The sequence below is a fragment of the Myxocyprinus asiaticus genome, chromosome 36, assembly GCF_019703515.2.
Source record: "Myxocyprinus asiaticus isolate MX2 ecotype Aquarium Trade chromosome 36, UBuf_Myxa_2, whole genome shotgun sequence".
Lineage (NCBI taxonomy): Eukaryota > Metazoa > Chordata > Actinopteri > Cypriniformes > Catostomidae > Myxocyprinus > Myxocyprinus asiaticus.
In genome coordinates, this window is record NC_059379.1 from 2705069 (window position 1) to 2849247 (window position 144179).

The window sequence follows — 144179 nt, forward strand, 5'->3', positions numbered from 1 at the left end:
CACAAAGAAACAGCTTGCTGACTGTCTAACTAAAAAGGGGGCATCTACATTACTTCTTCTGAAGACTTTAAGTGAGGGTGTATTGGGAGCATGAAAAAGTCTAAATAACAAAAAACAATAACAAATGTCAATGTTAATTTCCTTTTTGAGATGTTCCTGTAATATATTTATTGAGTGTTTTTTATTTTTATTTTTTTTTTAAAGGGGAGATTGTTACGTTTTATTTAAGATTTTGTGGGGTTGAGAGGGAGGGTGTTGCAATAAGTGGAGAAGAGAAAGTTAGTTCGTGTGTGGGGATGGTGCCAATAAAAGGTTCAAATGAAAAGCTTTTGTGAATCATCATTTAGAGTTAACAGATGAAAGGAGGGAAAGTGAGTGGGAGGATGTGGTGAAAGGGAGTAGATCTATGAAGGCGGCTAGCCATAATAGAAAGAAAAAGGACATAGTTAGCCCAGGCGCAACGGAGAGTGAGGGAAGAGAAGATGAGGAGAAAGATCCGAAAACAGGGTTGCTTAATGTGGTGGTACAATTTGAAGGCGGGGTGGGTGGGGGGGGGTTGGTAAAGAGAGTCGATCCGCTGAAGCTAACAAAAATCATTAGAAGACAAATTGGAGAAGTGAAATAAGCAAGAGTTTTGGGAGATGGGAACTTGCTTATGGGTTGTAACACTGAAAAGCAGATGGAGAAGACAAAGAAAATGGGTAGTGTTGGGAAAATTTAAGTAGTAAAAGTGGTAAGAGTGGGAGAGAAGAGGGTTGATGGATGCAAGGAGTGATATTTGGAGTACATCTCACTGTTAGTATGAAAGAACTAGTGGAGAATTTGAAGGTGCAGAATAACTCCATAAAAAGTGCTAAAAGATTGATAAGGGGAATTGAGAAAGTGGAGATGGAAACTATTTTGGTTGAGTTTGACACAAAGTTTATCCCAAAGGAGTTATATTATGGATTTATGAGATACAAGATAAGAGAGTTCATACCTAAGCCTATGAGGTGTTATAACTGCCAGGAATTTGGGCATGTGGCTAAGGAATGTAAAGGAAAGAGAAGATGTGCTAGATGTGGTGGAGATCACGACTATGGAAAATGTGGGGAGGGAGTGAAACCAAAATGCTGTAACTGTGGAGGTGATCACAGTGTTGCCTTTTGGGGTTGTGAAGTAATGAGGCAAGAGGTGGAAGTGCAGCAGATAAAAGCAAAGGAAAAAGTTTCCTATGCTGAGGCAATTAATAAGGCTGAACAGAAAAAACAGATTAATGACAGAGAATATGATAAAGAGCAGAATAGGGATGAACAACAAGAACGGAAAAAAGTATGGGGCAAAAAGAAGAAACTGGTAACATTTATAGTGGGGGTGATAAATGCACCATCTGAGGTCAGATCTAAAACTGAAAGGATCCAGATTATTGTTAGAGCATCAGTGACAATGGGAAGAAGTAAGGGATGAGCTCAAAGTACAGTCAAGTCAAGAATCAGCATGTGTGGGTTGATAAAATTAATAATGTTACTCCTTCAGTGGAATGCAAGAAGCTTGATTGCAAATGGTCAAGATTTTTAACAGTTTATAGCCAGCAGTAGAGAAAAAACAGACCAAGAGTCAAAATCAAAAGTAACAGTCAGTATCTGGTGTGGCCACCAGCTGCATTAAGTACTGCCATGCACCTCCTCCTCATTGACTGCACCAGATTTGCCAGTTCTTGCTGTGAGATGTTACCCCACTCTTCCAACAAGGCACTTGCAAGTTCCCGGACATTTCTGGGGGGAATGGCCCTAGCCCTCACCCTCCGATCCAACAGGTCCCAGACGTGCTCACTGGGATTGAGATCCGGGCTCTTCGCTGGCCATAGCAGAACACTGACATTCCTGTCTTGCAGGAAATCATGCACAGAAAGAGCAGTATGGCTGGTGGCATTGTAATGCTGGAGGGTCATGTCAGGATGAGCCTGCAGGAAGGGTACCACATGAGGGAGGGTCTTCCCTGTAATGCACAGCGTTGAGATTGCCTGCAATGACAACAAGCTCAGTCCGATGATGCTGTGACATACCGCCCCAGACCATGACGGACCCTCCACCTCTAAATCAATCCCACTCCAGAGTACAGGCCTCGGTGTAATGCTCATTCCTTCGACGATAAATGCAAGTCCGACTATCACTCCTGGTAAGACAAAACCATGACTCATCAGTGAAGAGCACTTTTTGCCAGTCATGTCTTGTCTAGGGAAGGTGGGTTTGTGCCCATAAGCGACGTTGTTGCTGGTGATGTCTGTAAGGATCTGCTTAACAAAAGGCCTACAAGCCCTCAGTCCAGCCTCTCTCAGCCTATTACGGACAGTCTGAGCACTGATGAGGGATTGTGCGTTCTTGGTATAACTCGGGCAGTTGTAGTTGCCATCCTGTACCAGTCCCGCAGGTGTGATATTTGGATGTACTGATCCTGTGCAAGTGTTGTTACATGTGGTCTGCCACTGCAAGGACAATCAGATGACCTTCCTGTCTCCCTGTAGCGCTGTCTTAGGTGTCTCACAGTATGGACATTGCAATTTATTTCCCTGGCCACATCTGCAGTCCTCATGCCTCCATGCAGCATGCCTATGGCATGTTCACGCAGATGAGCAGGGACCCTGGGCATCTTTCTTTTGGTGTTTTTCAGAGTCAGTAGAAAGGTCTCTTTAGTGTCCTAAGTTTTTATAACTGTGACCTTAATTGCCTACCGTCTGTAAACTGTTAGTGTCTTAATGACCGTTCCACAGCTGCATGTTTATTGATTTTTTTTATGGTTCATTGAACAAGCATGGAAAAAATAGTTTAAACCCTTTACAATAAAGATCTGTAAAGTTATATGGATTTTTACAAAATTATCTCTAAAATACAGTGTCCTGAAAAGGGACATTTCTTTTTTTGCTGAGTTTAGAAAAGATGGTGGAGGTGGAGGGTGTGTCATGTTGGTAAAACAGGGGATTCCTTGCAGAACACTAGGAACACTAGGGAGTGGACAGGAATACGTGGTACTAGAAGCATGATGTGAGAGAAAAAAGTTAGTAGTTATAAATTACTACAACCCATGTAAAAGGCTAGAGCTAAACAAGCTTGAGGAATTAGAAGGTCAGGATAGAAGGAATATTGTATGGTGTGGGGATTTTAATGCGTATAACACATTGTGGGGGAGTGAGAAAATGGATAATAATGGTCAAGTAATAGAAGAGTTGTTGGATGGGAAAAACTTAGTGTTAAACGATGGAAATAAAACAAGGATAGATGTTGGTTCCAGAAAGAAATCTGTGCTTGATCTCACATTGGTACTATAGGGAGTGACCATTACCCAGTTTTATGTAAAGTTAATATTTGTATGTCACAGATCACAGATGGTAGGGGAGGGAAATGGGTATTTGAGAATGCTGACTGGGAGAAATTTCAGAAAGAAAGTGATAGATATCTGAATCAGATTGATTATAATAGAGATATAGAAACAATTGATAATAAAATAAGACAGGGTATAATATCAGCAGCATGAGAATCCATTCCTAAAAGTAAAGGTGAAGTAAAGAGGAAAGCAGTACCATGGTGGGATGATAAATGCAAAGCAGCAGTGAGAAACAGAAATAAAGCATTTAAGTTAAAGAAAAGAACCCATCATTTTCAGCATATGATTGAATATAAACAAGCTCAGGCAGTAGTCAGGAGAACAATTAGACAGACAAAAAGAACATATTGGAGGAAGTACTGTGATTCAATTGGGAACACCACTCAGGTAGGAGAGGTGTGGAGATGATTAAAAAGATGTGTGGGGATAGGAGGGAGTGGAGCTATCCTGTCTTGAGTAGTGGAATTGAGGTTGCAGTAACCAATAAGGAAAAAGTTGAGATGATGGTAAATCCTTTTGTTAATGTACACAGCTCCAATAACTTTCCTGAAGAGGGAAGAGAAACAGAGAGAAAACCAAATATGAAAACTTGGATGCACTAAGGTGTAAGGAAAGCATTGAAGATGTCCTATTTAGCATGGGAGAATTAAGTAAGGCGCTGGCTAAAACTGGGAAAACTGCACCAGGGAAAGATGAAATATACTACATCATGTTGAAGCATTTAAGTATGGAGGGACAGAAGAAGCTGTTGAGGCTATTTAATAAAGTGTGGGAAGAAAGAAGAGTACCAGAGAGATGGAAGAAAGCAATAATTATCCCAGTAAGGAAACCTGGAAAGGATGCCATTAAGCAAACAAACTACAGACCTATTGCCTTGACATCACATGTCTGTAAGTTGATGGAATGGATGGTCAATGAGAGGTTAATGTATTTCTTGGAGAAAAGAGAGATGATGACTGAATTCCAAAGTGGATTTAGGAGAGGAAGAGGTACTATGGATTCAGTGTTGTGTCTGGAGGATGAAATCAGAAAAGCTCAAATAAAGAGACAGTGGCGGCAGTGTTTTTTGACGTAGAAAAGCATATGACATGCTATGGAGAGAGGGATTAATAATTAAATTACATGGTATGGGAATTGGAGGGAAAATGTGTAACTGGATAATGGATTTTCTGAGTGGAAGATCTATCCAAGTTAAAATAGGATCAGAACTGTCAAGAAAACATGTTGTTAAGAATGGAACACCTTAGGGGAGTGTTGTAAGTCCCACTTTATTTTCTGTGATGATAAATGATATTTTGTAAATATACCAATGGACATGGGAAGATCACTGTTTGCGGATGATGGGGCTCTGTGGAAAAAAGGAGGAATGTGGAACACATATTTAAGAAAATACAAGATGGGATACAACAGGTTGAAATGTGGGGGATGAAATGGGGATTTAAATTTTCAGTGGAGAAGACCAAAGTGATGCTTTTTACAAGAAAGAAAATCAGGGAAGGTAATAATCTGAAATTATATGGAAGAAACCTGGAACGAGTTGAAAGTTTTTGTTTCTTGGGAGTGCATTTTGACTCTAGATTAACCTAGAGAGAGCATATTAGAAATGTGGAGAATAAGTGTAAAAAGTTATAAATATTATGAGATGTCTTGCAGGAGTGAAATGGGGAGCTGAAATTGAATCACTGAAATATATATATGTAGCTCTAATAAGATCAAGGCTAGACTATAGGAGTGTGGCATTCGGATCAGCAGCAAAATCTGTGCTCGCAAGGTTGGATGTAATACAAGCTCAGGCCTTGAGAGTATGTTTAGAGGCAGTGAGAACATCACCAGTGTGTGCGCTTCAAGTTGAGGCAGGAGAAATGCCATTGAGTCTCTGCCGAAGAAAGGTGCTTGTAAATTACTGGATAAATCTGAGGGGGCATGGAAATAGTCATCCAAGTAAAAGTGTGTTACAGGCCAGCTGGGAAAGGGAGAGAGGTAAAAAATTAAGTTTTGGCTGGACAGGAGATGCAGCAGCAAGAGACTTGGGAGTGCATGGAAAGGACTTCTGTCCAACTGTTGAATGGCCTGTTACCCCTGTGTGGATGCTAGAAACTCTGGTGTTAGATTTGGAACTGCTTCAAATCAAGGCTAGAAATAAAAGTATAGATCTTGTGAGTGGGTTTTATAGATATAAGGAATCTAAGTATAATGACTATGAGCAGATTTTTACAGATGGATCAAAGGATCCAATAACAGGAAGTACAGGTTCTGCAGTTGTAGTTCCTAACCAGAGAAGTAAGATATGCAGACAGACTTCAAATTACTTAAGTGTGTATACTGTTGAATTATATGCCATATTGATGGCATTAGAATGGGTGGAACAAAACAAAACAAACAGAGTTCTAGTTTGTAGTGATTCAGTCTCTGCCCTGTACACTCTTATATCAGGTATGACCAGTAATCATCAGGATTTAATCTACGAAATAATATCATTACACTCAAGAATAAGGAAACAAGGCACTGAGATCATATTAATTTGGATTCCCGCTCATACAGGCATTATGGGTAACGAAAGAGTGGACAAACTAGCCAAACAAGCTGTTAAAAAAGAAAACATAGACACAAATATTAGTGTCTCAAAATCAGAAGGAAAGAGCATTGTATGGAGAGAAATCATTAAAGAGTGGCAGCAGCAGTGGGATCAGAAGATAAAAGGAAGATATTTATATTCCATATAAAATAGAGTTGATATTGTGAAAAGTAGGGGAGGAAACAGAAAAGAGGAAACAATCAAGACAAGGTTAAGAACAGGACACAGTAATCTGAATAGTACACTTCACATTATAGAAAAACATCCAACCAGCTTTTGTGATCATTGTCAGGTATCAGAAACTGTAGAGCATGTGCTTGTCAGTTGCAGGAAATATGAAACAGAAAGAAATGACATGATGTAAGAAATGGAGAGATATGGAATATCAGGAACAGGTGTAAAGAATATTCTGGAGTGTGGTGGGAATGGACAAGGTAGAAGATGCTTGAACTGCTTCCTAATAAGAACAGGATTGATGGGGAGAATATAACATACTGGACAATTTAGGAGTTAGATTACTCCAGAAGATGGCAGTAGTGCAACATTAAGGATGCAAGCTGCTGGTAAAACCCAAAGAAGTAGAAGAAGAAGAAAAAGATTGTCTTTTGTCAAGTCAAGTCTCTGTTTGGATTTCACGTTTGGATTTCATGTTTGGATTTCATGTTTTAAATAAAACTGCACTTGGGTTCTCACATCATCGTCCTCATCTGTTCCTGTGTTCAGCCAGTCCTGCCTGTCTCAACGTTACAGAATACTTGACCTACAAAATGAACCCAGCAGTTCAGCTTCTGTGGTTACACCAGGGGAAACGTCCCCTCTAGGACTACATGGCTGAGTTTGTGGACTGTGTCACTTGGAGGACTTTAATGATATTGCCCTCATAAGACCTTTTTCGTGTGGGCTTAAATGAGCCAGTCTGCTCCATGATGCCTGGAGGCAAAATTAAATGGACTCTGGCTCAGTTCATGGACTATGCCCTGGTGCTGAGCAGTCCATCTTTCACTGTGGGAGTGGCTGATGAGGGACTTGGCACTCCCACAATGGCTGCCACATCTGAGTCATCTGCCACATTCCATAAGCCAGCGCCCACGAGCAAGCACCCACGCCTGCCACGTTCCACGAGCCAGTTCCTGAAGCTGTGTCCATCCCAGGGCCAGCACCTGAAGCTTTGTCCGTTCCAGGGTAGTGCCTGAAGCCTCGGCCGCCACATCTGCCTCACCATGCCATGTTGCCATGCCTAGTCAAGAGGCCTTGCCATGTTGCCACATCATCTATGTCATGCCATGTCTGCATCATCATGCCATGCTGTCCTGCCTGTCATGCCAAGCCACTATGCCTGCCATGCCTAATCAAGCGGGCTCACCTTGTCATGTCAACACGTCGGGCCATCTCATCATGCCAAGTCGCCATGACCCCCGAGCCTGCCACGGTTCCGCCCACAGAGCCTGCCATGGCTCTGCCCTCAGAGCCTTCCACAGCAGTGTTCACGACCATGGTGGTCATTCCCCTGTCACTGCCCATGCTCACGACCATGGAGGTCGTTCCCCCGTTAATGCCAGTACCCATGACCATGGAGGTCATTCCCTCATCACTGTCTGTACTCACGACCATGGAGACTGTTACCCTGCCACTGCCCGTGCTCACAGCCACTAAAACTGTTCCCCTGTCATGGCTAATCCCTGAGATTTCCACAACTCTGCCCTCTGAGCCGCTCCCTCCTGACCCTGTCCCTGTGGATGCCTCCCAGGCCTCCTGACCCTGTCCCTGCCCTGCCCTGTGGTCACCCCCTAAACTGTCGGACCCTGCTCCCTTCCTGAAGCTGCCACCCAAACCGCCAGACTCCTTCTTCGAGCCATTTCTCTGTCCACTGGCTCCGCCCTGGTCTCCTGCTCCACGCCCTGTCTCGCCAGGCCATGCTCCACACCCTGTCTCGCCAGGCCATGCCTCAACGACCCCACCCCCCCAGCTCCCTATTGAACTCTTGTTAGTTTTGGTTATGTTTGGGTGTTTATGTTTGGGCTGCCCCTTGTGGGGTGGAATATGTCACATTTAAATGTGTCTTTGTTCATGTTTTGTGTTCATATCTTTTACTTTGAAATTTTAGTTCCTTGTTCCTGTTTCATCTTTCTAGTCATCTGATATCTTGTTTCCCTCCATGTTCATGTGTCTCGTTCTCATTGGTTTATTGTCTTGTTATCTTATTATCAGTTCTGTTTTATTATTGGTTCCTTTTTATTAGTCTTATGTGCATTAGTTTAGTCTCATCATTGGTTGTCTATGTCGTGTGGTTACACTTTTCCATGTATTTAAGCCCTCATGTTTGCCATTGTCTTCTGTCAAGTATTATAATGGTGTAATGTCACGTCATTCAAGTCTCTGGTTTACTGTAAATTCTGTTTTGATTTCACATTTGAACCTTGTAAATAAAGCTGCACTTGGGTTCTCACCTCCATTCCTGTGTTCAGCCTGTCCTGCCTGTCTCAACATTACACTGACTCACTTTCTGTCTTCAATAAACAGCTAAAAACACATCTTTTCCATGAGCACTTAACCAGTCACACAAAAAAAAAAAAAAATAAAAAAAAAAATGGCCACAAGCCATCAAACAAATTTTTGCACCAGGAGTGGCATAAAGTCACCCAACAGCAGTGTGAAAGACTGGTAGAGAGCAGGCCAAGATGCATGAAAGCTGTGATTGAAAATCAGGGTTATTTTACCATATATTGATTTCGGAACTCTTCCTAAGTTAAAACATTAGTATTGTGTTGATTAAAAATGAATATTAACTTGTTTTCTTTGCATTATTCAAGGTCTGAAAACCCTGCATCTTTTTTGTTATTTTGGCCAGTTGTCATTTTCTGCAAATAAATGCTCTAAATTACAATATTTTTATTTGGAATTTGGTAGAAATGTTTTCAGTACATTATAGAATAAAACAAAAATGTTCATTTTACTCAAACACATACCTATAAATAGTAAATCCAGAGAAACTGATAATTTTGCAGTGGTGTCTTAATTTTTTCCAGAGCTGTCTAATATATATATATATATATATATATATATATACACACACACACACACACACACACACACACACACACACACATACAGTTGTGCTCAAAAGTTTGCATACCCTTGGAGAACTGGTAATTACAGTCTTTTGTAATAGTTGTCTATGAAGCCCCAAATTCTTGCAGGTGGTATAGCTGCCCATTCGTCTTGGCAAAATGCCTCCAGGTCATGCAAAGTCTTTGGTCGTCTTGCATGAACCGCACGTTTGAGATCTCCCCAGAGAGTCTCGATGATATTAAGGTCAGGAGACTGTGATGGCCACTCCAGAACCTTCACCTTTTTCTGCTGTAACCACTGGAGGGTCAACTTGGCCTTGTTCTTAGGGTCATTGTCATGCTGGAAAGTCCGTGCAGAAGAATGCAAATTGTCTGCCCGTATTTTCTGATAACATGCTGCATTCATCTTACCATCAATTTTCACAAGATTCCCCATGCCTTTAGATCTCACACACCCCCAAAACATCAGTGAGCCACCACCATGCTTCACAGTGGGGATGGTATTCTTTTCACTATAGGCCTTGTTGACCCCTCTCCAAACATAGAGCTTTATGGCCACAACCATAAGCGCTATTTTGGTCTCGTCACTCCAAATTACAGTGTGCCAGAAGCTGTGAGGCATGTCAAGGTGTTGTCGGGCATATTATAACCGGGCTTTTTTGTGGCATTGGCGCAGTAAAGGCTTCTTTCTGGCAACTCGACCATGCAGCTCATTTTTGTTCAAGTATCGTCGTATTGTGCTCCTTGAAACAATCACACCGTCTTTTTCCAGAGCAGCCTGTATTTCTCCTGAGGTTGCAATGCCTGTTTTGTAAAGGTTTTTTGACCATTGCTGTTTTAATTGACCGCAAAAAGAAAAAGTTCCCAGACAGGAGACTTGAATGACACATGGGCTTCTACCTCGTGGCTTGTTTTCTCCGCTTGCCATTTTCAACTTCACACTAAAGCGTGCAGAGCTGTGAATCATCAACTGATTTAATATACTTACAGTTAATAGGACAACTTCTCCCTGTAGGAAGTTGACCCACATGAAACACAGCCGAAGTGTGTCCATCTACAGAGCAATACAGGTGCATTAGCGGAGGTTACTTTGGCGCTTTATTTTCTTTGCCAAAGTGTATGATCCAAATGCGTTATTAAACTAGAGATGAACCGCGGAGCAAATGCATTCCAAAACATGGGTGGTGAACCGTGCGGTTTGTTTTTTTACCGAGAACCGTTACACCCCTAATAGATAGATAGATAGATAGATTCACATTTATATTATATTATGTATACATTTATTTGAACAAATAGCATCAAACATATTACGTACATAAAAGCTTATCCTGTATAATACACTTCCGTTAAAAACAGTTGGCATAATGTTAGCGGACATTTCAGGTGAATAAAGCTGCTAAATCACAGATTCAAAAATATTAACAGAACTTCAACTAGAAAGTAATAATGTTACTTAACCAATCTGATTTGGTTGTTGCATTTTCATCAGTGGACCCTCACAATGAAATGCATGCAGTTTTTTCTTCAATCATTGGATTGGATTATAAGCAGAGAACATGAAACTTAAGTACTGTCAATCACACGTCGCATGTTTTAAAAATGCACACATAACATTTTTAAATGTTTTCACTGTAATGTTCTAATTGCAAAATAGACTTCAGAAGATGAAAGTTTTGTTTTTAAGCTTTAATTTGATACTAAGTTTGTGAACACTGATGGAGTTTTTGATATAAAACAAAGAATTTAATAGAACATTGATGAGAATCAATGTTAGCTTTTTTTAATCCTTTAAATCAACAATTATCAAAAATAATCGCTAATTGTTAACATCGATGAAACATTAATTAAAATTAACACTAGCTTATTGATCATTCAAATTCAACAATTATCAAAAATCAATAGAATATGAATAAGGATTAATATTGACGGGGCACCACCCTGGAATCAGGGACTAATAACCAGATAGCATAACAGTCTCAATATTAGGTTGTTTTCTTAGGAAAATCGACATCTGAAGAATATCGATTTTCGGGGAAAAAACAATGAATGAAGGCTTGAATCAGAGCACTGACATCCCGTCAGCATGACACAGGTGTATGCAAAACAAACCAAAACACTTCTCTTTGTAATATAACAATATATTTATGCAGTAATATCAATTAATAATTAATACAATGCAGTCAATAAACTTCCGACTTACAACTACAAACTAAACAGTGATATTAGATATGGAAATCAAAATAATCCTATAACACGAGGGTGTGTGTGTGAGAGCGAGTGTGTGTGTGTGTGTGTAAGGAGGGACGCGCACAAAATGGCGGACGTGACTCTTGTGGAGAGTGTCAGGCGAGACTTCCAGCCAGAGAATATGGCCGCGAATGTGGGCGGAGAGAAACCAGTCAATGGCGTCTACCAGTTACCACATATATCCGCTTGTACGATAGCTTAGGGACAAAACTGAGCTTTATCACGAAACTATCTACTAGCCAAAAATGTGTGCGAGAATGTTTGTGAGGGGTTGCGTGTGTGTGGTTAGTACGAGAGAGAGAGAGAGAATTAAGTAACAGCCCCGAAGCCGGTTTCGTGATCGTGGGAAAGCAGCTGTTAGTTCATCACTCAGAGACGCGGTGGACGGCTCGTAAACCGTCCCGCGGTCTTTGATTCTTTAATGGATGAACTCAGTTTGCCGGTCTCACCCACGATGGCGGAAATGCACAACAGTCCAATGTGGTTGGACTACAATACAGCAAATCTCATTCGTGATAATTAATACCCTGAGTATTAGCAATGAGTGGACATGGCGGTCCATAAACTGTAAAGCAATAACCTTGATACACAAGAATAACACACTATAATATTCTATCTCTGCCCAGACGTAACCCTCTTGAATCGTACGAGGACATAGAATGTGTGTTCATCTGTCCTTTAACTCCTGTCCGGTTCCTTGAGGCTCGGGTGATGACGGGAGGCCGTTTCCTCACACTGTCGGCGGGCGGTACGGCTGCTGATTCTCGGCGGGCTGGCGGAGAAATCAGCGACGTCGACTTGATTGAAGATGGAAGAGAAATCTTTTATCTCTTCACTTCTGCAGACAAACGGATGAAGATGCGGATTGCACGGTGGTCTCCTTCGGATCCGTTAGAGTGTTCGGTGGAACACAGAGTAATCTCAACTCGTCCAGCGAGATGGAGATTGTATGGCCACAGTTTCAAGTCGGACGTTACTTCCTTGTGCCACGAGGCTACACCTGAGAGCAGCGATGAGCTGCGTCTACGCACGGCGAGCAAAGTTGCTGGAAGCAAATCCCAGAAGCATTTCAGAGGTATTTCTACTCCTGATGATGTCATGGTTGAGGGGCATTCTATTGTGTTCCTCATCCAATAGGAGTTGAGAGTTTGATCCTTTAGTGAGCAAGACTTCATGGGATTTGTAGTCTGTTTTGGACTCCCTTTGTTTGATTTTGGCACGGTTTTTATCAGTAAGATTTATGACTTGAGTTATGGGCCTGAGTTAGGTTTTACGACTGTGTTAAGCCTGCCTTTGTCTTCTATCTGAATACATGAGGCCCAACACCACATTTAGACAACATTATGCCAAGATATTGAAGATGCTAAATTGCAAACAGATTTTGAAATATCTAACGATGTTACCATATCGAGGCATTAAATTAATGGCAAAAAAAGAAAAAAAAATGGGAAACAGCAGTGTCTCACATCTTCTGTGTGCAATGTGTGATTTAGATCAAAATTGAGATGTATGTTGGGGGCCAATCACATGGATTTGACGCTTTTATCCAAAGCGACTTACAAGAGAGGAAAACATAAGCGCATCATCTTAGGAGACAGTGGTATAAAAAGTGCTGTATTACAAAGTATCACTAGCATCATAATAGTATTCAAAATAGAATAAAGTGCGACAGAAATTATTATTTTTTTTTTTAAATGACTGGTTAAGTGCTCATGGAAAAGATGTGTTTTTAGTCGTTTTTGAAGACAGAGAGCGAGTCAGCTTCACGGATGGAGTTGGGAAGGTCATTCCACCAATGTGGTATGATGAAGCTGAAAGTCTGGGAAAGTGTTTTGGTGCCTCTTTGTGTTGGTACAACAAGGCGACGTTCCTTAGCCGACTGCAGACTTCTAGTGGGTGCATAGCTCTGCATAAATGATTTTAGGTATGCTGGAGCAGACCCGGTAACTGTTCTGTATGCCAGCATCAGAGCCTTGAATTTGATACGTGCATCAACCGGTAGCCAGTGGAGAGAGACAAGGAGTGGTGTAACATGTGCTCTCTTTGTTTCATTAAAGACCAGATGTGCTGCTGCATTCTGGATCATTTGGAGGGGTCTAGTTGCACATGCAGGTAGGCCTGCAATGAGAGTGTTACAGTAGTCCAGTCTAGTTATGACAAGTGACTGGACAAGCAGTTGTGTGGCATGTTCAGAGAGGAAGGGTCTTATCTTCCTGATATTGTAGAGTGTAAATCTACATGATCTTGCGGTCTTTGAGATGTGGTCTGTGAAATTTTGTCTGTTGTCGACAGTTACCCCTAGATTTCTGACCGATTTGGAAGGTGTTACTGTAGTTGCACCCAGCTGCGTGGTGATGTTGTGTTCAACATCAGGGTTGGCTGGAAAGACAAGGAGTTCAGTCTTGGCTGGGTTGAGTTGCAGGTGGTGCTCCTTCATCCAGGCCGAGATGTCTGCCAGGCAGGCAGAAATTCGAGCAGTCACTGTGGTGTCGTTGGGCTGGAAAGACAAGTAGAGTTGCGTGTCATCAGCGTAAAAGTGGTAAGAGAAACCATGTGTTTGAATGATGGGTCCCAGTGATGTTGTGTATATAGAGAAGAGAAGTGGCCAAAGCACTGATCCCTGAGGTACCCCAGTAAGTAACTGATGTGGCTTGGATACCTCACCTCTCCAGGCTACCTTGAAGGACCTACCTGAGAGACAGGAATTAAACCAGTCAAGCACAGTTCCTGTGATGCCCATTGAGGAAAGGGTAGAGAGTAATATCTGATGGTTGACTGTGTCAAAGGCTACAGAAAGGTCCAGCAGAATCAGAACTGATGATCTGTATTCAGCTTTCGCTCATCTCAGCGACTCGATGACAGACAGCAGGGCGGTCTCGGTGGAGTGTCCACTTTTAAAGCCTGACTGATTGTCATCCAGCAGCTTGTTCTGTGAGAGATAGGCAGAGGTTTGATGGAAAACTGCCCTTTCAAGTGTTTTTGCCATGAATGATATGAGAGAGACTGGTCTGTAGTGTTCTATTTGTGTGGGATTAAGTGTGGGTTTCTTCAGCAGCGGGGTTACTCGAGCCCGCTTAAATGTAGTGGGAAAAGTGCCTGTAAGTAGAGATGTGTTAATTATGTGTGTGAGTGCAGGTAGGAAGGACGGAGAAATGGCCTGGAGAAGGTGAGAAGGAATGGGGTCAAGGGAACAGGTGGTGGGGTGGTTGGAGAGGAGGAGTTTAGAGATCTCAGTGTCAGTCAGAGGAGAGAACATGGAGACAGAAGAGTTGCATACAGGAGACAGGTGTTTGACAAGGTGTGGTGCTGAGAATGTATTGCTGATGGCTGCAACCTTATTAGTAAAAAATGTGGCGAAGACATCTGCTGTCAGTGATGTGTCAGGCGGTGGAGGGGGAGGGCAGAGAAGTGTGTTGAATGTTCTAAACAAGCTGTGAGTGTCTGTGGTGCTGTTGATCTTGTTCTGGTAATAGGAGGTTTTTGCAGATTTGACATTATCTGAAAAAGTTGCAAGCAGCGACTGATATTTACCTAGATCTGCTGGATCTTTAGATTTCTGCCATCTCTTCTCAGCTGCCCTGAGGTCAGTCCGATGTTCACGAAGGACGTCAGACAGCCAGGGGCTGGGTGGTGTTGCACGTGCTGGCCTAGTGGAGATAGGACAGATGTTGTCTAGACAGGTTGTTAAAGTAGAGCTTAGTGTGTCTGTGGCAGTGTTTACATTAAGCGTGGTAAATATATTTTGTGTAGGAAGAGATGTAGAGTCAGCAGTGGAAAGGCGAGAGGGAACGGAGGTTACGGCGAAAGGAAACCAATGGTGGAGTCTGTTTTAATGTAGATGGGAGTGTCATGTTGAATTGAACATAGTAGTGATCAGAGACATGTAAAGGAGTAACAAGAATATTTGAGTTGGTACAGTTACGTGTAAAGATGAGGTCCAGCTGGTTGCCCGATCTGTGAGTTGCTGTGGTGTGTAGTTTTTCCAAGTCAAATGAGGCCAGGAGAGTATTCAATTCAGTGGCCTGGGGCTTGTCTTGGTGTATGTTGAAATCACCAAGAACCAAGAAAGTTTGTCAGCTGACCTGGAGGGCGATAGATGACAACAACATGGATTTTCTGTGGGTTGCATTGTAGTACTAGCATGGAATTCAAAACTAATATTGTTACATAGTGAAGAGTGTGGTGAAAAAGTCCAGTTGTTATGAATGAGCAAACCTGTTCCCCCACCCCTACCGGTGTGTCGAGGGGTGTGAGAGAAGGAGAAGTTATTGGAGAGAGCAGCAGGTGTTGCTGTATCCTCTGGAAGTATCCATGTTTCTGTCAGTGCCAGGATGCTGAGGGTGGACTGCGTGGCAAAGGCTGGAATGAAGTCAGTTTTGTTCACAGCTGACTGGCAGTTCCAGAGTCCCACTGAGAAAGAGAGTGGAGCAGGTGCTGAAGCGCAAAGTGGCCGTAGGTTGTGTGGGTTGCATTTGGTCTTGCATTGATATCATGTAAACGGTCTGTAACAGATAACAGGGATGTGCTTGAAGGCATGTGTTATTCGTGAAGTAGACATGTTAGTATATAGAAGGAAAAGAGATACAATAACAAGATACTTAAGTGCTATGGTGAGTGGCGCCTTGTCTGTGTCCTTGCTCGGTGAACTCGCACAGGTAGACTCGCTGGTCTTTACACAAGTAGGGCTTCACACGAGGAGGGCTTTACACGAGGGCTACCACTTCCGCTGCCGCTTCCACGTCAGCATTCGAGTCAAATATATACGTGATGATAATGAGCCGTTCAATGAAAAAGGCAGGACACGCCTTAATGCTACTTAGCACAACAAAGCTAGTCACGTGGTCAGCCGAAACTAAGGGTCGCGCGAGGTGACAAGTGTGACTTCCGTGCACCGCAAATAAATTATGCTGCACTTTAGCAATAAATAATACCCTAAAACAAGTGAAGCACTGTTTATAAACACTAAAAACCACGATAGTTTTACACACACACACTGGCCAATCAACGCTAAATCTAGCAGTGAGTAACCAGGGACAAGTCAAAAACAATATAGCACACACACACACACACACACACACACACACACCAACCTTCGTATAAGCGACGCGGGTTCAAGACAGTAAACAAACAGCACAAGTCTAGCAATGAATACCACTCTTCAACAAAGTAAAACAATGAAATAAACACAACTTACACGCAACTGCACAGTTACAGAAATAGCGCCACCACTGGGCAGCAGGGAGTGTGGCTCTTACAAGAGACTTTAAAATAGTTCTCAAAATTGTTTAGAATAATGTCAAATGCCAAATGCATGTGTCCACCTTGCATTGTTTTCCAAAAGCCAACAGGTGGAAATGGACCCATGATGCTTGGGCCCGTCATTGCTGCTTGCAGCTACATTTGCTATTGTAATCCTTTCTTAAAAAAAAAAAAAAAGAAACATTTACTTTAGTCTGATCTTTTCTGTTCGCTGTGCAATTGTTTTATTTTCATTTATGATACTACTGATACTAATTTGAGTGAGAAGTTGTTTTGCTTTTTTACTTTGACTTCTATAGGATTTGAAGAATGTTGCTGCGCTGGTTAACATGTTCTTTTAAAGATAAGGTGGATTACAGTCACCGCAAATATGCTGTTTCTTGCATTGTTATAGACAGACAATTCTTATTTAAAGAAAATGTGAAACTGGGAACTGGGTCAGTTCAGTGTAACAGGGTTTATTGTTTACTTTAAGAGAGTGAAAGAACATTGTACCTCCCTTCAGCTCTCAGAGAAACAAGCTTTGATATTGATTTTACTTAAATTTTGGGATTATATATATATATATATATATGGGGTCTGGGCTACTGTCGTATGTACATTAACAGCCTGTATATTAATCGGTGTAACGTTGTTGTTGAGAAAGAATGTCATTGTTATATTCTACATTATATTAATATGTCAGATATATTATGTAGCATTTTTTTTTTAAATAACCAAATTTATTTACTTAAGATATGCATTAACAATTAACATATGTAATGTAATGAATATATTTGGATCCAAGTTGTCTCAATTTTTGTTGTTTCAGTTGAACTACAAAGTTACTAGATTTAATTTGTTTAAAGATTAATAACATTTATCCTCTGGGAGTGAGTGTGTATCTATTTGGTATGTTATTGTACTAACAGATATTATCAGATCCTTACAATGTGCAGGTTTTGGTAGTTAAAACAGGTGTCTGTCTGTTTTAGGCGATTGTTGGACTACAGTGTCTTCATTTTCATCAGTTCCATTTTCCCACATAATCATGTTTTGTTGGATTCTTTATGGCTGACTTATTGTTTTTCCTGTATTATTTTGGCCACAAATGATATTGTTTATAAAATGTAATGTCAATGTATTGCAATAACGTATACATGAACAAACTCTGTTAATGCAAGGGTCACTGTTTAAAAGGAAATATTCTTGCAAAGTCACTGTAAACTTGTTTAACCACTTGTAATTAGAGGAATATCACACTTAAAGACTTTTTTTTTAAAAAAAGCTGCAGCATTTTTTCTTCTTCTAAAAGCCGACCTAGATCGTTTCCTGAAAGAACAACATTTTTCACTTTGCAGTGAATAAAAGCACATAAAATGTGGCTATTGTTGCTAAGCTAGATGCTGACCATGTTTAAAGCAAATTTAATATAATGACAATAATTAATATCATATGTCTGTCATTTGTCAATACTGCAACACCCAGACATGTTTGTGAATAATTGTTCTGGGAGATTGAAACATTTTTACTTTCTATTTTAATCCTTGCAACATGTCTAAAACAAACAACTTACCATGCAAGCATTGCAACTTTGAAAACAGGACATTTATGTTAAATAAATATGATTAGAAAGTTAAATTGGCATAGTGACACATTTTACAACCAAGAATGTTTATAAATCTCAGGTATAGTGATATGCACATTTTATACTTTTAACCTACTTTTACTGTTCTGTACTTACAATATATTTGCTTTTAGTTTTTATGATTAATACTTAATTTAAGTATTAGTTTACACATTTGAAGAGAACACTTTATAGTTGTCATGAATCCCGCCTTTGTAGTTCCTCCCACTCACCACCTGAGGGCTCCATCACCTGAATATTGACTTACTCTCTGAACTCCATTTCGCATAATCCCATACCTGGCACTGATTACCTGCTCACCTGTTCCTCATCTACTCTGCTATTTAAGTCTCACTCTCACTCACTATCATGGTGAAGTCTTGTTTTGCCCTGACTGACATTTCTGAGCATTCTCTGTGTTTATTGCATTTCCTGTGTATGATCCTGGACTGTTTACTCTGTTTTGACCCATTGCTGCCTGCCTACTATTTCTGCCTTATTTACCTGGATATAACCTGTGATTGTCTGCCACCTGCCCTGACCTCTTGCCTGTTTATCGACTACCTCTCTGGATTGCCTTGGATATTACTGTTGGTGGTGATTGACCGCTGCCTGTCTGTGTTACTACGTTTACTGTTATTAAAGCTGCACATGGATCTCCGATGATTCATTACAATAGTCAGGACACATTCATGTGTATCACATTAGGGTACTGGTCTTTGAAAAGTAATGAATCAAGACTTCATTCTTAGTGACTTGATTTGACTATTTGACTCTTGGAGCAGAGGAACGAAAATTTTTAATGGTGTTAATGGTTGTCAAACTTCTACATATTCCTTAACGTTTCAAAGAACAGAGGCAGAGGCCAGAATTAATTCCTTTCTATAATTGACAAGATCATCTGTTGCTTGGGTGGTAAAAAGTGTGTCATGGGTTGCTAACCAGGAGCAACAGATTCTTATAAACTCTTTTTGTTTACATATGTAACTCCGGTTCCCTGAGTAGGACAAGACACTGCATGATGACACAATAGGAACCTACAGTGGTCACGTGATCTGAAGCCCTTATATAATCACGGCAATTCATTGGCTGATGGTGCTAAAAAATGCTCCTAATGAAGCTACATTATGGGTTATTTATAAGTGCCCATCACAAGCCTATGCAGCAAGTAGTGAGTATGGCCAGATACACAGCATCTCGTTCCTACTCAAAGAACCTGGGTTATGTATGTAACAGAGACATTCCCTTTCATAGTTCACTCAACGCTCCTCAGTGATGCAGTGGAAACGATATACCATGATGCCATGCGAACAGTAGCTGCCAATTGTTTCAGCCTGTGTGGAAGCTTACAGCGGCACACATGTGAGCCAGAATACATAAGAACTATAATTTCACTCCTGTTCCAACAGAAAGAACATGAGAAGCAGGAGTCAAACCATCACACCAATTATAAAATCTGACAATAGTATGTGGAGAGGATCACCCTGCCGCCATACAAATGTCCTCCAAGGATGCACCTCTAGCCAAAGCCCACAAGGATGCCATACTCCTCTTAGAATGATCCTGAATGCCCAAAGGTGAAGGCAAACTATGGGCCTCTTAATCACTCAAAATTGCATCAATTCAATGAGACAGCCTCTGAAAAAAAAAATAAAACAAAAAAAATATTGCGGGCACCAAAGCATCCAAACAGCTGTTGTGACTTACACCACTGGCTAGTGCGGTCGACATAAACTAGCAAAGCTCTAACAGGGAAAGCATTTGCAACCTTTCACTCTAGTCTGACTCAAATAGGGGAGGAGAGAGACTGTAAAGTAATGACCTGCGAATGAAACATTATAGAAACAACCTCAAGTAAATACCTCAAACGAGGTCTCAACACCACCTTTGATAACCCCAGCACAAAATCCATACACACTGGACCGATTGACAGGCCATGCAAATAACTAACTCTCTTAACCCTTGTGATGTTTGTTTTGTGCTAACATATTTTGTGTTCCTTGGTCAAAATTACTGGCTGACAAAGATTGTTTATACATTTTGCATATATTACCAGAAGATATTGCATTAGATCTTTTTATCTAGGTTTTGTGCTCCTTTTTTGAAGATATTTATTAAATCCTGTCCAATGGAATGCCCGACATTAGAAAGTGGGTCAGTTTCCATGGTAACAAAGTTTGGAAACATCCACTTGTCACTTTGAAGGGACAAAACATACCTCGGTAGGTGAAGTACCTTTATGGATTTCATCCAACACTGAAAAGGCCTTGCATGCAACATGCCCAAAGCAATAATAGCGAATGCCGACATCATAAGCCCCAACAGCCTATGAAACACTCTCGTAGGGAGAGCATGCCCTTCTTTGAACATTGCTAGACACTGGCATAAAGACTAAAAGCGAGCTGGAGACAGGCGCTCCCGCATCGCCAGTGAGTCCAGCTCCACACCTTGAAACAGGGTCTGTTGCCTTGGCAACAGGAAACTCTTGCCTAGGTTGACTCGCAGCCCTAAATTGTTCCGATGGCAGAGAATGACACCTCGGTACTTGGCAGCCAAACTCTCTGTGTGGGCTAACACTAACCAGTTGTCAAGATGCGGATGCCCTGGAGCCTTAGAGGTGCCAGAGCTGTATCCATGCATTTCATGAATGTGCGTGGTGCCAAAGCCTGTACGAAGGAAATGAAACTGGTATGCTTTGCCCCCAAAAATTAATCTGAGAAATGTGCTTATGTGCAATCTGAATGTGAAAATAAGTGTATAAAATCTAAAGCAAAAATAGAAGTGTGAAAATCTATTGTCAATCCAGTCCCCCAGCTGCACTTGTGACATTATTAGTTTTTGCGTCAGCATCTTGAATTGACATTTCATTAGAGTGAAATTTAAACATGAAAATTCCAATATGGGACGCAAACCGCCATCTTTTTTCGAAACTATGAAATAACGGCTGTAAAAACTGCATTCTTTCTTTCTGAGGAGGAATCTCTTCAATTGACCCTTTCTGCAAGATAAAATAAATCTTCTCTGTCAGGAATGGGACTTCCTGAAAAACTACTGTAGGATCTCACATTGCCCAATTCAATACTGTCTGTAACTGCTGCTAAGCTGACAAACGGGCAGACAGTGGAATTAATGCATGAGTCTCATGGGGGGGGGGGGGGCTGTGTGTGTTGCTTATAACAGCATGTTTTGTATACACTTGTGCTCGTTGTACATTGAGTTTCATTAAATATTTCCTAAGACCTTGGGGGCAGAGGAAAAACTCGAGTGGAGGGTTCTTAACACCCACTCCCCAGTGCAAGCTGTGGGGGGAAATCATTTTGACTGTCTGGTTGTTGAGGCGTGAATAACAGCAAACTTGCCCCGACGATGTCCGAAGGGCAAACAGAGGAGAACTGTATACGTTTGTACTGTACGCTTACCAGCTAATCTACCCAGACCTTTACATGTGGCCTTGTTAGGAGATGATCAATGTTATTCGCTTCACCTGTGAGAGATCATCATGTTTTTGCTCATCAGTATTCCCACTATATATAGAGAGAGAGAGCTATTTAATATTTTGCAAATAGGAATGCATGGATTTTCCTTGCTATAATCATCTTTTGCTTGCTCACTACAGGTTTAAGGCACTATTTTCATGCAAAGCTGCTTTGAAACTATGTAGTTTGGAAAAAGAAAAGTTTGACAAATAAAAGTGACTTGATTTAATTACATTGATATATATACGTATATACAGTTAAAATTATGTGGAAACCAAAATATATGTTAATTAGATATGTATATTTGCAATTTGTGTCTTTAGGGTTTCATAATGGCAAACAAATTTTGCATGCAATCACGAATTTGTGCGTGTTTGTGTAGGAATGAGTTGTTCAATGTGATCATTACATCTGCATTCATCTATTCATCTGCATTCTTCTATTCAAGCATATACTAAAAGAATGTCCTGAATGGCAGGTGTGCATGGAAACAAACTGTTCAAATTACCAATTCATGTCACATGAAAAACTGGTTTAAGGGAATGTTAAGAGATTAATGCTGATTCCTGTAAAGGTCCGCCCACATTTATTAATAAAGACCCTATAAAGATCATGAGGATGCGGTTCAGCATCACTGTATTCTGGTGAAACTGCTGAAGAGAGAATCTCCTTGAGTTTGCTCTGCAGCAGCATTTCATTTCAGGTAATTTCACTTCTATTAATTTTATCCCATTAGGCTCTACTCACTCTTTAAGTCACCTGCTTTATGGATCTGAATGATTTTCTGAATGATTTTGTAAAATGAATTTATTATGTGCGTACATCTGTGAACATTTTATTTTTTAAAGTTGTTAATGTGTGTGTGTGTGCAGGACGTGGCATTTGTCACAATGAGGCTTCTTTTCTCACTGTGCGTGTCACTTCTGCTGATAATATCTGGTGAGTGATTTGCACATTGAAATACACACCGGTGAAGAATAACACACATTCATAACAATGATACATTGTTCAAATAAGTGAACTGATTATCATCTACTAAATAATTAATGATTATGTTACATTCTGTTCAACAGGTGAAATAATCAATGGACAATCAATAGGTAATCTTTCCTCCACTTTATCTTAAGTCAATTTATTTCTTTGAAATTTGCTTCCATTAATAGTGTAACAATTGTCAGTGTAGCCTGAATAACTGATATGGAAAAAAGTATGTTGTTTTTTTCTCTGTATATACAGTATATACTCATACAATATTTTTTATTGTAGTTCAGATTATAAAATGTGGATGCAGAAAAAAATCATGCTTTTATCACATGGCTGCTTTTTTGGAAATGTATGGCATTTATGAACTGCACACTTCAATCCACAAAACTGTTTTGTCTTTTTCCAATATCAGCATTGTCATCAGATCTATTTGCCCTCTGACAATATTTAAAAAATGGGGGAAGATCTCATCTGATTTTGGTCTTAGCAGGTTAAGAATAATAATATCTAATTTAAAATTAAAGGATTAACACACTTTTATCACCATTAAATAAAATTAACTTGACACCAAACAGGGCTTAAACTACAGTATATAATAATATACCCTATATCTTACAATACTGTATATCTTATCATCACACTGTTGCCAGTAAACTTCAGCCTGTTAAATGCAGGTTAAATAAAAGCAAGTATTGGATCTCACAGTAGACATTAAAAGACACCGTTTGGCCTGGTTAGCGCTCCCCAGCCCCTCGCGGTGGCTCATCAGGACGATTCGCCTCGGCTACGCGATCCAGTTTGCCAGGTGCCCGCCCCGGTTCAGTGGCATCCTCTCCACTACGGTGCAGGGCGAGGGTGCCTCCATCCTCTGGGCGGAGGTTGCCACCATTCTGGCGATAGGAGCAATAGAGCCCATCCCCGTAGCCGAGTTGTGCAAGGGCTTCTACAGCCTTTATTTTATGGAAGGGTCACACCCAATCTTGGACATGCGTGCCCTGGACAAGGCCTTACATAGGCTTCCATTCAGCATGTTAACGCAGAAGCACATCCTGGCATCGGTATGACATCAGGATCGGTTCGCGGCCATCGACCTGAAGGACGCGTACTTTCACGTATCGATCCTTCCTCGACACAGACCCTTTCTTCGGGTTGCCTTCGAGGTATGAGCATACCAGTACAAGGTCCTCCCCTTTGGTCTGTCCCTGTCTCCTCGCATCTTTACCAAGGTCGCATAGGCTGCCCTGGCCCCGCTGAGGGAGAAGGGCATACACATTCTCAATTATCTCGACGACTGGCTAATCCTAGCTCACTTGCCAGATCTATTGTGTGTGCACAGGGACCTTGTGCTTCAGCGCCTCGACCGACTCAGGCTTCAGGTCAACTGGGAGAAGAGTAAGCTCTCTCCTGTGCAGAGCATCTCTTATCTCAGTATGGAGTTGGACTCGGTCACTCAGTCAGTGCTGACCTGCCTGAAGACCTTCAGGCAAAATGTAGTGGCACCAGTGAAACAATTTCAGAGGCTCCTGGGGCATATGGCATCCTCGGTGGCGGTTCTCCACCTCGGGTTGATGCAAATGAGACCGCTTCAGCACTGGCTACAGAATCGAGTCCCAAGGTGGGCATGGCACCACGGCACTCAGCGTGTGACCATCATGCCACAGTGCCGTCAGACTTTCAGCCCTTGGTCGGACCTTGTGTTTCTACGGGCAGGTGTTCCCCTAGAGCAGGTCTCATCGTGGTCATGACGGACGCCTCGAACTCGGGCTGGGGTGCTATATGCAATGGGCAGGCAGTGACGGGGCTCTGGACGGGGCCCTGACTCCAATGGCACATCAACTGCTTGGAGTTGCTGGCGGTAGTGCTTGCCCTGAGGAGGCTTTGGCTATTGATTCAGGGCAAGCATGTGTTGGTCCGAACTGACAACACAGCGACCGTAGCATACATAAACTGCCAAGGTGGCGTACACTCATGTCGCATGTCGCAACTCGCCCGCCGCCTCCATCTTTGGAGTCAGCAGACCTTGAATTCTTTGCAAGCCACTCACCTTCCGGGTGTCCTCAACCATGCAGCGGATGTGCTCTCATGGCAGGTAATGCTCCGCAGGGAGTGGAGAATCCACCCCCACATAGTCCAGCTGATTTGGGAGAGATTCAGGGAGGCACAGGTAGACCTGTTCACCCCCCAAGACTCCTCTCACTGCCCCCTGTGGTACTCCCTGTCCGAGGCTCCCCTCGGCATGGAGGCCTTGGCACACAGCTGGCCTCGGGGGCTACGCAAGTATGCGTTTCCTCCCGTGAGCCTCATTGCACAGACTCTGTGCAAAGTCAGGGAGGACGAGCAGCAAGTCCTGTTAATTGCGTTGTATTGGCCCAACCGGGCTTGTTCTTGGATCTGATGCTCCTGACAGTAGCACCTCCCTGGCCCATTCCCCTGAGGCAGGACCTTCTCACTCAGGGGCAAGGCACGCTCCAGCACCCTCGGCCGGACCTCTGGAATCTCCATGTCTGTTTCCTGGACGGGACATGGAAGACCTAGCAGGTCTTACGCCAGTGGTGGTAGACATGATCACTCAGGCAGGGCCCCCTCTACGATGCGGCTGTATGCCTCGAAGTGGCGTCTTTTTGCTAACTGGTGTTCTTCCCGTGGGGAAGACTCACAGAGATGCACCGTCGGGTCTGTGCTGTCTTTCCTTCAGAAAGGGCGGAGAGACGGCTGTTTCCCTCTACCCTGAAAGTATACGTGGCTGCCATAGCAGCTCACCACGATACACTGGACGGGAGACCCTCACGACAGCGCGACCTGATCAACAGGTTCCTCAAAGGTGCGAGGAGGTTGAATCCTCCTAGACCACACCTGATCCCCTCTTGGGATCTCTCTGTGGTCCTACCTGCCCTACAGAAAGCCCCCTTTGAGCCCCTGGAGCAGGCCGAGCTCAGCACTCTGTCCCTGAAGACACCCCTCATGGTGGCGCTCACTTCCATTAAGAGGGTGGGGACCTGCAGGTGCTCTCTGTTACCAGTGAATGCCTGGAGTTCGGGCCGGCACACTCTCACGTGATCTTGAGACCCCGGCCTAGTTACGTGCCCAAGGTTCCCACCACTCTTTTTCGGGACCAGGTGGTGAAACTGCAAGCGCTCCCTTCAGAGGAGGAAGACCCGGCCTTGTCGTTGCTGTATCCAGTTCACGCTCTGCACATCTATCTGGACCGCATGCAGAGCTTTAGATGCTTGGAGCAGCTCTTTGTCTGTTTTGGAGGACAGCAGAGGGGGAAAGCTGTCTCCAAGCAGAGATTAGCCCATTGGATTGTGGATGCCATTTTCCTCACATACCAGTCTCAGGACTCGCTATGCCCTTTTGGGGTCTGGGCGCACTCCACTAGAGGTGTTGTGTCCTCCTGGGCAATGGCAAGGGGGGCTTCTCTAGCAGACATATGCAGAGCTGCAGGTTGGGCTACACCCAATACCTTTGCGAGGTTTTATAACCTACGCATAGACCTGGTTTCGACCCGAGTGTTACGCGGTAAAAGCAGGTAGACCGGGCAGCCGGTTGGGTGTACCACTTGCATTGCGCCTTTCCCCTTTTTTCAAAGGTGATAATGTGCGCTTTTTTGAACTCCGGACACCTCTTTAATTCTTTAGCACTGTTCGGTGATGAACTCAACAGAGGAGTAACGCCACCAGGCCCAGTACTCGTGGTATTCCCCTTTTCAGGTGAGCCCGTGTGGTCGGGCTCAGTGCTCCATGCATGGTGATTCCCCCTTGGTAATCCCGTATGATGAGTTTCTACTGTTCGGTTTCCCCCTTAGGTGAAACCTGTGTTTCCCCTCATCAGAGCTTTCTCTGTCTCGGCCACTGTGCTGCGTATCCTCTCTGTAGATAGGGTCCTCCTGTGGTGTCATTCCATATGTGTACTTCCCCGTTGGTAAGTCCATGTGAGGTATGCTCCACATGTTAAACTCCCTCCGCCAAGATGTGGTCTCCGTAGTGCTCTCCTTCCTGGAGAGGGAAGAGCACTTCCCAGCGCTATTCTAGAAAGTGTTCGGCGGGTGATTGCTTAACAGCAAATTAAGAAAGGCACCGCTGGTAGCCTACTTGGGTAAGTGCCTCCTCCCCCCTTAACGGGACTAGGGAGACACTTTACCTAACTCGCTGGAAGGTCATGACGTGGTTGAGCGCCGCTGTGAGGCACGCAGCAGCTTGCCCATGTCCACTCTTTCACGCCTCGTGACATGGTTCAGCACCTGCAGCGTTTCCTATAGGAACCCCTAGTGTCACTACATCGACACAATGTCGAGTGAGTGACAGACAGGGAACGTCTTGGTTACTGATGTAACCTCTGTTCCCTGATGGAGGGAACGAGATGTTGTGTCCCTCCTGCCGCGGCGCCGAACCGGCCGCTGACATGGCCGGGACTCTCTATCGGCTCCTCAGCATAAATCTGAATGAGTGATGCACGCCATCTCCTTTTATACCCGTATGTCCGGGGCGGAGAGTGGCATGCAAATTCCACTCACCAATTTTCATTGGCCTTTTCTATTTTAAGCAAAGGTGATTGGGGCTCTCAATGTCGAACCCCTAGTGTCACTACATCGACACAACGTCTCGTTCCCTCCATCAGTAACCAAGACGTTTTTTGCTTAAAATGGCTAAATATTATTGGATTATGAACATATACAACAGGGGCAGACTAGTAAGAGAAAACGGCTCTGGATTTTAAATAAAAACCCAAAAGTTGTTGCAGGACAGAAGCAATTCACACAGCCCTGTTTTGCGGCCGGCACACCGGGAAGAGTCCCGGTTCTCCCTATGGCCAGTCCGCCCATGATATACAGTAAAATCAGAGGTCAGGTTTCTGCTGCTTTATAACAATGTGTATTGTGAAAAGTGCTATAGGCTACACATATAAATGACTTGAGTGTGGACAAACTTTCTCAAGAAAAACAGGAAAATTTTAGTTCATATTAGTTTTTCTCATAACAATCAAACAAATTAAATGCGGTGCTGTTATTAAAGTTACTTTATTATAGAGCTCTACCTTTTGTTACAGATATCAGACACTGTTGTAACATTTATGATTTAAAAGACATTTGTGTTGAATCCTTAAATAAGTTTGAGTGAAACATTTGTGTGTGCGTGTATCATTTTGTGAGGCTATGCATCGCATTGTATAGTGAAATTTGTGTATCGTTACATGCCTAAGCCCGAAGTTGAATACCTTATTCGGAAAGGCACGTATAATGACTTCAAAACGAATAACGAATTCATCAGAATAATAGAAATAATATTCGGAAGACTGATCATCCAACCAGCACAGGCATAAAGTGATATTTTAAATAAACATATAGAAAATAACAAAGCAATGATGAGTCTGTGAAGCCAATATTACTACAGTGTAAACTTTATGAATGAAAATGCGCATGGTGATTTTAAGTTCAGATCGGATGGCTGCATTCTCGACTCTGTTTGCATTCTCCATTAATTGTGTGTGTCTTAGAAATCTAAGCTTGTAAAGAGTATTAAATATATCATACACATGTTCCACTTCTTGAAATGTCTGTTTGAAATGTCTGATCGTATTAATGACAAATGTTTCAAACAATTCACCCGTAAGGATCTCCTCCTAGAGCTTTCAACATGCGCCAAACTTGCCACAGACCTTGAGACTAATCCCGAATAGTGTGCTATACTGTATCTTTTCTAACTGATCGGAATTAAGATATTCCCGTAGCAGACTTCCGAACAGGCTGGATTTCCCGTTGACTTCCACTCAAACATGAGTGCAATGTTTAATTCCTGACCAAAGAAGTGATGATTTTATAGTGGAGCTCGACTGTAAGTTGACCACATTTATTTCCACATATACGTAATGTTAAAATGCTGTTTAGAGTTTTAAATACTTAATAGATGGTAAATCTATTTAGAATATTCCTGCACAAGGAGGATAAAAAAAAACAAAAAAAAAAAAAAAAAAAACAAAAAAAACATGCGCATTATTTTTCCGCTTTTCATTTCTAGAAATATATAGAGACTTGATCTTGTAATGTATTCCACTGCATTTCACTAATTCTGCACATGTAATTTAACTAATTAATTATACCCTCCAAAAAAATATGTGAACACACAATAAGCCCCGAGTGTATCATAAAACTTTCTGGTGCTTTCAGTTTGTAGGGTATATTAATTTATTCACATTTTTTGGTAATATTCATATTTGTATTTAATATTCCCTGCAAAATGTGTACTTGACATTTTACAATTGCTTGACACCTCATGCCTCCAGAATAACATTGTTACTGGCACACTGCACAAACATAAACGAAAATGTTGTTTCAGCAGATATTAATGTCCGAAATACCAGGAGAAATCACAGTTAACAACATATTCCGCAGTTTATGTAGCCTACATATTCAGCTTCATCTGGTGAGAAAAAATAAAGAATATATCAATAATATAAATAATAATAATAATAATAATAGAAATAAAATTAATAATAGAAATAATTATTATTATATTCATCCAGTGTAAAACCTGTGCCAAGTCAAATATGCAGATCACGGATGGTTTGCTGTTGCGACCCCTAACAGGAGCAGCTGCAAGAAGAATAAAAAGAATATTATTATATTAATAAAAGTAATAATAATAATTAAATAGGCCTATCCGAGGCATACTTTATTTACAGAAGCTATAGCCTAAATGTAAGAGAGTTACATTTTGAAATGAGATTGACACACTTCTGGTTTAAACCACGCCCACATCCGGTTCTATCCGAATACAGATACAGTTACAGATAATTTTGTCATAGTAACAGATACAGATACAGATGCACACCCCTAATATATATACATTATATAAACACACCATTGAAACCATTTAGTTTCCAATCTGTCAGGACCTTCTGGAGAACATCTTAACATCCTATCAATTCTGTGAGAAACTTATACTGTAGCTGCTGCAAGAACTCTAAAGAACTCTAGGGCTAAGGACTGAGGAAAGTCTAAAGTCTAAGGACTGTCAACTGTTCCTTCAGTAACCCCATCATGAGGGCTTTGAGACACTAGAAATATATTTTGAAGTACCTTGAGTACAGAAAGAGTATATTTTTGGCTGCATTAAACCCAGATACAGTAGCACACATACATCTCAGAAATTTATCGTTTAAATCTTTTATTAGAAAAGTATCACAATCTAATTAACATATGCTAAACATCTTAAAAAGATCATATTGACAGATCATATTTATCACTGTTGTGCATGCACTCTGCATGAATATGCATGTTTTAACAAGTAAAATTTGGACAGTATGAGGTTTGACATTTACAGTTGTTCATTGGTACTTTGAATGTCCTTTTGGTTTTGCCAGTGATTATGTATCATCTTTTGTCTTTTTCACATTACTCTCTAAGCATCTACAACTTACAGCTCTGACCCATGCTATGATTATAATATTCTTGATGACTACTGGAGGGACATTCGTCAAAGCCAATATCAAAGATATGGATATGATGACACTCTTATTGAATGGAATGGCTGGTATCGGCTGTATCTGAATGGAGAAAGTGCTCAGATGTCTGAGTGGTGTGTGAGTTCAGCTGGATGTGGTGGTGAGACTGCACTGAATCTGAATGGTTCTCATCCACGACTTGAGGACGGAGTGGTGACACGTGAAGTCGTAGGAACTCATATGGATTGGTGGTGGAACTCCAACCAATGTGGCAACTCCAGATCCAACCCCATCCAAGTCAAAGCCTGTCCAGGAGATTTTTATGTCTATAAACTCGTCAAGCCAGATGTGTCAATCCCCACTCCAACATACTGTGCAGGTACAGTTGCAACTTTTGTGCTCTTCTGAAGATTTTGTGTGTGTGTGTGTGTGTGTGTGTGTGTGTGAAGATAACACAGTTTTAAACAGGTCAATATCAAGCGTGCATACTCCATTTACAGTGCCCTTCACAAATATTGGCACCCTTGGTAATTATGAGAAAAACAGGCTGTGAAAATGTTTTATTTATTGTTTATTCATTTGATGTTTCAACTCAAAATATTTACAAAAATCTATCCTCTAATGGATATCAAACAATTGCAAACACAACAAAAGTTTGATCAGAAAACAAATGTATTCAATACCCTATTCAAACCCTTTTATTCAATACTTTGTGCAACCTCTCTTTGCCAAGATAACAGCTCTGAGTCTTCTCCTATAATGCCTAATGAGGTTGGAGAACACATGACAAGGATTCTCAGACCATCTGAGGCCCATTGTAAGCTTAAGTGAGGCTTTGATTTATTAAGTTGGCTTGTAAGAGCCAACCTATTGATCTACGATTTAAACTCATTATAATTATTATTATTCTGAGACTAAAATTTCGGACTCTATCCCCTCCTAGAACTTTCAACATGCACCAAACTCGCCACAGACCTTCAGACTAATCCCGAATAGTGTGCTATACTGTATCTTTTCTAACTGATTGGAATGAAGGTATTCCCATAGCAGACTTCCAAACAGGCTGGATTTCCCATTGACTCCCACTCAAAAATGTCTGACTATACTTACTACTAAGGTTTTCAAGCTACATTCAATCTACATGCACCAAATCTGTGATAGACATACTGGCAACACCTAGCTACATGTAATGTGCCCTTCAAGTGGAGTGGTAAATATTGTAATTGTGAGTTCCAAGCACATGAATGACTCCGCAATGTCATATTAACGAGTGGGAAACATGGAATTCTAGATGATACCTGAGTTTCCGAGATGGGAGGAGTTCTAATCTTTCAACATGGCGGAAGAGAGTACAGTTTCTGTTCGCATGACAGGTCTTGTTAATTTTTCTAAATTCAGCTAATTGTTAGCACTTGCCATTTTGGTCATATTCATTTATGTACATCAGCAACCATTCTATGCATGTTGTAGATTTTACACAGTGAAAATAGCTTGTATTTGACCAAAATTCCATTATTGTCACCTAGCTAAGTATTAAAATATGCTAAAAACATGCTAACAACACCATGCTAAGTGCTAAAACATTCTATCTATCTGTCTGTCTGTCTGTCTATCTTGTTCGGAACTGTATCCGAACAAGATGTCCAGGACCTCTGGCAGAAAAAGAGCCTCACAACATTAAAGATCCACCATTATGTTTAACCGTGGGCATGAGGTACTTTTCCAAATGGCTACCTCTCTGTCTATGCCAAACCCATCTCTGGTGTTTGCTGCCAGAAAGCTCTATTTTTGTTTCATCTGACCAAAGAACCCAGTCCCATTTGAAGTTCCAGTAGTGTCTGGCAAACTGAAGATGCTTTAGTTTGTTGCTTTGTAGCCAGTTGGTTGTAAAGAAACAACACAGGATACAAAAATATATTTTGGGGCTTTATTTTGAATGCTGTTTATAAAAAAAAAAATAAAAATACAAAAAGCAGTCGATGGGCTGTATACAAAAAAAAAAAAAAAAAAAGAATAAAGAAAATACAAAAATGAAATGTGAAAAATGAAATACGGTTATGAAATACGGTAGAGGCTAATGTCAAAGGAAATACAAACGGCATTAGCTTTACCATATACTTCAACATATACTTAATACATGCGTATATCATTCATAGCATTTTATGCATAAAAGTACTTGCTTAAATCACTCAAAGCATCTTGTGCATTTAACACATGCTTGAACTCTCACAGTATTTTATGCATTTAACACATGCTTAAATCACTCAAAGCATTTTATACATTTCTAACTAGGCTTTAAGGACATGTATAACAATTTAAACAATACAATTCTCATTATACATGTTCACTTAATTGGAAAACACTCCGAGCTATAAATCATTAAATAAGATATGATCAATTCTAAATGTACATACCCAGTCCATGCATGTGCACCAAAACGTGGTCAAACTCTACACATGCAATTCATATGCATCCTTCAAAATTGTCCATAACAAACACAAAATATTAACATATGACCTTGTGAACACATTTTTAATGTAATTTAACAACATTGTGTGTTTATCAACTGATGAACAAAACCGGGAGCTCTCCTGCACAATGTCTCTAACCAGCACACATGTGCATTACCAGGAGTTAGGAAAGTCCAGTGTTGCAAAACTCCGGTCTTAAAGAGGCCACGTCCAATTTATGACCAGAATTAAATTACATGAAATTTCTCCACTTGGCTACAGTTGGATGAGAGCAGAGGCTTTTTTCTTGAAACCCTTTCAAACAACTTGTGGTGCAACATGATCACACATGAAGTCGGCATGATGTTTCAGATAGTTTCAGTACCCTAGGATCAGGAACTGTATGCTGATGCACTGACATGCAGCATTCTTATCAGACATGTTTGCAGTGGTTTCACAGTGTTTACATTTCCAACTGGCGCGATTGACAGCCAGTTGCATCAGCTACATGGGAGACTAAGGTTCAAAGCCAGGCAGTAACCATGTTTGAATAATCAATGACAAGCATGATTTGGAGGTTTCATTCTTCCCTCTTACATAACTTTTTTACTCCACTAATGGTTAAGGTAAAGTTTATGTTTGGGTTGGGGGATAAAATCTATAAATATTTGCTTTTCTCTTCATTTTATAACATCCTGTAAAGCTGAAAACAACTTGCTTCACTACTAACTTTTGGTGACCTCTCCTGGACATAAATGGAGCTTACACGTGCCCTACAACACCGCTTTGGCTGCTGGGAGCAGTGTTTAGAAATTTCGGTCAACGTATACCGATTTTTGATGAAAGAAAAGTCGGTCAACTCTTTCTGATTTCACTGTGAGATCAGGCTGTTTGGTGATGTAGGTGATGTCTGATTGTAGTTTTGGAGACTTTCTGACCCCGAGACCCAGCTCATTTCTGCAATTCTCCAGCTGTGAATCTTGAAGATTAGTTGGCCACTCGAACCAACCTTCTCACCCTGCGTGACGACAATATAAACACACATCCTCTTCCAAGCCAATTCTTGACATCTCCAGTTGATTGGAACTTTATTATTGCTCTGATGGTGGAAATGGGCAGTATCAGTGCTTTAGCTATTTTCTTATAGCCATTTCCCATTTTGTGAAGCTCAACAACATTTTGCTGCACATCATAACTATACTCTTTGGGCTTACCCATTGTGATGGATGACTAAGGGAATTTGGCCTGTGTGTTACCTCATATTTATACTCCTTTGAAACAGGAAGTCATGGCTGAACAATTTCATGTTCCTAGTCACCCAGGTGCACTAAATTTTTTTTATATGAATGGGAATATACTACAGATATATTTTACTCATTAGAATTTCAAGTGGTGCCAATAATTGTAGCAAACATGTTTTGGAGATTTTACTCATAAAACTATTTTACTACAATGAAAAGTTAGATTTGTGTAAACAGTAAAGTTTTTCTTTCACAGCCTGATTTTCTCATAAATACCAAGGGTGCCGATATTTGTGGAGGGCACTGTATGTGGATTTTTATTTGATTTGTTTGATGTTGGGCCTCATGTATTCAGATAGAAGACAAAGGCAGGCCTAACAGTCATAAAAAACATTCCTCAAGCCCCCTCCTTCTAAGTCGTAAATCTTACTGATAAAAATCGTGCCAAAATCAAACAAAGGGAGTCCAAAACAGACTACAAATCCATGAAGCCTTGCTCACTAAAGGATTGAGCACTCAACTCCTATTGGATGAGGCACACAACAGAACGTCCCTCAAACATGACATCATCAGGACTTCAAATAATTCTGAAATGCTTCCAAAGTGGCTTCCAGCGACTTAGTTCACCGAATACGGACGTAGCTTTTTGCTGCTCTCCGGTGCAACCTCGTGGCATAAGGAAATAATGTCCGACTTGAAACTGTAGCCATACAATCTCCATCTCGCTGGACGAGCTAAGATTACTCTGTGTTCAACCGAACACTCTAACGGATCCGAAGGAGACCACCGAGCAATTCGCATCTTCATCCGTTGGCCTACAGAAGTGAAGAGATTAAAGATTTCTCTTCCATATTCAATCAAGTCGACATTTCTGAGTTCTCCGCCAGCCCGCTGAGAATCAACAGCCGTACCGCCTGCCGACAGCGCGTGGAAATGGCCTCTCGTCATCACACGAGCCTCAAGAAACCGGGTCAAAGTTAAAGGACGGAGGAAAACACATTCTACCTGTGTCCTCATGCGATTCAAGTAAGAGGTTACGTCTGGGCAGAGATAGAATATTATAGCGTGTTATTCTTGTGTTTCAAGGTTTTTGCTTGTACAGTTTACGGACCGCCATGTCCGCTCATTATTAATACTCAGGGTATTAATTACCACGAATTTGTTTTGCTGTATTGTGGTCCAACCAAATTGGACTGTTGTGCATTTTCGCCATCGCGGGTGAGACAGCAACTGAGTTCATCCATTAAAGAGTCAAATAACAAGGGACTTTTACGAGCCCCGCTCGTAAAACCGCGTCTCTGAGTGATGAACACAGCTGCTTTATCTCCAGCTATCGCGAAATCAGCTTTCGGGCTGTCACTTAATCATCTCTCTCTCTCTCTCTCTCTCTCTCTCTCTCTCTCTCTCTCTCTCTCTCACTAACCACACTGACACACACACACACACATACACACTGTCACACACACACACCTTATGTGTTATAGGATTATTTTTATTTCCATATCTAATCATATCACTGTTTAGTTTGTAGTTGTAAGTCGGAAGTTTATTGACTGCATTGTATTAATTATTAATTGATATTACTGCATAAATAAACTTTGTTTATATTACAAAGAGAAGTGTTTTGGTTTGTTTTGCATACGCCTGTGTCATGCTGACGGGATGTCAGTGCTCGGATTCAAACCTTCATTCATTGTTTTTTTTTCCCGAAAATCGATATTCTTCGGATGTCAATTTTCCTAAGAAAACAATCTAATATTGAGACTGTTGTACTATCTGGTTATTAGTCCCTGATTCCAGGGTGGTGCCCCGTCAATTTTAATCCTTATTAATATTCTATTGATTTTTGATAATTGATAATTATCTTTGATTGAATTTGAATGATCAATAAGCTAGTGTTAATTTTAATTAATGTTTCATCGACGTTAACAATTAACGATTATCTTTGATAACTGTTGATTTAAAGGATTAAAAAAAGCTAACATTGATTCTCATCAATGTTCTATTGATTTTAATAATTAATAATTATCTTTGATAATTATTAATTATTGCTAATAACCAAACTTGCTCCTAAACGTAGCACACTACATTTACTGGAGTCCCATATGAGGTTTTAATGAGTTAGATCCAATTAATTAATTTAAATATTGATTAATAACTACAGAAATAATTATTAATTATTTCTGATAGTAACACTGATCTAAACAACCAGTAAAGCCCTACACTGACAAATTGCATAATGTAACTAAGCATATTTTAAGCAGTTACAGTATAATTGTTTATCATGAAACTCCTGCTTTTTGAGTAGGCATACTCTACATGGCCTTGAATGGAAATAATGCACTTTAACAGTACTTTTACTAACAACTCTTTTCTCCATGACAGTTTCTTTCAAAAGCATCAGCAATGATCCATGTTACAACTATGAGTCTCTGGACCGTCCCTGGAGAGCCACAAATGAAAGTGGATTGTGGATATGTGATGGATCTTTCTCTTGGAATGGCTGGTATCGTCTTTTCTACAATGGAATGAACATCCAGATGTCAGAGAACTGTGTTAGTTCAACATATGGCTGTAACACAGACTTCAGTCTGTGGCTAAATGGTCCTCACCCTCAGATAGAGGATGGAGTGGTGACCAGGGAGGTCTGTGGTTCATCTTGGTGGAATGGCTGCTGTAATTACATGTCAGAACCAATCAGAGTGAAAGCCTGTCCAGGCAATTACTATGTTTATGAACTTGTGAATCAACAATACTGGTGTACAGGATACTGCACAGGTACAGTGCCTTTCACCCACATCTCCCCAATTAAAGTTTATAAGCTTTGTATAAATATTTTAGTCATGTATTAAAATTCTTTCTTTTTCAAGATATCAGTACTATATCGCAGACTTTTGCCTCCACACGTCCATCTTTGATTACTGGATCTAGCGTGACCTTGGGTAGGTTACCATAAAACAGTTATTCAAATCTATAAGCAATAAATACATACTCTACATACATGAAACAATACATTGGGGAATTTCACTGTGTCTTTTGCAATTAAGTTCCAGAATTCTTACTGCTATTATTGAAGAAAAATTATATGTTATCTATAGACAAACTTTTAGCCGCACTATTACTCAGTCATTGTTTGAATTTACAGTATGAAGGTTCGTATAGTTTTGGTTCCCTAACTGTCACTCACTCGACGTTGTGTTGATGTAGTGACACTAGGGGTCACTCTTGGGAGCCCCGAACACCTCTGCTTTTTTCAAAAAAGGCCAATGAGAATTGGCGAGTGGAATTTGCATGCCACTCCCCCGGACATACGGGTATAAAGGGAGCTGGTATGCAACCGCTCATTCAGATTTTCTCTTCGGAGCCGAGCGGATGTATTCACTGCTCTGAATACATTCAACTCAGTTCGCATTACCGTTCACATATACTGCTGGATTTTATGGCACATTTCAGCGGCTTCTCCCCCTCTTCACCCGTGGAGTGCAGAGAATGCCTCTGGGCTCTTCGGCAGAGCAAAATATACTCTAAAAGAGTATACTAAAAGAGTATATATTCTAAAAGAGTGTATTTCTCCTAAAAGAGCGGCACACACGGAAATGTCTTTTTAAAGATGTGTCTTTTTAAAGATGCCTTTCCTTCTGTGTGTTATTCCTGGTTGCGGTCGTTATCTCTCCCCTTCTGACGGCCAAGATCGTTGTCTTTCGTGTCTGGGTGCTGCCCACGCGGAGACTTCGTTCGTGGATGCGTCTTGTTCTCATTGTGAGAATATGACCATGGCAACGTTGCGGTCGTGGCTTGCATTCGTAAGAAAGAAAGTCACCCCAGCAGCTCCCCACCTCGGTCCTTCTACCTACGGGTATGAGGCCATGTCGGTTAGCACTGGGGGCGATTTGGGGACTCCAATGGGACCACCTCCGCCGGATAAATCCCCACGGACCTCCCATTCCCCAGCATGCTCGCTTGCCCCGGTTGGGCTCTCGGATGAGAACACCGGCTCGTCTTGTGGCGAGTTCGACCTCTTATTCAGAGCCCGGGAAGACAATGAGTTATCGAGCACAGCATTGGGGAGCAGGCTTGTCCAGTCTGAAGTGGACGCCTCGTCTGGGCTCCCTCCTTCGGGTGCGTTCGCCCAGTCTCAGGCCGACGTGGAAATGACAGACATGCTTTCCCGGGCAGCCGTGAGAGTCGGACTAGAGTGGAACCCTCCACTCTCCCCTGAACCCTCACGGCTCGATGATTGGTTCCTGGGCCCACAGTGGCGCTCACAGCCGCACCCCGCTTCAGTTCCTTTCTTCCCGGAAGTGCATGAGGAGCTGACAAGATCGTGGGAGGCACCTTTTACTGTCCAGTCCCGATCTTTCAGCTCCCCGCTCTCACTACCCTCGATGGTGGAGCGGCCAGGGGGTATTCGGTGATCCCACAGGTGGATAAGGCGAAGCTCCCATCCAGGGCCTGTAGGTTTACGTCATCCCTGATGACTAAGGCCTACTGTGCCACTGGACAAGCCACCTCCACCCTGCATGCCATGGCTCTCCTGCAAGTACACCAAGCCAAGGCGCTAAAAGAGCTGCACGAGGGTAGCTCTGACCCGGGATTGATGCAGGAACTGCGTTCGGCAACCAACCTCGCCCTCCGGGCGACGAAGGTCACAGCGCAGTCTCTCGGGCAGGCGATGTCCACCCTGGTGGTCCAGGAGCGCCACCTCTGGCTCAACCTGGTTGAGATGAGAGAGGCCGACAAGGCACGGTTCCTTGACGCCCCCATTTCCCAGGTTGGCCTATTCGGTGACACCGTCGAGGACTTTGCACAGCAGTTCTCAGCGGTAAAGAAGTAGACGGAGGCTATTCAGCACATCCTGCCCCAGTTTGGCTCAAAACCCCACACCCCGTCTGCTCGTCGCCAAGGGCGTCCTCCTACTGCAACAACACCGGCTCCACCGCAGCCTGCCCCAGTGGCCCGGCCCCGGTCTGGAGACAACCGCAGGAAGCAGACACCGCCCGTCTCACGGCCAGCCGCCAAGAACACGAGAAAGGCTTCAAAGTGCCCCTGAGACGGGTGACCCAGTGACAAGGAGACCCGCTGCGCTGGAGCTGGTAAGCAGACCACTCCATCACCCGGTGGAGGGCCGGGAGGAGAATCTTTTGTTTCCTTTTCATTTAATTTTGCCGCATGCCCAAGTGGCTGAGGTACCCAAAAGTTGAACAAAAGAACTCCCATGCTTCGATGTCCCTGAACTCAGCACGGCCATGGCACGATGTGGCACCTCAGGCTCCGTCCTGCCGCGAGGCCCCACCCGCTGGTACGTCCGACATGATTGTCCCCTTAGTCCCCCTCGCCCGGAGTGGCTTCCGCTTTCCAACCCGTCGTGATGGCTGACCCAGACTGTCCGACTTGGCTACGTGATTCAGTTCGCCAGGTGCCTGCCCAGGTTCAGCGGCGTCCGCTTCACCTCGGTGAAGGGCGAGAACGCTGCTACCTTGTGTGTGGAAATCGCTACCCTTCTACAGAAGGGTGCGATAGAGCATGTCCCTCTGTCTGAGATGAAGAAGGGGTTTTACAGCCCCTACTTCATCGTACCAAAGAAAGGTGGTGGGTTGTGGCCAATATTGGACCTACGAGTACTGAACCGGGCCTTGCACAGACTCTCATTCAAGATGCTGATGCAAAAACACATCTTAGCGAGTGTCCGGCATCAAGATTAGTTCGCGGCGGTAGACCTGAAGGACGAGTACATCCACGTCTCGATCTTACCTCGACACAGACCCTTTCTAAGGTTTGCTTTTGAGGGCCAGGTGTACCAGTACAAGGTCCTCCCCTTCAGCCTGTCCCTGTCTCCTCGCATCTTCACAGAGGTCGCAGAGGCAGCCCTTGCCCCGCTAAGGGAAGTGGGCATCCGCATCCTCAACTATCTCGATGACTGGCTGATCCTAGCTCACTCGCGGGACTTGTTGTGTGCACACAGGGACCTGGTGCTCACGCACCTTAGCCGGCTGGGGCTTCGGATCAACTGGGAAAAGAGCAAGCTCTCCCCGGTTCAGAGCATCTCTTTTCTCGGCTTGGAGTTGGACTCATTCTCGATGACAGAGCGCCTCACGAACGAGCGCGCACAGTCGGTGCTGAACTGTCTGAAGGTGTTCGGACAGAAGACAGCGGTTCCACTGAAACTTGGTGGCCACACCGCTGGGGTTGATGCATTTGAGACTGCTTCAGCACTGGCTCCAGACTCGAGTCCCGAGATGGGCATGGTGCCACGGGACACATCGCGTGGTCGTCATGCCGATCTTTCGCTGCCTCTTCAGCCCTTGGACCGACCTCACATTTCTACGGGGAGGGGTTCCCTTAGAGCAGGTCTCCAGGCGTGTTGTGGTTACAATGGATGCCTCCAAGATGGGCTGGGGTGCCGTATGCAATGGGCACGCAGCCGCTGGCTCCTGGATGGGCCTGTGGCTACATTGGCACATCAATTGCCTCGAGTTGTTGGCAGTACTGCTCGCCCTGCGGAGGCTTCGGCCATCGATCCAGGATGAGCATGTGTTAGTACGGACAGACAACATGGCAACGGTCGCATACATCAACCGCCAAGGCAGCTTATGCTCCCGTTGTATGTCACAACTCGCCCGCCGTCTCCTCCTCTGGAGTCAGCAGCACCTCAAGTCACTGCGAGCCACTCACATCCCGGGTGACCTCAACACCGCAGCAGAAGCACTGTCACGGCAGGTTACCCTGAGGGGAGAGTGGAGACTCCACCCTCAGGTGGTCCAGCTGATTTGGAGTCGATTCGGGCAGACACAGGTGGACCTGTTTGCCTCCCGGGAATCCTCCCATTGCCCGCTCTGGTACGCCCTGACCAAGGCACCCCTCGGTAAAGATGTGTTGGCACACAGCTGGCCTCCAGGACTATGCAAATATGCATTTCCCCCAGTGAGCCTACTTGCACAGACCATGTGCAAGGTCAAGGAGGATGAGGAGCAGGTCATCCTGGTAGCACCCTACTGCCCCACCCAGATGTGGTTCTTGGACCTCACACTCCTAGCAACAGCCCCCCCCCCCAGTGAATTCCCCTGAGGAAGGACCTTCTTTCTCAGGGACAGGGCACCATCTGGCACCCGCGACCAGACCTCTGTAATCTCCATGTCTAGCCCCTGGACGGTACACGGAAGACTTAAATGGCCTACCACCGCTATAGCGGCTCACCATGACACAGTGGACGGTAAGTCCTTAGGGAAGCACGACCTGATCATCAGGTTCCTGAGAGGCACTAGGAGGTTGAATCCCTCCAGACCGCATCTCATTCCCTCGTAGGATCTCTCGTAGGAGTCCTTCGGGGACTACGGGAGCTCCCTTCGAGCCATTGCAGTCAGCCGAGCTTAAGGCACTGTCTTTGAAGACTGCCCTCCTGACTGCACTCACTTCCATCAAAAAGGTAGGGGACCTGCAAGCGTTCTCTGTCAGTGAATCGTGCCTAGAGTTCGGTCCCGGTTACTCTCACGTGATCCTGAGACCCCGACCGGGCTATGTGCCCAAGGTTCCCACGACCCCATTTAGGGATCAGGTGGTGAACCTGCAAGGACTACCCCAGGAGGAGGCAGACCCAGCCTTGGCGTTGCTGTGTCCGGTGCATGCTTTACACATCTATTTGGATTACACGCAGGGCTTTAGAAACACTGAGCAGCTCTTTGTCTGCTTTGGTGGACAGTGGAAAGGAAGTGCTGTCTCCAAGCAGAGGAGGCATATCACGCTCAGGACTTGCCGCCTCCCGCAGGGCTACAGGCCCACTCTACCAGGAGTGTGGCGGCCTCCTGGGCCCTGACCAATGGCGCCTCTCTAACAGACATTTGCAGAGCAGCGGGCTGGGCAACACCCAACACCTTTGCGTGGTTCTACAATCTCCAGGTTGAGCTGGTTTCATCCCGTGTCAGGTACGAACAGGTAAGTTCTGGGACACCTGGCAGGGTGTACTGCTTGCGCAGAGTACCTTTCCCTCCCTTGAGGTGAAGACGTGCGCTGTTGACTCCCAGTAGTGTTCATAAAGTAGTGATCCCTGGATGACTTCCTCCTAGCCCTGTGGCAGACAAGTTTGCAGAGAAACTCGCTGCCGGCCCAGTACATGTGCTATCTAAAAGCTCTGTACTGGGGTAGGTTCTCCGCATGTGTTTGTTCCCCATAGCTGTCCCCATGTGATGTATATCTTCCAGTTGTTGGTAAACTGCATCTTCCTTGGGCAGAGACCCCTCTGCCCCAGTCACCATGTTTGTAGAAACTCCTCCCCCGTTGGGTAGGACCTACCATGGGACTTCTCCACATGACATTCTTCCGACAAGAATCGGTAAGACCATATGATGTAATTCCACTCAAAATATGCCCCCCCCCCCAGGTGGGGTGTGGTCTCCGCAGTGTCTTCCCCTTGGGAGTGACACCCCCCCAACATAGACACTTATGGCCCCCAGTTAGTTAACAAATTCCTCTCTTTTTTTGGGGAGAAAAAAGAGGAAAAGAGGCCACGACTGGGCTAAGCCTGTCCCTATTTTTTTTTTGGGCAGTCGACTTGTTCCCGAAGGACTGTTCAGCGCTCATAAGAGCGTTGGGGGAGGTTACGTGATGGCCTGGTGCGCTGGCTGCATGGCACACAGCAGTCTGCCCGTCTCGCACTGCCAGTTCACGTAATACAGTTCAGCCTATTGTGGCATTTCGTATAGGGACCCCTAGTGTCACTACATCGACACAACATGGAGTGAGTGACAGATAGGGAATGTCCTGGTTACTTTCGTAACCTCCGTTCCCTGATGGAGGGAATGAGATGTTGTGTCCCTCTTGCCACAACGCTGAACTACCCGCTGAAATGGCCGGGACCTTGTCTCAGCTCCTCAGCACAAAACCTGAATGAGTGGTTGCATACCAGCTCCTTTTATACCCGTATGTTCGGGGGAGTGGCATGCAAATTCCACTCGCCAATTCTCATTGGCCTTTTTAAAAAAAGGCTCCCAAGAGTGACCCCTAGTGTCACTACATCGACACAACGTCTTGTGCCCTCCATCAGGGAACGGAGGTTACAAAAGTAATCAGGACGATTTTACAATTGTTTTTATTTTAATACTATTATCTTACTATTTATAAGTTTACTTTAGGTTTAGTTAAAATTATATTCAGCAATGATTTTTAAGTCAAGGTCAATCTGCTATACAATCCAAACTTCAAAGTGAGCTGCACAATAAAAGTGCTCTAAACTGCAAGCAATCTGCAATGGATCATGTTTAGAAGAGAATCTTCGAACTGTAAATGTCTCACAGGAGTCACATTTGCTGCAACTAGGGTTAGTGTTAGATTTTCGGTGTAGGGTTTCTTTGGGACTCTAAATAAACATGATAAACACAGTGTATATATTCGTATGAGACTCTTGCAAGGTTCCAGAAATTCCAGATGGAGGGTTCTATTCTAGACACAATCCAAGCAATGCTCTGTTGCAATCTGCATGTACAGCACAATCACTGAATTAACCTGAATCATGTGTTATATATCGAAATCTGCAGGTGACACACAAATCTGCAGAGTCTACCACTATATGAATATAGATCAATAACTAGAAAAATCAACAATTTATTCATTTATTGATTAGTTTATTTTTACTTTATTTGTTTTACTATCACTGTTTTTAATTTAGTTTAGTTGAGCTTTTCACTGACTTTCCGTTAATTATTTTAGTTTATAAAAATGTTTTTTAAGCAATAGTTTTGGTCTTACTATACAACAATAGCCCTGCAATTAAATTGTATCCCTCGTTAACATTTCTTGAAACTTGTTGTTTTGGTCTCATCACAGTTGACCCATGCTATAACTACAACACTCTTGACAACCACTGGAGAGACACACACAATTATTGGTATATTTATGGATATGTATCTGGATATGACGACACTCGTGTAGAATGGAATGGCTGGTATCGACTCTTCATTAATGGGACGAGTGCTCAGATGCCTGAGTGGTATGTGACTTACATGTCATGTGGAGGTTATAGTTCTCTGTGGCTTGGTGGCTCTCACCCTCATATAGAAGATGGAGTTGTTACTCGTGAAGTCTACGGGTCGATTTACTACAACGAGTACAATACTTACAGATCCAACCCAATCCAAGTCAAAGCTTGTCCTGGAAATTATTATGTCTACAAACTTACCAGACCAAAACTATCAATCCCAGCCCCTGTATATTGTGCAGGTATTGTACATTCTTTCTGCTTTATATTTTTACACGTTTATCATAACTTGTATTGTAGACTTTTATATGACAACCAACTTTGCAAACCTGATAAAGATGTATCTATTATTAGAAATATTTAATCTGCAATATATTATGAAATTGTTACTTCTTTTTCATAATAGTTTCTTTCACCATGCCAATTGTGGACCCCTGCTACAACTACAACAGTCTGGATGAGCCTTGGAGAGCAACTGACAATCCTTACTATAGTAACTATTACTACTACTACATGTGTGATTATAATGTCAACTGGAATGGCTGGTACAGGCTTTTCTACAATGGTCAGAGTATCCAGATGCCAGAGTCATGCGTTAATTTCGGGATGTGTGGCACTTATTACTCACTGTGGCTCAATGACACTCACCCACAGCTGGAAGATGGAGTGGTCACCCGGCACGTCTGTGGATCTGATGGGAATAACTGCTGTGGTTACAGGTCTCATCCCATACAAGTCAAAGCTTGTCCCGGAAATTACTATGTTTATGAGTTTGTCAGGCCACTATCCTGTGCAGCCTATTGTGCAGGTAGATCACTTAATCGTATACACATTAGTCAGGTAGTCACTCAATTTTCTTTGAAAATGACTAACATAATTATTTTTTTCCTGATTCCAGATGTCACAAGTCTCAACAGCCCATCATATTCTACAACAACAAGCCCTACCATAGAATTCACTCCTGTGCCCATCACAACCACTGGTAAAGTATTGTCTTGCTTCATCTATGCATTTTCGCATGCATAATCTTTGACATGTTTCCATTAGATATTAATTGTTTACTTTTTCTGTTAATCCCTCTGTTAAACAAGTGAGTTGTAAATGCAATGCAAAATTAATTTATTCAGAAATTATGAGTAAAAATCTAGTTAGAAAGAATACAGCTTACAAAAGGAGTTTGCAATACAAATGAGAAGGTCAGTGTAACATAGCTTCACAGCAGAGGGTAAGGAGAACACAGGGAAGCAGGTTATCCAGTCTCAGGTAGGACTTTTAATCGGCCACTTCAATGCTTTACAACTTCACAAACTCATCAGCTTCACAGGTACGTAGTCACTTTAACACATCAGCTTCACAAACATAACAGATTAAACGTAACAGCTTCAGGAGCACCGTGGCCTTCCTTGTGCCAGACACTCTCTCTCTCTGCTGGTGGCATGGCTGCTTATATGTCGCTCTCCCCATGCTCACTGGAATTAGAGACAGGTGTTAAACATAATCTAGCTCAGGTGCAAGCGCCTTTACCGCTTTCTCTCTCCGGACGGACGCTTGACCACGCCCCCGCTGCCACAGTCAACAATTACAGAACTAACAGTGAATACACACATTTAATTGGAGAGAAAATGTAATATCGTTAAATGCATGCAAATGCAAATGCAAAAAACAAAAAACAAAAAAAAAAACAGAAACTAACATTTCAGAAACAAATAATAATAATTTGAGTGAACAACTTTAATAATTACAGCAGGTAGTCAGATTAAAGAGCTGAACTCAAGTTCACATATAGTGAAAACTATATGCCACAATATCCAAAAGATCAATTAAACTATGGTAAGGTCCATATAATCTTTGTGAAAATGAACCATTGAAACCAAGCTGAACAAACGAATTATCAAAGAAATCTCAAACAAATAATACTGTGCATTGAAGTGTGTTCCAGTTCAGAAGTTCTGTAGTCTCCTTTCCAAATGGTAACCGGTTAGAACAAAATAAAAGAATGGTTAATAACTTTCTTTTTATAATGACAGTACTATGCTAAGGGGTGGGTGATATATAATTTTCAGTGTTGCCAGATCTCACAAGTGAAATAAGCGACCTGGTCTGGAAGAAAAAGCCCAAAATAAGCCACTTTCCTCACCAAAATGAGCTAAAATAAGCAATATTTGTTATTCCTGTGAGGCGGATTAATTAGTATAGAAATTATAACAAGCATCCAGTGCAGTTACTGTAATTAACAGTTAAGAATAATTTTAATTATAGATCTGCTTCTCAGTCAAAACCCGGCAGTATCAAATCTGTATTATTGCTTCATATCTAACAATAATAGTGACTTGGAAACAACTGAGAAATGTACTTTTTAACTAATGTTTTCATTGTATCTGTATTAGCAGTGCATGTACAGTATATGTAGTAATTATACATAGTTGTTAAAAAGGTCTTCATTCAGAGAATGCGACATCCACAACAGGCAATTAGGTAAAGAAATGTGTGATGCAGCAGTTTCCTTCAGTATCAAAGCACATTTTATTTTTCGGGCAACATGAAGTGGTGTAGTTTAAAAAATTTACTGTGATAAACCCTTTTGCCTTCGGTTTCATTAAAAAATTATTGGAATGAAAATAACTGGTTATAACCAGTTACCAACATTTAAAAATAACGTTTTCACTCTGGAACAATTAAAAATCACTTTGTTCCCATTTTCGGATACGTTCTTTTTTGAACGAATTAAAAAACTGTGTTCGGGAATTTTCAGCACGCTTGTGTGTTGGTGGCACCATATTGGTCCTCTCACAAGTGGTTTTTGACTCTGGTTTCATGGGAGATTCCGTACAAAATAGACCTATTGTCACAGGTGCGGGGCAGACTTATGGAAGTTATGGGTTAGGATCTTTTGTATGATGGTTTATCCCCTGCTGTGTTTGATAACATTCTAAATGCTATACACGCTTAAGTGGCACATTTTATCCTCCTAGTGTTCGGCGCGAAGTGAGGACCCAGTTTACTGCCCTATAGGCTTAGTGCCGGATTTTTTTTTTTTTTTACAAGAGCATTTTGAGCATCTATGTGTTCGGCTCTATAGCAGCCGAACACGCACATGTAAATTGGGCATTGATCGGTACACATTCTCTTATCTCTCGCTTTATGTGCTGAGTGTGCAGGCTTGGACCTTTACACCCTGTCTGCATCCCAGAGAGAAAAAAAACAACTTTTTTGGTCACTAAGCAGAGGCTGTCTCGTTGGCTTATCAGTGCATTTTCGGGTGCTTATGAGGCGCGCATTTTGCCTTCAACTTTAGACATTCAGGCCCATTCTACAAGAAGTGTGGCATCCTCACTGGCTTTGGCTAGACGTGTGTCCTTGGAGGACATTTGTATGGTGGTAGGTTGGCCCCCTCCATGTACTTTTGTCAGATTTTATAATATAGATTAGGGTTTGACTGCTGCTTCCCAGGTTCTCTCCATCGAAATGGGGGTGAATTTATAGTTTTATATACTTAAGTCTGTTTGTGCGCCGCTATATGCCTGCCACATGGAAACCATTGTTAGCTACTGTTCGCATGGCGTTTTGGTATATTGTTCCTCATGCAACAATTACAATACAACAATCATTGACGCAGCGCTGAGTGATATATGAAAGGGAACATTTCGGTTACCTATGTAACCCTGGTTTCCTGAGTAGGAACGATAATGTGTAGCTGGCCATACTCACTAATTGTTGCACAGGTTCGGGCCTCTTGCAGAAAATATGAGTGATGATGCTTCTAAGAAGCCCATGATGTAGCTTCTTAGGGGAGTCACTTAAGTACCATCAGCCAAAAAACTGGTGTGATTGTGTAAGGGGTTCAGACCATGTGACCACTTATGTGGTCCCCCATAGTGTCAGTGACACAGCGTCTCATACTTAGTCAGGGAACCAGGGTTACATACGTAACCAAAATGTTTTTTCAACTTAGTTTCACTTAAGAGTCTTCTTGGAACTTGGCAGGGAGTTTAGAGTTCTAAAAGTTAGAATTTATTTGCATAGTACATCAAACTGTTTTATTTCAAAGGAGCACATTTTTTTATTTTTTATTATATGACCCTTTTCATGAGCACTCTAGACATGCACTGTCAAATCTGTAAAACTGGTTCTCTTGCAGACCACCACCACATCCAAATCAGTAATTACAAATAAGTGGCAAAGTATGTGTTGAAATATTCCTATTGAAGTCAAACTGCTTGTAATCTTAAATTGCACTCAAGTGCAACAAGACTTAATATTGGCTGTTTTTATCCCTTTATTGCCTGTTTATACCAATTTTGATTAAATAGATACACTATATTGCCAAAAGTATTCGCTCACCCATCCAAATAATTGAATTCAGGTGTTCCAATCACTTCCATGGCCACAGGTGTATAAAATGAAGCACCTAGGCATGCAGACTGCTTCTACAAACATTTGTGAAAGAATGGGCCGCTCTCAGGAGCTCAGTGAATTCCAGCGTGGTACTGTGAAAGGATGCCACCTGTGCAACAAGTCCAGTCGTGAAATTTCCTCGCTACTAAATATTCCACAGTCAAATGTCAGTGGTATTATAACAAAGTGGAAGCGATTGGGAATGACAGCAACTCGTAACCACGTAAAATGACAGAGCGGGGTCAGCAGATGCTGAGGCGCATAGTGCGCAGAGGTCGCCAACTTTCTGCAGAGTCAATCGCTACAGACCTCCAAAGTTCATGTGGCCTTCAGATTAGCTCAAGAACAGTGCGTAGAGAGCTTCATGGAATGGGTTTCCATGGCCGAGCAGCTGCATCCAAGCCATACATCACCAAGTGCAATGCAAAGCGTCGGATGCAGTGGTGTAAAGCACGCCGCCACTGGACTCTAGAGCAGTGGAGACGCGTTCTCTGGAGTGATGAATCACACTTCTCCATCTGGCAATCTGATGGACGAGTCTGGGTTTAGCGGTTGCCAGGAGAACGGTACTTGTCTAACTGCATTGTGCCAACTGTGAAGTTTGGTGGTGGGGGGATTATGGTGTGGGGTTGTTTTTCAGGAGCTGGGCTTGGCCCCTTAGTTCCAGTGAAAGGAACTCTGAATGCTTCAGCATACCAAGAGATTTTGGACAATTCCATGCTCCCAACTTTGTGGGAACAGTTTGGGGATGGCCCCTTCCTGTTCCAACATGACTGCGCACCAGTGCACAAAGCAAGGTCCATAAAGACATGGATGAGCGAGTTTGGTGTGGAAGAACTTGACTGGCCTGCACAGAGTCCTGACCTCAACCCGATAGAGCACCTTTGGGATGAATTAGAGCAAAGACTGCGAGCCAGGTCTTCTCGTCCAACATCAGTGTCTGACCTCACAAATGCGCTTCTGGAAGAATGGTCAAAAATTCCCATAAACACACTCCTAAACCTTGTGGAAAGCCTTCCCAGAAGAGTTGAAGCTGTTATAGCTGCAAAGGGTGGGCCGACATCATATTAAACCCTATGGATTAAGAATGGGATGTCACTTAAGTTCATATGCGTCTAAAGGCAGATGAGTGAATACTTTTGGCAATATAGTGTATTTGATGCCACACCAAATCAGTTATAAAAAATAGGATAATAAGATACTATTTATGAAATCAGTAATATGATTTTTTTCTAATGTTACCATAACAGAGGTTCTCCCTGTTGACCCCTGCTTAAACTACAATGTGCTGGATGATCCTTGGAGATCCACCAACAATCAATATACCTCTCAAATAATGTGTGACCATGGGGTCAGCTGGAGTGGTTGGTACCGTCTCTTCATTGAGGGTCAGAGCGTTCAGATGCCAGACACATGTGTTGATCAGTTTAGCTGTGGCACTCATGCCCCACTGTGGCTAAACGGTCAACACCCAAGAGTTGAGGATGGAGAGGTCACCCGAGATGTGTGTGGTCACTGGAACAATGACTGCTGCTCTTTCCAATCCAATCCCATTAAAGTCAAAGCCTGCCCAGGAAATTATTATGTCTATGAGCTTGTGACACCAACTACCTGTAGTTTGGCTTACTGTGCAGGTAAATACTGTATATTTACATGTGCCCTTTAATGATTTGTAAGTTATAATTGTTTCTTTGGTGATTAATAATCATCTTTTTTTTCTTTTTTCAGATGCTAGGAACATTACACAGACTACTACCATACCAGAGACAACCATAGAAACTACAACCATGGAAATTACAACTGGTAATGTAATGTGTGCTCAGTTGGGTTACAGTGTGAAGGAGTATTGTTTTGCATGAGCAGATCAGATGTGTGTTTGTAACTGTATTTAATGAACTAGTGTGTGAAATATGCAGTTTCAGAACTATTTCCTTTGCAGTCCACCATGTCTAACCACATGTGATTTAGATCATGAATACACACCTCACATGAATTTATTTAGATAACATAAGATATTGCTGTTAAAGTACACTACAAATGATCTTTCAATTAATTTTCCATTAGGACAAAATACCATCATCGAGCAAGTACATAAACAATTTGTGTTCAAAACCAAATTTTTGCCATACCTAGAATCACTGCTGATGAGACAAAATGTGTTACAACCCTCATCGGTTTCCCCTTTGAACAGATCACCACAACGGCTAGAGACTTCTGTCATACAAACAAATCTTATCACAGATAACCTTGTCAACATTTGACAACATTTATAAGGTGTAAATAAATAATAATAATAATAATAATAATAATAATAATAAAAACTGTTTTACATCAATAAACACATTAAAAGCTAATATGGATAGTCTCGTCTGTTTAGACTTTCCATTGGAAACACATCACGCGTTGTCTGGGACATTTCTCTTGCCATCGTAATTCAGTTTTAAATTAGTTGGGCACTGAGCCGAATGTAGATTATATTTGCAGCTGTTATTTTCAGCTAAGTATAGTCAAAAATGTAACAAATTGGTCTGGGGAAATTTATAAAAGTTTTCATTTTCTTAAAATTAGTGCAGTAAAAGTCAACAGAAACATTTATAATCTTGTAAAGTAGAAATATTCAAAAATCGTATTTTTACCTCGTAAGGTAACACTTTACAAAAAGGTTCAATTTGTTTTGATTTACATTAACCAATATTAATTAATTCTGTAAAAGTATTGTTCATTGCTATTGTTAACGAATGTTAACAAATGGAACTTATTGTTAACTGTTACATCTTTTTTAAATTTTCTTAATTTGTAAATTTGTTTAAAGGGTGTGTGCTATGCTTACCGCTTAGAGGTAGAGAAATCGGAGTTGGTTTTACTCTTACATCCAGAATACATTTTGAAAGTTTAAAATAAAAAACATTTTGTTAATGAAATTGTGTGTTCCACAGATAAACCCGTGAAGAGGTGTATTCAGCCAGTCTATTCCATTAACCCAAAATCATCAAATCTCTTTCATACAGTTGTTTGTTGACTGCTTGTCCTGTAATGTTCTTTTGGTTTTGCCAAAGAATAAGACAATGAATGAATATCTTCTGTCTTTTTGATATTGTTCTCTCAGTATCTACAACTTTCACCTCTGACCCATGCTATGATTATAATATTCTTGATGACTACTGGAGAGACATTAGCCAAAATCAATACCAATACTATGGACAGGACGACATTCTTGTTGAATGGAATGGCTGGTATCGGCTGTATCTGAATGGAGAAAGTGCTCAGATGTCTGAGTGGTGTGTGAGTTCAGCTGGATGCGGTGGTGAAACTGGACTGCATCTGAACGGTTCTCATCCACAACTTGAGGATGGAGTGGTGACACGTGAAGTCATAGGAACTCATATGTATTGGTGGTGGAACTCCAACCAATGTGGCAACTCCAGATCCAACCCCATCCAAGTCAAAGCCTGTCCAGGAGATTTTTATGTCTATAAACTCGTCAAGCCAGATGTGTCAATCCTCAATCCTACATACTGTGCAGGTGCAGTTCTAACTCTTGTGCTCTTTTATTCTACTAAGATTTTGTTTTGCTTAATTACTTATGGTGATACTCTAGATTGCCTTGCATTTAAATTCTGTATTTTTAAAAGTACTTCTACAAATGACTCTCTTCTCCATGTCAGTTGTCTTTAAAAGCATCAGCAACGATCCGTGTTACAACTATGAGTCTCTGGACCGTCCCTGGAGAGCCACAAACGAAAGTGGCTTGTACATTTGTGATGATTCCTTCTCCTGGAATGGCTGGTACCGGCTTTTCTACAATGGAATGAACATCCAGATGTCAGAGAACTGTGTTAGTTCAACATATGGCTGTAACACATACTACAGTCTGTGGCTAAACGGTCCTCACCCTCAGATAGAGGATGGAGTGGTGACTAAGGAGGTCTGTGGATCATCTTGGTGGAGTGGCTGCTGTAATTTTAAGTCACAACCCATCAGAGTGAAAGCCTGTCCAGGCAATTACTATGTCTATGAACTTGTGAAACCACAACATTATTGTGCTGGATACTGCACAGGTACAGTGCCTTTCCCCCACTTTTACCAAATAAAGTTTACCAGCTTTTTTATATTTTTTATTTTAGTCATATCTGAAAAATCTCCCTTTTTCAGATGTCAGCACTATATCACAGATGGTTTCCTTAACCAGTCCAGCAATGATTACTGGATCTAGCATCACCTTGGGTAGGTTACCATAGTGCAGTTAAAATCTACAAGCAATAAATACAGTACATACTGTATGTACATTAATTAGAGAATTAATTGGGGGACTTACAATTTTACTATCTCTTTTGCAATTCAAGTTCTGCACATTCTTACTGTCATGATTGATAAAAAAAAATGACAGTATTTATAACTAAACTTGTAACTAGTCATATAGTGTGCCGTTTGCACTTACAGTATGAAGGCTATTATATTTTTGGATTTAACATTTGCTTTTTATCTAATACTATTTTCTTGCTATTTATAAGTTTAGTTTGAGTTAATGTCAACAATGGTTTTTAAGTCAGTGTCTGGCTGCAATACAACCCACACTCAAAGTGAGATGCACATTGAAATGCATCAAAACTAAATAACTTCCATTTTAATCAACAAAGCTCTACACTACAAGGAAACAATAGTGATGGGAATCTTCGATCTGGGAAAGTCTCTGGGAAAATAGGTGTAGGATGTCTGTGGGACTCTAAATAAACAGTTTTGCTAATGAGTCCAGCATGAGGATGCTCACCCTACTGTCTGACTGGGTCCTCCTAATGCCCCAATTAAGAGTTAGGAACACTATACTGTTCAAAGGCACCGTCTTCTGGATGATACGCACGTTAAACCGAGGTCCTGACTCTCTGTGTTCATTAAAAATCCCAGGGAACTTCTTGTAAAAGAGTAGGGGTGTAACTCTGGCATCCTCACCAAATTCCTCCATTTGCCCTTATCTATCATGGCCTCCTAATAATCCTCATCAATGAATTGGCACTATAACTCTACTCTCTCCTCTCCACCAATAGCTAGTGTGTGGTGAGTGTACTGGTGCACTATGATTGCCGTCGCATCATCCAGGTGAATGCTGCACATTGGTGGTGGTTGAGGAGAGTCCCCTGTTCTCTATGTTGAGTGTAGTGTCATAATAGCACAATATAAGTGTAATATTCATTCATTCATTCATTCAAGTCCGCCACCATGTGAATATAGATAAATAACTACGTAAGCAATGATTTGTTCATTTATTTATTCTATTTTTTTTATTTCTCAGTATTTCAACTACTGTTTTTAGTTTCATTTAGTTTAGCTTTTTATTAACTTGCCATTATTTTATTATTATTATTATTATTATAATTATTATTTATTTATTATTATTTTTATTTTTTTACAGTTTATGAAAATGTTTTTATAGCAATAGTTTAAGTCTTTCTATTCAACAATAACCCTTCCATGAAATTGTATCCCTCACTGAAATATAACTTGTTGTTTTGGTCTCATCACAGTTGACCCATGCTATAACTACAACACTCTTGACAACCACTGGAGAGACACACACAATTATTGGTATATTTATGGATATGTATCTGGATATGATGACACTCGTGTAGAATGGAATGGGTGGTATCGACTCTTCATTAATGGGACGAGTGCTCAGATGCCTGAGTGGTCTGTGACTTACATGTCATGTGGAGGTTATAGTTCTCTGTGGCTTGGTGGCTCTCACCCTCATATAGAAGATGGAGTTGTTACTCGTGAAGTCTACGGGTCGATTTACTACAATGAGTACAATACTTACAGATCCAACCCAATCCAGGTCAAAGCTTGTCCTGGAAATTATTATGTCTACAAACTTACCAGACCAAAACTATCAATCCCAGCCCCTGTATATTGTGCAGGTACTGTACATTCTTTCTGCTTTATATTTTTACACGTTTATCATAACTTGTATTGTAGACTTTTATATGACAACCAACTTTGCAAACCTGATAAAGATGTATCTATTATTAGAAATATTTAATCTGCAATATATTATGAAATTGTTACTTCTTTTTCATAATAGTTTCTTTCACCATGCCAACTGTGGACCCCTGCTACAACTACAACAGTCTGGATGAGCCTTGGAGAGCAACTGACAATCCTTACTATAGTAACTATTACTACTATGGAATGTGTGATTATAATGTCAACTGGAATGGCTGGTACAGGCTTTTCTACAATGGTCAGAGTATCCAGATGCCAGAGTCATGCGTTAATTTCGGGATGTGTGGCACTTATTACTCGCTGTGGCTCAATGACACTCACCCACAGCTGGAAGATGGAGTGGTCACCCGGCACGTCTGTGGATCTGATGGGAATAACTGCTGTGGTTACAGGTCTCATCCCATACAAGTCAAAGCTTGTCCCGGAGATTACTATGTTTATGAGTTTGTCAGGCCAATATTCTGTGCAGCCTATTGTGCAGGTAGAGCATTTACTCATAAGCACTTTATTAATATACTGGATCTTGTTGGGTTTTGCTTGAAAATTACTGACATTTATACATATATATATATATATATATATATATATATATATATATATATATATACATACATATATATATATATATATACATACATATATATATTTCTGATACAGATATTACAAGTCTCAACAGCACATCATATTCTACAACAACAGAGCCAGTCCCTCCCATAGGATTTACTTCTGTGCCCATCACAACCACTGGTAAAGTATTGTATTTATTTATGTGCTCTCAGATGCATGTTGTATGATATATTCTCATTAGACGTGAAATATAGTTTTGTTTATCCCAGTATAACATGAGGGTGTGGTAAATTAATTAATTTCCACCCTAATGATGAGTAAAAATCATATTAGAAACACCTTACAAATGGAAAATGCAATACAAATGCAAAGGACAACAATAAATAGAGACAAAAGCAAAAATATTTCTCATTGGATGCATCTGACTAAGCTCCATAATCCAGTAGTCAGGGCACTCGTAAAATAGTACATTCGTAAAATAATGCACTGCTGCCCTAAAAATTCCCAAAATGCATTCTAAAAATGCACTGCTTTCATCTCGTCATTCTCTTAAAATGAATACCTAGACAATAAATGACTGCCAAATAAAGCCTTTACCAGCTGAATCAACCTGCACCCCTGCAGTCAGTTTGAGATGGACTTCAAAGACACTAAATCAATAATTTTACAGTTGAATCAAAACCCTTTAATTAGAAACATTGCCTACCAAAAAGTTACGTCACTTAATCTGCTCAACTGATTTGTATTACACATAGCTAACTAATTTTGGTATTTTGTTCATGTTGTGTAGCCAGAGGAGCTGGCATGATTTTCAGTGAAGCAGCGTTAAAACAATGGGTATTGTGAAAAACGGTATACAAATTAAAATGACTTCACTTGACTTAAAACAGGGTGCCTAAGAGTTTGAAAACAACCATTTCATATCTCAACAGATTAATTTGTAAAAGAAATATAATAATAAGCATAATATGTATTAATACAGCAACATTTACTTTTCTAATGTTTCCATAACAGAGGCTCTCCCTGTTGACCCCTGCTTAAACTACAATGTGCTGGATGATCCTTGGAGATCCACCAACAATCAGCATTCCTCTCAAATAATGTGTGACCATGGGGTCAGCTGGAGCGGCTGGTACCGTCTCTTCATTGAGGGTCAGAGCGTTCAGATGCCAGACACATGTGTTGATCAGTATAGTTGTGGCACTCATGCCCCTCTTTGGCTAAATGGTCAACACCCAAGAGTTGAGGATGGAGAGGTCACCCGAGATGTTTGCGGTCACTGGAACAATGACTGCTGCTCTTTCCAATCCAATCCCATTAAAGTCAAAGCCTGCCCAGGAAATTATTATGTCTATGAGCTTGTGACACCAACTACCTGTAGTTTGGCTTACTGTGCAGGTAAATACATTTACTTGTGCCCTTAAGTGATGTGTAAGTGATGATTGTTTCTTTGGTGATTTATTTTCATCCAGTGTTATTAATTAATTAATTATTATTTTTCCCAGATGCTAGGAACTTTACCATGACTACTGTCATACCAGGCACAACCACAACCACAACCACAACCACAGCAACTACAACCATGGAAATTACAAATGGTATGTTATGTGCTGTGTACTCAGTTGGGTTAAAGTCTGGGGGAGTATTGTTTTGCATGAACAGATCAAATCTGTGTTGTGTTTGTGACTGTATGGAATGAAAAATACAGTGCTGACAACAAACATGTGAGCGAGATCATAAGAAAACATCTCGTAATTTTTTTTTCAATAATATAATATACAGTATTGCTGTATATTACCATGTTCAATGGTGGTAACTACCAAATAACCAAAGTACATTAAATGGTGGTTCATATTCTGTTTACATTTTTTAATTTTACTGACTGTTCTCTTCACATAATTTTTCTTGAATTACTAAAGAATATAAAGTAATCATATTAATAATAATAATAATTATTATTATTATTATTATTATTATCATTATTAGTATTAGTATTAGAATTATTATTATACAGCATGTAAATGTATGATTGTGGTTCTTATGATTAATAAATTAGGCTGGTCTAATAAATATAATGTATAATGTGTATATATTTTTCTGTATGCTTCTGTATATTATCAGAAAACAGCACTACAACTTACATGATTACTACTAAATCAAGCACTTCTTTAGTTAAGTTAACAGAATTTGAAAACACAAAGAATACAAAACTTATGTATGGCAAGGTAGATAACACTGAATAGTAATTGTCCAAATACTGTCAGGAACTTATATGTGTTATTTTAAAGATTTATTACCCTTCACTATTCTACTTAATTTTTTTGTTATTATTATTATTATTATTATTTTCAGGCAATAGCACCAGTATCACGGGCCCATTTTATTCATTTGGAACTGGAGACACAGTGAATACCCGCAGTGATGACGGAAGTTCATCAGTCATATCCCTCCTGTTACCATTTATATATTTTGGACACACATACAACCAAATTTTTGTAAGTCAGTCTAGTGAATGAGAGTCCTTTTTTACATTTTGAGAATCTATCACTCAGCCTTTACAATGATCATTATTTTCATATATAAGTAATACCAGTTATATAAAGCCGTAATCAAAAAAAATTGAAAATACGTCTGGTGTAAAGCATATCTCTTGCTAAATGGCTAAATTATTTTTCAGCTTTTTTTTTTTCCTGCCCATGATAAGAAATCCGCTTCTATTTCAGGTCAACAACAATGGTCACTTGACTTTTGATGCGGCATGGTACAGCTATTCTCCATACCAATTCCCAGCTTATGGTGGGAGAGACCTCATTGCTCTGTTCTGGACAGATCTTGACAACCGTGGGAATGGGGTTATCTCATATAGTCAGTACACCTCTGGTAGTGTCCTTACACAGGCCACACAAGACATTAACCAATACTTCCCTCACTTGAGCTTCTCTGCTTCATGGGTCTTTGTTGCAACATGGGACAGAGTTGCATATTTTCCACTTTCAGGAACTGTAAGAAACAACTCAATTTAAAAATATAAATGAATGAACCACTCCTTCAAATAAAATCAAATTTGAAAACTTTTTGGTCAGCACTTTCTGAATTTTATTATTATTATTACAGGAAACTTCATTCCAAGTGGTTTTGATTTCAAATGGACATCTTTCATTTGTTTTAATGAACTATGGTGCAATAGCTCCAACGCAACGACACATACAGGTATGCACATCATGAAGTGCTAAAGTATTGCATTATCTATGAAACTGACCAAACAGACATATGATCTTTTTATTATTAGGCTGGTTATGACACGATCGACTCAAGCCACCATTTCTCAATAACTGGATCACTCCTGAATAATATCACAAGCCTGCCATACAGCAGCAATGTCGATGTGCCAGGCAGATGGGCCTTCAGAACAGATTATGGATCATGGGGTTGTCAATTTAATGGTAATTTTATTTCCAGTTCCCTAGTATGGCATAGTAAGTATTTGCAGTAAGACTGTGAGTGGCAAGATGAGCCTTAGGTTAAGCCTTTTAGTATAAAAAACAATAATTAGGTTTTAACAATTAGATTTTTTATATCAGTAAGTCTTTGTTGTAGGTGTACAAGTCCAACTTGGAGACTCCTTTTGGAGAGATGAAACCTGTCAGGAGAAATGCACCTGTACCAGAAGTGGCCTCCAGTGCAGCCTGGAGCCCTGCACTTATTCCCAAGCATGCCGTCCTGCTATTTTCCAATACTCTTGTCAGAATATTCAACGCCAAACCTGCACCATCTCCGGTGATCCTCACTACTACACCTTTGACAATCAGATTTTTCACTTTCAAGGAACTTGCACTTATGTCCTATCTGAGGTTAGTTTTTAACAATTATTCTTATAGCTTTGTTTTTATTGTAGAACTTGCATTTTTGTCCTGTCTGAGGTTAGTTTTTAACAACTGTTCTTATTGCTTTGTATTTATTGTAGAATGGATATGATTACATTGGCAATCCTTTTGTGATTCTGAATTTGTATTGTTGTTTAGGCTTGTGGAAATGGATTGCCGTTCTATCGCATTGAAGGCAAAAATGAACACCGGGGTAGTACACATGTGTCATGGACTCGGATGGTCAGAGTGTTTGTCTATGAAGAGGAAATTGAACTGGTTAAAGATCACTATTATGAGGCGAAGGTTAGTGTCACTGTAATGCTGTAATGCTGAATTTGGTCATCTATCCATTTTACTAAATTATTTTTATTGTGAACATTGTACAGGTTAATGGGACTTTCATAGCAACACCATTCACCCTCCGCAATGGCTCCATTCAAGTATATCAGTCAGGTTTTTCCTTGGCCATCAGCACAGATTTTGGTCTGGTCGTTACATATGATGCATATAGTTATGTCACCATCTCTGTACCTTATGAGTACCAGAATGCCACATGTGGTCTTTGTGGGAACTTTAACCTGCATCCTGAAGATGACTTCAGTTCCCCCACTGGTGAGATCCTTAGCTCTGATGTTGAATTTGCCAACTCTTGGAAAGCAGAAGGGGACACAGATCCTGAATGCCATGATGTCAGGTGCACAGGTCTGGCTTGTGCGGTTTGTACTGCCAATGAAATGAGTGTTTACCGTGACACAAACCACTGTGGGGTCCTGGAAGATTTGTATGGCCCTTTTGCTGCTTGCCACGCAGTGCTTGCAGCACAGACCTACATAGAGAACTGTGTCTATGATCTTTGCTTAGGACAAGGCTACCAGCCTATTCTGTGCCAGGCTCTCAATGTGTATGCTGCTCAATGCCAACAGCAAGGAGTGCATCTAGGGCAGTGGAGACAGCGGGGCTTTTGTGGTAAGTGCCTTGCTATTTTTACTTAGATGTAACAAATTACACTATTTGCAAACTGAACAATTCATGCATATTCTTATGTATAACCTCAATTTCCAGAGATTTCTTGCCCTGAGCACAGTCATTTTGAGTCCCAAGGAACAAGTTGCCCTGCAACCTGCAGCAATCCTTCAGCTCCAATGAACTGTCCCTTACCCAATCAGGAGAGTTGTATCTGTGATTCTGGGTACATCCTCAGTGCTGGGCAATGTGTGCTTCTACAACACTGTGGCTGCACCTTTGAGGGTTTCTATTATGCTGAGGGACAGTCTGTAGTTTTGGACATGGACTGTGGAAGGCAATGTGTTTGCAATAGTGGGACAATGATCTGCCATCAGCATCAGTGTGGTCATGCAGAGTTGTGTGAAGTCCATGATGGTGTGCGGGGCTGCAGACCTATCAGCTATTCCACATGTTCAGTTGAAGGCCTGGGTTCATATCACACCTTTGATGGATTAAATTTCAGATATCCTGGAGCTTGTGGACTGACCCTTGCAAGGGTGATGGGGCCATCCCTACTCCCATACTTTGTTTTGACAGTGGAGAAAGTTCCCAGAGGTCTTCACAACTTTGCGAGGTACCTGAAGTTTGAGGCAGAAGGAACTCAGGTTTCCATAGAAATGGGAGAAGGTAGCAATGTACAGGTACACCATTTGTCAGATGCTTTTAATGTTGTAAAAACAACCAAATTTCATTTGCAGGATCAATGAACATTTTTCATTCTCTTGGACAGGTGGATGGACAGATGGTTGGTCTGCCCGTCAGTGTTGGTTCTGGTCGGATTCGCATCTTTCACAACAGTGTAATGGGGTTTATTTTGGAAACAAACTTTGGGGTGACTGTTAGAGCTGACTGGCCACACATTGTCCGAATCACGGCACCAAGCACTTATAATGGAACACTTGGAGGTCTATGTGGGAACCTGAATGGAAACGCTTATGATGAGTTTTACAGTCCAGATGGTATCCTGTTTGATGACTCTCGACTGTTTGCGGACAGCTGGCGGGATGGGTCTCTATCAGCCCACTGTGAGGACCCAGCTGACATCTGGGAACCGGGACATTATCAGAACAGCAGCCAGTTCAATGAGCACTGCGGCATCATGGTCAGGAATGATGGACCATTTGCTGAGTGCAGCAGAACGTTAGACCCTTCGCAGCGGATGCAAGATTGCATTCAGATGCTGGCTCAGACAGGGGGCGCCAGGGAGGCCCTATGCGAGGCCCTACGAGGCTACACACTTCTCTGCCAACAGAATGGCATTGCAGTTGGAGAGTGGAGAAGTATCACCCATTGCGGTTAGTATTTCATTGTGTCAAGATCTGCAGACTTCTCAGTGCACTGCAAAGTTTTGATCATTTTGCTCATTGTCTTCTCAATTTTTTGTCTTGATCATCCCAGATCCCCACTGTCCACAAAATTCCCATTTTGAATTGTGTGGCACTTCCTGTCCTGCATCGTGCCCTAGCCTCACATTTCCCTTTTTGTGCACTCTGCAATGCCAAGGGGGATGCCAGTGCAATGATGGACTTGTACTAAATGGAGATCTCTGTGTGCCCCCAACGGGTTGTGGTTGCCACTATGCTGGACGCTATCGGCATCCTGGAGAGCAGTTCTGGCACGGTGAGCATTGCCAGTCACTGTGTCTTTGTGATGGTGTCACTGGAAACATCCATTGCACACTGTCATCTTGCAGTGAGCAGGAAATATGTCGAGTGGTGGAGGGAGAGTTTGGCTGCCATCCCCTTCCACATGCTAGTTGTTCTGCTTCAGGAGACCCCCATTATATATCCTTTGATGGAGCCTTCTTTGATTTTCAAGGCACATGCCGATATGTGCTGGCTACAGTATGTAATGACACCAGGGGCCTTCCACACTTCCAGGTGGACGCTAGAAATGAGAATTGGCAAGGACTCTCAGTGTCAATTACAGTTGAAGTTTTTGTCAACGTCTCTGGGCATCTCGTTCACATGTCACGAGACATGTATGGTTCTTCTGCTGTTGAGGTAAGCAACCCACTATAAATTGCCTTGTAGTACATGTGATAGGTAAAACATAATAATTATAACAAAGCTTGCATTTTATGAAGCCATAATTATCTAAACTTTATTCTGACTTGGTATTACTTTAAAACATGAAGAAGTGCATTTTCTTATGTAGTTGCTTTCACTGGGTGTTGGTGTCAACAATCTGTTGGTTTTTCCATTCTATCAGATTGATGGAGAAACAAGAAATCTCCCCATCCTACTTGACTCTGGTCGGGTATCTGTCTTCTCCACTGGACAGTACATCTTTGTCTCAACTGACTTTGGTTTCAGTGTGAGTTATGGTGGCTCCTGGGCAGTGAATATCATCGTACCAGCAAACTACAGTGGAGTTACATGTGGACTCTGTGGTAACTTTAATGGCCAGAGGGACGATGACTTCATGACTCATTCAGGTGCTCTGGTACCTTCAGCAGACCAGTTTGGGGCAGATTGGAAGGTTGAAAATGAGATGCCATGTAATGATGGGTGTGGAGCCAATTGTCCTTTGTGCCAAGATCAGACCATCGCTCATGCTTTGTGTGAAATTATCAGGGACAATCAGGGCCCCTTCAGTTTCTGCCATTCTTCTGTAAATCCACAAATGTACTTTAATGACTGTGCATTTGATGTGTGTGTTTCTGGGAACCATAATGATGTCTTGTGTCGCTCTATCCAATCCTATGTGAGTGCCTGTCAATCGGCTAATGCCATTGTCTACCCCTGGAGAGAAACTGGGTCCTGTGGTAAGTGAATGGAGGTGGGCAGAGAATATTGTTTTAAAGGGGTCATGACATGAGGAATACAATTTTCCTTGATCTTTTGACTTATAAGACTGCAAAAAAGAGAATTTGTTGACACCAAGCTGCCAAAATGGCTTGTTCTCTGCTTCCTCCACATTGTGATATCGCACTGTGGAATACATTTGCATCTTACCTCTTCCTAAACAACACATCAATGCTTACTTTAACTTATCTGTACCCCACCAAGTAGCAGTAAGCAGTGAGATGGCAAAGAGATTGCAGCTCAGTCAAGAGCAGAGAGTCAATCATAACAGTGGGCATTTCCTGTCAAGTCATTAAGGAGAAGCAGCACCAACATTGAGTGTTTCTGACAGAGGGTCAGAATGAGTGTGGAAAATGATCATGTTTCCCAAATATATTTCAGTTTTTTTGTGAAAAAAATAAAATAAAAAAATCTAATATTATAAGTGAACCTCAAGGAACATATTTAAATAATAAAAAAGGCATGTCAAGACCTCTTTAAACTGCTTTAAACTACAGATAAGATATTTTTGCTTATTCAAAGATTTTTCTCAATTTTATGTTTTTTTTTTTTTTTAATACATATGGCTATGTACGTTTAGCATAAATACATTTGTTTGTTACTTTGCCAGTCATGACCTGCCCTGAGAACAGTCACTATGAGCTGTGTGGCACTGACTGTGGCCATACGTGCGCTAGTAGCATCGATGCTAGTTGTGAACACACATGCTCAGAGGGTTGTTTCTGTGATGCTGGATTTGTGAGGAGTGGAGGACTCTGTGTACCAGTGGAGCAATGTGGCTGCTTATATGATGGATTCTACTATGATGTAAGGATTAAAACATGTTTTGGTTAAGCATATTTAGATAGGGCAATGGATAACAGGAAGTGCAGCGTTAGCGTATTACTGTTAAATATATCTCAATCCCTTACAAAAACTTCTTTGTTAGTGGCTCTGTATTGGAAATATTAAGTTCATAATAATCATTCCAATTTTATAGATTGGCGAACAGTTCTGGGATCCACAATGTTCCCAACGCTGTGAATGTTTTGCTCCGAATGATCTGCGCTGCTCTGCATTCTCCTGCCCATCGACCATGGAGTGTATGGTCAGAAATGGCCGTCGTGGCTGCTATGGTCAAATGTCCACGTGCACAGTCTGGGGCGATCCCCATTTCATCACCTTTGATGGAGCTTTGGCTCACTTTCAGGTATGAACTGAAAATGCAAATATAATTCAAAGTACTGGAGATTCTCAGATTGCTGAATGTATGTAATATCTGGTAAGATATTTCTGTGTGGGACACATGCACTTTGAGAAAGTTTATGAGACTAATGTGATACGTAATGTGTCTATTCCTACCAGGGAACATGTTCTTATGAGATTGCCCAGACGTGCGGTAATGTTACTGGCCATGATTTGGCATTCCGTGTGGTGGCCACCAACAGACACCGTGGCAACATGATGGTGTCATTTGTGTCTCAAGTGGATGTTTGGTTATCTCAGCATGGAGAACAGATGCATATCACTATTGGGCAGAATAGGAGGGTCAAAGTAAGTTATATATCATTATTAATTGATGTTTCCTTCATTATGATTTCCTTATCCATGGAACACAAGTGGTGTTACTCAGCAGGTATCAAGACTGCTCTTTTATCTTTAAGAAAGTAGATGGTGACTAAGATTAATATTTATTCATATGCATACATGTATACATATTTACAGCCTTTGCTTCATGTTTTCTCTGTTTTCTGATCACGTGATTTCAGCTGGGGATGTTTTAGTGCAAAATGGATATTTTATATTTTAGTATAAATTATTGTCAATTTGAAATTATTTTGCAATTGTCTAATTTCTCTCCAGGTTGATGGGAATGAAATTGACACACCGGCTTCAATGGTCAATGATCTTGTTGAGGTACATGAGGAGCAGGGATTTGTGGTCTTGAATGCATTCAATGAATTCATGGTCCATTTTGATGGTCAAAGTACCCTTCTAGTCAGACTGAGTGCTAGTTTCTATAGAGCTGTATGTGGAATGTGTGGTAATTATAATGGCGACCCTGCGGATGATAAAGCACTGCCCAGTGGAGACCTCGCTCCTGATGACACTGCCTTCGGCCACAGCTGGATATCAGACACCAGCACACCAGGGTAAGATGCATGGGACTCTAAGGCAGTGGTTCTTAACTGGTGGGTCCATCACTGAAGACACTGTGACTTCCTGTTCCGGTTGCTGCCGGCACGCTGCACGAGTCTGTGTTTGTAGCTTCTTAGCCTGCTTAGCATTGCTTATTCTTGCTTATTCACATTTTATCCTTTGCCATTTTACCGCGTGCTTCGGGTTTTTTCTGCTTTTCTACTGTTTCACCTGCGGTTATTTTACCGCACACACCTGTTTCTCTCTTTTTTCTTTTTTCCACTCGTCTAAATATCGCGTCTCGACTGCGTGCATTTGTTTTCTCTACTGTGTTTTAAATGGATTATTGCATCAATCTCAAACATCTGCTGATTAGGAACCACATCGAACCACATCTATCTCAAACAATCGCCATTCAAGAACAACAACAACAACAAAAAATTGCGGTAAGTCATGGCATCCACTCATGTTATTTCTTCCTGCATTGCATGCCACATGTTTACTATATCTTCTTCTGTCAGCAGTGAGGGATTCACATGTGATAAATGTAAGGAATTAGTCAGGCTGACAGAGAAGATTAATGAGTTAGAGACACGCATCTGAAAGCTAGTGGAGGTCAGTGAGAAAGAGAAGCCGGTAGATACTGTTTCAGATGGGGTAGTACATCGAGCAACACTCACACTTTGGTTTTGGCTGTAGAACCCCTGCAGCAGGGCGTTTGGGTGACGTCTCGGTGGAATACTTGTGGTGAACACCACTCTCCCGTTCCTGTTAGGGTTTCCAATCGATTCTCCCCACTCAGTGATGCACCCACTGAGAATCATGTTGAAAGAGCCTTAATAATTGGTGATTCTATTGTAAGTAGAGATTAATAGAGACTGTTAAATTCATTTCCGGGGCTCGAGTGTCTGACATCAGATCAAATTTGCAAGTGCTGGCTAATGCTAAATGTAGATTTTCTAAAATTGTTATTCATGTTGGCACTAACGATGTCCTGCTTTGCCAGTCAGAGATCAGTAAAGATAATGTTAAAGAGGTGTGTGAACTTGCAAAAATGATGTCAGACACTGTAATATGCTCTGGCCCCCTCCCTGCTCATCGTGGTGACGAGGTTTATAGTAGATTAGTGTCACTGAATGGCTGGATGTCTGAGTGGTGTCCGGAGAATAGCATAGGATTTATAGACAATTGGAAGACTTTTTGGGGTAGACCTGACCTGCTAAATAGAGACAGACTCCATTCATCCAGGGAAGGTGCCTCTCTCCTCTCTAGTAATTTGGCTCATAGTCTTAATAGTGATAGTATTTGACTAACTGGGGCCCAGGTCAGGAAACAGACAAACTTGTTAAACCAAATGTCTGCTATCTGCCTTGAGACTTCACACAGGTTACATCAACTACAACACATAGAGACTGTATCACCTAGATATCATGTAGAGATTGTGTCTGTTCCTTGAACTACCAAAAACAAAACTCTCACAAAATCATTTAGAAAAAAATTGATTAAGGTCAAACTTGAAAAAAAATAAAATAAAAAAATAATTGAAGATAATTTAAATTAATTTACTTCCCCTGGTTATTCTTATAAACATGAGCCTCATCTGAAGGATTGAAGAGGAGGTGTTGCTACAATTTACAGTGAAGTTTTTGGTGTTACTCAGAGGACAGGATATAAGTTTAAGTCTTTTGAACTAACAGTGCTTCATGTGACACTGTCAGATGTAAATACAAAATCTTTTGCCCTTGCTACAGTATATAGATCACCCGGGCCGTACTCTGGTTTCCTTGGTGAATTTGAACATTTTATATCAGATCTAGTAATTAATGTAGATAGAGCTTTAATTGTTGGTAACTTCAACATTCAAATAGATAATGAAAATGACACATTGGTATTAGCACTTAACGACATTCTCAATTCTCTTGGAGTCAGACAAAATGTGACAGGACCAACATATTGCCATAATCATACGCTAGATTTAATTCTGTAATATGGAGTTGATGTTGATACTATAGAAATTCTACCACAGAGCGATGACATCTTAGATCATTACCTCGTCTCTTGTTTGCTGCGATCATCTAATGTCACCCAATCTACACCATATATACACACTATTGTTCAGGTAGAACTATTCTTTCAACCACTAAAGATAGCTTCACTAATATTCTTCCAGAATTGTCTCATATACTCAGTAAGCCAAAAAGTCTAGAATAACTTGATGTAATAACAGAAAATATAAATAGTCTTCTCTAGCACTCTTGATAGTGCCACTCCCCTTTGCTTAAAGAAAATTCAAGAAAAAAGCCCCATACCATGGTACAATGATCACACTCATGATCTCAAGAAAGCAGTTTAGAAAATGGAGCGCAAGTGGAAGAATACAAAATTAGAAGTATTTCGCAGTGCATGGAAGGATAGTGTCTGTAGCTACAGACGGGCACTAAAAGCTGCCAGTTCAGCATATTTTAGCAAACTCATAGAAAATAACCATAACAATCCTAGGTGTTTATTCAGTACTATGGCTAAATTGGTTAGGAATAAATCATCGAATGAACCAGATGTTCCGACACAGCACAATACTGACTTCATGAATTGCTTTACTGATAAAATTGAAATAATCAGAAATAAAATTGGAACTATGCAATCATCTGTCACAGTACCTCAGAAAACGGTGTCTCAAAATGTTCCTCACTTGCAACATCAATCATTCGCTTTCATAGGTCATGAAGAGCTAACAAAATATATAAAAAAATCAAAAGCCACAACATGTATGTTAGATCCAATACCAACTAAGCTCTTAAAAGAGGTATTCCCTGTAATCTCAGAACTTCTTCTTAATATTATTAACTCCTCTCTATCCTTGGGACATGTCCCAAGAAACTTTAAAATGGCAGTTATCAAACCTCTTATTAAGAAGCCACAGCTTGATCATGGAGAATTGGCTAATTACAGACTGATTTCAAATCTACCATTTATATTGAAAATACTAGAAAAGGTAGTGTCCTCCCAACTATGTTCATTTCTACAGAGAAATTATATATATGAACAATTTCAGGATTTAGGCCCATCACAGTACAGAGACTGCACTTATCAGAGTTACAAATGACTTGCTCTTATCATCTGATCGCGGCTGCACTTCTCTTCTAGTGCTTTAAGATCTTAGTGCTGCCTTCAACACTATAGATCATGACATTCTCTTGAATAGGCTGGAGAATTATGTGGCATTAGTGGACTTGCATTAGCATGGTTTAGATCCTATTTATCAGACCGCTTCCACTTTATATGTGTAAATGAGGAATTGTCAAAAACATAAAAATAAATTAAAAAAAAGTTAAGTATGGAGTGCCACAGGGATCAGTTTTAGGGCCTCTGCATTTCTCCTTATACATGCTTCCCCTGGGAGATATTATCAGGAATCATGGAATAAGTTTTCACTGTTATGCAGACAATACCCAACTTTAAATTTATTTTAAACCCAACAAAAATCAATGAAATCAAAGATTGGATGGCCAGAAATTTCCTTCTACCCAATTCCGACAAAACAGAGGTACTAATTATTGGTCCAAAAATCTCTAAAAATAAGCAGCTAAAATATAATTTGACTATCGATGGATGTACCATTATGTCGTCTTCTACAGCGAAGAACGTAGGTGTTATATTTGATACCAATCTGTCCTTTGAAAATAAAAAAATAAATAAAAAAAATTAAATATTGCACTTTGTTACGGCACACTGTTGCTGATGCCGATTTGCCGAAAAAGAATCAATGCATCCATGACCTCAAGACTAGATTACTGTAATGCATTACTGGGAGGATGTCCAGCAAGTTCAATAAATTAACTTCAGTTGGTTCAAAATGCAGCTGCCAGTGTGCTGACTAGCACTAAAAAAATATGATCATATTAGCCCCATTTTATCGTCGTTACATTGGCTACCTGTTAAATTTCATATTAATTTTTATATTCTTTTAAATACATACAAAGTCAAGTCATTTTTATTTGTATAGCACTTTTCACAACACACATCGTTTCGAAGCAGCTTAACAGGAAATCATGCATTAAAAAGTCTTAAAGTGATTGTAAGGGGGTTCGAGGGAAAGGAGGAGATGAGCACCGGCTTGAGAACTTAAATAATAATTTAATGAACAACTTAAACAAAAACAAGCAACCATAGTACAGCTGCCTGTAATTCTCTCTCTCTCGAACTGTCGTCCCCGGCCGCCTTTATCCCTCGCGCGCCCCATCAGGCTGATTGGGGACCGGGCGTACGTCATTCCAGCCCGGCCCCGCCCTCCTTGGCTCTACAGTGATCATTGTGTAGTTTGATTAAATATGATTGTAAATTGTGTATAAAAATTTAATAATTAAATAATAATTGTATTTGGAAACCCTGTGAGCAAGTTGAAGGCGACTGTGGCAAGGAACACAAAACTCCATAAGAATGGAGAAAAATAACCTTGGGAGAAGCCAGGCTCACTGTGGGGGCCAGTTCCCCTCTGGCTAAACAACATGAATATAATGCCAATATTGGTTATTTGTGTGCCGTGCAAGTCATGGTTTAAAATGTGTAAATTAAGTAAGTGTTAAGGTCCAGTGTTTAAAAAAATTAAAATATAAATAAAATACAAAATTATGAACTTTAAGATTAATGACTAATGTCTTTGTAGTCCATCCTGGATTAACTGCAGAATCTCACATAGATGCATTGTCCTTTATTAGTTGGCTGATGAAGGCTTTTGTTAGCAATTAAATTATAGTCTATGTATTCCATTTTAAGAGTGTAGTCCATCAATAGACAAAGTTGATGCAGACAGAGATCAATGAGGTGCATTGCAGTTCAACCGGCAGGTCATTTCAATGAGGTTTGGTGCAGTCCGTCCTAAATCCAAGGTTCAGGCAGTGGCATATGAAGTATCCAATGTCTTACAGCTGGAGTTGGCATCAGTTCATCCTCTGAAGTCAAAAGACTGAAGTGATGTCTGGCTACAAAGCTTTGAATGGTCTAGCTCCACAGTACTTAAGTGACCTTCTGACACACTATATTCCATCATGTTAATTACGATCACAAAATTCTGGCTTGTTAATAATTCCAAGAATATCAAAATCCACAAAATGAGGTAGATCCTTTTCATATTTAGCTCCTAAACTATGGAATAGTCTCCTTAACACTGTTCGGGATGCAGACACACTCACTCAGTTTAAGTCTAGACTAAAGGCGTATCTATTTAGCCAGGCATACACCTAATTTATCCATCAACTCACAATTAGGCTGCTTTAGTTAGGTCTGCCGGAACCAGAAACATCTATCATGATCTATAACTCTGCATAAAATTGAATGGTATCTACGCTAATATTATTCTATTTGTTTTCATGTCTCAACCTCGGGATGAGCCGGCCAGATCCAGCCCTGTCCCTGCTTGGTGTTGGACTCCACTACTATGTGTCGCTGAGTGATGACGACAAACTACAGCCGGTGCTAGCCAGACATCACTTCAGTCTTTTGACTTCAGAGGATGAACTGATGCCAACTGTAAGACATGGGTTACTTCATATGCCACTGCCTGAACCTTGGACTTGGAATGGACCCCACCACACCTCACCGAAATGACCTGCCAGTTGAACTGCGATGCACCTCATTGATCTCTGCCTGCATCACCTTTGTCTATTTATGGACTACACTCTTGAAATGGAATACATAGATTATCATTTAATAACCAACATCTTATGGAGTTTTATGTTCCTTGCCACAGTCACCTTCAGCTTGCCCACAGGGGTTCTAATTACAATTATTATTTTATTATTTAATTTGTATACACATTTACAATCATATTTATTCAAACTACACAATGATCACTCTGAGACTTTATAGATATTACAGTTTCATTTTTTTTTTTTTTTTTTTAATGCATGATTTCCTGTAAAGCTGCTTTGAAATGACGTGTGTTGTGAAAAGTGCTATACAAATAGAAATGACGACTTGACTTGGGTCGTGGCCCGAATATTGTGTAGGTTATATGTCTGTTCTGATAGGGTCACCAAAGCATGGAAAACCATTGCTAAATACAAATAATCAAATGCAACTAACCGTATTGTGGTGCACAGTTATGACTGCAAAATAATTAGGCTTAAAGCATCAATATTTAAAAGGGAGGAAGAAATGTTTTCCATATCTTTTAAAATGCCAATCAAGCCCTAATTGTTAGTCAAACCCTAATCTTGTAAATCCATGAAACGAACTACACTAAATAAAAGAAAATTTGTCCCAGACCACATTCAGTACAGGTTAACTTGCAATAAGAATAAATGAATTTGTGCCAAATCGGTTTGTACCCACAGTTTCATGTCAAATGCACTGTCCAATCTGATTCCGGAAGCAAAACCAGTTGAGAACCACTGTTTATGGGTACACTTTGCAAGGATACAGTAGCAAATGCAAAGCTATTTATTGTTCCCCATTAACCCTTTCTAGTAATTCAACAGTATAGCCATGTAACTGACCTCCTGTTCCCCTGATCCCCTTGTGTCCTCTTCAGTTGTGGTGCCAGTGACCGGATCGCTAATGCTGATGAGTGTCCATTTAGACAGGAATATTCTGAGCTCTGTAGCATTATCACCAACACCACTGGACCTTTCCAACATTGTCACCTTCATGTTGACCCTGCTCCTTACTACTACTCCTGTGTGTATGACATGTGTCTCTACACACCTGCAAATGGCATGTTGTGTTCTGCTGTTCAGGCCTATGAGACAGCTTGTGCCATGTTGGAGATACAGATCCCAGAATGGCGCTCGAGTCTGCAGTGTCGTAAGTCAAAATTCTTGACTTGAAATGCAGTTGTAGTTGTTAAAAATGTATTGCATATACAAATGATGTAATAGTTGTGATTTTTCTGGTTACATTCCTGCTAGTCCATTTAAGATAAAAGGTGCACTAACTAATTTACTATGTTGCGATTGTTGATAAGCAGTCATTTCAGACATACAGTGACACCTAGTGGTTTGGATGCAGCATTTGAAAAAGCAATAATTTTCAGTGGTTTATGACATTCTTAACATGTGCTAATCACAGTTATAGCCACGATTCATTTATTCTTTAAGTGAAAGGAACATGGCAGTTACCAAGATGAAATGACCAATATTTGGATGGTCATGTGATCCTAACATGGTAGTAACCAAAATGCATAAGCTATTTTATATATCTGTGGTTGTTCTCTTAGCTGTGACAGACCCCTGTGCAGAACTCAACTGCACTGAGGATGAATGGTGTGGGAAGAAAAATGGTGTTTACGACTGTTTCTGCAACGAGGATCACTCCAGACCTGAACCTGACTCTTTTGGTTAGAATCAACAAAATTTCAAAAAGGCCTATGTTTTTCAATATTTCATTGCCATTTTTTCTTTATTAATACTGATGATCTTTTTATTATTAATTAATACATTTATTTATTTATTTATTCAGATTCTTCTGAAACCTGTGAAAGCAGCTCTGGCTCCATGTCTCTGTCTCGCTGTCAGCTCTTTGAGGCTGGTTTTCCAGCTGGTATCTTACACCTCAATGAGCCCAGCTGCAAAGGAACAGTCCGGAATGGCAGAGTGGAGTTCAATTTTGATAATGATGAGCACATCTGTGGGACAAATCTTGTGGTAGGGTTCATTATGTACAGTATATTCCATTTAAATACACTCACATTTTGAATTGTAATTGACTGAATAACTTGAATAAAGGACAATATGGGACAACAAAGACTTATTACATAACTGACTTGATAATTTTTGAGTTTCTAATGTTGTTCTTTAAAAATACCTAGAATTCATTTTAAACTAAAACATTTAATATTATGTGTGTGGTCCACAGGCCAATGGCACCCACTTCATCTATGAGAACTTTATTCTGGGGGCACCAGACTCATCTGAAGGTCCAATCAGCAGGAAGAGAATTCTGAAGCTAGCTTTCAGCTGTGTATACCTCCAAACCCAAACACTATCAATGAATATGGAAATCAACCCACTGGAGAGGTAACACTTTCATTTAAATTCAGCACTCCAGTCACATTATGTTATTAAGCAGAAAAACAGAAGTATATGTGCTAATATTCTTTAAACCAAGAATATTAAGTGTATTTGGACACTTAAGTCACACTAAATGTCAATTTATCAAACCAAGTACCATTTATTTTAGGGATGCACTGAAACCGATACTGGTATCGGAATTGGGTCCGATCCCCGTGCTCATGTACTGGTACTCATAAAAATGCTCCGATACCAAACACCGATATCATCTGACATACGAATGTCATTGCATAAACTTTCAGCGCACAGATTAAAATCACGCCATGTCCTAGTGAGATTATTTAACAGCAAAAGCTGCGATTTAATGAGATAAATGGATAGCACGTGCAGCATTTTAAATGTGAGTGCTTGTGAATGTGTGGAGCCGGTGTTGTGCAGGCATAGAGACACAAACTGCTCATACCTTTAGAGATCCTTGACTCATACATGGAAAAAACAATTATGAGCATCACATACTCTGTTTGTTGCAGATGGCAGCAGGCAGAGCACTAATTCATTTTTTAGCATGAGTCATGTACAGACTACATATTTATTTATTTACATAGTAGCCTTTTGCGGTTTAATAATTACTGTGATACACGTAGCGACCGGTTTATCCAGATTGGGAATCTGATGTCATTACGTCTGAGCTCCTTGGTCTAACAACACAGAAACACATAAAAATAAAAGCTCCGCCAAAATAAAAGCTCAATTTAAGCTCAGATAACTCCAATGTTGTATTTAGGATTGTGCTGTGAGGTTCTGTTTAAAATCACTTAATTTGATTAAAAAGAATAATATTTCATGTTGAAAATTAATTGTTATACTTAATTAATTATTTAATTTAAACCCAAAATTGAAATAAACTGCTGATATTGACTTCAGAAAAAAAGCAGGTATCGGACTCGGTATCGGTGAGTGCCTAAAAAAGTATTGGTACTTGTAATCTTTCTCAAAAAAAATGGTATCGGGACATCCCTTATTTATTTAAATAATAGATTACATATATATTTGTAGGGCACACAAGTGTGGTTTGTTGCCTATACAGCTGGGGTTTTGCTTACTGCCCCCTGTTGAAAACTTTAAATATATAAAATAACCTAGACCGTATAAAAGAATATTCCTACCATCAATATATATATATATATATATATATATAATCACACTGAATGAACACATTACCAAGTACAAAAATCCGAAAAACCTAGCCCCATTTTGCTACCTAATGCAGTGACACTCATGACATTTTAAGTGTGATCTGTAACAAGTAGTCCCTAAGAAACATGCAAAAAAATATTATATATATGTGGACACACATATATATAATACACATATGTGGACAGGTGGACTAAGTTGTAAAATTGTAAATAATACCAAACTATAGAAAGACTGATTTTCTTTAATAAAATTGTATATTATGTTTCCAGGAGTGTTGGATATTCATGTTTTTGATATGTTACAGACATTACTTTAGGATTTAGCATACATAATTCTGATTCAAAGTAATGGCCAGCATCATCCAATCACTACCGACCATGTTAAAATAAAATTTTGCATGAAAAATTCTGAATCTATGTACTGATTATCATTGTCCCATGTCTGCCAAACATGTTGAGTGGTCCAAACTTCATCTGCAGCCTGAAACTGAACTTTTGATCGGATGTTAGGAATGACTTAACCTCCAGCGTGATGTCTGTCTCCACTGGTCTCAGAACAGTTTGAAATGCACCTTATTTTCATCCTAACTCTATACAAATCCTCTTAAAGCAACATTTTCCAGCGTTTGAATGCATCCATTGATTCTCAGTGTGATAACGCACAGTATATATAGGATATTTTAAGGAAAGTGAGCCTATAGTCCACGTACCTGGTCATTGTGTTTAACAGCGTGCCGTTTTGCAATAAATCGATGAAATTTTTAAAATCAAATATTGGATGAAACTAAAGATTCTATTCTTTTGACTCAAACAGGGTTTAATGTAAAAACTTAATAAGGTTTCTTACCAGATGTAGTTTTGTTGCCGTTTCTCCCAAAGACAAACTCAGCTGAGATCAGTGCTATGCTGCTTTGTCACATGACTCTGTGCATCGAAAGTTTAATCCTTTACTGACAGCCTAGTGTGTTCTGAACTGAGATCCATTGGTTTAAATTAAATTACGCATAGCCTATAGTGAAACCAAAATGTAATGTCCACACATGAGGATGTGGGGTCTCAGGAGGTTAAAACAGTGTTTTATCTGTAAACAATGTATTTTACACAGATCAATCTGTTATTTCAACAGCATTGTGCACCGAACACTCCCAGCTGGTGAAGGCAGATATCAGGTCCGGATGGTTCCATATCACGATGCTGAGTTCTCCCACCCCTTCACTGGTAGTGTGGATGCAGAACTGAACCAGCAGATTTTTGTGGAAGTTCGTGTTGATGGGGTTGACAACCGTCAGTTTGCCGTGGTGACTGACACGTGTTGGGCTACACCTGAGAACGATCCACATCACCATCTCCGCTGGGACCTCGTTGTTAGAGAGTAAGAGACAATTGAAAAAAATTATTAAGGCCATTGCGGATACACTGTAATTTACCTGTAACCTGGATAAACAATTTCAACACAAGATAGGATTGTTTTATGTGTTTAAGTGTACCACTCTCTAGTCTTATTTTTGTGTTTGCTTGATACTGTTATTGCTTCTTTTTCTTCAAAATCTCTAACCCTAGACCAACATTTCTAAATACATCCCTTCCTAAAGCTTTCAAGGTACATCCACCAAACTTGGCACAGACCATTAGCCTGTTTGAACTTATTATGCTTTATTTTTTCTAACTCATCGGACTAATGATTCTCCAGTAACAGATAATGAAATATAAAAAAGTCAGTTTGACTTATGTTGAAAACATCACACTGTATGTCCTCCTCCATCCTCTAAATCCGGCACAGTTCTTCAGGTGAACTTTCTTGTTTATAACTGAAGCATCTATAAATGAACTGTTTAAAATGGTAGCTAACTGTGAATCTACAAATACCAGCTAGAACTAGCACATATCCCTGTTGTGAAGACTGTCATGAATTTGCTGGTCCAGTCTGGTTTATGCTGGTTAGTGCTAATTTGGTGCAGGAAATAAAAAAAATAATAAAAAAAAAAACAGTCAGCCAGAATGGTGACTATTTCGTGAAGCAATTTGCCCAAGGATGTCTTTCTGGTTAAGGTAGTTGAAAAGCCTGATGAGGACACCAGCAGTCCAACATTCAAAACACTTGTCTACATACAGGCACAAATTCCTCACAAATCCTTCCTTCTGGATTAAACCAGTTAACAAAGTATGCAACATTGAATAGTTACACATAGTGCAACCTAACAAGTCAATTTGTTTCCAAATATTGCCAGGTGTCCCAATCCAGATGATGACACAGTGGAGCTGCTGCAGAATGGAGTCTCCACATCAAGCCGTTTCTCGTTCAGGATGTTTGTGTTTACTGCAAACTCCACTAAGGTTTACCTGCACTGTGCTGTTCACCTGTGCCTACTGATGCATAGTGACTGCTCAGCTGTGAGTTTACAAATACTTTCATTACTAATGATTGTTCTTGTCTTGTTGTAGCGCCCCCTGAGTTAAGTTCGTTTGAGTTTGGACATTGAATTCTGAAGACATACTGTAGGTCAATGAGTCAATACAGGCCACACTTGCAAAGGTTATTGGTTTGTATCTGTGCAACAATTTGGAAAATTAACTTTTAGTCTCTGTGCATGCCAGATCTGAGCAAATTGGAAGAATAGTCTAGGTAGGATAAGTCAAGACTGTTGGATTTAGACAAAATTAAAACTGTGAAACGTATCCCGAGTTATACTCAAAATTATAAATTTGCTTAAATGCGCTACGTTGCGCTACCAACTATTCTTTTTGTGTAAATGCAAACGCAATCTCTCATATATTGTGACATTTCATTTGCAATCTTTAGCATTGTTACCCTGGATACCAGCGGAGAGTGGGCAGATCTCTGGACTTCCATGACAGTGCTTCCATATCCATGGGTCCTCTGGTCATGTCTGAAAGAAACTCAGGTAAACACACTTTAATAACCTTTATGGTCCATTCTCCTTTGATGATGCATATTTATTTATGTTTTGCAACTCTACAGTGCACTAAAAAACATGATGTCCTCTATTTACAGATATATGGGCTCCAGAAAAAGTGAAAGTGTCAAGGGCTCCTGGTCTGTGTGGTTCTTTGATAATATTGCTGCTTTCAATCCTGAGTGCCTGTTCCATCTTCTAGTATTTTTCCACAAAGAAAAATGTTTTGTTTTTAATATCAGTTATCTTGATCTATATTCCATACTACATGTTACTGAACTGTGCGATGTAACTTGTGTTTGATTAGTTTAATAATGGCCTCTATGTATATGGTCATAATCTTCATTTTGGTATGGTAAAAAAAAAAAAAAAAACACAGAATCTGACTATTGTTTCTGCCTTTCTTATAAAATATTTTAAAATGACAAATAAACAGTTTACCTTTATTCCTGTTTTTAACATCATTTTTGCACATTTACTGCTTTACTTTGGTAATAAAGTTTACCCACTAACAGAAATGATTACACTTATCAAAAACGAATAAATAGAGAGATAATGTGATCTGCATTTTTTTTATATATATTTTGACATACATTTAATATTATTTACTCAATATATTCTATTATTTGGTTGTTTTGACTTGATATTTAAACTAAAGCCGCTCCTGTCTTAATGAACTTGAAGCACATACTCATTGCTCACCACACCACACATTACTCTTTTAAATACATTTGTCAAGAGCAAAGACTTCATCAAGAAATAGATGATTTGAATAAATGTGTTCAGAATAACCGTTCTTTTTGAGTCCCACACGTTTTGGCCCCGAAGACATCTCATTGGATGTTAAAGTCTTCAAATAGGGCATAGAGATGATCACAGGCGTAGATTTAGGTAGGGAGGATAGGGACATGTCCCTATTAACTTTCAGAAAACCGAAAATGTCCTGACCAACATTTAGGCAATTTTACCAATTAAAAAATACTAAAGCGGCAGATAAAAGGTGTTTGTAAAGGGGGTACAAGGGAAAGGAGGAGGCGAGAACTGGCTTAACAATATAAATAATATTTAATTAAATAAAAAGACACACAAACACATACAGGGCAGCTGCCCATAATTCTCTCTCTCTCTCGAGCTGCTGTCTTAGTGCGCCTTTATCCCTCGTTCGCCTCATCAGGCTGATTGGGGTCCTGGCGTCCGTCATTCCACCCGGCCCCGCTCCTCCTCTGCGCTACACTCCTCCCTGCATTGCCTCAGGCCGGGGAGCCCCCGGCATGACGTACATCCCCCCTCCTCTCTGCTGGCAGGTCATCCCCGCCTTCCTCGACCTGGGAGGAGACAGGAGGGGAAAACAAAACAAAAACAAACAAAAAAAAAGCCGAGGGAAAGGCCAACACGGAGCGACAGCGCGAGAGAGAGAGGAGAGAGAGAAAAAGCTCACTCACTGGTTCTCTGATGCGCCGTTGCGTGGTCCCCGATCACTCCTCCACCCTCTCAGGCGGATGACAGCCACTCCTCCCCGAGCGGACCAGAGTCAAACCTCCGACTCCCAGTGGACAGAACGCCCCTCCGCTTTTCTGGCGGCACGTGGGGACGCTCCTCCGCCCCTGGCAGCGATTCCATCGCTCCAGGTGGTCGGGGAGTCCCGTCCCTCCTCGCCTCGCGGACGGCGGCCGTTCCCCGCTTCCGGGCGGTCGGGCTACTCGGTCCCCCGGCGGATGGCAGCGGCGCTCCCCTGGGTGGACGGCACTGTCGAGGACTCTACGACGGGCATCCCTCCTCCCTCCCGGGTTTCGGCACCAATGTAAAGGGGGTACAAGGGAAAGGAGGAGGTGAGAACTGGCTTAATATAAATAATATTTAATTAAATAAAAAGACACACAAACACAAACAGGGCAGCTGCCCATAATTCTCTCTCTCTCGAGCTGCCGTCTTTGGTCACCTTCATCCCTCGCTCGCCTCATCAGACTGATTGAATGGCAGGAATGACGGACGCCCGGACCCGCCCTCCTCTGCACTACAGTGTTGTCACATGGCACCCGTTACTTTTTCTCAGCGCTGTTCAGGATGCAGCTATCACAGTTGTTTGTGATAACTGTATAAGTGCTTTTTTGATCATTCTCTGGAGATTACATGGGCTGATTAACATTTTAATCTATAGACCAATACTTTAAACTAATAGATTTAAACAAGCATACTTTCCGTGTTCAACTGTTTCCTCTTGAAGACTAAGTAAAAAAACGTCCTGAGTTTTGTACCCGCCCAATGAAAGACTGTGCTTTTAAGGGCGGTAGCAGCCTCCTGAGGAGGACACCTTTAAATTTGAGTGGCTGTGCCAGGAAAGGGGGTGGATTTGTAGTGCAGGATTTAAAAATGCAAGTATAACTGCACAGACAACTGATTACCATCCCGAATTAAGAATTAAGTGATGGTCAGTGGGGCTGCATTTTTGTTTTTTGGTAAACAAATTAACTTGCAGTATGATTTTAATGCATCCAAGTTTAAATGCCGTAAAGTTGATAAAGATTGTGGAACAGAAAATATTAGACACGCATCTAGTATGTGTGTTTCTATGACGACATAGGCATGTGTCAGAGAGTTAAGTAAGCCAAAATGAATCGGTCTACGCTGGACGCGAGGGATGCCGTGTTGTGCCGCAACGGCTTGAGGCTGTCTACACTGTACACGTCAAAACGAACATTCTAAACTGTTTAGTTGTCTTGTTGGCAGGAGTAGCGCCAGTACACGTGGCGCAAAATGGGTGTTTACTGTCGGTGCGACGTGATTTACACATACATTGTAGACAGCATCATTGATTATAATGGGGGAGATTTACTTTAGTTGTGTCGTGCCACTTGCGTCTGGTGTAGACAGGGTGTATGTCAGTGCAAAGATGTTTGCATTTTAACTAATATTTCATATTTTCTACACACAATGTATAGCATACATTTAGCCAGCACATGTTTTATTTTGCACAATGGAAAATTAATTGGAGTACATAGGAAAAGCATGTTTAGTCTATAAATTAGGAAATAAAATTAGACTTTCGTGTTCAAAATGGTGCTAGTAAAATAAATAAATAAAAAACAGGCTAATATTTAATATGAGGGCATAGAGGAATTGAAAATAAGACTAGTTATATGAGGAAATATTGTGCCTATTGACACTATACTTTATTGCATTCTTAATAACAACATTTTGAAAAATGTGCTCCTTACAATATGTCCCTACCTACCCTACCAAACTAAACCTACGCCCTTGGAGATGATCACTTCTTCTGAATGGAACAAACAAACTGCCTACATATTGACTGCAAACTGCATTGCTGGGTAAGTTGTGTTTTTATCGCGATTGTATAGTATATAAATGCGCATTTATATTGTTATGGCTCTGGTTAAAACAATGCATGACCAAATATTGTCTCTTGAGGATAAACTGATGTTAAGATCAAAGCTCAATCATTTCAGTATCAGTGATGTAGAGGTGCTTTATTATTAGTTATGGCTTTACTATGCTGGTGACTTTTGTGTAAAGCACATCTTTAATATTTCCTGTTTAATGTTAATCATTATTTAACATATGAAACAAATAATCCTTATCTTTTCACACTGTTACTCTGAATACCAGTCAAGAGTGGGCAGGTCTAAAGACTTCCATTGCAGTTTTTCCATATCCATGGGTCCTTTGAAATGGTCTTTTTTATATGTACATAAAAATATAAGATCTGCCATGAATCAGTTACATTTCAATGTGTTGCATTATATTCTGTATAATTGTGGGTCCAAAACCAAATGAAGGTATCTTGGGCTCAATGTCTGTGTAGTTCTCTGATATTACTTGTTCCTCTGATGAGCGTTCTGACCCTCTTTTAGTATTTTTACTCAAAACTGGGCAATAATTTACATGTATTTTGTCTAATCTCCTTTTGATATATGTGGCGCTGATGCCACACTGGTTGTGGGTTTTAAAACATTTCTTTAAACCCTATGTGGCCTTTGTTTGGTTACTTACAAGATCACCAATATAAGGATCAACTAGGAATCATTAATTCATTTTTATTTACTTACATAATAGTCAGAACTGTGGTGAAGAAGGAAGCACACTTGCCCCTGACAGAGATACAGCAGCGTCTGGCTCACAGGGACTCAGGTTTGAACCTGGCCTGGGTCATGTGCCAGTAGTGCCAGCCTATTAGGGAGGATTTCAGTCTCTGCTCAACAAACCACAATGTTGTTTGATTTCAAGTTCTTAAGAAGAAGAAGGAGAAGAAAAGAGGCACATTTGAAGGGTGTCTGCTTGTGCGGAATGTGGGGAACCTAAAAGGTGCCTTGAGTATCTTTTAATTTTTACTCTAACTACAACTTGAGATTGAACATATTTTTAAATGTTTTCAAGTTTCGCCTATGTTACAGGTTGTTGAGAAAGTGGACATAGTTTTTATGATCCAGCACTTAGTGTGTCAAATGTATTTGTTTACTTTATCATTTCACAGATGCACAACTAACAATTTATAATGAGCACATTTGGATCAATATTCTTATGTCAGTTATTGCAGGTTTAATCATTGGATTAAGTATTAAGGCTGATTTTGTGTAACTAATGAAGATTTTTTTTTATCTTCTGGGATTTCTGGAGCATGCATCTCTATGGTATCCCTAGATGAGGTTCAGATTTGTGCTATCCTGACAGTTAATGGATATAATCAGCCCCTAATGTGCAGATTTGACACAGAGTTTGAGTCTGTTTGTCTCCATAGATAGTTTGATTATGTTGTCATAATTTTCACCACACAATCATATTTGCTGCATTCTTTATGACGGACACATGGTTTTAATTATTCTTATGGCCAAGTAACAACATGCATAAAATCGAATCAACAAATGTGTCAATGCATGGCAATGAAGAATAAATTTACTTACACTGTTAATGTAAGGGTTACTTTTAAAAAGCAAATATTTTGGCACAGTTATGTAACTGGATCTATGGGAATGTGGATTCACCAGTAATTACTATTCTTTTGATGATTGACAACACAACTGAACTTTGGTGACGTGGTAGAAGCTGATCATTTTTGTCTAACATAATTGTATTCTGAAAGAGCTTCTTTTCTTTTTTCCTATATTGCTATGCAATGTATCAAAATGACAATAAACCCTTAATATACACTTGGACTAAGTGGAGTGGATTGTGTTGCTTCAAAAATACGGTGCACAATATGTACACTGGGCAAAAATTATTTATAATAAATAAATAAATGGCAAAACATTAAGCTTTTAATGGTCTCCACAACAAATAATTGGTCAGTAAATTAGGAATAATTAAACAAATGCACTCCTGATGCACTTCTGTGCCACCATTTGTTCTGTTGGGCCTCATGTATTCAGATAGAAGACAAAGGCAGGCCTAACAAGTCGTAAAACCTAACTCAGCCCCCACACATTCTAAGTCGTAAATTTTACTGATAAAAATCACGCCGAAATCAAACAAAATTAGTCCAAAACAGACTACAAATCCAGGAAGCCTTGCTCACTAAAGGATCGAACTCTCAGCTCCTATTGGATGAGGCACACAACAGAACGTCCCTCAAACATGACATCATCAGGAGTTCAAATAATTCTGAAATGCTTGAAGATTTCGCTTCCAGCGACTTCGTTCACCGAATACGGACGTAGCTTTTTGCTGCTCTCCGGTGCAACCTCCTGACTTAAGGAAGTAATGTCCGACTTGAAACTGTAGCCATACAATCTCCATCTCGCTGGACAAGTTGAGATTACTCTGTGTTCAACCGAACACTCTAACGGATCCGAAGGAGACCGCCGAGCAATTCGCATCTTCACCTGTTTGCCTACAGAAGTGAAGGGATTAAAGATTTCTCTTCCATCTTCAATCAAGTCGACATCTCTGAGTTCTCCGCCAGCCAGCCGAGAATCAACAGCCGTACCGCCCGCCGACAGAGCGAGGAAATGGCCTCCCGTCATCACACAAGCCTCAAGGAACCGGGTCGGAGTTAAAGGACGGAAGAAAACACATTCTACCTGTGTCCTCATGCGATTCAAGTAAGAGATTACGTCTGGGCAGAGATAGAATATTATAGCGTGTTATTCTTGTGTTTCAAGGTTTTTGCTTGTACAGTTTACGGACCGCCATGTCCGCTCATTATTAATACTCAGGGTATTAAATTTGTTTTGCTGTATTATGGTCCAACCAAATTGGATTGTTGTGCATTTTCGCCATCGCGGGTGAAACAGAAACTGAGTTCATCCATTAAAGAGTCAAATAACGCAGGACTTTTATGAGACCTGCTCGTAAAACCGCGTCTCTGAGTGATAAGCACAGCTGCTTTCTCTCCAGCTATCACGAAATCAGCTTTCAGGCTGTCACTTAATCATCTCTCTCTCTCTCTCTCTCTCTCTCTCTTACTAACCACACTGACACACACACACACACTGTCACACACACACCTTATGTGTTATAGGATTATTTTTATTTCCATATCTAATCATGTCACTGTTTAGTTTGTAGTTGTAAGTCGGAAGTTTATTGACTGCATTGTATTAATTATTAATTGATATTACTGCATAAATAAACTTTCGTTTATATTACAAAGAGAAGTGTTTTGGTTTGTTTTGCATACGCCTGTGTCATACTGACGGGATGTCAATGCTCGGATTCAAACCTTCATTCATTGATTTTTTTTCCCGAAAATCGATATTCTTCGGATGATTGAATAAGAATGATCAATAAGCTAGTGTTAATTTTAATTAATGTTTCATCGATGTTAACAATTAACGACTATCTTTGATAATTGTTGACTTAAAGGGTAAAAAAAAAGCTAACATTGATTCTCATCAATGTTCTATTGATTTTAATAATTAATAATTATCTTTCATAATTATTAATTATTGCTGAAAACCAAACTTGCTCCTAAACGTAGCACACTACATTTACTGGAGTCCCATATGAGGTTTTAATGAGTTAGATCCAATTAATTAATTTAAATATTGATCAATAACTACAGAAATAATTATTAATTATTAGCCGCTTACACCACTCTGGGCTTGAAAATAAGCCGTGGTGTGGAATCAATCGGTTTGAAACGCAAGGTAATTATTAATTATTTCTGATAGTAACACTGATCTAAACAACCAGTAAAGCCCCACATAATAATTGGTGCCCCGTGTGAGGCATGCTACGTGCCAGTTCTGTCACAGTGTGTATGCATAAGAATCCAAAGTAATAATTTGAATCATTACTTCAAAGTTTGGTTCTGTTTAAAAATTTACTTCTCAAAACTTGCCAAACATAAGCCAGTGTGGTGTGAAAGTGCTCTTAAGAGTGAATTAGGGGTTGGTAAATTTAAAATAGTCTGCTTAAAAGCTGCTGTTGTTGTTATTTATCTCCTAACACATTCATCTAAATGTTACATAGAGGTGCCAAGTCACTTCATTGACATCCACCAAAGAGAGAACACAGTGAAATTTGCACATTACATAACAGTAGACAGTAAGCCACAGGTCGAAGCCTCTCAACTGTGCTTTCGTGTTAGCATTATATCAGCTGTAAAACAACAAGCTGTCAGAGCCACTATCACAAGAATTTTTACGGCCCCAGTAAAATGAGTCACCAATCGCCCTGCGTGACTGGAGCTAAAGCTCCACAGAGGTTAGTTGACCCAGCACTGCAAGATGTAGTTGCTGCTGTCCTTCGTCTCTCCATAGAGGAGAGAAATAACCTTAACGGCTACAATATTAGTCGTTGTGATGAAGCATTGCAGGAACTAGTTGATTATGTCAACAACCCGGTCGGGAAGCCAATGCACAAAATCCTGGACCTAGTGGGCCAAATGTTCCTTCTTCATCACCGCAAAACCCAACTGCAAACTGCTGAGCACCAGGCCCAGCTCACACAGCTGCAGAGCAGCTATCAAGCAGTGCTGAATGAAAATCTCAGCCTGCACCAAGAAATTAGGTGCACTCAAGCTGAGAATATATATAGACTAAAATCTGTATTTAATGTTGGTTTGCAGAGAGGTAATGCACACATTCACCTCAAAACACCACCAACACTCGCCTACCATGATGAGGACCCCTCCCTCTACCTTATCTCTAACCTAAACATGTGTACCAAGACAAAGAACTTTCATTGGGTTTGTCCAAACGCAACCACTTGTTAGAGAGGTGACTAACTACCTCCCTGAACAAGTGTCATGGTAGCATGTCCATCAAAGATGAAGGAACAGAGACAAAGGTAGAGCGAGCAGGCAGTTGCTGGCTCATTAACACACCAGCCACCGAAGTCATACGACTGCCATGATACAGCCACTAAGCTAAGGCCGCTAAGCTAAGGCCACTAAACTAAGGCTACCAAACCAAACGGTGTTCTTAACGGTTCCCCAAAGAGCCATCGTGCACACTGACGATATTGTCCTCCATCATCTCAACGTCAACAAAAATGACGCAGAAATTGAGATCATGGACGCATTTAGAGGTCACAGCCTCACCTTTGATGACACCCTTCAACAGCAGCTTCAGGCTGAAGGGATGGAATTAGTGAAGTTCAGTCTCAAACCGACTGGCTTGACCACTATGTTTCATAGTCACATAAGCAGATCGTCATCTTACCGAGAACACCCTATCAGTTTGATTGCCATCTGGCTCCTCCTTAGTGGTTGGATCATCATCGCAATTATTGCACACGCCATGTACAGGTACATTCAACACCTACAGGCCAGACTGGACTCACTTCTCATACAGCTGCGTTTTACACACCAGTCTGAGCCCATCCCACAGGTTAACCCCAATCTTTTCCAAGGATAAGCCTTTTAACCTTTAACCCTCTTCTGACTTCCTCTAACATTTTGTTCTTAGTAACCAATGTCAGGTTCTACTTTGATTTTGTGTTATGACCAAAGAACAACAAAGGATTGTGTTATGGTTAATGCTGTGCCTTCCAATAACTTGAAATGTTTATGTGTGATGAATGTAGTTTTAGAATTAGCTAGAAGTTCTATGCCCAGATGTGCCTCAATCTCTGTCCAGACGATAAAGCCTCTGTGAACTCTAATGAACTGTATGGACTGTGCAACCATTTCTCTTTCCTATCAGGAATACATGGATGGCGTAACCCACAGGTTACTGTGAACCGACAAGAACTGTTCGGCCCTTCAGTTGCTCTAAAGATGCTGGACAACAACCAACTCTTCAGAACAAAGGGGGGAATGTTGGGCCTCATGTATTCAGATAGAAGACAAAGGCAGGCCTAACAAGTCGTAAAACCTAACTCAGCCCCCACACATTCTAAGTCGTAAATTTTACTGATAAAAATCACTCCAAAATCAAACAAAGGGAGTCCGTCCAAAACAGACTACGAATCCAGGAAGCCTTGCTCACTAAAGGATTGAGCTCTCAACTCCTATTGGATGAGGCACACAACAGAACGTCCCTCAAACATGACATCATCAGGAGTTCAAATAATTCTGAAATGCTTAAAGATTTTGCTTCCAGCGACTTCGTTCACCGAATACGGACGTAGCTTTTTGCTGCTCTCCGGTGCAACCTCCTGACTTAAGGAAGTAATGTCCGACTTGAAACTGTAGCCATACAATCTCCATCTCGCTGGACAAGTTGAGATTACTCTGTGTTCAACCAAACACTCTAACGGATCCGAAGGAGACCGCAGAGCAATTCGCATCTTCACCCGTTTGCCTACAGAAGTGAAGAGATTAAAGATTTCTCTTCCATCTTCCATCTCTGAGTTCTCCGCCAGCCCGCCGAGAATCAACAGCCGTACCGCCCACCGACAGAGCGAGGAAACGGCCTCCCGTCATCACACGAGCCTCAAGGAACTGGGTCAAAGTTAAAGGATGGAGGAAAACACATTCTACCTGTGTCCTCATGCGATTCAAGTAAGAGATTACGTCTGGGCAGAGATAGAATATTATAGCGTGTTATTCTTGTGTTTCAAGGTTTTTGCTTGTACAGTTTACGGACCGTCATGTCCACTCATTATTAATACTCAGGGTATTAAATTTGTTTTGCTGTATTGTGGTCCAACCAAATTGGATTGTTGTGCATTTTCACCATCGCGGGTGAAACAGAAACTGAGTTCATCCATTAAAGAGTCTCTGAGTGATAAGCACAGCTGCTTTCTCTCCAGCTATCACGAAATCATCTCTCTCTCTCTCTCTCTCTCACTAACCACACTGACACACACACACACACTGTCACACACACACCTTATGTGTTATAGGATTATTTTTATTTCCACATCTAATCATGTCACTGTTTAGTTTGTAGTTGTAAGTCGGAAGTTTATTGACTGCATTGTATTAATTATTAATTGATATTACTGCATAAATAAACTTTTGTTTATATTACAAAGAGTAGTGTTTTGGTTTGTTTTGCATACGCCTGTGTCATGCTGACGGGATGTCAGTGCTCGGATTCAAACCTTCATTCATTGTTTTTTTTCCCGAAAATCGATATTCTTCGGATGATTGAATAAGAATGATCAATAAGCTAGTGTTAATTTTAATTAATGTTTCATCGATGTTAACAATTAACGACTATCTTTGATAATTGTTGATTTAAAGGGTAAAAAAAAAAGCTAACATTGATTCTCATCAATGTTCTATTGATTTTAATAATTAATAATTATCTTTCATAATTATTAATTATTGCTGAAAACCAAACTTGCTCCTAAACGTAGCACACTACATTTACTGGAGTCCCATATGAGGTTTTAATGAGTTAGATCCAATTAATTAATTTAAATATTGATCAATAACTACAGAAATAATTATTAATTATTAGCCGCTTACACCACTCTGGGCTTGAAAATAGGCCGTGGTGTGGAATCAATCGGTTTGAAATGCAAGGTAATTATTAATTATTTCTGATAGTAACACTGATCTAAACAACCAGTAAAGCCCCACATAATAATTGGTGCCCCGTGTGAGGCATCCTACGTGCCAGTTCTGTCACAGTGTGTATGCATAAGAATCCAAAGTAATAATTTGAATCATTACTTCAAAGTTTGGTTCTGTTTAAAAATTTACTTCTCAAAACTTGCCAAACATAAGCCAGTGTGGTGTTAAAGTGCTCTTAAGAGTGAATTAGGGGTTGGTAAATTTAAAATAGTCTGCTTAAAAGCTGCTGTTGTTGTTATTTATCTCCTAACACATTCATCTAAATGTTAAATAGAGGTGCCAAGTCACTTCATTGACATCCACCAAAGAGAGAACACAGTGAAATTTGCACATTACATAACAGTAGACAGTAAGCCACAGGTCGAAGCCTCTCAACTGTGCTTTCGTGTTAGCATTATATCAGCTGTAAAACAACAAGCTGTCAGAGCCACTATCACAAAAATTTTTACGGCCCCAGTAAAATGAGTCACCAATCGCCCTGCGTGACTGGAGCTAAAGCTCCACAGATGTTAGTCGACCCAGCACTGCAAGATGTAGTTGCTGCTGTCCTTCGTCTCTCCATAGAGGAGAGAAATAACCTTAACGGCTACAATATTAGTCGTTGTGATGAAGCATTGCAGGAACTAGTTGATTATGTCAACAACCCGGTCGGGAAGCCAATGCACAAAATCCTGGACCTAGTGGGCCAAATGTTCCTTCTTCATCACCGCAAAACCCAACTGCAAACTGCTGAGCACCAGGCCCAGCTCGCACAGCTGCAGAGCAGCTATCAAGCGGTGCAGAATGAAAATCTCAGCCTGCACCAAGAAATTAGGTGCACTCAAGCTGAGAAAGTCCAGGCACAGGAATATAATGCCCGGATGCAGGAGGAAAATGAAGCCCTGTGCAGGCAGCTTCAAGCTGCCCAGCTAAAAGTAGAGTCAGATCAGGTAAGTGCAGCTGAAACGCACAGCACAACATCTGACGTAGAAGAGGGCCCCCTTTTTAGTGATACGTGTAGAAATGTGCCCTTGAGAAACCCAGGAACACACGCTAGGAGCCGAGCTGCCCCTAGTGTTACAGTCTCTGACTTCGTCCTCCAAGACACCTTTCAAAATCCTCCAGCGGCCCGCTGGTTGGATGCAGGTGCCCCTCCTTATAGTTGCCCTCCTCAGTCATTTTTCAGTCACTCCACCTTGCGTTTCAAACCGATTGATTCCACACCACGGAGGGGGGACAATTATTTTCAAGCTCAGAGTGGTGTAAGCGGCTCGAATATCCCATTAGCCAGCCTCACAACCTCCACGAGTGCGTGCGATATGATGTCACGATGCACTGCAGAATGGGCAACCCCACCATGCAGGAAATCAGAAAGTATGCGCAACTGGCATGGGAGACACGCGTGCGCCCCACCCGAGGGCATGAAGGCGACGCCAGAGCCCTGGGGATCCAAGCCTCGTATGCAGACCTAGCGTTTGAAAGCAACGAAATGCCTCGCGTTTAGGTGAATGCTAGAACAGGACCCCAGAGGCGCCGATCACCCCGCCAGCAGGGTAGGCAACAGAACCAGGGGGGTGGTGACCAGACACACCCCCAGGGTCACGGCAGGCCTAAACAACAAAACATTCGCCGGCCGAAAAGAAATGCACGTTTCGAACGAAAACCCAAACAAGAAGGTGAGTGGGTAGGCAAGGTTTCAAATCCCCTCAGAGAACAAGATTTGAGAGAGGAAATGGAGGATATAAGGAGACGCTTGACTGCGTTAGTAACTAAGCTTGACGTGCTCCGTTGTTCACCAGGTCCGTCGACCTCCTCAAAGGAACACGGCACTGAAACCCTGTCAGTATGACTAGACGATATATCCCCTCCCGTTAACGCCAAAGTTTACTTTGTAGGTCGGGAAATGGGGAACAGTGTCCAAGTTGCTCCCCAAAACAGTCACTCCTAACATGCCACACCCTCCTTTTCTGACCTTCTTGGGCGATCTGTACCGTAAGGGCAACGCCTGACACATGGGTCATTCATTCCGCTCCCGCACTATTCAACACCGGTTCCGAAATAGTCTAATGGGTTCTAACACCTTCACAGAGGTGATTAGAGCAAAGCTCTCCCTTGGCAAACCATTATAGACAGAGACCTACAACGTAAGCATCACAAGCTACACGCAAGATAGGTCGTCTATCACAAAACGGGCCTGGATTGACACCTTTCAAGGGATGATGCTAGTACACCCTGTTTACATATGTCCCATTTATATAGAACCACTGTTAGTTGGCCAGGACCTACTGAACTGATTGGCTACGCTCATTGACTGCCGTCGTGGAAACATGTGGGCTCAGGTTGACATACCGAGACCACTTGGTCCAGAAAACAGTTCGCCAGCTTCAGATGTACACGTCGCCATAGTCCAAAAATCCAGCAGAGATGACGACTCCAATAAGAACAATTACAGGGCCTGAATAAAACCCTTCAGGGTACTATAGTCACTGTAAATTTGCAATCCGTTCTTATAAACAACACTTTGCACACTTTAGGGATTTTGTCAGAGAAAACAAATTATGCGTGTATCGTTAGAGATCTAATGCAGGACCTCCTCAGGGAAATTAGCTCCTCAGTCAACAGTCTGAGTGATGGAAGGATTCCAGCTTACCTGGCCTCCCTAGACCTTGTCAAACAAATCCTTAGATCTGCTACTATCTCTGTTGTGCAACCTTCACAGATACACATGGCATATAGTTTTGGCATTGAAATTCCAATCCATGTAAATCTTCAGAACCTCAAAATAGGATTTATCCTCAATCTACCATCATAGGCAGAATATATATAGACTAAAATCTGTATTTAATGTTGGTTTGCAGAGAGGTAATGCACACATTCATCTCAAAACACCACCAACACTCGCCTACCATGATGAGGACCCCTCCCTCTACCTTATCTCTAACCTAAACATGTGTACCAAGACAAAGAACTTTCATTGGGTTTGTCCAAACGCAACCACTTGTTAGAGAGGTGACTAACTACCTCCCTGAACAAGTGTCATGGTAGCATGTCCATCAAAGATGAAGGAACAGAGACAAAGGTAGAGCGAGCAGGCAGTTGCTGGCTCATTAACACACCAGCCACCGAAGTCATACGACTGCCATGATACAGCCACTAAGCTAAGGCCGCTAAGCTAAGGCCACTAAACTAAGGCTACCAAACCAAACGGTGTTCTTAACGGTTCCCCAAAGAGCCATCGTGCACACTGACGATATTGTCCTCCATCATCTCAACGTCAACAAAAATGACGCAGAAATTGAGATCATGGACGCATTTAGAGGTCACAGCCTCACCTTTGATGACACCCTTCAACAGCAGCTTCAGGCTGAAGGGATGGAATTAGTGAAGTTCAGTCTCAAACCGACTGGCTTGACCACTATGTTTCATAGTCACATAAGCAGATCGTCATCTTACCGAGAACACCCTATCAGTTTGATTGCCATCTGGCTCCTCCTTAGTGGTTGGATCATCATCGCAATTATTGCACACGCCATGTACAGGTACATTCAACACCTACAGGCCAGACTGGACTCACTTCTCATACAGCTGCGTTTTACACACCAGTCTGAGCCCATCCCACAGGTTAACCCCAATCTTTTCCAAGGATAAGCCTTTTAACCTTTAACCCTCTTCTGACTTCCTCTAACATTTTGTTCTTAGTAACCAATGTCAGGTTCTACTTTGATTTTGTGTTATGACCAAAGAACAACAAAGGATTGTGTTATGGTTAATGCTGTGCCTTCCAATAACTTGAAATGTTTATGTGTGATGAATGTAGTTTTAGAATTAGCTAGAAGTTCTATGCCCAGATGTGCCTCAATCTCTGTCCAGACGATAAAGCCTCTGTGAACTCTAATGAACTGTATGGACTGTGCAACCATTTCTCTTTCCTATCAGGAATACATGGATGGCGTAACCCACAGGTTACTGTGAACCGACAAGAACTGTTCGGCCCTTCAGTTGCTCTAAAGATGCTGGACAACAACCAACTCTTCTGAACAAAGGGGGGAATGTTGGGCCTCATGTATTCAGATAGAAGACAAAGGCAGGCCTAACAAGTCGTAAAACCTAACTCAGCCCCCACACATTCTAAGTCATAAATTTTACTTATAAATATCACGCCAAAATCAAACAAAGGGAGTCCGTCCAAAACAGACTACGAATCCAGGAAGCCTTGCTCACTAAAGGATCGAGCTCTCAACTCCTATTGGATGAGGCACACAACAGAACGTCCCTCAAACATGACATCATCAGGAGTTCAAATAATTCTGAAATGCTTAAAGATTTCGCTTCCAGCGACTTCGTTCACCGAATACGGACGTAGCTTTTTGCTGCTCTCCGGTGCAACCTCCTGACTTAAGGAAGTAATGTCCGACTTGAAACTGTAGCCATACAATCTCCATCTCGCTGGACGAGTTGAGATTACTCTGTGTTCAACCGAACACTCTAACGGATCCGAAGGAGACCGCAGAGCAATTCGCATCTTCACCCGTTTGCCTACAGAAGTGAAGAGATTAAAGATTTCTCTTCCATCTTCCATCTCTGAGTTCTCCGCCAGCCCGCCGAGAATCAACAGCCGTACCGCCCACCGACAGAGCGAGGAAACGGCCTCCCGTCATCACACGAGCCTCAAGGAACTGGGTCAAAGTTAAAGGACGGAGGAAAACACATTCTACCTGTGTCCTCATGCGATTCAAGTAAGAGATTACGTCTGGGCAGAGATAGAATATTATAGCGTGTTATTCTTGTGTTTCAAGGTATTTGCTTGTACAGTTTACGGACCGCCATGTCCGCTCATTATTAATACTCAGGGTATTAATTATCACAAATTTGTTTTGCTGTATTGTGGTCCAACCAAATTGGATTGTTGTGCATTTTCGCCATCGCGGGTGAAACAGAAACTGAGTTCATCCATTAAAGAGTCAAACAACACAGGACTTTTACGAGCCCCGCTAGTAAAACCGCGTCTCTGAGTGATGAACACAGCTGCTTTCTCTCCAGCTATCGCGAAATCAGCTTTCGGGCTGTCACTTAATCATCTCTCTCTCTCTCTCTCTCTCTCTCTCTCTCTCACTAACCACACTGACACACACACACACACTGTCACACACACACCTTATGTGTTATAGGATTATTTTTATTTCCACATCTAATCATGTCACTGTTTAGTTTGTAGTTGTAAGTCGGAAGTTTATTGACTGCATTGTATTAATTATTAATTGATATTACTGCATAAATAAACTTTGTTTATATTACAAAGAGAAGTGTTTTGGTTTGTTTTGCATACGGCTGTGTCATGCTGACGGGATGCAGTGCTCGGATTCAAACCTTCATTCATTGTTTTTTTTCCCGAAAATCGATATTCTTCGGATGCCGATTTTCCTAAGAAAACAATCTAATATTGAGACTGTTTTAATATTCGGTTATTAGTCCCTGATTCCAGGGTGGTGCCCCGTCAGTGTTAATCCTTATTAATATTCTATTGATTTTTGATAATTGATAATTATCTTGGATGATTGAATAAGAATGATCAATAAGCTAGTATTAATTTTAATTAATGTTTCATCGATGTTAACAATTAACGACTATCTTTGATAATTGTTGATTTAAAGGATTAAAAAAAAGCTAACATTGATTCTCATCAATGTTCTATTGATTTTAATAATTAATAATTATCTTTGATAATTATTAATTATTGCTTATAACCAAACTTGCTCCTAAACGTAGCACACTACATTTACTGGAGTCCCATATGAGGTTTTAATGAGTTAGATCCAATTAATTAATTTAAATATTGATTAATAACTACAGAAATAATTATTAATTATTTCTGATAGTAACACTGATCTAAACATCCAGTAAAGCCTCACAGTTCATTAACTTTTGCTGCAGTGAACTGTTTGGGAAAAAGCTGGAAACAGGGAAAAAGCACTTATGTATTCTTCTTGTATACAAAGGAAAAATCATGATAATGATTAAAAAAATGTTGATTTAAAATCCAAACTAACACATGTCTGGGTGTACAGAATATTCCAAAAATATCCTCTTGGATGTTTTAGTTGGTGATTCTGGGGCCCCCCTAGGGTAAGATGGTGAGTATGGTGCCCTAAGATATAGGGAGCGTCAGTAATACTACATTGAAGATGAACAATACCAAGAAATCCAAGCATTTTAAGCAAAAGGGTTTTAATTTGTAATCTCATTTAATTGTACAAAATACACACAATCAAATATTAAGTACCTATACAGCATACAAAATTTTGTTGTAAATTCAGAAGACAGAGTAGGTGGATGTGTATGACAGAGTTTGTGCATGTGTGTAGCCTACATATATGTCAGTGAGTCCGTAAGAGTTTGCGTTTAGGTGTGAGTGATAAGGGTGCATATTATATATAAAAAGCTAAACAGATATGCACTATCCATTTTAGCATGCTGCTGTCTCGACAACGTTTGTGCGCCACTTCAACTGTCAATGTTTGAAAAAGCAGGATAAAGAATAATAATAACTAATGAATCCATCGATGGCTTGTCTATTTATTGAGGTTTTGTTGCAGACAGGTTTTGGAAATTATGAGGGTGAGGGACCACTAGGAGAACCATCGTGTACAACAGGCCTGGCTCCTGCCAGCTATACTAGGGTGGGCTGGGAGATGTCAAAGGTGGGCATTTGGGAATGGGCGTTGGGGGGTGGGTAGGTAGCCTGCTCGGACTAGTTATTTTCATGTCTGTAATTGGCGTAGCCTAATACGGTGTGATTGTAAAGATAAGAAGGCCCATTACACCTATATTTTACATTTATTCCCCATATCGAAAAGCCTCCCCCAATCTCTTCAACCCCCCCTCTCAATCGGGAACGGCAATGACGCGGCCAACACACTTAAATACTGCATGTTAACCGATACTACAACCCCTAATCATTGCATGCGCAAGTTGTTTATTCGTTTATTCATTCATTCATTCATTCAGTCATTCAGTCATCCATTCATTCATATGGAATGTACTTCTGTGGGCAAGGTTTTCTAAAAAAAGTAAATGCAGCTACTGGTTTCTGCCCTTATAATGCAGCCTATTCAACAACTCATCAGTTATTCATTTTCATAGTCAATAATAAATCCATTCATTGACCACGTTTAGTGTAAATCCACACTATTCTTCAACAATTGTCCATATTCTTGCTAACCCTTAATTTCAAAAAGAGATTTATTTGCTCTTTTACACATAATGAAAAATTGTCTACATTGCAATTGTGTTCTGTATAAACTACATGCACGATCTTTTCCCTCTATTCTCTTGACATAAATTACGCTGCAGACTGTTGCGATGCTTTTTAACCATCTTTATATGGATTTATAGATGTTTAACTATAATCTCTCCTCCTCCTCGCTCCAAAAATGTGCTTGACATATTACATACCATACATGACACCTGACTGTTATTTCATAGGTCTAAAAAATTATTTATAATGGAAACGTTCAGATAGGGCTAAAAATAAATATTCAGTTAAAGAGGATATCCAAAATAAAACATTTACTGTACATGTACATAATCTAAATAAGACCACATTCTGACTCATATCAGAATATCCTTGTTCACATAAATATGCTCACTCATTAATAAATTCAGTCAGTCGTATTTCCATTATAAAATATACATAAATCAAAAACTCAAGCACTTGCACACCGTAGCATAAGTACAAAAACCGTTTGTACGCATGCTTGTCAGATGACATCTGCAAAATAACATTTGCATGTCAGTTTCTGCCTTTATAAATCCCAATTTTTTCCTCACTTTTGACGTAGGACAGAAATATATATTTTTACCATTCTTGCTTGTGTGACGTCTCTTACTCTCTGGTTTGCAGCAGCCACTTCTTTAGTGTGTCGTTGCTTTGGCCAATGACAAAATAGAAAAATTCTACAAATATCTGGTGCTTTTTTGTGATTGGTTGAAGCAGTCTGCAGCCCACCCTCAATATTTGCAACACACAGCCCGCCCCAAACCTGCTTTTAACCAATGCACAAATCGTATTTATTATTATTATTATTATTTAACACTGTGTTTGCCAAGTGTTTGAATGAGTGGGCAAGACTCACATTTGGGTGGGCTCAGCCCACCCCTGCCCATGCCTACATCTGGCCCTGGTGTAAATACTAAAACAAACGGTCTATTTCCATAAAGATAACTTTCCTGGAAAACCAAAAACATATATGAACGCTCTGTTCTGGTGTAACGTTGGGTACTTGGAGAGGAAGAGAAGAGATGCAGGAGTAGATACTTTAAGTACTTTAATAATTAACTCAAGAGTGGAACAAACAAATAAAGCTAAACATAACCATTAAACATAACACTTCAAGGACTGACCAAGGAGGAACAAAACTAGAGGGTATTTATACACAGGGAAACTAATGAGGGAATGGAAGGCAGGTGCAGATGATGATGAACAGATGGAAGTGATTAGGGCAGTGAACGATGGGAGATGTAGTGCAGGGGAAAACTTCAAAATAAGAGTCCTTGAAGAAAATTAGGGAGACAGACTGTGACATCTGGTAGTGTTCTCAGAACCAAAATCTAACATTCTGGCAACCAAAAATTCTTAGTTGGGTCTGGACTTCCATGACAGTGTTTCAATATCCGTGGTTATCTAATAGCTGTGGTCTGAAAGTTGAATTCCAGTTGTTTTTCTAATTATATAAGTTCCATATTTATTTCTGTTGTGAATTGATTACATTTTAGTGTGTTATTTATTATATTCCCTCTTAAAAGTATTGTGTGTCTCCGGTGAAGTGAAGGTTTCTAGGGCTTTATCATGTCTGTGTAGTACTCAGATATTAGCCTACTCGTTATTGTTTCTCTGTTGAGTATTCTGGACTTTTTTTTATTTGCATATTTTAAAATCAAATTTTTTTATGAATGTGAAACTGATGCCACACTGGTTGTGTGTTTCTTAAATATTTATTTAATTGTTATGTGTGTTGGTATTTGCCTTTGTGAGATTACCGACCAGATAAAAAAAAAAATATTAGGTATTTATTTATATACATAAGTTGATTTATATTGTATAAATGCATCTTATTTTGCTTAAGAGGAGGTGCTAAAAAACAAAGACTATGATCTTTGTACTACCATCTGTGTTGTTTTAATGTTTTAAAGTGCCTTTTGTTCTTTACAATGCTACCAATAATAATTTGTGTGAGAAGTGCTATTTACTTTCAGTTTTAAACGATTTAAAGAATTTTACTGCATGGCAATGAAGAATAATATTACTAACACTGCTATGTAATGCAATAATTGTTAAAAAGAAAATATTCAGACACAATCAGGTAACTCAGTCTAGGAGAGTCTTGATCCATTACTTTGAATGATTGACAGCACAACTGTAACTTTGAATTCATAAAAGCTGCTTTGCAGCATATTTCTATAAAAGCCAACTTGATTGTTTCCTGAAAACATTTATTTTGCTCTACAATGCATACAAAGTAAATACGATTATTGTTGCCAAACTTTAAGCTGAGGAAGGATAAAGCAGATTCAATACAACAATACAACAATGAAAACTTGCCTTTCATTTGTAAATGCTCCCACGCAATAATTATGTAATGCAATAACACTTTTACTTTCTTTTTACTCCTTTGAGACCTTTGAAAACAGTGAATCTTTAAAAAAAAAAAATTTTTTTTAAATGTTTATAAATCTCAAGTGTAAAATGCTAATTTTACTCGATTAATCTACTTCTATTTACAATATATTGCCTTATAATTTTATTATTGCTACTTTAAAAAATTAAATAAAATAGTTTATACATATGCTGAGGAACATTAGGGTTAGGACACATGAATGTGTCTAAGGGCACAGGTCTTTAAAAATCAATGAATCTCCCAAACAATGCAGGGGTAAAAAGACAATTCTGAAAGTGTTCAGATGGTTGCTATTCACTCATACACCCTTGATTATACTTTTAAGTTTTCAAAGAACTGAGGCAGTGGCCAAAAATTATTCCTTCCTTCAAACAAACATCATGTTTCTGCTGCCAAGATGCTTGGCTATCTTTTATAGGTTGACAGTTGGGACAAATCCAATATTTCCACTGTGTGAACTCAGCAAGTTTAGGAGCTGAGGTCAAAAAAAGGTATATATATATATATATATATATATATCTTCGTATATATATATATATATATACGAAGACATTGTTTTAGGTTACAAACTGGTAATTACAAGGGTATTATGCTATAAATGTGGTTTATGAGAACATTTCTAATGTCCCCATAATTCAAATAGCTTAATAAACATACTAAACAATGTTTTTTTGAAAATGTAAAAATGCAAAAAGTTTTCTGTGAGGGTTAGGTTTAGGCGTAGGTTTAGGGTTAGGGGATAGAAATTATCGTTAGATCTGTATAAAATGCATGGAAGTCTATGGAGAGTCCCAACAATGATATAAAAACAAGTGTGTGTGTGTGTGTGTGTGTGTGTGTGTGTGTGTGTGTGTTATTAGAAATAGGGTTCTTTTATCATTTTGATTTGTTTGATTGGTTTGTAATCCACATCCAGCTATTCAAGCATAGACTAAAAGAAAGTCTTTTTGAATGGATGGTGTACAAAGAAACAATTGTTAAATCAACCAGTATTCATGTCACATGAAAAACTGGTTTCAAGTATTTTTGAGTGATTACTCCAGTGGGGTGGGGTCCAGCCACATTTATTAATAAAGGCACTGACAAGATTCTCAGGATAAAAATCAGCATCGTATATTCTGGTAAACTGCTGGAGAGAGAATTGTCCTGAGTTTGCTCTGCAGCAGCACTTAATCTCAGGTAACATTTATTCTATTTACTCAACAATAACTTTTTAAGTAACCTGCTTTATATGGATATTTATTATTTTACATGACAAGATCCCATTATAACAGCCTGATCTCTAGCTACTTGTACTTTAACATATATTTTTTGCATTTTTATGTACACTTTTGGATATTGGAAAAACATTAAAATGTAGAATATTGCCATTTTGAAGGCATCTAAAATGCAAAAAAAATTTTTGCATGTTGTAATTAGTCAAAAGCAGCAATTTTTGAATGATGAAATCATCAGTACGGGAGTGGACGATTAGAGCAGTTATGAATGCTACAGTGTATGGAAGTGGAGATTGTTGATTAAAAATCCTCAATTTGGGATTATTCCTCACACAGAGCTATCCGAAGACTTGGAATATTCCGAACAAATAAAATTGATTACTTTTATGATTGTTTTATTTTGCTATTGTGCTTTATTTATTTATTTATTGAACCACAGCATATTCTGAAAACTCTTTTTGTGTCCCATGGCAAACAAAATAAAAATTGAAAGCTTAATGAATGATTAAACAATTACAGCATTTGTATTTATTTAAATTTTTTGAAGTTTAGTCTTGTTTAAAGTGATACAGTCATTTGAAATAAGTTAAATAGGATAGCAGGAGTCACAGATTAAGACCATTTTAATGTCATATTTGATAAATGCATCATCTGTGGTAAATAAATGCGATGGAATTAAACTTTTACCAAATCTCATTTACTATAAATGCTATAAAATCATTGATTAATTGTATTGAATAATTAGCCTACATTTAATGTGAATATTTGTATGTTTCTAAAGCTGCTTATATGTAAAATGATTACATTTTAGATGCTGTCAATACGTTTGTATATTTTGTTGTCTATAATGTATGGTTGCTTGAATCACACTTTAGAATATAGCTACAAACTGTCATGAGATCAGAAACATATGTGAACTTTGTATTTATTTATTTTAATTTTTTCAGTTGGTGTGTGCAGACGTAGAGTGGCACAATGAGGTTTCTAATCTCGTTGTATATGTCTCTATTGCTGTTGATTAATTGTGAGTGTTCTACACATCTACTGGTTAAGACTCTGTCATATACAACAAAATGATGCTATATTCAAATAAGTCAACTATCATCTCCCTATATTAAATCATGATGCTTATATTCTGTTTAATAGGTGAAATGATCAATGGACAAACATATGGTAATATTTTTTTTCCACTATTCTTCGTTATAATACTTTACATTTCCCCCTTTCATGCTTTTGCTTCTCATTCTTTCCATTATTAGTGAAAATTGTCAGTGTAGCATGAATAAGTCAAATGGCAGAAGTCTGCTGTTTTATCTTTTGAAGCTTTTATTTTTTTTATTATTTTACCAGTCTAGAACAGTCTTGCTTAAGAGCACTCTCACCGATTATCCACCACCAACTCCAAAAATGACTTGAGTTGAACTACTGTTTTTAATACTTAAAAGTCACAGAATATTTATCTCAGTTTTAATAGGTCACTGTTTTAATATTAGCACATATGTGCTCCAAACCCATATACATTTCTTTCCACTGTGGGACACAAAAAATGTGAGGCAGAATTTTAGCCTCAGTCATCACTCACTTGCATTGCATACTATGTTTCGATACGATGGACGTGAATGGCGACTGAGGCTAACATTTTGTCTAACATCTCCTTTTGTGTTCCACTGAGTAGCAAAAGTAATATGGGTTTGGAACAACATTTGATTTTTGATTTGATTTATTTGACAAGCTTAACAAAATGTACAAGAATGATAAATACAAAACATCCCATACAAATAAAAAAAGAAAACGTCAAGACTAAATAAACACAATAAAGCCAATGTCTTATTTTCATTGTGGTCCTCAATGTAATTAAAAAGATGGGGGCATAGGTGCAGAAAAACGTCTTGGTTACTTGAAGCATAACCCTGGTTTCCTGAGAGGGAACGAGACGCTGCATAATCGCTATTGGGACACGCCCTGAGTGTCACGTGGTCTGAAGCCCTTATACAATCATGCCAATTTATTGGCTGATGGCGCTTAGCGACGCCACCAGGGAGCTATGTCAAGAGCTCCATAAAGGTGCTCGCTTCGCGCCATCGAGTCAGATTTTCTGCAGGAAGGCACAAGCCTATGCAGCTACTAAAGAGTATGGCAAGCTTACGCAGCATCTCGTTCCCTCTCAGGGAACCAGGGTTACCCTTCACATAACCTGTGACGTTCTCTCTCGAGGGACTCGGGCTGTGTAAATAGTGTTTCATTTAACAAGGTTTGGGAGGAGCAAGTCATTTAATCTGACCAATCACACTACCAGAGTCAGAGTATATAAACAGCTGCTTACCTCTATGTGGCATCAAGTCTTCTGGCATCCCTCCACCTCCCCTTCTCCTCCTATCAATCCATCAATAATAAATCTAAGTCCAGGGGGGTATTTGAGCTCGAGTCAAGTCTCGAGCCTCGAGCCCCTTTCACCCAGGACAGCGAGCCACACATGTTTACACTATCCTCAATACAGGATAACAATTACTTGCGAACTACTGAATCGCTATGGGGAACAATGTACATTCGCGCCATGTGAACAGAATTTGCCAAGTGTCTATGCCGATGTGGCAAGCATATAGCAGCACACTAGTGAGCTAAAGTGTCTAAATAAGACAGAAGAAATTGTGAGCTTACTCCTGTTCCAACAGAGAGAATCTGGGAAGCAGGAGTCAAACTCTCATCCAGATTATAAAATGTTACAAATGTATGCAGAGAGGACCACCCTGCCGCCATACTGTACAAATGTCTTCCAATGATGCACCTCTAGCCAAAGCTCATGAGGATGCAATGCTCCTCGTAGAATGGGCTCGAATACCCAAAGGCGAAAGTAAACCACATGCTTCGTAAGCACTCAAAATTGAAACCGCACTCAATGAGACGGTCTTTGCTTGGACACAAAAACACCTCTGTTGTGGCCACCAAAGCACACAAACAACTGCTCCGACTTACGCCACCGGCTAGTGCGGTCAACAAAAAACTCGCAGCGCCCTAACTGGGCAAAGCATATGTAAGCTTTCATACTCCAACTCAAATGGGGGAGGACAGAAAGCCTGAAAATTAATAGTCTGCGAGCGAAAGGATGTAGACACAACCTTGGGAAAATAGCCCAAGTGAGGTCTTAACACCACCCTTGAATACCCTGGCGCAAAATCCATACATAAGGGATTGACCGACAGGGCATGCAAATCACTGACCCTCTTAAACAATGCCAATGCCACCAACAGGGGCTCAAACAGGGCTCCTAAGAGCGCCTCAAAAACAACAGATAAATCCCCTTGGGAACGCGGACAGGATGAAAAGGTCTAAGCCTTCGTACACCACGCATAAAACAAGAGACAAGAGAATGTCCACTGACAGACACTCCATTAATAAGTGCTTGCTCAGCCGCTATAGTGGCAACATAGACTTTAAGCGTTGCTGGGCAACCCAGCCCCAAAATGCTCTTGCAAACATTCCAGCACTATACCGACAGGGCAGTACGCTAAGAAGCAAAAAATTGGCACTTGAACTTATAAAGCTTCCTGGTTGATGGAGCTCTAGCATTCAGAATGGTATCAACCACCACAGGAGATAAACCATCATTCAAAAGAGTGCCCAGTTAAGGGGCCAATATGATGCCACGAACAGAAGCCGAACCTGATCCTCCCGACCTTTCTGCGGAACTGCGCGCAGCAGACTGGTCGGTAGAAACGCGTCAAGACACATTGTCTGCAACTGATGTGCCAACGCACCGATGCCCAGCAGTGCAGGTGGCAAGGGGGTAAAACCAGAGGGGATAGTGTGATGTCTCGCTCGAAGCTAATAGATCCACTTCTGCTCTGCCGAATCTTCTCCAGATTTGTTCCACATTCTGAGGATGTAATCTCCTTTTTCCGGGCATCAAGCCCCGTCTGGACAGGAGATCCACCCCCAAATTCAACCGGCCCAGAACATGTACAGCTCATAGAGACAGCACATTGTCCTGTTCCCACAGAAGAATGCACCATGCCAGCCTCAGCATGGCATGGCTCCTTGGCCGAAAGGCGGGGTTTTAAATTAAACCCGGCGCCAACAACTTTGGGGGCGTGTTGAAGCGGGTTTCGCACTGGGCGCCATACAAGCCAGAACCGCAACTGAGTACCTAGATGGGAGACCTCCTGGGGAAAACTAAGATTGGTGCTGGAAGAGGTATTAGGGAGGCCAGCAGGGGGTGCTCACCCTGTTGTCTCTGTGGGTACTAATGCCCCAGTATAGTGACGGGGCAAAAATTTTATACTGTAAAAAAGCACTGTCCTTTGGATGAGATGGTAATCTGAGGTCCTGTCACTCTGTGGTCATTAAAAATCCCAGGGCACTTCTTGTAAAGGGTAGGGGTGTACCCCAGTGTCCTGGCCAAATTACCCCCATTGGCCCTTATCTATCATGGCCTCCTAATAATCCCCATCCCTGAATTGGCTACATCACTCTGCTCTCTCCTCTCCATCAATAGCTGGTGTGTGGTGAGTGCAATATGGCTGTTGTTGCATTATCCAGGTGGATGCTGCACACTGTTGGTGGTTGAGGAGAGTCCCCCATACTATGTAAAGCACTCTGAGTGCCTAGATGTAAATATAAGGAATTATTATTATTATTAATTATAATTTTTAAACGATCCCATTGTAATGGCATTATGCCAGATCTAATTCTCTGCAACTATCTAGTTAAATATATTAAACAATGCTCGCTAATACTACACTCCCCACTATTACATATCTTAGCCTCATCTGAGACTAAAATTACATCAATAATCGTTTGCGTTTTAGGAGTGATTATGGTTGGTTCTGTTTAATAGAAAATAAATGACAAAACGCCTTCAAAGAGTCTTTTTTTTTTAAATGTCCGTATTCATATCACCAAGAATGATGACTTCAGCTCCAGTAAGATGTGTGCAGTCATATAAGGTCTCTTCAAGCAGTTCGTAGAAATTTATTTGATCCCGTGAACGATACAATGCCCCAACTAAAATAGGCTTACTTTTGGGTACGAGAATGTCCAACCATACTGCTTTGATAGATGCATTTTACAAGTCTTTCCTAACATTAAACAGAAAATCTGATTTAATATAAACACATACGCCTACTCCTTTATGATTTTGATCTCTCCTTAAGAGATTGTAGTTATCAGTTTCTAATTCTGAATCATAAATAGTCACCCAACCATGTTTCACTGCAACACACAATTGCAAAACTATACTCTATACATAGTTGACGTATCTCCATAATCTTTGGAAGTAGACTCTGAACATTTAGATGAGCAATGTGTAGACCCCTCGATGCATCCACTGAGTTTAAATCACTGATCTTACATTCCGGTCATGATTTGAAAGTGCTATCAAGACCCCCCCAAAGGCATCTCATGTCCATATCTAATTGCAGACCCCGTCTCCTCAGGCAATAAACAAACAACCAACTCTTCAGTTTCCTCAGGGGAAGTAAATTGTTTTGGGTGAACTATTAGTTAACCCAGTTGGGACCAGTTGATTCTGGACTTGTGAACATGTTTTAACAGATAAAATATAAGCCAGCATGTGGTGGAATTTATTCCAATCTGATCAGCAACCTAAAATTAGTTTGACAGTCCTGGTGTAATCCATCAATCCAAATCTGATCTCTCTTTAGTTGTTAGTTGGCTACTTGTAATGTCTTTTTGGTTTTGTCAATGAATAAAACAATCTTTTGTCTTTTTTTGACATTATTCTCTCAGTGCCTCCAACTTCCAACTCTGACCCATGCTATAATTATAGTATTCTCAATGACTATTGGAGAAACGTACGCCAAAGTTATTACTCTTCATATAATGATACCCATCTTGAATGGAATGGCTGGTATCGGCTGTATCTGAATGGAGAAAGTGCTCAAATGTCTGAGTGGTGTGTGAATTCAGCTGGATGTGGTGGTGAAACTGGACTGTATCTGAACGGTTCTCATCCAAGACTTGAGGATGGAGTGGTGACACATGAAGTCCTAGGAACTCAGTCATGGTATTGGTCCTCCTCCTGGCAGTGTGGTGACTACAGATCCAACTCCATCCAAGTCAAAGCCTGTCCAGGAGATTTTTATGTCTATAAACTCGTCAAGCCAGATGTGTCAATCCCCAGTCCTACATATTGTGCAGGTGCAGTTCTAACTCTAGTACTCTTTTATTTCTTAAAGATTTTTTGTGAACATCACACGGTTTGAAAAGGTCGATATCAAGAGTAAAAGCTTCATTTAAAGACCCTTTATTATATTTGTTTTACATAAATTTATTTGAATAATGAAACTAAGCCTATTTTAAACAGTTGCTCCAGGTCAAAAAAATAAATAAATAAATAAAAAATAAAAAATAAAATCCACAATTTGAATACATTGCTATAGATTCCCTTGGATTTAAATACAATATTTTATCAGTACTTATGCTAAACTATTTTCTTCATGACAGTTGCTTTCAAAAAAGTCAGCAATGATCCATGTTACAACTATGAGTCTCTGGACCGTCCCTGGAGAGCCACAAACGAAAGTGGATTGTGGATATGTGATGGATCTTTCTCTTGGAATGGCTGGTATCGGCTTTTCTACAATGGAATGAACATCCAGATATCAGAGAACTGTGTTAGTTCAGTATATGGCTGTAACACAGACTACAGTCTGTGGCTAAACGGTCCTCACCCTCAGATAGAGGATGGAGTGGTGACCAGGGAGGTCTGTGGTTCATCTTGGTGGAGTGGCTGCTGTAATTTTAAGTCACAACCCATCAGAGTGAAAGCCTGTCCAGGCAATTACTATGTCTATGAACTTGTGAATCCACAATACTATTGTGCGGGATACTGCACAGGTACAGTGCCTTTCCCCCACATTGTTTCAATGAAATTTTACCAGCTTTTTTATAATTCATTTAGTCATGTCTTAAAATTCCCTTTTTTAGATGTTAGCACTATATCACAGAACATTTCCTCTACAAGTCCACCTATGAACAATGGATCCAACATCACTCTGGGTAGGTTACCATAGTAATCAAAGTTATTCAAATGAATGAATGAAGTGAAATTTCACTATGTGTTGGAATTCAAGTACTGTAAATTCTTGTTCTCATGATTGGTAGAAAAATAACATGGTAGCATGAACTTGTAGCCACAATATTACACAGTCATCTACATATATAGTGTATGGTTTGCACTCGAGAAGTGTAGTTTGAAATGTTTTAATGTGTTTTTATTTTTATATTATGCTTGAAATATTTTTTTATTTAAAATTTACCAATAGTTTTAGTTCTTCTCATGAACAGTTTTTAAGTCAAGGTCTGACTGCCTTACACTAACTTCAGACTGCAAGTGAGTTGCAACAATGCAATGCAGCAAATTGAAATGGATCAAATGTAAATGTGCAATCAGTATTTTATGTGTATGTCATCTTGGTCTTACACTGAGACCTGGAGACATGGATGAAGTACCATTTAAATAGTGATGTCCGTTTTGTGCATGAATTGTTCTTTTAAATTGGTTCTTTTCACTGAACTGGATGAACAGGTTTACCGAATCGGACTGAATCTGTTGGCAGTAGCGGTTTTAACCACCATGCAAACCACGCAATTGCGTGGGGCCCCAGACGTCGAGAGGGCCCCCACCCCGGTAGGAAAGCTCAGCAAAAACCGCTTGAAATGACATGTTGTTCTGGGTACATGCGCGAACACGCCGTTGTCAGCGCTCTCAGAGCAGTTCACATTAGAAGCTGCAAGGTTCAGGTCAGTAGGACTTTGGGTTTGTAATTTATGAAAAAATATATAGGCCTTCCGAACGTATTTCACTCATGCTCAGATACACGCACACGGATGAGTTAGGGGCCGTTCACACCAAACGTATTTTTGTGTGCGTCTGCTCTGTTTTTTCATTGTTTTCCTAAGTAAACACATCTGAACGTCCTTGACTGCTGCACCGCGTCTCGCTGTTTCTTCAGTATCTCACGCAGTGACCGGCACATTACTGTTTGAAGTTAATAAGAACTTCAGGTTTCCAAAACGCATATCAAGACACATGCGTTCTGTTTCATTCGTTGCACTGCGTCTAGACTGTTTTTAGTGCATGTGTCACAAAGATTTAATGTTCAGGTTGCAAAGAGGTGACTGTTACAATGTTTAACAAAAACTGGAAAACATGCATTCTAGATTTTTACTTCATTAAACATTTTGAATTTACTTGGATACAACGGCTTATAGGATGAATTTAAAATTATGGTTTCAAATCAATTTTATGTAATTTTTTAAGCAAACATTTTCAAAATGGGGCCCCGGGTTGGTCAGTTGCTTGGGGCCTCAGAAAACGTAAACCCGCCCTGCTCAAGGATTAATAGTGGTGTTTTCCTTATTACATCACGTGTTGTTCTGAAAGCAAAAAGAAACAAATGAAACACGGAATGCAGGCTGACATCCGCGCATCCTGTCCAAAGCAAAGTGGCCGCGTATACCACGATTAACCGAAAGTGAAGGGCTATCTGCTCGTGATGCGCTAATGGCTTGCACGCGCTGCACGAGTCTGTTGGTTATACTGCAGTCTCGTCACATTTTAACTTTTTATTTAGCTTCCCATTCAGCTCATGAAAACACGCTGCGTGATCATGAGGAAGGATTACATCAAGATGTAGATTGGAATGCAGGTGCGGAATTTCATATGAATAAAATAGTCTACTCCTCTCTCGCCGTTGCTGGCGTGCCAGTGATTACTTCTCCGTGTGCCAATGCTGGCACGTGTGCCATAGGCTGCCGACCCCTGGATCAGAGGATTCCAACACCATATGAACACTGTTTAGTACAATGACTGCAACTTTTTAAACCACTGTTTTTAGTTTGGTTGATTTTAGCTATTCATTGGCTTGGCATTCATTATTTTATTTCAGTTTATGAAAATATCTTAGTTTTACTATACGACAACTCTGTTGTGAAATTGTTTCCCTCATTGAAATAGAACTCGTTTGTTTTGGTCTCATCACAGATTATGACCCATGTTACACCTACAACATTCTCAACAACCACTGGAGAAGCACACATAGTTATTATGGACAAAGTTATGATGACACTCGTATAGAATGGAATGGCTGGTATCGACTATTTATTGGTGGAACAAGTGCTCAGATGCCTGAGTGGTCTGTGACTTACATGTCATGTGGAGGTTATAGCTCTCTGTGGCTTGGTGAATCTCATCCTCAAATAGAAGATGGAGTTGTTACCCGTGAAGTCTACGGGTCGATTTACTACAACGAGTACAGTACTTACAGATCCAACCCAATCCAAGTCAAAGCTTGTCCTGGAAATTATTATGTCTACAAATTTACCAGACCAAAACTATCAATCCCAGCCCCTGTATATTGTGCAGGTAAAGTCATTCTACTTTATATTTTATGTTTGTTGTGAATCGTATACTGTCGTATGACAACCACCTTTGCAGATCTGTTCAAAATGTTTGTATTATCTTGGATAGATTTACTCTGCAATATTTAATATGAAAATGTTCCTACTTTTTCATAATAGTTTCTTTCACCATGCCAATTGTGGACCCCTGCTACAACTATACCAGTCTGGATGAGCCTTGGAGAGCAACTGACAATCCTTACCATAGTAACTATTACTACTACATGTGTGATTATAATGTCAACTGGAATGGCTGGTACAGGCTTTTCTACAATGGTCAGAGTATCCAGATGCCAGAGTCATGCGTTAATTTCGGGATGTGTGGCACTTATTACTCACTGTGGCTCAATGACACTCACCCACAGCTGGAAGATGGAGTGGTCACCCGGCACGTCTGTGGATCTGATGGGAATAACTGCTGTGGTTACAGATCTCATCCCATACAAGTCAAAGCTTGTCCCGGAGATTACTATGTTTATGAGTTTGTCAGGCCACTATCCTGTGCAGCTTACTGTGCAGGTAGAGCATTTACTCATACCTAATCTGTAGTCAAATACTTTAAGGGATTTGTTTCGAAATGAGTGACACTGATAAAAATTTATGTTCTCAATACCAGATGTCACAAGTCATAACACAACATCCACGACAACAGAGACAATCCCACCCACAGAATCCGTTCCTGTACCCATCACATCCACTGGTAAATCATTGTCTTGCTTCACAAATGAGCTCTCACATGGATCTATTTTGAGATTTTTATTAGACTTGAACTCTTTACATTTTCTGTGTATTCCACTATTACACAGTTAATGAATTGCAAAATGTATTTCTCTCAAAAAGATGAGTAAAATTTATCGAAAAACACATCATACAAATAGATTATGCAATACAAATGAGAAGTAAAGGGCAACAGCTGTAAAACAAACTAGGGTTGTCCATCAATTACAATTTATAATCAAATTAATTACATGATCTGCTGATTAAATCATTGCATAAGTAAGTAAAGTAATTTGCTGAGAAAGGCCCACAAACAGTAATTAAAAATATGAAGATTAAATATCTATAGTTATATTTAATAATTATATTGTAAATACAATAATTTAGATTATTAAACTGCATTACACTATTGTGGCAGACAAGTAAAAAATTAAAAAGATGATAAAATAGTGGCTTTAGAAGGCAATTCAGGTAATTGTGTATTTCCAAGTTATTGAACATACTGTAAGCCTATCATTGGCCTACAGTCCACACCAATCCATTTTGCAATTAAATTCATCAGCCTGTTCATGCTGAATGAACATATACATGCTCAGATGGATGCTTTTGGAGCATCTCACTTTTGTTGCCTCGTGTCATAAACACAGCATTTTTAGGTCATTCTGTCAAGTTAAAAAGTTTGCAACTTAGAAAAGTACATCAAGAGATCCCTGCATTTGGATTTGCACTCCATCCAGCTGTGTCTTAATGCAAGAACACATACTCATCTTGTGCTATTGCGAGACAAGCAAGCCCAAGAAGGTATTGCTGCAGCCCAATACGGGGTGGAAACTCCAAAAGAGGGCAGGAAAAATCCAGAACGGGGAAGGGTACTCCAAAAGGGGACTGGGCCCTCTCCAAAAGAGGGCGGCACTTTCACCCATGGTTAGGGTAGTGGTAATGGTTGGATTAGGGGCTCTGAGTTGCGTTTCCCCTTACAATGACGTAACTCACTGATTGACCACCATAGTACGACGTATTGTTGGGGAAATTAACTAGCTAGTCACACCTGTTTCCCGAAAACCTAGTAACTATGTTGCGCATCTATCGTTTGAACCACATTGCTTCAACAATATAAAGCTGTCGTACATGATGTTACGCAGGGGGTGGAGTAATACATTTTGTGGATATCAAATTATAACTGCTCCTTTACATGAACACTAGGAAGCTGTTTAATGCAAGAAAGCTACTTGCACTGTGTAATGTGACAGATACATTGTGCTGCAATAGTGGGGTTTCCCTCCTTACCCAAACCCCTTACCTAAACCTAACCAATCAGTAGAGTGTGTAAACATGATGGGAGGATGTTGTGTGTGACAGAAGCAAGTACTTGTCACTTATTAGATGGAAAATATGTCCAGCGACGTCATTGGCTGTAGTGAAAGTCATAGAAATTCAAACAAGTGCAGTCGCACGATATAATACGAATTAGATATAATTAGTTGTATGAATCCTGACATTTCACCATGAGAGTGTGTTGGATGTTCACATGGCAAACTAACAAGAGACTATACTTCTAACTACAAGTGGAGAGCTGTAATATAGGGAAATACCAAATCGTTGAACCATGTTGTTAACAATGGAACTTGCGACCATAGTTGCTAATGATACTTTTGGGAAACGCATGTTTTTGCTGGTGGTTTGGAGCTCGCAAGCCTGAGTGTAGTTTGTTTTGTGTTCAGCTGTGCATTGCCAATGGAACTGGAGCTTTGCTTTCTTCCCCTTGCTGAAAACAGGTGGTACTTCAAGCTTGAATTTCTTCTGTGTTAGGAATATTCCTTTATTACGGACCGGGGGCGTGATCAATTAAATTATTTTTCACGCTTTATTTTTGTGTAATTAATCACACTAAATTAATGCATTAATTTGACATCTAGAATAAACATAAGAATATGTGATTTCTTGGAAGTAAAAAAAAAAACCATACAGTATAATGCATGAATAAAATTAATAAAACCTAACATTTTAGAAAAGAAATATGAAGAGTGAACTACTGTAAAAGATGAGTAGTTAGAGTGAAGTGTTGATCTCAAATGCAGCTTTAGTATTCGTGGAAACTATAAATCACAAACTCCAAATCTTAGGAAGACCCCATGAAATAAAAAAGCAATATTTTAGAATGAGCTTTGTCTGCAGCTTAGTTTTGACTTCTTGAGGTCATAATATGTTTACATACATACTGAAGTAAATCAAACTGTTTTTATTTTTACAATTGCAAGGATTTGTTTATTTATTTATTTATTTTTCATGATATGAGTCTTTTTAGAGTATTCTAGATAGATACTCACTTTCAGATCTGTAAAACTGGTTCTCTTGTAGACCACCAGAACTAAATCAGTTATTGCAAAAATAAGAAAAGTGTTTGTTGAAAGTAGTAACTGAGGTCAAGCTGCTAGTAATCTTCACTGCGTTCAAGAGCCACATAACTCCATATTGGATATTTTTAATCCCCTGTCTTTGCTAAATTAAAATAGATTATCAGACTCACTAACCCTCTAAAACATTGAATACCTTAAAACACAAGTGTAACAGAAATAAAAATGTCATACCAGCAACAATATTTTTTCTAATGTTTCCATAACAGAGGTTCTCCCTGTTGACCCCTGCTTAAACTACAATGTGCTGGATGATCCTTGGAGATCCACCAACAATCAGAATTCCTCTCAAATAATGTGTGACCATGGGGTCAGCTGGAGCGGCTGGTACCGTCTCTTCATTGAGGGTCAGAGCGTTCAGATGCCAGACACATGTGTTGATCAGTATAGTTGTGGCACTCATGCCCCTCTTTGGCTAAATGGTCAACACCCAAGAGTTGAGGATGGAGAGGTCACCCGAGATGTTTGCGGTCACTGGAACAATGACTGCTGCTCTTTCCAATCCAATCCCATTAAAGTCAAAGCCTGCCCAGGAAATTATTATGTCTATGAGCTTGTGACACCAACTACCTGTAGTTTGGCTTACTGTGCAGGTAAATACATTTACTGTACATTTGCCCTTTACAAACATAAGTGAAAATCTTTGTTGATTATCATTCACTATTTTTTTTTTCTTCAGAAATAAGGAACATTACTGTCATACCAGAGACAACCGTAACTATGGAAAATATGACTGGTAATATTGTGTACTCAATTGGGTTACAGCGTGGAGGCGTATATACATTTACATGTACATATATACCCCGCTTATTTTGTTTATTCTGTATTCTTGTTGTACCTTTAGACCCCTGTGCCGATCTTAACTGCACTGAGGATGAATGGTGTGGGAAGAAAAATGGCTTCTATGGCTGTTTCTGCAACGAGAACCATCCGAGACCTGAAGCTGACTCTTTTGGTTGAACTCATTCTACAACAAAAATTCCAAATGTAAGTGTTTTAGTACTAAATTGCCTTCATTAATGCTGATAAACTCTTGTGTGTTTGTTTAGATTCTTCTGAAACCTGTGAAAGCAGCTCTGGCTCCATGTCCCTGTCTCGCTGTCAGCTCTTTGAGGCTGGTTTTCCAGCTGGTATCTTACACCTCAATGAGCCCAGCTGCAAAGGAACAGTCCGGAATGGCAGAGTGGAGTTCAGTTTTGATAATGATGAGCACATCTGTGGGACAAATCTTGTGGTAGTGTTCATTATGTCCATGCAATTTAAATAAACACAATTTGAATAGTAAATTACATAATAACTTGAATAAAGGACATCAAAGACATAGTTTTTGGGGGGGGAGTGGGGGGTGCAGTTTCTAATGTTGCTTTAATAAATAAGTTCTTTAAAAATACAGTGAATTCAATTTAAACTAAAATATAAAAATAAAAACGTGTGTGGTCCACAGGCCAATGGCACCCACTTCATCTATGAGAACTTTATTCTGGGGGCACCAGACTCATCTGAAGGTCCAATCAGCAGGAAGAGAATTCTGAAGCTAGCTTTCAGCTGTGTATACCTCCAAACCCAAACACTGTCAATGAATATGGAAATCAACCCACTGGAGAGGTTGGACATAATGCTCTGGCACATAGTGACTTAAAGGGATAGTTCATCCAAAAATGAAACTTCTCTCATAATTTACTCACCTCATCATGCCATCCCAGATGTGTATGACTATGACAATGCAAGTGAATGGGTGCCAGAATTTGTAAGTTCCATAAATCACATAAGTCAGCATAAAAGTAATCCATATGTCTCCAGTGGATAAATCAGTGTCTTCAGAAGCGATATGATAAGTGTGGGTGATAAACAGATCAATATTTAAGAATAAATTCTCCTCCCTGCTCAGTCAATCTCCACTTTAACTTTCACTTTCTTCTTCTTGTGTTTTTGGTGATTCACATTCTTCATGCATCCGCCCCCTACTGGGTAGGGAGAAGAATTTCTAGCAAAAAGGGACTTAAACATAGATGTGTTTCTCACTCACACCTATCATATGACTTCTTAAGATATGGATTTAATCACTGGAGTCATATTGATTTCTTTTGTGCTGCCTTTATGTGCTTTTTTGAGTATCAGAAGTTTGGCAATCAATAAATTTGCATTGTAAGGACCTACAGAGCCTAAATATTCTTCAGTTCTGTTCTGCAGAAGAAAGAAAATTATACACATCTGGGATGGCATGAGGGTGAGTAAATGATGAGAGAATTTTCAGTTTTGGGTCCAAATACTTTTTGAACTCTTGAAACAGTCTTTCACCCTTAAAACTCAGTATTTTTTACACAGATCAATCTGTTATTTCAACAGCATTGTGCACCGAACACTCCCAGCTGGTGAAGGCAGATATCAGGTCCGGATGGTTCCATATCACGATGCTGAGTTCTCCCACCCCTTCACTGGTAGTGTGGATGCAGAACTGAACCAGCAGATTTTTGTGGAAGTTCGTGTTGATGGGGTTGACAACCGTCAGTTTGCCGTGGTGACAGACACGTGTTGGGCTACACCTGAGAACGATCCTCATTACCATCTCCGCTGGGACCTCATCGCAGAAGAGTAAGAGACAATTGATTTGTTTATTTTTTAATTACTGAATATAACTGTAACCTGGATAAACATCATCAGCAAGTAACCTCAGTTAGGATTGTCTGATATGTTTTTTACATTTACGGACAAGCACAGAGCATCAATACTATTCTCCATGCTGTTATTGTTTAAACTTTAATTTATTTATTTATTTTAATGTTCAAACTGAGATCTAGATTTCTAAATATTACTCTTCTTTGAGCTTTCAAGGTACATCCTAATTTGGCACAGTCCTTCAGCATTTTAAGAACTATGATATTCCCTCTGAAATGAACAGTTTAACAATCAATTAACAAATTATGCAGCACTGTATGACAATGCACAACCTATTTGTTTCCAAATCTTCTCAGGTGTCCCAGTCCAAATGATGACTCAGTGGAGCTGCTGCAGAATGGAGTCTCCACATCAAGCCGTTTCTCGTTCAGGATGTTTGTGTTTACTACGAACTCCACTAAGGTTTACCTGCACTGTGCTGTTCACCTGTGCCTTCTGATGCATAGTGACTGCTCAGCTGTGAGTTTACAAATCCTCCCATACCTCAGTTTTTTGGTCATAGCACCCTCCCATTCCTCTAGGTGAAATTTAACAGAATTTGGTGCATATCCTCAGATTGTCCTGGTCTCTAAGTATCCCAAGTTTGGTTGAGTTTGGACATTGTTTTTAGAAGAAATAAGTCAAAGATGTAATACTTGAAAAGTTTGTATTTACCCAGCCTAAGCTACTATATTCGTTTTTTATATGAAATATGTCAAGATGAGTGCCATTTCTTATAAAAGTCCCATTTTATGACATCAGATATTTCATTTCATTGTTATGCCATTCAGTGATTCATGTAAAATATTCTTGAACTGAATCTAACATATTGCGACTATCCTTTTGTAATCCTTAGCATTGTTACCCTGGATATCAGCGGAGAGTGGGCAGATCTCTGGGCTTCCATGACAGTGCTTCCATATCCATGGGCCCTCTGGTCATGTCTGAAAGGAACTCAGGTAAACATTTAATTTAAGAACTTTTATGCTATTTTATTTATTTATTTATTTATTGAGATATGTATGTTTTATTATTATTATTGTTTTTTTGTCTTTTGCAATTTTACAAATGCACTAAACCATGTCCTGTCCTCCATTAACAGATACAGTATATGGGCCCCAGAAAGTGAAAGTGTCAGAGGCCCCTGGTCTGTGTAGTTCCTTGATGATAATGCTTCTTTTACTCCTGAGTTCCTTCACTATATTCTAGTATATTTCCACAATGAATGAACTCTTAAGTTTCTATTGATTTTTTTTTCTTCCACACTACATGATAACGAACAACTGGCATTAATCTCATTGTTTAGATGTGTGATGGGACTTTTATTCAGTGGGTGTGATAATAATGACCTTTATGTTTCTGGTCAATCTTTTGTTTAGTATGGTGAAATGATAAAGATTTTGAGTATTGCATCTGACTTTCATTTAATATATATGTATATATATATATATATATATATATATATATATATATATATATATATATATATATATATAAAAACTGACAAATAATCAGTCTTATCTCCTCCTTCTAAGGTCATTTTTGTACAATTCTGCAGTTCAGTTCCAAAATTCAAATTTTTAGGCACAATCTGCAGACACACATACCAGATGTATTTGCCTTCCTATTCTATTTACTTTTTAATTAATAAGTTTGTGCACAGATGTGGACAGGAACAACTCTTCATTTATTATACAAGACTATATTAGATAGGAATAATGTACTGTCCATAAGAGACATGATAGCTGAAAGCTGTCAGTCATTCCAGGTCAGCAATTCCCTGCGTCATTTCTGCTTCATTGATTTTCCTCATCCAAAATTCACAACCTCATTAATAGATCATTACACAGATTTCCAACCAATAAAACACACACACATATATGCTTGCGAATGATTGGTTACATGAATAATGCTGCTTAAGTGATGCTACCTATTGACAAATGCATAATTTAAGCAATGGCAATAAGAAGTGAAGTGTTTAGTTGGGAGTGATTTATTTTCACTAATAAAAGAAAATCTTACTCACTTACAAATGCTCACATTACTAGAAGGCATTCATTCTAGATAACCCAGATATAGATTATTTATAATCTTTCTGCCAGAGTATCATTTTGACAGTCACTTCACTTACTATAATTATATGCTTATAGTTAATGCTTTATTGAGCATATTTTTGCATGTGGTTATATTTTTATCTTTCTTGTATAAAGCACTTTGGTCTACATGTGTTGTTTTTAAATGTGCTATAAAAATAAAACTTGATTGATTGATTGATTTCAAAATAATCTTCCTCTGACCGCTGTTATGGCCTCCATGATTCTGAAACAGAGATAAAGTTGTTGTTTGACAATATGAATGACCACAAGCAGAAATAAATAACACAGAAATTAAAATAGTTAAACTTCCTGTTTCAAATCTGAACCTAAGGTGTGTTAATTAATCAGTCAAACAATGCTCTTAAATTCTCACTAATAATCATGACATTTTCTCAAAATGCAGTTTTCATACTTTAAAATTATTAATGTAACCCCTTCAGATAATTAAAATTGAGTGGAAACATGTCAAATGGTCTTGCCGAGCTTTGTCGGAAGTATGTCATGTGGAGAAGTTCCATGGTAGGTCCTACACTATGGGGGAGGAGTTTCTACAAGCATGGTGACTGGGGAAGATGCCCAAGGAAGATGCAGTTTACCAACAGGGAAATGAATTAGCGGAAGATATACGTCGCATGGGGTTACCTATGGGGAACTACCACATGCGGAGGACCTACCCCAGTACAGGGCTTAGTTAGCACATGTACTGAGCCAGCAGTGAGTTTCTCCGAGAACTCATCTGCCACAGGGCTAAGAGGAAATCATCCAGGGAACACAGTTTGTGAACACTACTGGGAGTCAACAGCGCACGTCTTCAGCTCAGGGGAGGTGAAAGGCGCTATGCGCAAGCGACACACCCGGCCAGCTGTCCCGGACTTTCCTGCTTGTGCCTGCCACTACACGGGACAAATCCGGTTCCACCCGGAGATTGTAGAACCTCGCAAAGGTGTTGGGTGTTGCCCAGCCCGCTACTCTGCAAATGTCTGTTAGAGAGGTGCCACAGGTCAAGGCCCAGGAGGCCGCTACACTCATGGTAGAATGGGCTCATAGCCCTGCTGGGGTTGGTACGTCCTGGGCGTGATATGCCATTGTTATGGCTTCATTGAGCCAGTGGGTGATCCTCTGCTTGGAGACAGCGCTTCCTTTCTGCTGTCCACCAAAGCAGACAAAGAACTGCTCAGAGACTCTAAAGCTCTGTGTGCGATCCAAATAGATGCGTAAAGCACACACCGGACACAGCAACGTCAGGGCTGGGTCTGCCTCCTCCTGGGGCAGCACTTGCAGGTTCACCACGTGGTCCCTAAAAGGGGTCGTGGGAACCTTGGGCACATAGCCTGGTCGGGGTCTCAGGATCATGTGAGAGTAGCCTGTTTCACTGACAGAGAACGCTTGAAGGTTTCCTGCCCTCTTGATGGAAGTGAGCACAGTCAGGAGGGCAGTCTTTAAAGAGAGCTGTAGAGGCTACATACACCTTCAAGGTGGAAGGGGACAGCCCTCGTGAGGAGCGTGAGGTCCGAGAACCATGTCTGGGTGGGCCAGTAGGGTGCTACCAGGATGACATGCTCCTCATCCTCCCTGACCTTGCACAGGGTCCTGGAGACCTGCTCTAGGGGAACGCCTGCCCGTAGAAAAGTGAGGTCGGTCCAAGAGCTGAAGAGGCGGTGACAGACCGGCGTGATGGCCACGCAATGTGTCCCGCGGCGCCATGCCTATCTCGGGACTCGAGTCTGGAGCCAGTGCTGAAGCTGTCTCATATGCATCAACCCTAGTAGAGTGGCCACCGCTGAGGATTCCATATGCCCCAGGAGCCTCTGAAACAGTTTCAGTGGAACTGCTGTCTTCTGTCTGAACACCTTCAGGTCTATCGCATCCTTCAGGTCTACCGACGCAAACCAATCTTGATGCCGGATGCTCGCTAGAATGCGTTTTTGCGTCAGCATCTTGAACGGGAGTGTGTGTAAAGCCCGGTTCAGTACTCGCAGGTCCAAGATTGGCCGCAACCCACCACCTTCGGTACAATGAAGTAGGGGCTGTAAAACCCATCTTCATCTCGGCCAGAGGGACAGGCTCTATCGCACCCTTCCATAGGAGGGTAGCGATCTCCACGCGCAAGGTAGCGGCGTTCTCGCCCTTCACTGAGGTGAAGTGGACGCGGCTGAACCTGGGCGGATGCCTGGCGAACTAAATCGCATAGCCGAGTCGGACGGTCCGGACCAGCCATCACGACGGGTTGGAAAGCGCAAGTCATGCATCCAAGCTCTGGGCGAGGGGGACCAAGGGGACAATTTCGTCGGACGTACCGGCGGGTGGGGCCTCGCGGCGGGGCGGAGTCTGAGGTGCCACACCGTGTCTTGGCCGTGCTGAGTGCAGGGACATCGAAGCACTTACCTGGCTCCTTGTGACCACCCCTGGAATAGCCTGGGATGGGGGAGGAAGAGGCCTGTCCTCGTGACCCGTGAAGATTGTCACATCGGGGGTGGATTTGTGCCACAGCTGGGCGTGCAGGGGTGGGGAGAACGCCGCTGGAGCGCCAAACCTGCCAAAATGGAATGGTGGAAGGTGGTCGTGATGACAACCGTGCGCACCAGGTATGTGACCCAGGAAGCAAGGAAACTGCTCTCGCTGAACTCTTGGGTACTGCAGCCACTTGGGCATGAGGCGAAAATGAAAAGGTAACAAAAGATTCTCCTCCCGGCCCTCCACCGGGGGATGGAGTGGTCTGCTTACCAGCTCCAGAGCAGCGGGTTTCGTTGTCCCTGGGTCGCCCATCTCAGGGCTGCTTCAAAGCCTTTTGCGGGTTCTTGGCGGCGGCTGTGAGACGGGTGGCATCTGCTTTCTGCGGTGGGCTCCACACCGGGGCTGGGCCACAGGGGTGGGCTGTGGCAGAGCTGGTGCAGTCACCGCAGGGGAACGCCCTTGGCGACGAGCAGATGGGGTTTGGGATCTTGAGCCGTGCCGGGGCAGGATGTGCTGGATAGCCTCTGTCTGCTGCTTCACCGCCGAGAACTGCAGGGCAAAGTCCTCGATGGTGTCACCGAACAGGCCAACCTGGGAAATGGGGGCGCCAAGGAACCGTGCCTTGTCGGCCTCTCCCATCTCGACCCGAGAGACCGCGCCGTGACCTTCGTCGCCTGGAGAGCGAGGTCGGTCGCCGAGCACAGCTCTTGCATCATCCATGCAGTTCCTTTAGCACCTTGGCTTGGTGGACCTGCAGGAGAGCCATGGTGTGCAGGGCGGAGGCAGCTTGTCCAGCAGCACCGTAGGCTTTGGCCGTCAGAGACGACGTAAACCTACAGGCCTTGGACGGGAGCTTTGAGCGCCTGCACCAGGTGGCGGCACTCTGCGGGCATAGGTGCACCGCGAGCGCCTTATCCATCGGGGGAATCACCGAATAGCCCTTGGCCACCCCACCATTGAGGGTAGTGAGGGTGGGGGAGCTGAAAGATTGGGACCGGGCAGTAAAAGGTGCCTCCCACGACCTTGTCAGCTCCTCGTGCACTTCCGGGAAGAAAGGAACTGGGGCGGGGCATGGCTGGAACCAATCATCGAGCTGCGAGGGTTCAGGGGAGAGCGGAGGGTTCCACTCTAGCCCGATGCTCACGGCTGCCCGGGAAAGCATGTCTGTCATCTCCGTGTCAGCCTGTGAATGGGTGACCACACCTGAGGGGAGGAGCCCAGCTGAGGCTTCCGTGTCTGACTGGACAAGCCCGCTCTCCAATGCTGTGCTCGAGAGCTCATCACCTTTGCGGGCTGCGAATAAGAGGTCGAACTCGCCGTGAGACGAGCCGGCGGACTCATCTGGAAGCCCAATCGGGGCAGACGAGTGTGCTGGGGAACGGGAGATCCGTGAGGGGATACCCGGCAGAGGTGGTCCCATTGGAGTCCCCAAATCGCCCTCAGCACTAGTCGCTCTGGCCTCATACCCATGGGTAGAAGGACCGGGGCGGGGAGCCACTGGGGTGGCTTGCTTTCTTACAAAGGCAAGCCGCGACCGCATCGTTGCCATGGACATGTTCTCACAATGAGTACATGATTCATCCATGAATGCTGTCCCCGTGTGGGCAGTGCCCAGACATGAAAGACAGTGATTCTGACCGTCAGAAGGTGAGCGATAACGAGCGCAACCAGGAATAACACACAAACGGAAAGGCATCTTTAAAAAGATTTGTCTTTAAAAAGACATTCCGAGTGTGCCGCTCTTTTAGAAAAATATACTCTTTTTTAGAATATACTCTTTCATTTCTGCTGAAGCGCCCAGGGGCGTTCTCTGCAGTCCACCAGTGCAGAGGGGGGAGAAGCCGCTGAAATGCGCCATCAGATCCAACAGAGGTGAATGAACATTCGTGGGAATTCAGCTCAGTGAGCACCGACCGTTCGGCTCCGAAGAGAAAATCTGAATGAGTGGTTGCATACCAGCTCCTTTTATACCCGTATGTTTGGGGGAGTGGTATGCAAATGCCACTTGCCAATTTTCATTGGCCTTTTATCAAAGACCAGAGGTGTTTCAGGCTCCCAAGGGTGACCCCTAGTGTCACTACATCGACACAACGTCGAGTGAGTGACAGATAGGGAACCACAAATTCACTACTGTTCTCCAACTCTTGAAATTCAGTATTTCAGCATTGGTGATAATTACACTGATCTGCTGTTCCTCATTTTTTAATAATTTTGGATAAAAGTGTCTGTTAAGTTTATTACATGTAAATGTAATATTATTTTATTGTGTTTTTTTTTCTCCACTTTATGGCAATGTTTAAATGATTGAGAAGCAGTTAGAGCTAAATGCTATGGTGAAATTTTGCTCAAAAGTCAGTTTAAAGGCCAGTTCAGATGTCAATATCCATGTCTTTATGGGTAAGTTATATCATGACACCATATACCTGTACTCCTCAGTTCCAGAATAAATTAGATCAGCAAAGACATGTGCGTGTTGCAGGGCAATACCAAACTGTAGGAAAGAGAGAGAGAGAGCAGATGTATATGAAAGAGTCAAATAAGATGTATTTAAATATTAATAGTTGTCATTTAGTGTTCTTCTTATAATGAAAAAAAAAAAAATCACCCGCTCATCATGCCAGTCAAAGCAGGATGTCCTGAAATGTTCCGTAACAGTTTTGAGCCCCACTAATTTAGTTCTTTCCATACAAGCGAAACCCTGTTCAGCACGTCTACGTGATGTTGATGCACATCTATATGTACAGCGCTGCTGGATCTCCAAAACAACTCTCTCGATTTTACTTGTAGTCTGTTGGACATAAAGGGTGTATGTTAAAAAGTATCAAATAACATCAACAACTTAAAGTCTCCTGTTTCACAACACGAGTTATATATCAAAGGATTAATTACTCATTTGTGCCACTTATCTTTAAATCACATTTTAAAGAATGAACAAATGTAGTATTTTACACAGGGGCAAGCCAAAGAAATCACTGTAACATAAAAATATTCTTAACATCTGTTATTTCCTAAATGTATCATAAAATCAGGACTAAGAAAATAGAAATGCTTGTTTTAGACTTGAGGCATCAGCATTTTACTTTCCAAAACAGATTAAAACTTATGAATACTGACATATTTATGCATATTCCAGGTGCTGCACTTACACGTTGAAGCTCATCATATTTTCTTTGGTGTTCCCGCTTTCTCCTGGGGTCCCGCTCTCTTTGAATTCTGTTTGCTTGAATTCTTAAAGGTACATTATGACTGGCTATGGCATCGTTCACTTGGATGTGATAAGCTTCCCCCTTTGTGCCAGCAGCTGGATCATTTCCCCAAAATTGGCAGAGGTATTCCTGACCAATTTGCTGAAAATAATGTAATAATAAAGTCTGTTAAACATCACTTTAAGATATTTGGTACTATCCAAATCATCTGAAAGTTTATCAAATGCACACAAAACACCATAATAGAGCAAGAGGCAGTAATTTCTGGCAAGTATCTGTTATTTCTGCAAGCTCAAAATATTAAAATAATTGAAACATCAACACTGAAAGCTCCAGTTAAAAATAAAAAGCAGCAATTAAATATAAAAATACAACAATGTATAAATATAGGGCAATTTGCCATGTGCAATACAATGGAAAACTGTTCACTCCAAACAATAAGTAAAAAATAAACAATATTTACACATTTTAATTTCATAACAAAATTACTTAATTTGATTGCATAAACTTTAATAAAATAAAATAGTTTATGTTCTATTAATTTAATATATTTAAAGAGTTTAATAAATAAATATAAATAGTCTAAAATATTTGTTTTTGAGGGTTTGAAAATGTGAATTTCAGCAATCAGTCTAAATCTCATTATTCAATGGTGACTGCATCTGTTGAGCAGTTTTTAACCTTATACAGTTGTACAGAAACTAAAAAATCTATTATTTCTGAACAACATACGCCTTCCATACAGTGTTGAAGAGGAAATATTTTGAAAGTCAAATGCAATGTAAAGAGTGTTCCATCTGTCTGCAGGATGCTCTCAGATTTAGTATGATATGAGAAATAATAATAATAATAATAATAATAAAAAAGAACTGTTGAAAACAATGTACATACCATATTCCCATACTGGCAGGGTTTGGAGCTTTTGACTTTCTTCTTCAGGAAATCAAACTGCCTTTCTAAAGTTGTCCTATTAAGGTCATGCTTCCAAAAGAAAGAAGAGAGAAAATAAAATATCAAATAAATAAATAAACTGTTGCAATATTATGGTATTCAAATTTTCATAAGAAATATCGATTTTAGGGCTGTCGATTCAATGCACTGATGTAGTGTGATTGATTACATATGTAAAAATGATGTTTTAAAAAAAATATGCAATTAGACAGGCCAACTAACCTTTATGTAATTTCCATAATAAAAAAAAACCATCTTTCCCTACCATCGGATTTGGAGCAACTCAAGCATGAAGTACATGTAACTTTGTGTTTTTACGAGCCGCTTCAGCAGGGGGCAGTCAGCGGAAAAAAAAAAGCAGGAGCAGCGCAGCCACTGAATAAGAGCTTGGTGCACAGGACATGTTCTTAAAAGCTGGACGAAGCACAACAGAATGCGAGGAGCCCAAGACACAATTTTCAAAGTTTTAACTTCTTTGAACTTAAAACAGCATCCTACAAATGCAGCATTTAGAATGTTAAAAGCCATCCATCCAACTCAATTTCATAATGGACTGCCTTTGACTGGTACATTCAATGATATGGGAATAAAACAAACAATTTAGTGATGTCTAAAGGCAATTTTTGTATTGTCTAATCAATGCTTTACTTGTGTGCCTTAAAAATGCCATTTATTTCATTTGTTTTGTTGATTTGTTTGTATTTGGATTATAATGTATTTATATTGCATTATCTTTATTTGGGAGCATTTCCTAGCAAATATTGATAAATGCGATTCATTCGATTAATGAATCTGCATGCCATGTAGTTAATTTTTTTAACTGATCGACAGCCCTAAATAATTGTTACTGCAGGAAACAAAATATTCAAGTAAAGCCTACCGTCTTAATGTGATGAAACAGGAAGGTTGAGAATTCATCAGCTAAATAGGCATTCCTCCATTCATCAAAGAAACATGCAAAAGAGCTTTCTTCTGGTGTACTGGCTGAAATTCCATATACTACAATAAAATGAGATATAATTTACTTAAATTAATTTATGAGGGACTATTGGACCATTAAAAAAGTAAAAAGAAAAAAAAAAAGATAAAGGAGTTTAGGTAATTGCAGCATTTAGGAAAATATTACAATCCATCATTCACTATAAGCATATTCAGAGCAGTTCACAACTGACTATATGTGTATAAGGAAAATAAAATAAATCATTATAGGTTTACATTCATTATACAGTTTTTATTTTTACAGAAACAAACCATTGCACGATGATGGAAGACCCTGAAGCATTGATCCAGAATGACAGGACTCCATATAAATCACCATCTATTAAAAGGGACATATTTATATTCTAAAGTTTTCTTTTTTATCAGCAGGCACAAAAATACACACATATCCAAGTATTTGATACAGCACCAAAAAAATATGATCGCATAATCTGAACATGGATTGCTGAATTATATTGTTTACACTCAAAACAAATACAATATGTTGGCATATATATATAAATATATACAGTATATACATACACACACACACACACACACACACACACACACATATACACTATATTGCCAAAAGTATTCGCTCACCCATCCAAATAATTGAATTCAGGTGTTCCAATCACTTCCATGGCCACAGGTGTATAAAATGAAGCACCTAGGCATGCAGACTGCTTCTACAAACATTTGTGAAAGAATGGGCCGCTCTCAGGAGCTCAGTGAATTCCAGCGTGGTACTGTGATAGGATGCCACCTGTGCAACAAGTCCAGTTGTGAAATTTCCTCGCTACTAAATATTCCACAGTCAACTGTCAGTGGTATTATAACAAAGTGGAAGCGACTGGGAATGACAGCAACTCAGCCACGAAGTGGTAGGCCACGTAAAATGACAGAGCGGGGTCAGTGGATGCTGAGGCGCATAGTGCGCAGAGGTCGCCAACTTTCTGCAGAGTCAATCGCTACAGACCTCCAAAGTTCATGTGGCCTTCAGATTAGCTCAAGAACAGTGCATAGAGAGCTTCATGGAATGGGTTTCCATGGCCGAGCAGCTGCATCCAAGCCATACATCACCAAGTGCAATGCAAAGCGTCGGATGCAGTGGTGTAAAGCACGCCGCCACTGGACTCTAGAGCAGTGGAGACGCATTCTCTGGAGTGACGAATCACGCTTCTCCATCTGGCAATCTGATGGACGAGTCTGGGTTTGGTGGTTGCCAGGAGAACGGTACTTGTCTGACTGCATTGTGCCAACTGTGAAGTTTGGTGGAGGAGGGATTATGGTGTGGGGTTGTTTTTCAGGAGCTGGGCTTGGCCCCTTAGTTCCAGTGAAGGGAACTCTGAATGCTTCAGCATACCAAGAGATTTTGGACAATTCCATGCTCCCAACTTTGTGGGAACAGTTTGGGGATGGCCCCTTCCTGTTCCAACATGACTGCACACCAGTGCACAAAGCAAGGTCCATAAAGACATGGATGAGCGAGTTTGGTGTGGAAGAACTTGATTGGCCTGCACAGAGTCCTGACCTCAACCCGATAGAGCACCTTTGGGATGAATTTGAGCGAAGACTGTGAGCCAGGCCTTCTCGTCCAACTTCAGTGTCTGACCTCACAAATGCGCTTCTGGAAGAATGGTCAAAAATTCCCATAAACACACTCCTAAACCTTTTGGAAAGCCTTCCCAGAATAGTTGAAGCTGTTATAGCTGCAAAGGGTGGGCCGACATCATATTAAACCCTATGGATTAAGAATGGGATGTCACTTAAGTTCATATGCGTCTAAAGGCAGGTGAGCGAATACTTTTGGCAATATAGTGTATATATAATACGATTTATCATATAATAACAAAAATCCATCAAATTGAATTGTTATATTTAATAAAATAAAATAATTAATTTAATTTTGTTCAATTGTCAATTGTTATGAAATTAAAATCCGTAAATCTTAAAAATAGGCAAAATAATTTTTTTTAATTTTTTTTTTTATTATTGTTTTGAGTGGTGACCAATGAATGCTTTTTTCCCCTATGGTCAGTGGTCACTCCATTGTCAACCACTTACAGTATATGCTGAAAAATATCTACTGAATGTCATTATGTTCATCCTTGACACTGAATCCAAATACAAACTGCATGTGTTGAAATGTGAAAAAATACATACTTTAGAAAACTGCTGATTGTTTGACATTTCTGTCACTGTATCAATCAAGTCAGTCGCATAAAGCTGAAATTGAAGGAAAAAATGGTTACTGATGTCTTCTGCTACAAAAATAGAATAATACAATAGAGGTAAAAAATAAAAAATAATAATTAAAAAAATAAAATAATTAAAAAACATTTACTGTGGACTTTGGAAATGAAAACATTCCTGTACTCCCATGGTCTGATAGGTAGATGAGAATTGTATCATTTGAGCCACTGAGAGATGGATTTGGACCAACAGAAGATGAAACACAAACATGCAAAAAACAAAAACAATAACAACAACAACAAAAAACTATACTAACTTGCATGATTAATTCTTGTTTTATTAACCATATATAGGTTAATAAGCTACTCTACCTTTTCAGAACCTTTTTTGGTCCCTTAGTTTTAACAGCCACAGAATCCCCTCGAAGTACAGCCAAAAAGTTATCCGCTGAAACATCCTGTCAAGTCAAGAAACAAATATATTCCTAGATTATCAAAAATCATGTAGAGTATTAAATACAGTAACATAATACATCAAGTTACACAAGCGGAAGATGCTATTTTTATATTATATATAATTTACTTATTTATTTATTGTTAGGTTATACCATTACACTTATTGTTTTGTATAGGTAATACGGTGTACAGAAATAATAAACATATAGGAAATTATTTACATTTCCAGTGTAGTCCTTCAGAACACCTTCATAAACATTTGGGCCATTGGGCACATTTATGATGTTACCTTTCTTGGGATTTCTGTAAAAATGAAAAAGGAAAAGATCAAAATGCTAGAGTGTGCCATTCTGTTAACAACACATTTACAGAGAAAATAAATGTAAAAATGAATATAAAGTGGGGCCTATGACCATGAGACAACATTGTCAATCTGGATTTAATCAGAAGTAGTTTGGATTTAATAAATAAATAAATAAATACAAATACGTTTTGTTATCAAATATTTTAGATTCTCAATTATATATAGGCCACTAATAAAATGCAGGACAATTTGTCATTGTGTTAAAACTCATTTGTACAAAAGGTCAGATTTCTTTGCATTAAAGCACACAAGATGCTTTATGCAACATTCCAAAAATAATTCTGGGATAAAATGGATTATGATATGAATAACTGTGTAAAATTGACTAGTGGTCAGACTTTTGGACCTCACAGTATAGGCTCCTTACAATTTAACTGGCAATACAATAGGCAGGTCCTGGTGAAAGTTTAACTAATTAATAAAACTGTCAATTACATAACGTGGCGTTTGGCAGGAAGTAGCCTACTAGTCAGCTGGCCAATTAACAAATCCTAAGATCACGAATATTGGTAACAAAAATAAAATCCCTTATTTCATGCAGAAAAATAATATGAAACATGGCATAAAATATGAGTTTGCATTGTGAAAGTGCATTGGGGACATGACATCTGACTTTTTCATTAGAATTCAGGTTTTAGAGTTAACTCAATGAACTCACATATGCTCTCTGATACGCTACTGATTTTAGAGAATTGACAAAGTTTATCACTCACTCCACATTGTAAGCGATGTCATCATACATCATAACGACAATCTGCTCATCAGGAATTCCTGATCTATGTATGATCTGATATGCATGGCAGACGTCAGCCTAGTGAGAAGGAGAGAAACTTTTGTATACTTCAATCATATTATGCAGTTTAAATGCCTTTTAGTTTTTTAAAAACACTTTTTTATTATAAGTATGAGTTTGAAATACCTGGTGACGATAATTGTCCCAGTCTTTTGATCCAGCAGCAAGAAGAACCCAGGTTTTGCTTTCTCCATTCCCCATTTCAAATTGTTAGAGTTGTTTGTGTTGAATAAGGTAGCTTTCCAAGTAACTTGTTAATGTGTATACGCCTCTGTGTCTTTGACTCATATGACTGAAATGGCTGTGCAGCTTATAGATAACACAATCTTTCTTTCACTTTCATTTTTACAAAATTGTAACCATGCAGAAAAGAGCAGACTATGAAACGTGACACCTTGTTGTGAATGCACTAAGACTGAACATAATGAGAAATGTGTTATATCTGTATATGTACAGCACATATCAGAACACATATCTCATGATGTTCTTTATAGGCAGGGTTGGGGAATAACGGAATACATGTAACAGCATTACGTATTTAAAATACAAAATATAAGTAACTGTATTCCACTACAGTTACAATTTAAATCATTGGTAATTAGAATACAGTTACATTCAAAAAGTATTTTGATTACTGAAGAGATTACTTTGCATTTTATTGTCATTTGTTTCATTTAATATTTCGTCCTTTCAGATGGAAAACATTTATACATATAAATGATGCAATCCAAAGTGCATTTGAACAGCGGTGAAACACTTTCTTATGATGTGTTACATTCATACGAGCAGACAGAGAAGTAAGTTTGAAGTAAGTTTGGAGAACAAGAAATAGAAATAAACCTTTAGCAGCTTTACGCTAAACTAAAATGCTATTTCTAGCCATTTTACATGCACATGTTACAGCACGATCATATTTTTTTATCAAGAAAATTCACGTTAGATCATAATTTCTATTTTTCTAGTAAGACCTTTGATATTCGGGCAAAAATCATATTCTTGATAATATTTAGTTGTATTGTTTTCCTGTAAAAATATCTAAAAATCCTTAAAACAAGATCAGTTTGATTTCTCTTGTTTTAGAAACAACACTGCATAAGATATTTCGGTTTTTCAGAGAATGTATTTTTAACATGTGTATTTTGTCTTACTGTACTGGCAGAGTTTTTATAGTCAAAACAAGTGAAAAAATCTACCAGTGCTGAAGAAGTAATCCAAAGTATTTAGAATACATTACTGACCTTGAGTAATCTAACGAAATATGTTCTGATTAAACAAATTGCCATTGCATTGCTTCAGAACACATTATTTTGAAACATGCAGTTTCAGTTTCAGAATGACTCTCAGTCTGGACAAACTAAAAAAAGCTGGGTTTTGCCCAAGGCTCCATACAAGCAAGAACTGCTACTGTTTACAGGAAATCTCTCTCTCTCTCTCTCTCTCTCTCTCCTGCATGGACTGTAATTATGTAAACTGTACAACCCCCTCCTCTGGTATTTGCAGTGTAACCTCTGTACTTGACCTGTAAAGCTGGTACTTCAATGCAAAAAAAAAATTGTGAGGGGTGAAACAAGCATCTACATTCATTTATTATTATTATTATTATTTTTTGTAAGATTTACACATTTCAATTGTATAAAAAATGTATACATTTTTTTACATGTTACATAAATGTAAACCCCCGTTTCCTTAAATACAGTTCTTCAGTACGACACCAGAGGGAGCTTCAACCTTTTGTATAAACCAGGTCATAAGGAAACTATTTATTTATTTATTTATTTATTTTTATTTTTTTGGAAATAAGTTGTATTATGAATGTTATTAGAAATTAACAGACTATGTTCATGCAAATGGGAGTTAACATCAACAGTGTTGGAAAAAAAGAAATGCAAAAAATGACTGTTGGAAATTGAATCATTTATGACTTCATTATTTCATTCAGTCCAAAATAGTCAAAATCAAATATATTACATGCAATGGTCTGAAATATTTGAGTCTCAGCACTATAGGTATTACAGTACAAGACTGAAGCAGTGATTCTACATAATCAAAGATGAAACTATGCTGCCCACTTGTGATCAGTTTTGTTGCTCTCTCTCTCTCTCTCTCTCTTGCTCTCTCTCTCTCTGTCTTGCTCTCTCTCTCTCTCTCTCTCTGTCTATTCACATTTGGGCATGCATGCATTTTATATATATATATTTTTTTTTCCTGTTGTCACGTTTTGGTCATTTAAATAGAGTTCACATGTTGGAGTCATTAAATGAGAGATTTACCCAAGACGCATCACAAAATTTGCCTAACTGTAGAGTAAGACAGTTGCATTGCATTAGACAAAAATGTATGTTTTCACACATGTAGGCCTGTAGAAAATGTCCACTTTCATCCAGAAAAAAAGATATTCATTTAACACACAATGAGCCCTTTAGAAAAGTGGGGCATGTTGTCACACTATACGGGGTGTATCGTCACAATCTGATTCTGCCGTGGTTATAGGCTTTTTAACTAAATTAAACACAGAAATACACTTTATAGTTGGTCTTATTGTTGTGCTACAGACTGGACATCTGAAAACATTGCAGTAGGAATTTCCATCATTAGTAAACACACATCCTACCACTGAGTGTCACAGCAGCATGCTTCAATGCATTTAGATTTACAAACCCTGTGTGTGTGACACTGATGAATGCAACTGTGTAGACGGGAAAACGCTTGATGCATTAATGTATTGCTCTAATTTACAAAGTCTCATCGCCTCTCCTCTTCAAAATTATACATAAATACACAAAATAATTGGTGTTTGCTCTTACTAGAAAAAACTAATGGAGTTACAGTTTATTTTACTATTTTTTTAATTTGTTTTGAATCTGAATGTTCCAAGGTTGTTTTCACAGGGTTTCTTCTTCTAAAAGTCATGTGTGGAAAACAGAAAGGCAGTGAATGAGAAAAATAAATAAACAGTGCTGCTGTCACTCAGTAAGCCCTCTCTTACTTGAAAATGTCCTTGGAAATGTTGTCTTTGCATCCGTTTTAATATTCTTCAGTAGGCCTATATCCTTGTTCCTGGAGGAAAACATGATTATTTGTGTGGAGAGCAATTTGCTGCATCTCTCTTTGACATTTTGCCCTCACCTCACAAGACCAGTGGGGCAAAACTGAAATGTGGACCAAATCAGCCACTGTACATGTTCAGGTACGATGCACCAATTACATGTGTGTGTGTGTGTGTGTGTGAAAGAGAGACAGAGAGAGAGAGAGAGAGTCCTTTAATGTGTGTTCTCTTTCATAAGCAAAATCACAGGTTTAGGGGTTCAAAGAAGCATTTAAATGTTTTTTTGTTTTTTTATAAAATATTTTGGGTAACAAATTCTGATGCTCAAGTCCATATCACTTATAACAGAAGACTTCTTCAAGTTATGAGACTATGTTCTTTCTTTCGGCAATGAAGAAGCTTAATGCACGTTTTTTATTTATTTATTTATTTTTATGAAGCAGTCAAATGGATAGTAAATACGTTGAGAAAGTTGCTGGTGAACTATTAAATAAAGATTTTCCATCAACAGATAAAATGCGAGAAGTGAGTAATTAATCTGAAGTTAGCAATGGGAAGTTCGTGAAAGAACACCAATCAAAATGTTTTATTTGTCCAAACAAATCACATTAACAGTCATTTTGAAAGATTTTATATGTATTAAAATATCTTGTGAGAAGCCATTAATATGAGATAAAATTTTACATGTTTGTTTTGCCTCTTTGGTTCAGAGGATTTTATGATAATAAACACAGTTTAATACGATTTGAGAGAACACAGAAATTGTGCAGGAACCTATTAAAATGTGCTTGTGTGACACATAAAAGTTGCAAGTGTAGTGTCTCTAAATATGCTGTATATTGACACATAATGCCTCAGTAACAGCGATTGTGTTGTCAGATTGACTGTTACCCATTACAACTAAATACTGTACAAAATCTGATTTCAGCAGAACTCCTGGGAAACATTGCAAGTTATTGTTCTAAAAACTTTATTTGGGAGTTGGTGTACTTAATATTAGATGTTATTGTCAATGATTGCAATGCCACCAATAGAAATGTATATTTAACTGACTATTTTATTTGAACTATATATTTCAATATTTTTAATAAATTAACAAGTTTAGAAGAACACTTCATTTTCAAGAAGAAAACAAAAACAAAAAAACAGTTCATTCAATTTGGATGAAATTTACCACATAATTTGATGTCAATATTCATTACCAGAAATTTTTATGGCAATATCCATGACAAGTAAGTACGAGATGGCATAACAATTAGTATGAGTTCACTCGGCTTTAGCTTCCATGGAGAAAAATGAACAAACCAGCAAACAATGATCTTGCAATTTTTCTAAGGTTTAACGCCTTACACCCAAACCCTAAACCTAACCACGACTTTAATAGGAACATCACTGTTGTGAAAGAACACATTGGGTCTGGAATTAGATGAGGTAAGCATTATACAAGTTACTGACATTCATCAGTCATATGTATTGCATAAATAAATATGGAATGAGTCACCAGATTTGTTCACTGACATTTCCTTTCTTAAAATAAAATGTTGGATTTGAGGCAGCTAAAATGTTATTCCTGTATTGAATATACTGTATATCTCAATACAATGTGGTTGATATTTTGTGCTGCTGAATGGCAAAATGAAAAGCTTTTAGTTGCATAGTTAATTGTTTTGACAGCATGAAGGAGTTTTAAAACTGGGGTCCGGGGACCCCCAGGGGGCCACAAGGGAATGCAAGGTGGTCAACGGGAAAATTCAGAAAAAAAGAGTATTGTTTTAAATAAAAAATTCAATATTTACCAATTTTACATTATTATTGTTTCACTCTGTTTTTGGGCGGCACGGTGACTCAGTGGTTAAACACTGTCGCCTCACAGCAAGAAAGTCCCAGGTTTGAGTCCTGACTCAACTGGGCCTTTCTGTGTGGAGTTTGCAGTACCAGATTTAGGCATGGGCGACATGTGCAGTTGCCCAGGGTGGCGTCTTGCAGGGGGGCAGTGGCATCTTGTGGGTGGGGTGAAACAAGGCACCCACACAGACCCCCCACCCCCAGTCAACAACCTTGAGGGTGTGTTGAAGTGGGTTTCACCTAAGGAACCAGACAACCACCCCCCTGTCAACAACTTTTATACAATCCCAACCCCCCCCCCACCCCCGTCAACAACTTTGGGGGGGTGTTGAAGCGGGTTTCACCTAAGGAACCATACAACCACCCCCTAGTCAACAACTTTTATACAGTACCCCCCCCCCCCCCCCCACAATAACTTTGGGGGGGTGTTGAAGCGGGTTTCGCACAGGGTGTCATACAAGCTAGAACCACCACTGGGAGTTTGCAAGTTCTCCCTGTGTTTGTGTGGGTTTCCTCCAGGTGCTCTGGTTTCCCCCACAAGTCCAAAAACATACAGGTTAAGTGACTTGGAGACTCTAAACTGCCCCATATGTGTGAGTGCATCAGGAAGGGCATCCGGTGTAAAATCTGTTCCAAGTCAAATATGCAGATCACAGATGGCCTGCTCTGGCCACCCCTAACAGGAGCAGCCGGAAGAAGAAGAACGCTGTTTCATTCTGTTTTCTAAGGACTTCAAATAGATTTGACTTTAAAATGTTTCTTTAGGTTTATACTTAAAACATTACACTAATAGTAATAATGAAAAAGAGTAGTGTGGTCAACTTAATACATAAGTAAATATTGAATTCATTTCTTTTGGCTTTGGTACAATCCAATGATTTAGTTTGATTTTATATTAAATGTAATTATTTGTTTAATACATTTATTTTTATATTTAATCATTTATTCAAACAAATTCCAATTATTTAATATCATGCTTACCTAATTTCTCATACAGTATAAATGGGTCTATTTTCTATATATTGCTATTTTTCATTTATTTATTTATTTTTTTGCAAGGGAATCCCTCACAAAGGGATCATTTTGTGGGACCTTGGAATAAAAAAAGAAATACATCTAATCAGCTGAGAAACAATGGGAACAAAATAAAAAGGAGTGAAAATCAACAAAATCATATTTAACTAAAAATTATTATTTAACCCTTATTTTGGGCTGGACTAAAGAAATTTCTCTGTGTGCCGTTAAGTTTTTACACTTGCAGTTTAATTCAACATTCTGTGTGGCATTACATTCAAATTCACACTCAAAAATTGTAAAGGAGCCAACTCTTAAATTCCATTTGTGTTGGAATTTATGCTTTCAAAGTGTGTGTGTGTGTGTGTGTGTGTGTGTGAGAGTGTGTGTGTATGTGTATGTGTTTGTGTGTGTGTGTGTGTGTGTGTGTGTGTGTGTGTATGTGTATGTGTTTGTGTGTGTGCGTGTGTGTGAGTGTGTGCGTGTGTGCGTGCGTGTGAGTGTGTGTGTGCGTGTGCGTGTGTGTGTGCGTGTGTGTGTGTGTGTGTGTGTGAGTGTGTGTGTGTTTGTGTGTGTATGGGCGGGTTTAAGTGGTTTACAAGGACTTATTTTAGGTTATAAACGGTAATTACAAGGGTATTATGCTATAAATGTGGTTATGAGGACATTTCTAGTGTCCCCATAATTTAAATCGCTTAAAAAACATACTAAACGATGTTTTATTGAAAATATAAAAATGCAGAAAGTTTTTTTTGTGAGGGTTATGTTTACGGGTAGGGGTAGGGTTAGGGGATAGAATCTATAGTTTGTACAGTATAAAAATTATTATGTCTATGGAGAGTCCTCATAATGATAGCTGCACCACCATGTGTGAGTGTGAGTGTCTCTCTCTTTCTCTCTCTCTCTGTGTGTGTGTGTGTGTGTGTGTGTGTGTGTGTGTGTGTGCAGGTTTGACTATGCTTGTGAGTGCCAAATATTTGAAAATGTCCTGACTAATATTGTGAAACTGGTAGAAAACCCACTACTGAGGACATTTTAAGTGGTCCTCACAAATAAAAAAAGGCTAAAAATCAGCCAAATCATGTTTAGCTTTAAATCTACATAAATGCACAGGTTTCTGTGAGGGTTAGGTTTAGGGGTAGGGTTAGGGGATAGAATATATCTTTAGCCTGCTATGAAATCAATCGTAGTCTATGAGATGTCCTCACTAATATAGTGAAATAAACCTGTGTGTGTGTGTGTGTGTGCAGCAGAATGATTGTGCTGTGCTGGTTTTGGAGCATCTGTGCAGGCAGCAGTGTGTTTCAGAATAAGGCTAATTAAAGGTTCCATGTGGCCGATCAGTGTTTTAATGTCTCTCCCCTCCAAACATCAGTCTCAGGTTATGAGGTGTGGCTACGCAGCAGCTTTCAACCAAACGCACACACATAAACATACTCATATTGCTGTCAAACATACCCAAAAGGTTTTGAGCAGTGAACACTTCCTTTAGGACCATATACACCTCACTGAAGAAACTCTTGAAACCAGCATCAAGTCAGGTGTATTGTGGGATAGCTGCATAATCACCAGCACTTAACTGATGGTACAACAGGAATTGATTCAGCTGTCTGACGACAGCATGCAATGTATCGAAGGGACTTTTTAACAGTCTGACCTTTTTAAAGGAAAGACAAAGAAAAATAACCATAGATGAAAAATGAATCATTCACTATTATAATGTGAATGATTAATAATAAGTTATTATGGGCCTGTATAAATCATTTGTATTAGACATAATTTGTTGTAAAGAGCACATGCATGAGGGCCGAGCAGGAATGATAGATGAGGGATATTCGAAAGTGTTGTATAAAACGGACAATATTTGATGATATGGTTAAAATAATAATTCTCTTCATAGCGAATACAATCAGATGGAAACAGATGTTATAGTTTTAACCAGTAGTTCTGAACTGTTTTCACTGGACATCAAGTGGTGGCCAAACACAGTAAAATCATTGTTTATCGAAAAAATAAAAATTAAAACCAAACATTTAAATGTATTTTTATACTAAATAGGCCCATATACTGTATGTGTATATGTGTGTGTGTGTGTGTGTGTGTGTGTGTGTGTGTGTGTGTGTGTGTGTGTGTGTAATAAGTTAACTTTATTTCAATTGACCATAGTGGAAGAACACTTGAATGATGCAATTTACCACAAATTTTGATGTAAATCTTCATAACCTCAAATTTCGATGTTAATATCCATGACAAGTCGTAATAATTAGTATGAGATGGCAAAATCATAAGAAATCATAGAAGTTGGCTCGAACAGAAATGTATGATTTTTACTCCCATGGAGAAAAAAATATATTTTATTATGATTTTTCCAGTTAAACCCCTAACCCAAACCTAAACCTAACCATTTTTTAATAGGAAAACTTAATTTTCATTTCTAAATGTCTCTTGAATTGATAGTTTCATGCTCTCTGCAATCAAGAACCATGTTTATCTGCTCAGCATGTGATCCGGGTTGTAATGTATTTTACTTTGCATAGTTTTGTTCATGGTTTTCAAAGATGCTGGCATCTCTCCATTTACATTTACATTTATGTATTTGGCAGATGCTTTTATCCAAAGCGACTTACAGTGCACTTATTACAGGGACAATCCCCCCGGAGCAACCTGGAGTTAAGTGCTTTGCTCAAGTACACAATGGTGGTGGCTGTGGGGATCAAACCAGCAACCTTCTGATTACCAGTTCTGTGCTACCAGTTATTTGTCCAATTTGGCTAGCTTTTAATAAGTGGCAGATTCACTGAAAAATACCGTAGAGATTGACTGGATGCACAGCCTTTGACATAAACAACAAAAGATATGGGAAGTCCTTAAGTTGATAAGACTATGTAGTTTGCTATCCTAACTATGCACAATTATATAAGTTGCATTTTCTTATTTGCATTTTGAATAGTTTCCTGTTGTCTGCAACACTGTCAGTACAGACCTGTGACCTGTTTTTTGGATCATGACCCATTTTGAGAACCCCTCGTTTACAACCATTCATTTATTTGAGTCTAAATCTGTTTGATTTGTCTTCTTATTTTTCATTGTCTATAAATCTGTATGTTCTTGTGTTTTGTACAAACACAATGCTGTTTCGCAATAATTTACAGGAGTGATGGGTGAATTCTGAGAGTACAGCAAACCTTGCCTGGATCGTTAGTGCGAATATTATATTTCTTTGCCAATCCCTCATCGTTTTTGTGCTTCATTGACTATTTCTCCTCATAAGATATTAAGTATTCAGACCTCATTTGCGTTCTTATTTTTCAATTTGCTGCCGCAGTAGTTTAGTTTATTCCATATAATTTCTTTTTTTTCCGAGAGGGACATTAATCATTGCCTGTTCCTTTTAGTGCCTGTGGGATTCGTCCATCTTTTCTTTTTTTTCTTTCTTTAATCAATTATACAAGGGCCCCTCCTCGCTGAGTAAGATAAAACAGTTAGCTAAAGGATATCTACTGCTGCTGGTGTACACAGATCACAACTGGATTTTACCTGGCCGTGTCATAAGTTTCCCAACAAATCTGAAGTCCTCATGGAATCAAAATACGAGTATAATTCTGCTATACATAAAACAATTTAATAAAGGCAAATGAGACTTACACAAAATCACTGAAATTAATGCTTATGTTCATACTATCTACTCAAAATTCACCAACATTTGAAAAAGCAAAAGCTGAATCAAAAGTCGCCAAATATCAGGTCTGGCTGAAATATCTGTTAAATTAACTATTGGCCATTGTGCTCATAAAAGTTGACAAAATTAAACTTTAAGAAGATGCATATGCATTTAAAAATGTACAGACATTTTCTAGTCTGGAAAAATGAACAAAAACGGTCCAAATATGGTTAAGGTCAGTATAAAAGCCCCTGCATACTTCCTACGAATTCCAAGAACGAAAAGGTGTGACGTCATTTAGAACAAAATCTTGCCAAAAAGAAGGTGTTTTTGAGATCGTTTAAGTGGTTCGTAACCGCTCGCCAGGGCGAACTTTCAGGAAGACTTCTTACTGGCTGCTAAACACCTGGAGCTCTACCTACTTTGAGGCGGACAGCGAATTCCAGTTAAGATCAGTCAACAAGAACACACTGAGTGCAGAGTTATTTGCACATTGGTGCAAATTTACCTGCATCTGCATGATCGTTCACATAGAGACATTTTAAAAGAACATGTTATGCAATTATAATTAGTGATTATAAATAATTAGTGTACAAAAGGAATCAAATATACTCAAACACTCGTAAGTGCCCATTCAATCTCTTGTTTGATATGCTGCTTCACTCATGTGGTGTCTGCAGCGAAAGCCATTCGCACATCTGCCGGAAGTAAGATATGCCTTAAATCACAATTCTTTTGTGTGTATTCTACCCATTAACACTCTTTTATGCAACCATATTTGCAGTAGTATCAGTGTCATCATAAATTACAATAACAGAGTGTAATCAGTGCATATTATAGCCGCATATAGCATGTATGAATGCACAAGGTAAACATTACAAATTACACATTATCTACTGCATATTTATTACTTTAAAAATCACAGTGGTTAAAACAGCTTATTTGACTGATCTTGTGTAAATTCTACTCATAGTATGAGGGATGAAGTCATTGATAACACATTTTATATTTGATTTTATTCATGTTTTACATGGAGTCTTGAGCATCCTCATATTTCAAGGTTCCTCTAAACACCTCCCCCAGCCATGTAGTGGGTGTTTGAATGTTCGCAAACAGTATATCATTGCCTAGCTGTTTCGAACTTCTTTTTACTTCTGAACGAAGAAGGACTTCTCCGTAAGTGTGCTAGGGCTTTAAGAGTTAAACAGCACTTCTCTCATAACCATAAGAACTAAAGAATATTTCTGAAGAAATTTACATTTTTAGAAAGCTTTTAACGTACTTGTTTTTGCTCACAAGTGTGTACTTTTATGACTATATTCTACTCTCAAGACTGGATTCAACCTACTCAAGAACAGAATTCCCTTGAAGGCAATCTGTTCATTAAGATAATGCTAATTTATTGGAAGCGCTATTAAGATATTCTCCAAAAAGAGTGTCGGTCAGCATTTTTTTCAAACTCGGCCTCCTTAATTACATCATTCTTTTGCTGTCATTAAGGATATTAAAAATTCATTAACGGCAAAAGTACTGCTGAGCTGCAACAAATCAGACGAAAAGTCCCTTGATGTTCTTCTGAAGGCCATAACTATCATTAAGATGCTGTTAAAGGCCACTGTCACACCATGTGAGTTTTAAAAGTGTTTTACATTATGTCTATACTTTTACAAACCAGCATTCCAACAATATTTACTAGACAAAAGATGTCAGAAGCCTACTTTGAATTAACTGTTGCTCTTTTTAGCAGTTTTGACATACATATCAACTTTGATCTTGTCAGAGAGGCTGACATCAATAGCACAATAAATATCTGTTTGCTTGTGTTTGTCACTCCTCTAATGTGCTTGTGCATTATATCTGACTGTATTTAACATTTACACCCCATTTTGTTGGTCATGGCACACTGATTTTGCACAACAAATTAATTTGAGCTGAGGGCTCTCGTGCAGTGTTTTGGCGGTCCCGGCTCTGTACACAGCTCAGTGGGTGTATACTGTAGAGTTTTATTGATATTGCTTTATGATAGCTTTGCTCTGGGCCTCCCTTTTTGCCCCGCCATTGAGAAGTCGGAGCTGTAGGTGACCTGACAGATCAATTTATCTGAGCGAGAACAGCAATCCGTGAGCGGCATCTTTACCGAAGAATGAATTAAATAAACGCTGTGGCAACAGATGCATTTCTGTGATGGCCTGCAGTCAGATCCACTCTTGGTTTTCTCTGGTTTTACAAAAATATTTCTTACCGTTCTTGTTTCAGAGGTTACTTTGATGTACAAAAACATAACACTTTACAAAACATTGTTAAAAACAAGAAATAAGCTGCAAATGTCTGCATTTTATAGTGATTTTACATAGGGTTGTAACCACCAACATTGAAGGGGAAATGCACAGCAACATTTGGTCCCCCGCAATCTTGATTATTTGGTTATATCCTTGATTTTACTATCATAGGTAAAGTGTGTTCTTACACCATGTTGGAACCAGCTGTTATAAGCAACAGGACATTTTTGTCAAATGCATGCTTTTTATTTCTGCGGTGTAATGCTGGGAAGCCCCACCCACAGTCAAATCTGATTGGTCCAAAATAACACTTTATATTCTTTCGGGTTTATCATAAATAGCTATGAGTTTTCTGCTCAGAAGTTGCACGTGAACGCCCTCTTAAATCATAATTATGACTGGGAACCTCTGTGATACTGTATGTGCTCTTCAAGTGGAGTCGGAAATATCGTAATTATGAGTTCTGAGTACATGAATGATCAAGTGAAGTCGTATTTACAAGAAGCAAACCTGTAATTCTAGATGATACCCAATTTGCCGAGTAGTAGTGTTGGGTTCGAATCCACCTTAGTCGAGTCCGAGTCAAGTCCGAGTCTTTAAACAATCGAGTCCGAGTTGAGTCCGAGCCCAAAAAGGGGCAGAATCGGACTCAACACCGAGCCCATAACAGGCCGAGTCCAAATGAATCCGTTCATGAATCTGTATTCAAATTGTAACCGTAAACTCAACATCAACATTTTAAGCTTATTTTAAACTTCACAACTAAGAAAAACTGTTTGTCAATATAAATGTAACAAAAACACCTCTGTTGCCTTTCATATATACATTTTATGATTAGTTTCCTGCTGAACAGACTTCAAATTGGTTTCAGAATGAAAGCATATGCTTTAGGTGTATGAAGACAAAACTGTCCACACTTCTTATTGCGTTCTGTTGACGTTTCAATTATTTGTTGCTTTTTCCCTCCACTCAAACATAGACTAAAGAAAGTGAAAGCCGCATTAGTCATTACAACCAAGGTTATTATGTTTCAAATTTTAATTTAGTTTTTATTTCTACTTCATTTTCAATTTGTCAATTCAATTCAATTTAGTTTTATTTAAAATGATCCCTATCTAAAGTAATAATAGTCTATTCTGAGATTTCTTTCTGAATCTTTTTTCTGGGAAAATACAGTAAATACAAATAAGTAAACACAGTAGTAATTAGCACTCACTGAGAAGTTACGTCTCACAATTTGACTGCAAATGCTACATCCAAAAACACTGGAAAAGCCCACTGATAATATTAGGGCCATGTCATCACGGACATGATTTTCTAGTTAATTTGCAAGAAACCGCACAGTGCAGGGCAGTTCTGCGTGCTGCTCGTGTACCTAAATCCCTGATGCGTACATGTGCGCAGAAGATAAAAATAAAATAAAATAAATAAATGATATTTGCTTGAGCGGCAGCCACGTTGGTCTACAATCATTATGAAATCTTTAAATACCAACCAAAAAAAATATCATTGAGCTCTTCTTTAACCCCAAAAACATGGAGAATAATAATTCTGAGTCATAAATTTAACATAATTGTCCTTCAAATGTGTCAAAGATGTAGGCTAAAAAAAGACGTGCATAAGTTAAAATAAAAATGTAAAAACGTCATAACCAACTAAATTCATCTCGTAACATGAAGTTTAGCTTCATACATAAACTCTGCCATCGAATAATACATTTATTCTGTAGTCTATAATTAAATTATAAACAAAACATTTCACTGCCCAAAATATCCTAATATTTTATTGTGCATAGTTGAATGTTGTGAATGGTGGACAAATGCTGTAAAAGAATGTATTTTAAGCAGCTCGTCAATGCTTTGAAAATAGTCAATCAATAATAAATAGGTGCTGTTTATCTGTTTAGAGTTGCTGTCTGCTTTAACAATAAGGCTTTTCTCTGCCAACTTTTTAAAAAGTTACAAAGTTAGTTCATCATGCTATTATGGACCAGTTCAAGCTGACAACACTGCATGGACCACAAGAGACTACAGAAGCCTACGTGTGTAGATACATTACGCCTAAAAAGACTTAATATCCAATATTAATACTATTTTTATGTATTTTTATTTCGATATGTTTAAAAGAGTCCCAAAGGCTCGAGTCCGAGTCAAGTCAGAGTAAAAATGCATCCGAGTCTGTGACAAGTCCAAGTCCATTATAATTGGACTTATGACTCGGACTCGAGTCCGAGTCCAAACTCGAGTTCCCCAACTCTACCGAGTAGTGATTAAGGGGCGTGTTGACATGAATGAGGATGTGAAGCAATGATTTTGCCACATTATTAAAACTTCATATTCATTTGTTATATATGACAGTGACCTCATGACTCACCCTTTGCAGTTTGTTTTAAACAAATTATTGAATAATTTGTTAGATACCATGCATTTATAAGTCACACATGTCATGTATAAGTGGTGCAAATTTATTCACCTATGTTTATTCACTGGTACAACAGAAAAAGAGCTTTAGCCATTGTTCATTGTGTATTTGGCTTCTTTCATATTTTATTTCCCACTTAAATGCATGACATGTCAAAGGAACAAATGCTCAACTTGGAAGTAGGAGCTTTCCGGGTCCACTTGAAGGCAGCATTCATTTTGATACCCGAGTAGAGCGAATTAGGAGGAAACTTTTAATATGGCTTTCTGTAGTAAATGGGTTCGATTTTTTCTAGATATATTTTTCCAAACACAGCTACCTTGTTATTGCTGTGCGTTTCGGTCATAAACATTTGTGCATACCAACCATTTCACAAATATTGTAAAATTTTTACACAGAAAAAAAAATGTGTTTGACCATAATTTTATTATGCCATCAAGCCGACTAAGGCCGTGTCCACACTAATAAATTAAATAACGTTTTCAAACTAAAGTGTATTAGTTTTCAGTTTTTCGAAAGTCACCTTTTCTAAAGTATGCGGTGATGGAGAGCATTTTCTTAGCACTCTGTTTTCAGTTTAGGAAAATGCCGTTCTAGTGTGGATGAGAGACGTTAACAGCAATATCAATGCGTGGATCTTGTGTAAAGGTTTCAAAATAAGAGTTTCCCAATAAATATGCAAGAATGAACCTGACATCCTCCATGTTTTCTTTCCTTTTAGAAAACAAAGTGCTTGAATGTGGCAAACTCATAATTACGACTTCAGAAGTGGGAAGTAGGATAAATCTGATAGTATGTGGAGGCAGCATTAAAATATATTCTGAATGACTGTGTAAATCACTGTAAACAATTAAGTTTATAGTTGCCAAGCAATGCAGAATTTTGCCCTGTTAATTTAGAATGTGTGGTCACTGGTGTGTGTTTATCTGCATTTTACAAACTAAGTTAGAACAATCAGTTTTATAATCATATGTTTTTTTTTGTGTTTTTTTTTTCTGTTTTTCTCCCAATTTGGAATACCCAATTACCAATGTGCTCTAAGTCCTCATGGTGGCGTAGTGACTCACCTCAATCCGGGTGGCGGAGGACGAATCTCAGCTGCCTCCGCGTCTGAGACCGTCAACCTGCGCATCTTATCACGTGGCTTGTTGAGCATGTTACCATGGAGATATAGCGTGTGGAGGCTTCGCGCCATCCACCGTGGCATCCACGCACAACTCACCACGCACCCCACCGAGAGCGAGAACCACATTATAGCGATCACGAGGAGGTTACCCCGTGTAACTCTACCCTCCCTAGCAACCGGGCCAATTTGGTTGCTTAGGAGACCCGGCTGGAGTCACTCAGCATGCCCTGCACCCTAGCAAACTCCAGGGGTGGTAGCCAGTGTCTTTTACCACTGAGCTAATCATATGTTTCTTACATCAACCGAAGTATAATTTCTTGACATCTTTTGAAGAACAGTACAAATCTGCCTCGCAGTAACTATATTTTGTAAACTTCAAAACAATGACAAGCTAAAGTTTAACAAGCATCCATAGTGCTAATATTTCAGTGCTAATCTAATCATTGTTCTTCTAAACTTAAAAACATCTCATGCAACCCCACTCATTTCACAACACTCACCATTAAACCGCATCTAAATGCAAAATAATAGCGGGTTATAAGATCTATACCCCACGCAGCTGCGGGATGCCATCGGACAGCAGCATAAACGTAGGATAAACGCGGTGGTAATAACTTTGATGAGATCTTAGCAGGGGTGATTTCATTCAGATTTGAATTAGAGCCAAAAAACGGACTCACGCTGGGATCGTACTTAGGCCAATCTCTGTCACTTAAACTCACTTACTGATAATGTGGCCCCCTCCAGCAGCTACGCGATTAACTAGCCCAAACTCCAGGACTTATTTCTGGATTATTATTATTACCATTGTCCCGACACAGCAAGAGCGTTTGTCGGTTAATGGTTATCTCAATGGGCCTGTGCAAATGGCGGTGTAGATCCCTATAGCTTTATTTCTGTTGACAGACAGAAAAGTTTCACTTAAATAAGAGGACATTAAAGTATATGAATCACAGCAGGAGTTAAACAGTTATCGGGTTTCAAATGGAAAAGTTAGTTTTGTTGCATTCGCGGGGTGTTTTAACTTGGTTTTTGCTTTGATTGGTCTTGTCTTATTACCATGTAAGCAACTGCAACAGGAAAACGAATTGAATGTCAAATCATGTGAATTTTAGATGGGATCATTGAGGTAGGAAAGGGCTTGCTATATTGTGAATATAGTCACAATTAATGCTCAGTGTGTTGTTGAGTGCCTTATTGCTTTTATCAAATGGTTAATATGCAATCAAATTATTAATGACAAAAAAAATGTAAGCAAACCCAACATAGTCTGATGGCAAATCATATGATGATGAAATATTTAGATATCGTACAACTTGTACAAAAAAGAATGATTTTTTATTCCCCCAGAGAAAAACAATCATCAAACAGAATTTTAAATCGACACAATTCAGGCATCAAATTTTAGCTATCCTCCCATCCAACACTTTAATTTCACATCTGTGAACAAATTTGGCTACTCATACTGTTATGTTTTCAGGAGATCAAGAGGAAACAAGGCCAGATAAAATTAATGTGATACTTTTAATAAAACGTCTTAACACACAACACATGCACATGTGGTCTCATTCTTCTTCTACTCCACTTTCTTTCTTACTCTATACAGTTAAGTCATACTCCCCTCTAGCGGTCTCAGTAGGAATAGCACATAACAACAGGACACCACACATACCATATTTCTAAACCCTCATGCTTTCTTTCTTCTGTGGTACACAAAAGTTATTTTCCTATACAAATCATGGTTTA

At 40.0% G+C, this 144179-nt stretch overlaps 3 protein-coding genes and 1 pseudogene across 3 annotated transcripts; 3 read left to right on the forward strand and 1 right to left on the reverse strand.

Annotated features, from left to right (window-relative positions):
• The first annotated feature begins 7168 nt into the window (after positions 1–7168).
• Positions 7169–47453, forward strand: LOC127426791 (uncharacterized; annotated as a pseudogene).
• Positions 47454–56195: 8742 nt separating this feature from the next.
• On the forward strand, positions 56196–77040 carry LOC127427333 (alpha-tectorin-like). The gene is made up of 24 exons (XM_051674886.1): positions 56196–56230; positions 56985–57127; positions 57356–57634; positions 57747–57842; positions 57922–58075; positions 58230–58483; positions 58655–58801; positions 58885–59464; positions 59561–60144; positions 60234–60798; positions 60902–61506; positions 61715–62270; positions 62921–63117; positions 63290–63499; positions 63655–63843; positions 64153–64442; positions 70958–71229; positions 71642–71761; positions 71884–72068; positions 72280–72440; positions 74757–75002; positions 75859–76021; positions 76431–76533; positions 76644–77040. The coding sequence occupies exons 1-24, from the start codon at positions 56215–56217 to the stop codon at positions 76745–76747; spliced, it is 6219 nt and encodes a 2072-aa protein (XP_051530846.1). The 5' UTR covers positions 56196–56214; the 3' UTR covers positions 76748–77040.
• Positions 77041–98250: 21210 nt separating this feature from the next.
• On the forward strand, positions 98251–114958 carry LOC127427336 (uncharacterized). Its single transcript, XM_051674889.1, has 18 exons — positions 98251–98301; positions 99287–99363; positions 99486–99512; positions 104085–104495; positions 104802–105194; positions 105285–105356; positions 107344–107724; positions 107880–108278; positions 108376–108459; positions 111100–111483; positions 111570–111626; positions 111735–111845; positions 111940–112124; positions 112335–112495; positions 113237–113482; positions 113863–114025; positions 114402–114504; positions 114648–114958. The coding sequence occupies exons 2-18, from the start codon at positions 99315–99317 to the stop codon at positions 114752–114754; spliced, it is 3333 nt and encodes a 1110-aa protein (XP_051530849.1). The 5' UTR covers positions 98251–98301; positions 99287–99314; the 3' UTR covers positions 114755–114958.
• Positions 114959–115217: 259 nt separating this feature from the next.
• LOC127427346 (legumain-like) lies at positions 115218–127328 on the reverse strand. The gene is made up of 13 exons (XM_051674909.1): positions 127168–127328; positions 126962–127059; positions 126106–126187; positions 125801–125886; positions 125581–125656; positions 125400–125462; positions 123504–123570; positions 123133–123251; positions 122193–122282; positions 121242–121442; positions 120701–120883; positions 120519–120586; positions 115218–115864 (listed from the first exon to the last, which is right to left on the reverse strand). The coding sequence occupies exons 1-13, from the start codon at positions 127240–127242 to the stop codon at positions 115822–115824; spliced, it is 1251 nt and encodes a 416-aa protein (XP_051530869.1). The 5' UTR covers positions 127243–127328; the 3' UTR covers positions 115218–115821.
• Positions 127329–144179: the final 16851 nt, after the last annotated feature.

Coding starts and splice junctions, on each gene's coding strand:
- LOC127427333 (XM_051674886.1), top strand. Junction 60,799..60,901: donor GAGAAGTATCACCCATTGCG/GTTAGTATTTCA, acceptor TGATCATCCCAG/ATCCCCACTGTCCACAAAAT. Junction 71,230..71,641: donor GCGCTCGAGTCTGCAGTGTC/GTAAGTCAAAAT, acceptor TTGTTCTCTTAG/CTGTGACAGACCCCTGTGCA.
- LOC127427336 (XM_051674889.1), top strand. CDS start 99,315: ATGAGGTTTCTAATCTCGTTGTATATGTCTCTATTGCTGTTGATTAAT. Junction 112,496..113,236: donor GAAATCAACCCACTGGAGAG/GTTGGACATAAT, acceptor TTATTTCAACAG/CATTGTGCACCGAACACTCC. Junction 113,483..113,862: donor TGGGACCTCATCGCAGAAGA/GTAAGAGACAAT, acceptor AAATCTTCTCAG/GTGTCCCAGTCCAAATGATG.
- LOC127427346 (XM_051674909.1), bottom strand. CDS start 127,242: ATGGGGAATGGAGAAAGCAAAACCTGGGTTCTTCTTGCTGCTGGATCA. Junction 123,571..125,399: donor ACAATCAGCAGTTTTCTAAA/GTATGTATTTTT, acceptor CCCTTTTAATAG/ATGGTGATTTATATGGAGTC. Junction 120,884..121,241: donor AATATGATGAGCTTCAACGT/GTAAGTGCAGCA, acceptor TATGTCCAACAG/ACTACAAGTAAAATCGAGAG.